The sequence below is a fragment of the Telopea speciosissima genome, chromosome 10 (genome assembly GCF_018873765.1).
Source record: "Telopea speciosissima isolate NSW1024214 ecotype Mountain lineage chromosome 10, Tspe_v1, whole genome shotgun sequence".
In the NCBI taxonomy this organism is placed as follows: domain Eukaryota; kingdom Viridiplantae; phylum Streptophyta; class Magnoliopsida; order Proteales; family Proteaceae; genus Telopea; species Telopea speciosissima.
In genome coordinates this window covers 54,697,630-54,840,723 of record NC_057925.1, presented here as the reverse complement: position 1 = coordinate 54,840,723, position 143,094 = coordinate 54,697,630, and the positions used below count along the sequence as shown (strand labels likewise).

The window sequence follows — 143,094 nt, the reverse complement described above, 5'->3', positions numbered from 1 at the left end:
CCAACCGAAAGATAGTTAAATCTCTGAAAATAACTCAGGCAGTAACACAGAAGACAGCAGTAGTTCCAGATTTGGTTTGCACAGCCCCTTATTGATTTTGATCTGAAACTCTGGGTGGTGAATTGCTACCATAAGAGGAAGACCTTCCCCAATTCTCAGCCCAAGTTAGAATCACTCGGTCGAGTTCTAACGAGCTCTTCTCTCGGCCAACAGTTCCACCAACGACAGTAAATCAGAGGTACAGAAGAGTTGCAGATTAACAAGATAATAGGGAGAGAAGATTAAAAGAAATAGATAGGAAGATTAAACCTGGGAATAGAAGTAAGTCTGGTCTGATTCAGAGAAGGGGAAGAGGTATATTGAACTTGGAACGAGCGAGAGAAGATCAGAGGAGGAAAGAGAGGGAATTACAGCTCTTGGCAGCCAATAGTATCAACCTGAAACTTTTCATTCAATTTCAAAATCCAAATCTCAATCGTTGGGTACATGCTGTTTATAAAATTAAAGAAAAGAGTCCTAATCCTATCCTGAAACTGAAAGTAAAAAGTTAACTCTAACTATAACTCTATCTACAACTCCATCAACAATTATAAAAGGAAAATTACGGAATAACTCAAACACAACTTCCTACTAATCCCTATTGTTTATTAACTCCAACAAGATAAAATAAAAATTACAATTTAAATAAGTAACCGTAATTAACCCTCTGTGTAACTGCATCACCCTGTTTCTCATCTTTGGCTCCCTGCTGATGCAGGGCATCATCATACTGCTGGTGCAGCCCAAGGCCTAGCCCTTGCGTGCTCTTTGGAAGTGAGTTCCATATGGCAACAGCTTCAACAAATTTATGTAGTTCTGAAGTTCAAAGGGTGTTTTCATATTTCCTAGGTTTATTTAAGAGTCCTTTCATGTTTCTAGGTACAAGTCTAATAGCCACTAGTGTATCTCCTAGTTTTAGTACTTGTCTCTTTGTATTCCAAAAAGGCATGATTATGAGCCTTTTCTTATTCCTAGAACTATTAGTTACTTTTTTTCAGTTTCCAAAGTAATGGTGTACAGTCTAGTGCTAAGTTTTAATTGTGGCTTGGGTCTTTTCAAGTTGACTTATTGAGAATTACTTTTGTCTTGGAATCCCAAAAGTCCCTTTATTGTAATTTGTGGTTTCAAGAGACATTTAGCCTCCACACTTGGGAGCCTCTCTTGGCAACCATGAATTGAAAACAAATTGCTCTCTTTGAGAACTTTTGCTTGTGAGACTCAAGTGGGATCAAGGTGGGACTCTAGGCTGCCACCTATATATCTTCATCTTCAACTATCATCATCTCCATCATCTCCATCATCTCCATCATCCATTCCCTGCAGCCACCCTCCATCAACCTCCATCATACCTACTCATAACCAAGGTTCAAAATCTCGCGAAATTTCGTATATCTCGAGCTGTCCAAGATACGATACCAATCCGAAATGGAAAAATACCATATTTCGACGATATCTCGTGAGATATCGACGAAATATCGTGGACTCACGATATATCGCGAGATATTGAAAAAGTCACTAAAAGTGTCACGTGCAATATGTCGAATATTTCGGAAATTTCGGTCATCTCGTTTCGGAAATTTTGGAAATCTCGGTAGTTTTGGTAATCTCGTTTCGGAAATTTCGGAAATCTCGGTATTTTTGGCATTTTACACCCACAGAAAAATACCATATTTCGACGAAATTTCGGTATCTCGGAAATTTCGGTCAGACCGAAACACCGAAACGAAACGAGATTTAGTACCATGCTCATAACCCACTCAAACCAGATTCAGATAAGAACCCTCTTCCAGATTCAATCTTGGCTTGCTTATCCTTTTGGGTTTGCATCACCTGCATCCTACCGTCATCTCTGCTCCACATGCACCGAGCAACATTAGCACTCTATCCCTTGCAACATCACCGCAGCCTTCCACCTCTTCCTCTGTTCCATACCTTCCCCCTCCCCCGTACGCTATTACTCCCCAATCCACCTCCGTCATTTGAAACCTCAAAATCCCTCTGCTACACCCTCCCGCCCCCTCCCTTTGGTTCCCGCAACAGCACCCTCCCCTCTTCAGCACTGCACAAACAACCCACTGCCTCTCATCTTCCTTTTCCCCCTATTGTGACATCGATCGAGTCCTCCCCCTGGCCCCCTCTAGGGTTCCACCAATGAAAAAGAAAAGAAAAAGAAGAGTTTCAGAGGTCGGAGGTTGAATCTATTGTACATGGTTTTTGTCATCGTGGTTCGATCCATACTTCAATATGCCAAACTTCTTGAATCAGAGACTTTTTTGCTGTCGTGCTCATACACCATTCCCGATGGTTCGATGGACAAAGGTTGAAAACAAGCTCTGTCGATATATCATAACCCCCACACCGGCACACCCCAATCCTCGAATTACTTTATGTACCCCCCTTCTCTTGGTTATGTCGTCCTTTTTTTTTATTTGTTTCCAAGTTAACCCCTGGGTATTATATATAACCCCTTTTGGGTCCTCCCCTTTTTTCTTAAACCTTCAAAGTTTAAACAACACTTTAATTCCTGATTAATTACAGATTTTCCATTTTATTATAGACTTTGAAATATTTATTGTTTTACCACTACACTTTGATTTGATCTTTCTACCCTTTGTGTGGGCCCATAGCAAATCCCTGCAACCATGGTGACTTGGTGAGTAATAATGAATTTCTTCAATGGGTTAACTCCAATAAAGATGAAAATGACACGACAATTGCCAATCTCATTGAACGAGTGACCACTTTAGAGGTTACCACTAACTCATTATAGGGTAGTGTCAATACTCTCAGTAGCAATGCTAGTTCTCTACAAACAATGATGGCATCTTTGCAGGCGTCCATTGATAGGATGACATCTTTTGAGAAGGGAAAGAGTCCCATGCTATTTGGAGATTCTTCCAACTCTGTCCTAGAGGACACGTTATACATCCCCCACCACTGCTACATGTGATACCACCTCCACCATATGGGGCTGGACGATGTGATGACAGAGGAGCAAGGTTGAGCGTCCTTGATTTTTATGAGGACTGCAACCTAGACTAGTGATGTCACTAAAAGTGTAGAACCTTGACTGGGTACACAGTTTGGACATTTTCTTCAGATGGTACGGCTTGACAGAAGCCGGGAAATTGATGTTTACAGAGGGTAAGTTGAAAGGCATGGCTCGGGTCTGGTGGATCAAACACTAGCAATAAAACCAGACTCGAGGTCTTGGGCTAGTTACTACATGGGCTGAGATGCCAGTTGCGATGGACTGGAGATTCATACCGGCCGAATACAAGCAACGTGTACTTCTCAAATTTGTACAGTTGAGACAGGATAGTATGTCAGTTGAAGAGTACGTGGTCAGGTTCTATTACTTAGCTACTCTTGCTGAGTTTGAGTGGGATGAGGTCTTGGTGGTGCAATTTTGCAATGACTTGCATGCTCATATCGGTGCTTGCGGCCAGTAGATTTCCTATTATGGAGGACGCAGTGCAGGTTGCATATTAGGTTTAAGAGGCCTTACATTCGAAGAACTTTTATTGACACGTTCCAGAGGTGATAGCTCCCGCCCACAACAGTCTCCTTCTCAGGAAAAGTCGGTTTCGGTTAGTAAACCATATGCTATTGGTTCTTCTATGGCACCTTCACGATCGGTCCGTCCTTACTCCCCACCTCAGCAAGGTTCAGACAGGCCTTATTCTCCACCTCGGTGTGGGTCCAAGAAGCCTCCTTCGAAGCCGCAGGTCTAGGTACATTGGTACAATGTTTTACATGTAAGGGGTTCGGACATTTCTCTGCACATTGTTCTAACCATTTGGTAGCTCACATTGATAAAGACTCTTTAATATCCTTTGCACTGGAAGAGCAACGGAAGACAAAACAATATTTCTGGAGTCTGAGTTTGAGCATGGGCCTAATGAGGTCGATGATAGTGATAGTGATGGTGAGAGTCAGCAACGCTATGCTATTCGTCCTCTCTTTGAATACATAGAAAGTTCCTGACGAGGAAGATTGGCGTCGTAACAGTATCTTTCAAACCAGGGTGTGGTGCAATGACAACTTTTGTACTATGGTGATCGACAGCGGCAGTTGCACTAACGTTGTCTCTAAAGATGCAGTTCACAAGTTGGGTATGAAGATTGAGCCTCATCCGAATCCCTACAAAGTTGCGTGGGTGAACAACACAAATCTCAAGATTAATGAAAGGTGTTTTTGCTAACTTATTTCATTGATGGACTGATTGATCAGATGTAGTGTGATGTCCTCCCTCTACAAGCTTGCCACATTCATCTGGGACGCCCATGGTTGTATGATAAGAAGGTCAAGCACCATCATTATGAGAATACATATTCCTTTCAACATGGTGGGCTTGAGATGAAGTTTCTTCCAACGAAGGATTTTCCATCTATCAAACTCAAGCGGACAGTTTGTACGTTTCTCCTCCAGCGAGTTGACTCGGACAACATTCGTGGACCTCAACCAAACTCGACAAAGTCAAGTTCTTTTCAGAGGAGGAGAGCTGATGTAGAGGCTATGGCCGCCTGGCTGGACAGAAATGACCCACTATGGAGGCCCAATCCAAGAACCAGTCCTAAACCAGTCCTAAACCAGTTTTTTGGTCTAGCAAGGGCTGGTAGACTTTCTAGGAGTAATCTTCTTTTATTGTGATATTTTATTTTGGGTAGATTATGTAAGAGTAATTTGGTACTTTCTTTATTCGAGTTGTTAGATTGCTTAGTTTCTTTTTATAGTTGGTTTCTATTGTTATGTTAGAAAGTTTCCTTTATATTCATGGAATACGTTGAAGATTGCAGATTAGAATGAATGTATGAAGTTTTGAGTTATTGGATACTGTGTGTTTGTGTGTGGTGAATTGCAAACCTGGTCAACAAGTCCCTTTTCCCTTCTCTCTTTGAAATGGTCCCCTTTACTCCGTGGGTTCTCTACCACCCAGCCTGGGAAATTGAACTGATATCTGAAGCTGCAGGTGCCCCTCTAGGTTAAGTTGCGCTATTGCAACCTGTTGGTTGTGGATTCTAAACTTGGAAACAGCCTCTCGTATGAAGCAGGGGGTATGGCTGTGTACATCTGCTCCTCCCAGACCCTGCAGTAGCAGGAGCCTCGTGCACTAAGACCTTGAAGCTGCAGGCGCCCCTCTAGGTATTTTGGCAAGGCCCTTTGTCAGGATACAAATTGACATTCCTACACTCAACAAATAGTGTAGGAATAAACCCATTTTCTAGTGAGTTTCAGACTGAGCATCTCTCGAGTAAATCATATGATTGTGAGCATCTGAGCCATAGCATTATCTTAGACATTGGACACAAAAATATTAATCGCTGAGAATAGCTTTTGCATATTCGCTTGTTACTAGCATCTGATATGGCTCTTCTACTCAAGGTGTAACCAGCAAAAGGTGGATCCAATGTAGACTACTATTTACATCATAGTAGCGGGAAAATATGAGTTTCATACATGGTATCTCTCTTTTTGGAAAAAGCGAGACAAAACCTGGGTCGGAACACAAAATTACCCCAACTCGGTCGAGTCGAGATCTCGGTTTGAGATTTCGGTTCAACCAAGATTTGGACCAAACCTAGCTTTAAAATGCCCAGATCTAGACCGAGAGTCGAGATCTCGCCAGATCTCGACCTAGACAGTCGAGATCTCACCTAAACTCAACTGTCACAACAGAGAAGTGTGTGAAGTATGCTTGTGAGCTCATTTTTGAGGATTTTCGAAGGTACCTTTAGTTAGCTGATGACAACACTTATATGACTTGTGTTGAAGACTACGTGCAATTCTACAAAAGTACTATGACATGGGAATCCTATGTTTTCCAATCAGAGGTTTACATGCTTCGGCAACATGGCTTGGAATGATAGAGATATATGTAATATGTTAAGACTTAAGATTGATGTATTGTACACTTTTACATTTGTAATGTTTATTTAAGTTGTTTTTATATTAATTGTATGATTTGATTGCTTTTAATTACTAAATTATGTGTAGAATAGGGCCTATTAGTACCTTGTCGCCTACCAACCTAGGGTCCGAAGTGAAACTCCTATTTGGACTTTGTTTTTGCAAAATCTGATATTGTCATTGTGTTTAAATGGTCTAAAATAGGCTGAGTACCAAGTTTCAGCCCCAAACCAGGTGTAAAACCCACCGAAACCATCCTTTTAAGTTCCAAAAAAAAAAAAAACCGCAAACTCGCCGAGATCTCGGCCCAACTCGGTTTTTTGGCTGGGTGAAACCAGTACCAAAACTGAGTTCCTGAACCTTGGTTTCATAAAATGTGAGTGTTCTGGAAGACTTTGCAGATATGATGGTTACAGTTAAATGATGTGATTCAGATTGAAAAATTTCATTGTTTCTCTGCTATGGTCTAGATCCTATACTAGATATCATAGTTGTCATTGTGCCAAGGCGTTGGCTAGGAGCCTTGGAGCCTAGACACCTAGGTGGTCGCCTAGGTGAGGCCTCATTGTTCAAGGGATGAATAAAACATGGTTTAGTTTAGGACCTTTCAGTTTATGCTAGTACTTAATGCTTACTAATATCCTGACCAAGTTGTGTTAATACTTAATAGTTAGTCCACTTGGTAGTAATATAAAGTATAAACTAAATAGGAGACAGGAAGTCTTCACCAATCAGTATATGATTATTCAACATCCGTCAAAACAAGCAATAAATGATCAAGGAAGTACTCGTTTCCCATTTAACTCCATTTTTGGGCTTAGCTATATTCTTCTCCCCTCACCCCAATTTAACCTCCCTTAAAGATATGATAAGTTGCAATCAGGTGCACCATAATGTTTTAGGGAAGCATTAAAGGAAGTAGTGGCCTAGGTGAAATCGGTCCCTCAAGCCCGTTAATTTAGGGCTCGTTCTCTGTCTTTGATCTGCAAGGAAGGTCCCTACAAAGCGTTTCAACAGGGTTCTCATGTCCCTGTGCCCAAAAAGGATGGGTGAGTTTGGTTTGAGTGTTCATTGATCAGGTGGTCAGACTCCGGGGGGTTGAGACAAGGTGTAAAGCAGGTTATAATCATGGATGAATTTAAAATTTTGAAATGGCATCCACCTAGGTAAAACCTGGCCAAGACAACGCCTAGGTGAGGCTTTGGCAACCAAGGTGATGGCCAAGTTGTAAAAAAACAAGGCGAGTGACACTTAAACCATTTTGAAGGGCCTTGGGCGTAGGTGAGAAAATATTAATTATGGTATTGCAATGGAGCAATTACCTGATGTATCATTCTTTTATTTGACAAGCTAATTCTTTTGTTAGTGTAAGACTATGCTAGTTAATAGGTCTGGTATCAATGGCACAATTACCAGATATTTCTCCATTATTTTATATGATATAAACTTTTTTTTGAGAGAGAGAGAGAGAGTAGCAGTTGACCCTTTCCATGTGGAGCCCAACATTGTATTGCTCTCAACATATAATGGGGAAAACGAAAACGAGAATTATAGACTAGTGAGCTGACTTTGGTTGTGTTCATGTTCATTTAGGAAAGTATTTTAGTGCATTGACTGCTCCTGTACATGGGTTATGAATGATTCAGAGAGAGATGGTAGTATTCAGAAGCGGTGAGGTGAGAGAATAGCAGATGACCCTTTCCATGTGGAGCCCAACATTGGTTTGCACTCAACATATACCGGGGAAAACAAAAATGAGAATTATAGACTAGTGAGCTGACTTTGGTTGTGTTCATGTTCTATTAGGAAAGTATTTTAGTGCATTGACTGCTCCTGTACATGGGTTATGAATGATTCAGGGTTTAATCAGTTGTCATGAGCTGACTTGTAGATGTGTCAACTCACTAGTCAAAATGGGTTGCCCATGGAGCACTGATCAAGAGGACTTTGTTGCATGACTTTGGTTGTGTTCAAATTCTTTTAGGGAAGTATTTTAATGCATTGACTGCTGTTTAGAGTGATGTATTCTAAAATTTTAGTATTTCAAAATAAAAGGTGTTGTTTATGACTGTGTCTCATGTGTTGTCTTTGCAGGTCTGGAAAGGACAAGGGTCAAGGAAGTGGAAACTTGGGCAAAGTGATGGCTTCTTTGTTCAATTTGAGTTACCTGTTTTTCGGAAACTGTGGTTTATTCCTAGTTCAACCGAAAAAGGGCAGACATTTTGCAGGTCTCTCTCTCTCTCTGACCCCACACTCTCTGAACACACACCCACACACAGCAAGCAGAGATTGAGGTATGCAATTTGTTACAAGAATGCTTATCATATACGGGTAATAATGAAATCTGCACAACAGGAGGTATATAAAATATAGACCATTCTACCATTGTTTTGAATTTCTTACCCTTTGGGTTCAGATCAGGTAGTTCTTGGATTCTCTCTTTCATTTCTCATAGTGTGCTGGCATCCCAAATTGCATTGTTTGACCATGTTAAGTGTCCAGTGTATCACATTCTATGTCTACTCATTATCATTTTGAGAAACTTTTCTTTGGCCATCCAAGGTAGTCCGATTGATTGGATTGTAATCTCTTTATATGTTTAGGTGGATGTCATAGTTGTAATTATGGTTTATTGTTACCTGCTTTGTAGATTGAGTTGATGAGATTAAATTCTTGCTTACCACTTTCATTGAACTAAGTCTACAATTTTTCCCTCAGGGATCCTGAGGTTTTGGATGTAAATGCCCATGAAGTGCTTCCTCGTTTGTTCAAAGAGACATTTTCCAATTCCTAAAAGCCTGTTCGTTGATTGGGTTCCATCGGAGAAACAGCAGGCAGCCTTAGGATGAATGGCTAAACCCTCATTTGAAACGAGTGACAACACTGGGTGATCAAGTTCTGCCAACACTCACTTTGTGGTTCCTTACTTGATATGCATTGCATGCAAGATTGCCTTTCAGAGTCGCTATGCATGGAGTTGGTCATTTTCGAACTGTGTGCGACAGTTTTTTGCAAGCTGGAATTGAGTGATTCTGTTACTTAGCGGGGTTTGGTTTCTTTACCGCATGATGATATCTTGTTTGAGTAGTGTTAAGATTTTCCTTTCCTATGTTTTCCCCCTTTGTGGGATGTTGGGGGTGTTGTTAGGTGTTTGACCTGTGACAAGGTGGCCAACAGTAGATCCATTTTCTGAGCTAGGCATGAACGAAAATGTTAAGTTTATTTAGTTTGTCAATTCCTGGAGTGCTATCTCATGATGTTTTAAAACAGATTCTTGTTTTTTCTACACTGCATCTAATAGATGTTTTCATATTGACATGATGTCTGAGCTGCTGGAGATGTAACCAATGTTTATGATCTATGCTTTGCAACTAACATTTATCCCTAAAATTAGTTCCTTTGAATTAATACTGTAGGAAATTGGATTCTGCCCACATTTCTCAAATAAAATTGATTTCTTGTCCAGAATCAAAATCTATTCTCAATTTCTATGTTCTAAAGTTTCTCCCCCAATTATTTTCCCCGTACTTTGTATAATACATGAATTTGCTATTAAAGGCAATACAAGCTGTGTGGTACTTTTCCATTTATGCAAATTAAATTGTTCACCTTAATGTATGGAATTTTAGAACTTCATTGCTATTTGTCACAGGTTTTTCAACACTGCTATAGACAGGAATGGTGGGGTGTTTGATGAAATATGGTGGTTACCCAAATAAAATAAAATTAATAAAAATATAATAGAAGGGCAAGAAATCGTTGCCTGGTTGCGTGGCCCCTGCACCGGTGCGGGTCAATGAGAGGGTTCACATGGGCATCAACATAGATATGGGATTTTTATGGTGTTCTTTGGTAGTAAGAGCTCTTCTGTTGAATTGTTTTCTGCAGTACTCTGTTGCTTTGATGAAGTCATTGGATTTGTTTGAATGATGTAAATGTTCAATAGAGCCACCTTCTCATTTAAATGCTTATGGATGAACTATTTCAATTAGGCGGTTGGGTTGGGCCCATAAAACCCAAAACAATTTCAATGGCCTGCCAGTGCATGGAACAACACAGATAGAGATCAGATTAAGGAATGTCAGTGAAGGAGTGATAGAAGTAGATTAAGAGTTCATCAATAACACTTTTTGGATCTTCTTTCCAAATAGTTACAAAATGAGGATGCATTTAATATTCTTCTTTTTCTCCACTTTCCTGATTTTTAATGGAAACATTTTCAAGAAAGTTGGTTCATAGGTGGAGATCTTCCTCTTCTTGATTTCGTTTGTATGTTAAAACCAGTTATTATTATTGAATTATGCACTAAGTGCTGTGTTACCACTGGATCCAAATAAGCAGTGAAAGCTATGCAGATTATGCATGCTTCAATTTAGCTAAAGCTGAACCATTCATCCATTTCATTTTACAAAGTTCAACGTTAGCCAGATTAGTCAACATTTATATGTTTCGAAGCAACAAGAAGATGAATCATGTTTTGTTTTCACTAAATCCAATCCTGGGATTCCATTAGAGTGAGAGCAACCATGAGTACTACCCGTGTAGTAAGACACAGAAATTCAAGAGTATTTCTTTATCTTTGGATATCAAAAAGGACCATGCTATGCTCTCTGTTGCTTTCTCCATCTTGGATAGACAAACAGAAAAGAATAGCTTTGTTGATAACATATAAAAACTCAAGAGTATTACATCCCAATAGCTATATTCTTCAAAGTTACAAAAGGTCAGAAGAGAAAAACCTCAGAGATTTATCTTAAGGTGAGACAAAGTTATAGACAAAGTTATTCTTGGTTGGCCTAATTAGGTGTCCTCATTGGTTGGCTTTGCTGATTTTGCTTGCCAAGTGGACATAGTAAGACCCAACTCTAAATTAGCATTGGCTAATCAGACATTATTAACATGGGCTGTTTCGAGTGTCACAGGGCCTGACTTGCAGGTATGAAGCATAAAGTTACAAGCTCCCACAGCCTCTCCCACTGTTAAATAGATCCACTCCTGACCTAAGTTCTCTAAAAACTTGGACTTGTCTAGCTTCTTCATCACTTCACTTCCAGGGTTAGCCAACACTATCTGTTATTACACATCAAAGCCAAACAAGTAAATCACTTAATTAATTTCCATTTTCCACCATGAAAGAGCATAGTAAGCAGTTTATAAACAAGAAAAAGAGTCTTAACAGTATCTATACCTTAAGTCCCCTTCTGTCCATGGTCTTCTTAACTTCTTCAAGCATACTAATCCCACTTGTGTCAATGCTACCAACGGCTGTTCATAGAAGATTTTTCACATATTAGATGGAACTTTTTAGATTTCTATATAGAATTACAACTCATATAGATCCAATTTGTCTAGGATTTCGACTACTTACGGCCCATGTCTAGTATGACATACTGTAAACTGTTCTCTCCTGATGCTTTTAGCCTGTCTTCTTCCTCATCTATCCATCTTGAGATCCTATTTTGTCAAGATCCATTAACAATCTCAGTATTTGTTGCTCATGTACACACAGATATAGGATTGAAAGTTTCAATTTTTCATTTTCATTGTACCTCTCTCTCAAGTAGCTTGAGTTAGCGAAGTAGATAGGAGCGTCGATTTGAAGTATAAAAACTCCTGGAACACTGTTAGCAACTGGGTATTGATTGATGTTTCGGTATATCATGGAGTTTGGGATGTTGCCAAGGACTAAGGTTCTTGGCCTTGCTATGAACAGTAGCACCCTAAGCATAGATATTGCAACCTGCATACATAAAAAAGTAGATCATGAAACTATGAAAAAGGTGTAAATGGTCTGGGCCTCGATCAAACTGTTTCATATTTTGGATTGGGCCTGAGCCCAAGTCCATTTCCTCTTATTAATGTAATATGATGGGCTGTATATGGATTTTGAAGAACCCTTAGCCTACCCTAATTTTATTGGATAGTCCGGGTAAACCCCAAGCCCAGAAAAAACTGTTTCTGCCTCAGAACCAGTTTTTTGACACAGAAACGTTACCATACAGAGCCTAAACTACCCCTTGCGGTTGATTTCGGGGACGATCCATTTAAAAAACACATACCGCTATGATTAAGCCGATCTCGACACTGCCGAAGACCACACCGATATACGCACTCATACACACAACGAAGTCGAACTTGTCGACCTTCCAAAGATGGATAGCGGCTTCGTAATCAATCAAACCGAGCATCGCAGCGATGATTATGGAAGCGAGCACGACAATGGGAGTGTAGTGAAACAATGGTGTTAAGAACAACAATGTTATCATCACTGCAGTTGCCATCACAATGTTTGAGACTGCAGTCTTGCATCCTGCATTGAAGTTCACCGCCGATCGCGAAAATGGACCTGAAATTGAAATTCCCAATTCCATAATCAGTTACTCTTAACTCCAACACCAAAGTGGGACTTAACTAAGTAATCAAATCACTACTCAAAACTAGACTACTTTGAGCAGTTGGGCATAATGGTAATTTTATTCAATAGGGTAGAAGGGCATTTTTGTAATATTGATGTGAACACTGACCTGTGGTCAAGTAGCAAGAAGTGAAAGAGCCAGCGATGTTCATCATTCCAAAGGCGATCATCTCTTTGTTGCCGTCGATATGATAGTTCTTAAACATGGAAAAACTCCTCCCCACAGCGATCCCTTCCTGCATTTACAATTTTACACCCATCACCCATCAGTCCACGCTAGCACAACCATTAGATGAATGAACTAACCTACGCCATTTACTACCACCAAAAGCTAGCGATGGTTCTTTAGCCTCTGAAAAGTTGCTCTTTTTTTTTTTTTCTTTTTCTTTCTGGGATTCAAGTTCATTCCATTCCATGGGTCCAATTCAATAGTTACTTGGGTTTTAGGGTGAAGAGGTCTGACCTAAGATCCCTTCCTTTGCAAGTAATCATCTCACACCGTCCATGAGATGTGGGGATCATCTTTGAGGTGTGGGGTCCACATCCTATGAATGATGTGACATGAGGTGGGGCGGTTACCAACATGGAGGGAAACTTGACTCTAGAGGTCTTGCTCATATAAGCTTAGCAACCACACACTATCCGATTAATGTGAGACTAAACTGGAAAGAAGTACTAGAAGGATAAAAACTTGGAACAATTATCACCTCCAATTTGTGGGCACCTCCAATTTCTCTAATAGGGAGACGTGGACCCTACCTTGGGCATTGTTTTTGGGCAGAGGATAGGATGAACGTTTTCACTCCCATGTGAGAAATTGAAGGAATTAGACGGGACAGCGAATTAGAGGGAATAACGACATGTAGAAACTTACAGCAAGAGCGATGACACCAGTGATGATTCCTGTTTTAAGGGCAAGCATCAGATACTCTGACCCCAATTCCAAACTAGTCAAAGATGGAGGATTCAGGCCTTTCTTCAAGTGTCCAATCTGTAATATACAGTAATTATTCAATAATTTATACGATGATTGATTAGAAAGACTGGAAATAGGAGAAGAACAGTATTATTAAAAGTAAAGAAAGAAAAGAAGAGAAAAAGAAGAAGTAGAAGGCCAAAAAAGTGGGAAAGAGATGGTAGTGGGTGGGTGTGAGTGGAAGGGAATGCTAAAAGCTCACCACTTGAATGCCGTGTTTCTCAGCATGGGTGAGATACACAAGGAGACTTCCAAGAATCACAGAAGTCAACGGTGCCATGGCTGATATCCAGAAGAACTTTGGTCGTCTCTTACTCTGCATGTCCAGTCAAATTAAGAAATACACATCACCGGCCATTACCAAATCATCACAACATACCCTTTAAGAGAAGTATATATATTATATATATATATATATATATATATGGGAAAATGTTCTCTGTGCCGCAGCGCAGGCTGTGTCCAGATACACGGGCCTGCCACTCAGGGGGCAAGATGGTCATTACACCTACCCACATGTGTCTGGATGCAGCCTGCGCCCCCGGCACAGAGAACATGAGCCCAAAATATATACATCTAAAAGTCTTGCCAAACCAGATGTATAATCTAGACATGAAGTGATCAAGAAAGAAGCCTCAACTTATATACACGTAGGGTTATGAAAATTGGAATCGGTGATCAAATCAATTAGTGCTGATTTCGATTTCAATCGGATTGGAATCGGTCTTAAAAACCCTAGAATTGACCTCTCAGATTAGATGAGAAAGGCCTTAGAATCAGCCAGATCAGTTCGTACATTATTGAGATCGATTACTTTCAATTTTTTGTATTGTTACTCATATTGGTATCAATCTCCAGTGATAACTGCTACATATTATTGATATGACTGATGTGATGATACTGATAAGAGAGAGAAATAGGCAAATCGTTTGCGTGCGGTAAGCTGGTGGACAGCTCCAATTGGGGTATTGGATGAAAGGATTAGACAATCATTTTAAAGAAGGAAGAGAGAGATAGACACAATGGGTGCTAGCTAACTTATGATATATCGGTGGTGTGCCCAACCTTTTTCTATAAAACTGTATAGGTGTTTGGACCTTAGAGATTGGAGTGACTAAAACTTTAAGAAGAGAGAAAAAAGAAACCTTAAGAAAATTTGGTTGAAGACAACTGCCTCTTTTGGTTGATATTAGAGGTTTCTTGAGGGAAACCCATATAAAAAGTATAAAAATTATTGTTGTTAAATTTGGATGAAGACGATTGTCCACTTTAGTTGATTTGAGGGGAACCCATTTTAGAAAAAGTAAAATAATTATTGATGTTGTTGGAGCATTTTGGGAGCAAGTACCACCACAAGTGGGTGTAAGAAGACAAAAGAAGTTTTGGAAGGACTTAGTTGTATTTTGAATCTTTTTATGAACTTTTAAAATAATATGTTTTTGTAGACTCTATTCTAGTGAAACTGTTTCATTATGACTTGGCAACAATAAGAGGTTGAGCACAGAGAAGTTAAAAAGACTAAATTAACCAATTATCCTTCAATTTTACTTACAAAGTATTTGGTTAGAATGAGAAAGAAGAGGAAGACACAACCCAATACACCACTCTCCCATCTCCACTGCAACCACCACCAAACAAACACCACTGTTCAGAGTTAGAAAAGAATAGTTGCAGAAACTAGCAATTATGTATCAAAATTTAAAAGTCTAAAGAAGAAGAAGAAGAAGAACAGAAAGAAACAGAGAAAGCCCATAAAGTTTTAAAATTCCATTCTTCTTTTAAGCAAACCAAACTTCATTTTTTCATACTAGAAGTTGAATAACTTTCAGAAGCAGGGGAAGAAAAAGGCTAAAAAAAAAAAGACTAAAAAAGAGAGAGGATTACCTGATGAATTTGGGTGAAGATGGAACGCATAACAGAGACAAGATCAGTGCCATGAGTGAAGTGTTCCAAACCCAGAATTCCTTTCAACTGTTGCAGACAAACAACTGTAGCTGCTCCAGCCATGAACCCCACTATTGTTGAATGTGACAGAAAATCCACAATAAACCCAAGTCTGCAATTTTTCTCCAAAAGACAAAAAAGTTATCAATTATCAAATTATAACCATATCATAATGCTTTCATCAAAATTAGAGACCTATAAGTACCTTAAGAATCCCAAAGCAGCTTGGAAAACTCCAGCAAAGAATGTAGCAGTGAAAGCTAAGTGAAGATACAGCTTTGGTTGCTCAAGAGCATTCACTTCTCTTCCCAACATCGAAGCCGTTAACAATGAAGCAACAGCCACAGTTCCTACAGCTAAATCTCTGGAACTACCCATCATTGCATACACCAAAGGTGGAACAAAGCTTGAATCTGCATTACCCATTTCAAAATTTTCAAAAAAAAATAAAAAAATCTAATTCTGAATAAAATTCTGTAGTTTTGGAGCAAGAACTCACATAGGCCAAGGATGGGAGGGAGATTTGCTAGTTTGGCATAACTGATGCCTTGAGGGATTGCAAGGCTTGCAATTGTGATTCCAGCAATAAGGTCAGCTTTGAAGAACTGGAAAGTATAACGAGGAGCCCATTCTAAAATGGGTAAAAAGTATTGTAAAGCTAAGACAAATTTTCTTGCTGTTGGTTGGTTCTTGAACTGGCGAAGTGGGTCGTCAGGGAAGAAAGTTTCTTTGAGGGAGCCTTTGAATGATTTGAAGAAGGGTTGTGAAGGTGGGATTTCCACACGGTGTGTGCAACCGACGTGGTTCATCGTCTGGTACATATAATCCGCGTTACCCATAGTTGTATTAACTGACACTTCCAAATGAAATGGAAAATTCTTGTGACAGTAGCCAATTAGGCAGAAAATTTATGCTAAATTTGGAGTGAAGCAGAGGAAATGGAGAAGGAAGAGAGAAGAGAAATTAATGAAGGAAACGGAAGGTTTGTGTGAGTTGAGGAAGGAGGGACGTTGGGGTTTTAAAGAGGAGAAAGGGTCGTGTGTGGTGAGTCTCTGGTGACCTCGTAGGGTAGGATAGCCGGGTAGGGTAGGAAAGGGAAGGGAGGTTCAGTGCGTTGTGGGGCCCACATTTATGAATAACATGTGGTAAATACACGTGAGGAACTTTAATTTCCTCTCGGTTTCCTTCTAATTAAGAGGTAAAACGTGGGTCTCGGATCACGTATATTCTGGACGGCTGCTCTACTGCCAACGTGGCATATGCACTACGTGGTGCATTCTTATTGGAAGGAGAGCAAAAGATTTAATTCTTTCGTTGTGGACCCAGAGCAGTAGGTCAACTGTTAAGAGCAAAGTTGAGCTGTTAAGCGCTTGTCTACTTCTCATGTGTGAGATGGATATCACCATTCCACATTTCATGGACCGTGTGATTCATATGGAATAGAAACCCATGTGGGTAGAGAATCCAGACTCAATTTTGAAACAGACAATCATGAATTCAGATCTTCTCCAATGACATTTAATCATCTGAGTCGATCTCTCACCATCCATGGGGTGTGGACCTCACATTCTAAAGATGGTCCCAACAACCCATGGATGGTGGGAGATCGACGCTGGTGGTTAAATGTCATTGGAGATGATCTAGACTCAGATCTCTCTACGTACATCTTTCGTTCCATTTTCAAAAATATTTCATCATGCTCCTTTATTGCTTCATCGTCTAGAGATTCATGGGTCATTCCGCTTTGAAACCTAGAAATCATGAGTTTGGTTATCTATATCATACGAGAACCATTCTCATAAGGTTGATTTCATTTGCAACACAGATCTTCTACGGCTCGCTGCCCTGTCCTACCTGTGCTATGCAGACATAAGGCGACATGCATTGACCGCCTTACCTCCACTTGGGCAAGGAGCTCAAGTAGGGATAAGGCAGTCAATGCACGATGTCTTGTGTTTGCGCAGCACGACAGAACGAGCAGCCCACACCGTAGAAGATCTGGATCCTTTCATTTGTGCCTGCCTAAGGACGTAACAAAAATGATTATCGTACGAGAACCTAATTCAGCGTTCGAAACCATTGGAAATTCGAAAAAAGCTGGCAGCAAATTTAGTAGTGATGTAGTTTGGTAATAAACATTTAAGAAGTAGAAAGCTGAGTGATTAAGAGTGATATTAATGGGGGTGGTGATGTTAGTGTGTACCCACTACCCAATGGCAGAGGGTACTAACGGTTGTTCTCACCAATCATGACCCATTGGAAAAGTTGACAGCTTCTACGACAGGTTCATAGAAGGCTAGGATCCGGGGATCCGAGATCCGATTGTACAATTTAGCAGAATTTGTGGCTAAAATGAAAACTGTTGCAGCAGTAATTAATTTATAAAAACATTATCTATTCTGATGCAACACAACTCGAAACATTATCTATGGGACAAAATCAACCTTGTCTGATCAAGGTCCAATATTTTTAATTTTTTTTTAAAACTTCACTTATTAGATGGTCCAGAAAAAGTTGAATAAATTCATGTTAAGATATAGATCATGCAATGAATAAACATCCCAAATCCCAATCATGTTTTTTTTAACCCATGGTCATTCTTGTAGTAAAAAATTGAAATAAAAAATTAAAAAAAACAAATAATTCAATGGTTAAAAATACAACGGGACTACATAATATAGTAAATGTGATCATATCATTGAGTTGGACCTTGAAATTTTACATGTGACCAATTAAGAGCGTGATTGTATGGATTGGCTACATGGATTTTATACACAGCTACATTATACTCGCCTCTTTTGTTTAACCAACAACACAAAGGCATTCTTTGAGAACAATTGCGTTGTGTGTGATGTGGTAAAACCCATCATGCTAGAAGTCTCATGTTCGCACATTTCTTCCCCCATGGCATAAGATAGAGTAGTCACATAAGGGGGGGGGGGGACACAAGCATTTCCTCAAAAATTCTATTATACTAAATAAATTTTGACTCATGTATCTGTCTTATCGTAAGGTAACTAACACAATACCAAACAATATCCCAAATTAATTGCTTTTAGAATTGTCTTACCATAAGAGGAAAATAGAAAAGCCAATTTAAACAAGGCGCACATATACAAAGATTGTTACCCATCTCTGGGATAGATAGTATCATGACTGTCAATGAACCAATGAAGGGCAAAGGTAATGGTGTGAGGACGAGAGAGATAGAGAAAAACCGTGAAGATAACTTTTTCTTTATTCTTAGGCTATGTTTAGATGTCAAAAAAATATATATATAATAAGACAAAAATCATGACGATCCAATGATTGATTCTATGTACCTATGTTTTACCTCAAATCCAAATTTTTTGACTTCCAAACATAGCCTTAGTACTTATCTCTTAAGTTGGTAATGGTCTTTTTCTTTTGATACTCCAATTCACTTATTATGTACCTTAAATGTATCATTTGTATTTGATATCCAAAACCATATGAATCCAATTTAAAAAATTTAAAGACAACATCAGTATCAATACTGGTCACCCGTACCAATTTAGTGGGCAACAAAGCTATTGAGGCAGACAATGTCATCACCCCAAACTCCCAAAGCAAAAGAACTGATTCTCTGTGCCTATCAATGATCTGAGCTGGCCAATTCTATGTCGTCTGATTGGAATGAAGTAAAAGTTTTGAATTAATGAATCCATCAACCCTGACTCTGATTCGAAAGAAAGTACTTTGATAGCTCTTCCCACTAACTTAAAAAGTATATATATCATGTTTGAATCTAATTGGGGTTCATGCCAGCCATGGAATCAGATAAGAAAAAAGAAAGAAAGATTCTATTTGTAAGGTATCTAATGAAACCATATCAAATATCTGGAATTTATTTTTGTATCTTATAAAAGTGATGGGAATTGTTCCACTTTAATTAGGGACAAAGATATGCCTTTGGTTGTCCTTTCATAGCTGTGATCTGAACAAACGGTAGTGATGATCTGGATCCACGTAAGCAATAGATTTATGGTCAAAGTCAAACCTATTGCTTATAACTAACAGAAATTTAATAATCCAGTGTTACCTAACTCATTTAAACTATTGTGTTTGACCTACGAGTTGGCCTGTTGAAGATTAATCCGTGGACCCCTCCACCTAAATACCTTCTTTTTGTACCGAAATCTAACACGTGTCAGGCATCGGGGATTTTGGTGCAACTTTTTTTACTACTTTTGGATACACAGTAGAAGGTTCCAATTCAGATTCGGTACGTCAGTCTAGTTCTCCCCAACCGCACCGCCCCACCCTCCACCTCTAAATCTAATTAAAGACAAACTAATCACTAATTAAAGGAAAGAGGAAAAAGCATCCTTGAAAAAGGATGTTAGATCAGTTTGTCCCCAATTCTCAAAGTGGTCTATCTCTAGCCCTACCTTATCGGTTTACTTACTTTAGCACAGTAGCAAAACCCATATCTTGGGATGGTCTGAATTGCTTCATTTTCAAACTGGCTTGTTTTTTGGAGTTTGGATTGTGGGGACAGATCTGGATCCTCCATGGAATTTTTATCGTATACGGTTTTCTTATCGGTATGGTTCCCTAGTGCCTCTCACAAGAGGAGGGTGGACTCCATCTGGGTAGTGTTCGATCAGATGTCCTGGGTGGATCCTACCCCCCTCTTGTGAGAGGCACTAGGGAACCGCATCAGTCAGGAAACCATAGACGATAACGAGGATTGTGGGCACTAATCCCTACACACCAAGGTGGGTCCTATATCCCTTGGAGGGTTCAGATATGTCCCCATCATCCCCTTGTGGGGACCTGATCCGGACTATGTTTTTTTTGGTAGAAAAATATCTATTCATTAAAACAAGAAAAACTCAGATCAACTTCATTGGATTACGGAATGAAATTTGGTCAAACTATTCTATCAAAAATTAACAAAATCTTCTTGAATAAAGAGTCAACTATAATATTCATCTCCTTAGAAATAGATTGGAAATTCCATTATTAGAAATGAGTGGTTATGGAAGTGTTTAATAAGTTGGTCCTATAGACCGTGTCATAGGACTAATGGTGTAAATTAGTTCGGTTTTGGGTATTCAGTTTGTTCCAAGTTAGTGTAAACTGAAATAAATCGAGAATCATATCGATTACTAACCTACTTCAAGGCCATTAAATATCATTTTAGTGAAAATTGATGGATATGAAGATTTTAAAATCCCTTACTCAGAATTTGGTTAAGTGACAAAATAAATCATTATGAAAATTAAAACTATCAAGAAGAACATGTATTGCCTACCAAGAGAGTGCACGCAGTAAAACATAAACGTACACTTTTACTTGGGAAGGCATTTGATTGACATTGACATGGCCAGGTCAAACCAATCTCTAGACATTCAATTAAGGATGTCAATCGATCAGATTGGTTTAGTTGTTTGCGATATGGAAATGGTGAATCCGAATGAAACCCATAAGGAAAGTTTGACTTTAGTTTTAGATTAATATCTATTTGTTATCAGGTAAGTTTAAGTTTCGGTTCGATTTGAGTTCGATTTTACATACATATTTATGCAAAACTATGAAAAAAAAACTTATTTTTTAATGGATTTTGTGTTGTTATCGGTTTCTTATCACGGTAGATCGACTTGGTTTCGATGTCATAATACTCCAATCTGAACCTACCCAATAAGGTCTCGATTTGGTTCAATCTGGTTTGGGTCATTTTTGTTCGATTCGATCCTAATTTTGATACTCCTACTTCAATAGTTGAATTTGCCACATCAACTTTTAACAAAGCATTGGCCAAAGTCCAAGGGAGAAGTCGCTGGTCCAACTCTCCACACCGTATGTTAGAGATCCTTATTACCCCCTTGCCGCTCTCTCGTCTTGGAGGTAGGACGCTACCCTAGCTGCCCTCTTGGGTTATCACACTCGTGCTCCATGGGACTTCATTAAGGTCTCATAAAAAATAAAAAAAATTACACTATGTTTTTGTCTTCTTTTTGAATTCTATAATTATATTAAGGATATAAACAAAGCTAAATCGGACTTCCAGAGTAGATATATTAATATTTAATTGAATTGAATTACTATCTCTAGTAATTCAAATTTAATATGATATTTGACAAATATTTTATTGACATGAATACAAAAAGGAACAATTCGAATTGCATCCACTAATATCAATGAAAACATTGTTAAAATACTTCTACAAGAAGGTTTTGTTGAAAACATGAGAAAACACAGGGAACACAACAATTATTTCTTGATTTCAATTTTGCAACCTAGAAGGAATAAGAAATGGTCATATAGAACTATTTTAAAATATATCAGTTCCGATCCTTTAAAAATAATTTTCCCGAATTTAAGCCTAATTTGACTCTTTCACACATTAAAATAAAGTTAAAAAAATAAAATTAAGGGGAAAAGAATGCTACCTGTGCAACGCACGGCTCCTGCGCATAGAACTCGCTCCACATCTATACCTGAACCAGTGCTTTAGTTCACGGTATCAAAACAGGTATCGGCCAATTTTGAAACCGATATGATAATAATATATGATATCGGTTGAATCTGCACTGATAGCAACAGTTCATATCGGTACCAACGATACATATCGATATCAATCACGATAAATACCAATATGCATCGACCAATACGGCCAACCCGATACTGATACCTAAAACCCTGCAATATCAACCCAATCCTTCTTGGTATATTCAGAGGTAAAATGGTTTCTATCGGAGAGCATGGCGATTGTGCCCAAACACAGGAGGGGTGAAATGACAACCCTACCCCTCATGAAATAAGAAATGACTTACGCCGAGTTACGCGGTCCCATTGGCCCCCATGCACGCTCAAGGACCACGTTCCCCTACAAGAAACATTTCCTCTTATTTTTAACATTCTTCATGGTTAAATCCCCTAATCAAGCAGTTTTGCATGGTTTAGTGAGCCATTATATTTTAAACTAAAGACATATTGTATGAATTTGGCAATCCATCCTTATCACATGCATTAGATTCCAGAAGGAATCAAAGCTGTAAGTATCTACTTGCAAAATTAAGGCTCTTCGATTGGCAGTGAGATTGGGACAGAGTATCCGATCTCAATTCTCAATAGATGAGAAAGAGGGTTGGGGTGCACAAGGAGAAGTTGGCATGGATCACCATATTTAAAGCCAGTGGACCCAAATCAGGTCCAGTGCTAACCTGCTATGCTTTTCCTTTATTGATTAGTTCAAGAACCACCCGTGACTGCTACAGTTTGACTTACAGTTCAAGAAACTGGACTCTAGTTGAATACAATACTGAAACCCTTCATCAAATAATTGATCTGAAGCTTTGAGAATCTGAGAGATAAAGAAAGGTGGACGACACTTCAAAGACAAGATGGGTTTTTCAGCTTTTTTCTAATCTTTTCCAGTTTTCTTTTTTCCACCCAACTAGTGATTACCTCAGGTCTTCAAGAGATAAGACCCATTTGTCCATTTTGAGAAGTTTTTTATGCCTTGGGAGGACATGAGAAGACTGTTCCATCTACTCTGTTGTGCTTACGCCTTCAATTAATGTGGACGACCAACGACCACTGCATGTGAAATGTTTTCTACTGTCTGGGCCCCGATGCTCATCTCATGTGTTTTACTGAATACAAAAGGTACCAAGACTGCTAACTAACTGTTTGATTAAATGCCCCAATTAAAATTTTGTATTAGACTCTGTTATTTTGCGTCTGTAAATGTAGATGGGGTTTTGTTTTCCTCATGGTTACCATCTTCCTTATCATGCGATGAGATATCAAGATATGGTTTTTTTTTGGATAATTATTGGTCTCACATTAATTTTATATGATATAAACCATTTGTTCTTGCTTAGAATTGGGATAATGCGCATAATGATTAGAGTAATGGTACATATGCATGGATGTACATGGGATGCACACGAATACGAGAATATTGATTGAATTAGACTTTGAAATTTGACACATGGCTAATATATACATGTCATTGTCCATGTGGCAGAATATGTTTTGTGAACTGTGAAGAAGTAACATATCCTTATGGCAATAATAATTTACCTTTTTTATATATATAATAAGAATCAACTGAGAAATCATTTTGTTGATTTTTAATAAGCATCAACTAGTGAATATGACAGCTTGATTTCTTTAGAATTCTTCAGTTATGGTTAGAAAAGATTCACAAACTATGAAGAAGTGGATTACAAGTAGAGTCCAGATCACAAGAATGTATCTGCTTAAGAGGATGTGTATGCTCAAAACCTGAAATCTTTTCAATACCCAGAAATCCTCTTTTCTTCTTTTAAAAACTTTTGTTTTCGGTGGGTTAATCTTTCAAACACCCAATTGATTACTGTTTCCTCAACCATCCAATTGTTCGAGGAACATGGCAAAGTGGTTGCTTGAAGTTGATTGACAATTGCAAAAATAAATACTTGAATAGTCTCAAAGATCCTAATCAGATGGGCCTTTTTTCCTGTGGTTGTTAAGGCATTTAAATCAATTGTTGATTGTCGGCGAGGAAGGATTGGCAGAGAGAGAGAGATGTCTGTGTCTCAATTACCCATTTCAGAAGTTTTGAGTGACCTCTCTCCAGAGTCTAGATTCCCCTTTATCCTCCACAAGAACTAATAATTTTGGCTTTACAAGTAATTAAAAAAGTGCTGCAAAAGGAGACAACTACAGAATGAGTAATGAACAGAGGAGTAAGAGTTCAATGGAACTGTATAGTGTTATGTGGTGAAGCGTCATTGCATTTCCATTGAGGACTAAACAGTGAAATTTCAATGGTGGTAATCATCCATTATGGTATAATGGCGGCCGGGCCAGGAGAAGTGGAGGACAATTTAAATGTGCTCATCAATGGGAATTTCCTATTGACTTCCTTTTTTCGCATCCAAATCACGTAGATGAGAAATGAAAAGGGAGAACCTTAGTCAGTCTCCCATTACTCTTGGGAGTCTGAGGACTAGAGACTAGAGTTTCATAGTTTACCTGTGTTTAGGTTTGTTGATTCTGGATTTATTTGGAAAACTAGAACCGGGATCCTCTCTACCCTGAAGCTCGAGCCAGATGAAATAAAGTGAATTCAATGGTGACAAAAAAAGATAGGGTTTCTTATGAATTATAAAAAAAAAAAGGTGTACCCAGTGCATGAGGTTCCCATCACTGCGGGGTCTAGGGAGGATCATAATATATGCTGCCTTACCCCTGCTTTCGCAGCTTTCATAGAGAGGCTGTTTCTTATGAATTATAACTAATATGAATTTAAATAAACTCAGGGCTGTGGACGAATCCCCAATTCCGGCATTGTAAGGATCTTTTTCCTTAAAATTATTGAAAATTATTTTTGTAACTTTAAAATGTAGCCATCGGATTCCGATCAAAGCTTCTCTCCCTCACTTTTTCTGTTCTTTTAAAGGAATTATGATGGATGAATCCATCATGAATCTTTAAGTAACATGTCATTGTGCCTAGCAGAAAAAACCCAAAATAATTAGCAGGTCGTAACTGTAATGTGGTCACCACGTAAGCTACATGGTGTGGAGGCTGTGAAAGCATTTGAAAATAAGAGTTTTTCATCATTTTCTTTTTTATTTTACCCTAAAGTGCATGAAATATGTGATACAATACGGTCATTGAAATTACATGATTGGCTTTTTTATGTTCATGAATGATGGAACTTGAAAAGAAGTATGAATCTTTTCTTTGACTCTTTACATTATTAACTTCCCTGGATACAACCTCTAATTATTATCCCTCCCTCCCAATCAAAAGATATATATAATCTCTGATTTGCCTGCATTATATCCATTGTAGTTAGTAAATTCAGAGAGAGAGCTTTAGATTCCTTGGCTTTTGGTGGGTCTGAAAATTGGAGATTGAGCTTTAGACTTCTTGCACCATTTGTGGGTCCTCTCTCTCATTGTAGTTAATAAGATCTGGTTGGAGAGAGAGAGAGAGAGAGAGAATCCTTGGCTTTTGGAGGGTCTGAAATCTATCTGGGGATTGAGTTTAGACTTCTGAACCTTTAGTGGGTGCTCTGTCTTGCTCTCTTCCCAGTTTGGCCATTTGTGTCACTTAACAGATTGAACTTATAAAACATTGGTCATCTTTTCCTATTATATACTGAACATAAGTGGATGCGGCTCAACAGTGGCTGCCATTCTTTAATTTCTTAATGGGTTTGTTGCTTAAACTATTTGATGTCTGGAAAGACTTTCCACAAACAAACGAACACCAAAGTCTTCCTCTTGTTTGGATATATTGCAAGCATGATCAGTACATGAAATAAAGAAAGAAGTGATTCCCTGACTAGTAGGTCTATAGTTTGGCCCTTTGCTTGACAAAGTTGGAGGCTTCCATCGACCTTCAGTTTTGGTTTTAGTAAAACTTCAGTAAAAAAATAATATTCTTGAGCTTATTTTACTAATAATTTTTCTTCTTGAGCTTTGTTAAAGATTGGATTCTATGGTGGGTCGCAATTTCCCTTTAAGCTGAGCTCCTCGCTTACGTAGCTTCCCTACCAGCTGTGATACTTGTATGGGGCCTTGACGAGCTGGTGGGTCCTGTATAGGTTTTCCCTATATATTTATAGTAAGGGTTCTTTTTCTTGTAATCAATCTGAGACATATGCGAGGACGAGCAGCTATAACCATATTTTTCATTGATAGTGAAATAGATCTCATCTCACTATGGACGTAAGCAATCTTGCCGAACCATGTAAATCTTATGTTCAATTGTGTGATTATTTGTTTCTGATTTTTCCGTTCTTTATATATCGTTCTAGATTTTCAATTTTTTTCCTACAAAATTAGTAGGATTTAGCATTAAATATTGAATAAATTTGAAGTTGTCCACCTTCAATGACTTGAAATATGATGGGTAATCTCTCGAATAATCAAGAAGTTTCTCTAACAATAAAAAGGTGGGAGTTTTCTCAAGGCAAAGGGCAAAGGGCAAAGGGCAAAGGTGGGTAGAGTTCCATCACCCAAAAAACGAAAAGGGAGGCGAACCAAAGGTAGAGTAATTAGTATTTGGTAAATGGAGGATCCTTAGGATTAGATTTGAAACTTTTGAAATGTATTTTAGTTTAAGCTGTCAAAACTGCAAAGTAGTGCTTCGACCACAACGGACCTGGAGCATCTCTTGAGTGGCCAACAAGAAGGTTTCATCCGGCTTCGCCAATAGCATAGGTATCATCAACTCACCAAAGTGGTGGTTGGATGCATACACCCTACAATCCTGGCCATTCTGAAAAAAGGGGGGAAGTGTTCTATGCACGGGGCATGCTTCCAATGCATGCAAGATGGCTAATGAGAGTGTGCTCAGAAGCTTCAGGTGGGCGATCATTATTGCTTTTCATAGTGTAAGGCCTTCTACGCATGCACGATGGTCAATGGGAGTGTGCTTAAAAGCATCAGGTGGGCGATCATTATCGCTTTTCATAGTGCAAGATGGTCATTTTTTATCCCTTTGTGTCCGCATGACGCATATTCCCGGGCAGGTTTTTTTTTTTTGTATATATTTTAAATCTCTCATGTTTGGAAATATTAAGTTTGAAAACTGCTAGTAAAATCAATTTTGACAAGGGCAGCTTAGGGTCAACGGCTAAAAAACTGCAAGATAAAAGCAAACCAACCCACCTCGTGTTTCTTTTCCTACAACAAGGAATCCGAAATGGGGAAAGGTTTGAGCCACTGTACATATATATCTGGTATTTGTCCAATTACAAAAGTGGGCAAAGAAAGAATCTTGATAGGGATCGATCAGTGGATTCGTTGACTTGCTTAAGATAAAGTCAAAGTTTTATTTTTATTTTTTGATAATGTCAAGGTTTTATTCTTTGATCCATTCGCCACAACCAAAGCCTATTAAGGCAGTTTACCAGTCCACTTACCGTAGATGGGTAGTATGTGCTTCGTATGTTGTATTTTAATTTTCAAGTGCGGTATACTGTCCAGTGCATCACACTTGAGAATCCAACCGTAAAAACATAGGCAGTGACGTCTTTTTATCTTCTCAAGTGCTGGGTGGACGGTTAGATTCTCAATTGTGATACACTACACTTAAGAAGATAAAAATCCTCGTATGTTGCACTCTGCATCCAATGTCTTCCCATTTTATCATTTGAACTACTATATATCAATCAAACTATGTTGTTTTATAACAAGAAATCTATGGATATGAATATGAGTAACAATAAAAGAAAATAGTAGTTTAATGGACATGAATGTATTAGACAGTAGAAAAACAAGAACCTGAATTGATGTAGAAAAGAATGAAAATTGCAAACGAACTATCACACAATTTATATACAAGAATTTACGTGGTTCAATAAAAATGTCTATGTCCATGGTGATATGAGACCTACTTCACTATCAATGGAGAATAGGGTTACAAACGTTCGTCCTCACACCTCTCTCAAATTGATTACAAAGAAAGAACCCTCGTTAAAAATTTAATTACCAAAATACTCATATAACCCTAAAATTTTTTTCTCAGGGGGTACTGTCTTAGAACCCCTGCATGAACCTGAAATAACGAAGATTAACGCACAAGGTAGGCTGATTGAAACCTCAGAGGAGCCTTCGACTTTTTGGAATCAACCCACTTGTGCAAGCGAGGAAATACAAGACATCAAACCCCCCAACAATCAATGTGAGTACAGTTCCCTAACAGGATCTTACCTTCAATTATGTACCTTCTCTTGTATATTTAGACTGTAAGACCATAATACTACGTACAAGCACTTAAGGTCATTGGGTTCATCTTGTTTTTTTTTTCCCCCATCATTTCACTCATGCCCTACGTATCTCAATAGGAACTGCTTTAAATGAAATGTATCTATTGACTTTAAATGAATTATTTGGTTTGACTTATATCTGATTTGCAGACAAAGCTTTGGTAAGCACTATATACCAAACCTTTCAATGAGTTCTCCATGAAAGGTTGATAATTAATTATGGCTTTCGGTGGGTTCTAGAGGACACCAAAGAACTGACCAATGGGTCAGTTTGGACCTTGGAACATATTAACTCTAAGTAGTAGCTAGATCGAATATATTCCTTTATTCAGATATGAATTGTTGTTTGGCCAATATATGTTTCAATGAACACCTATGGGCTTATAGCTCTATAATGGAGTTAGCATTACATGTGACTTGTAATTAGAAAGTTGTCCAATTCATTGAATTGTGTTGTGGCAAACACTATTAATTTTTGCATCAAAAGCTGAGATCATTATTGGATTAATAAAAGGGCTTAAAGAGGGGAACTACTAGCTAGCTATAGGGGATTATTGGTTTGATTCAGAAAGGCCTGCAACAGATTGTTCTTACATGCCAGGTCTAAAAAGTGAAAAATATTCATGAATGAATCTCCATTATGACTTAGAACTCAAATTAAGGTGGTGGAGTGACCACTTTAGTATTCATAGTTTTAGTGTCACACACCATATATAGATATTGAAATGGAACCCATGCATGGGTCTGGGCATGGGATGGTGTTGTTCTTAGGCCCACCTTAGACAGAGAGAGAGAGTTGGAAAGGTAACCATTACCAGAACCACCATCCTTCTTGCTTACCACAGCCACTACCATTCTTTCTGCACATGCTCCTGCAATAGCTTCTATCATTTCCACTGCCGCCCAAGCAATCTTTCCTTCACTTAATTTGCCCATCCTCAAAAGATGCTTAGTCTTTTGTCTTCATCTCTTTGGAAACTTTTTGTTATGGTCATATATTAGTCATATCGGGGTTGATCTTACATCAGTTATGAAAGTGAATTGGTATGGGCTGATATTACTGGATTTCATGCATAAGGCAGAAAAAATAATCCCACATCAGATATGAATGAGAAGATTGGAGATTTATAGGTACTTGATCACGTATTTTTATTTGCTCTATTTCTTTCCCGCTCCATTTCCCCAAGTTCCTCTAATAAAGGGGGGGGGGTGAACCCCACCCAGGCAGTGTGTTCGGGCAGGGGTAGGGTGGTCATTTCCACCCTCTCTATTAGAGGAGCTTGGAAAATTGAGCTGCCCAAGAAATGAAACAGATAAATATGCACTTGATCACTCTCTCCTTAATTAATGATTAGTTTTTGATGATGAGTTTTACCCAAGTCTCTAACAAATGGTATCAAAGCCAAGATTGGATCAGGGTGTTTCAAGGCCAAACTTGGGGTAAAGTCAGGGCATAGAAACCCAGTGTGATCTCTCATTACGGCCATGTGATCATTCGTACTGGGTCAATTTTCGGGTGACCCACACCAACTAAAGGATTACATTACGGCCAGGGATCTCATGAAAAAGTAGTGAACTTAAAAATTGTGGGTCAGTTACAAGTGGTCCAACCATTTGAAATATTCTGAATGGATCTTCTGAACCATATGCAAATTCCACCACCGACCATGCCTTTTCTATTCAACATCGCATTCTGATGGTGGCATGTCGGTGTTGTCCCAAACTCATTAGTGTACTTTCTTGTGTTTTTGCCTGGGACTGGCTTATTTCAGCTTCTTATATATCTAAGTCAATCTGAAGATAAGTGAAATAAGCTGTGTTGTGAAGTTAGAGCTTATCTGTTCATATAAATGAATTCAATCAATCCCATTAAGGTCTATAGCAATAAGGTCACTTACTTGTAACATGCAAGTGGGCAGTCAAGTGTACCACTACAGTACAGCCGTAGTACTCATTTGTTGATCAGAATGCTTCTCAAAGGAAATTTTGGTGTAGTAGGACATGAAAATGGGGGGGCCATTACAACTTACACATTCAACATCTTCTACAATGAAATAATGAATTTAATACCACCCTATTGAACAATAGAACCGGGAGAATGTGTGGGTTAGGCACAATGTAAAATATATGGGTCAATTTGTAGAAAAACGAGAACCTATAACGATGCAGAAAGAATGAAAATCGCAAATAAACAATCACACAATCTAACATAAGGTTTTACGTGGTTCGATAAGATTGCCTACGTCCATGGTGAGATGAAATCTGTCTCACTATCAGTGGAGAAAAGGGTTACAGCCCCTTGTCCTCATGCCTCTCTTATATTGGTTACAAAGAAAGAACCTCGCTACAAATTTATTACAAAGCCTATATAGGAAATTTACTGAAATACCAATATAGCCCTTAAAAAAAAAATTCAAGGGCTGCTGCCCCTAAACCTCCACATCGACTCACTAATTCTTCAGGCCCTCAACCTCTTGATGGCCTTTCAGAATCAGCCCACTTATGCAAACGACAAGATACAAGACATCATAACCCCCCCCCCCCACACCCCAGGAAAAAAAAAAAAAAACACTATCGACTTTGTTGCTCTTATCACTCTCTCCAAACCCTCTCCCACAGAAAGAAAAGGTTTATAAATTAAAAAGAGGAATATACAAGAGAGTTGGAGTCCAAGGCCTTTATGGCCAAATTAGAAATTGCTGAAAGGATCCCTTATCATACTAAATTTTAAGTCGAAGTCCTGGGCAATAGAGCTGATATATAAAATTTCAAACTCGCATTTCATTATTTTGACCTTATAGTCCTTAATCTTACAATATATGGAACCATTACAGACAGAGAGAATTAATGAAAGGAGAAGAGCTTCTTCAAATAATGAGAGAGGATGTGTGGAGTTTGAAATGGATAGATATATCTCATTAGTTGTATCTGAATGTAACTTAGTTAGGAAACTTTGCTCCCTAAGACCCATGAATAACACTTAGTCTCCATTGGAAGAAATTGGGTTTCTTAATTGCTGTCATTCTCATGAGAACAGGACCATGCAGAGTCCTTGTACATCATTGTATTTAGAGATCTTCTTCACTCCACCATTACATTTATGGAGGCCCTCAATTCAGAAAGTAGCACTGATATAAATGGTCCCCAAATAATATTCAAAGCCAATCAGTTTTTCTGGAAAAAAGTAGGAGGGGAAGGAAGACAAGGAAATGGTCTGTATCATCTAACCATATCATCTCCATTTATTGGCAATTTGTCCAAACCTCTAAGCATGTCCATCCCTGCTCCTTCGCTCCCTATAAGCCTCGTTGCAATCCTCGAATTTTTTAATCCTGAGGATTCCCTACGAAACCATGATTTATATAGGTGACCATAAATTGAGAATTAAATAATAAAATTGAAGCCCATCCTACTTTTCCAGTTGAAGAATCAAAGCAGCCATCACAAATAAGAACATGGCAAATCCAAAACTCATGTGATGGTTGAACACTTAACAGAATATGCAAGACAACATTAGCAATGGGAGGTGAAAACAAAGAACAAATAAGTTTGACATTCCAACACCCACCCTTGAATAAGCTTACTCACTAGAGAATAAGTTCAAAAGAGATGTCAATGTCAAAGCTTTGATAATTAAGTTTTATCACAGTCAGATGAACTCGAAGCTGTCATTGTGTTGGAAGCAACGGTTGTTACCGATGACTTCCTCTACACTAAGATTCGTGTTTGGGTCGACAAAGATGGCATTGTTGTAGAAGTTCCTGTTATTGGTTAGGACTTCAAATAAATTCCACTTAAAAAGTTATCAATTGTAATTTCATTGTATCATGAGAGGATCAAAGGAAGCCCCCATGAACAACTTGTATTAAATCCATCCTAAATAAGAGTGGTTTAATAAAAATAAGGTTGTGTTCGCTTGGAAGCCCCATATATGCATAGACAACTTGTATTAAACCCCTTAAGAGTAAGCTATTTGTTCTCTCTCTCTCTCTCTCATATGCATGAACAAAAAGCCCATAAAGCCCACTCTTTGGGTTTAGACTTCTAAAGGGTTGGAACATGGAAGGCCTTCCAGCCTTTATTTTAGCCTCAAATTGGCCCAAAATTTTCTATCAGCAATCCAAGCCCAACCTAAAACTAACATGGCAGCCCTTGGACATTTGGTATTGCTGCCCTTAGTTTGCATTTCCATGGCATACCTAGTTTGTCCATTTTATCCCTTTCCATTTCCACCTCTTTCTTTTTTTCTTTTTTTCTTTTTTAACCCGAATATTATCTGGGACCCAGGCTGGCCCCTACGATTTTATTAGAAAATCAAATCAAAACAAAGTACATGGGGGGGGGGGGGGGGACGTAGCCCACCTTACCCCAAACCCAAAAGGACAAAACCTTTCAATAGAACACTCAGCTCGAAATAGCCTTACTCGTACAACTGAACCGGGGGAACTGAAGCTCCCTAAAACCAAAACACAGGAAGACCTGCCTTATCCTCTCTTTCCATTTCCACCTCTTAAGCTAGACTATGTTGGGAAGCCAAGGCCTTCCCATCTGTGGGTGAATCAAAGATAAAACAACCCGCAAATTAGTGTATGCAATTGTATCTGTTTTCCTTCTCGAGAGATCTTACCCAGAACTTGAGGTTTACAGCAAAGTATGATAGAACAAAACCAACTATGGGAAATACAAGGTTTCCTTATAAATCATCAACAAATTATGGTCTTTCCCTCCTCAAGAAATCCAAAAATAAACCTTCCAACAAAATCCCATCTTTTTCCCATTCTCAAGTAAACCTATGTTATTTCATCTTAACTTAGGTTTGGTTCGGATATGTATCCGCTCCCCACATGGGGACGGTTCTCATTTCATCCACACCATGCACGGGGTGTGAGACCCACCTCTGACACAAAAGATTCACACCCCGTGGATGAGGTAGGGATCGCCTCCATGTGGAGAGCAGATTTGGACACGGTTCCAACAAGGTAACCCAAACATAATATGTGAAACGTGGGGTACCTTAGTCACAATTTCTTTATCCCCAAGGAATCCATAGTGATGTAACCCTATGATTGGACATTGGATGGTGCATCCCTCGTACCCAATTGTTCATAACCATAAATACCCCTCCTGGGTTCAATCATAAATACTCTATGATTCGACATTGGGTGGATTTCAAAACTACTACTAAGTCAATTCATACTAAAGGGTGTAACTTGGACCAGAAAAACCTAAGCCCTAGTTTGGCCCGCTCAGAAACTCATTTTGGGCTTGGGAGGGGATTTTCATGTCGTGGGGCATGGATGGGCTAGAATTGAGTCCTAACTTGAACCAAGCCCAATTTACAAGAAAGTTAAAGGAAAATCCTCACCATAATGTCAGAGTGCAATTTCCTTCTCATACGAGTTATTTTATTATTTTCTTCCTTTTACTCTGAATATATGGGTCCCATGTGAATGATAAATTTTTTTTAAAAAAACCCATATAGAGTCCTTCCCATGCTGCCAAACAATTGGCATATCGTATAGAGTTCTTCCCAAGCTGGCAGCGTGGGAAATAATTCTTGTTTGTGGTGTTTGACTATTCCTTACAGAACATATATATCCATCGATTTTGGGATGGGCTAGTTTTGGGTCAGTCTAATGGGCTAGGCCTTGGGTAAGGATATCCCAACACGAGAAAGGGGGAAGGCTGGGCTTAGGTTAGGTTTAGATACTGAACAATCCGGCCCTGCCTGCCCATGTTGCACTACTTCATAGTAAAGCTAAATTCAAATTTTAAGTTGGAAAGTAACCATGGCGGCCTTTGAACTTGTTCTCTAAAGCTCCCCGCCATTGCAGAAGGCTTCCCCCTGCCCCAATGGATTTTCTTTTTCATTCTGTTTCATCTATGCCATCTATTATCCCTAACTCTTTCAGATAAACCATCAATTTGTTGGGGTTTCAGGCGAAAACATCAATCCCTCGGATGTAAGTAGAATGATGTGAACACATGTAATGGTTTTGGCTTCCTCTCTTTAATGGTTAGTTTTTAAGAATGAGTTCTATTGAAACCCAACAATGATATTCAAATCCGAATGTAACAAATTTGGTGTACCTCCAAAATTTCTGTTTGTGTTAGGTACTTGATCAATACATCAAAAACTCCAAAACTGATGGAATGCGTTAAATCAAATCCTTTAACCCATCTTATAGTAGGTTAACCCAATCTAGCGTCCATACACTAGAGTAATAGAGTAAGCCGCATTAGACAATTTTTTTTTTATATGAGTCCCATTAGAAACAAGATTACAATCCTTTGTAGTGCATTGCAGTTCGGGCTTGAGAGGTCAACACGTGGAAGATGCTTCATCCAACAATGCGAGCTCAATTGACCCAGTTTTTTTTTTTTCTGTCTTCTTGAACTCGGCACCATTAGATGTCGCATCTTCCACGCATCAAGCTCTCAAGGGCACTCCAGAGGATTTTTTTTCCTTAGGCACATAACAGTTCCATATTCCTTAATCCATCTTAGCCGCCTATGATAAATCTTTATATCAACTTATTCTATCAAGTCAATTCCCAATTAGGGAAATAAATGACTCTCCAATCTCCATCAGATCAATTCCATCTGGTCACCGGACCGACCAACAGTATCGTACAGACCCGTGTGACTCATCCGACCTGATAGCACCGACCCTTAACTCCAGTTTCCCTCCACACGGCATTGCTCAAGAAAAAAAGCTTATATGTTACCAAAAGGTTAACGGCAAAGTACCGTGAGGTTGACGGCATTTCAGATTATCAAAAAATCAGAAAACGGTGTTAAATAAGTCTCCGTTATCATAGACGGCCTTATTTAACGTAAGTTTACTCGATTGTTCAAGATTTTGATTGAGATGTGTCTTTATCCCTAAAGACAAAAAATGATGAGATGCTTTTCATCCTATCATAGATAGGAAAGCACCTCAAATCGGATGGTTGAAACATCCAGTGGGGCAGTGTCGGTGAGGGACCCACAGTGAAGTAAAGTCATGATCGATAACCAGTGAGCACGTGAATTGCACGTGCGATGTAGTGAAGGAAAAATCAATGGAGGAATAGTGTCCATGGAGAGAGTTAACATAACAGTGGTAGGTCAGATGGTTGGTTGGTTCAACCACGTACTGCTACGTTATTGATGGAATGTGAGAGATGGGGTAGGGGTGGTGGTACTAGTGGGGTCCGCTGTTCTGCATGTCGTCACGTGTGGGGATTATTGATTGCCCTTATTACACCATCATAAGCATCACCCATCTGCATAGGATTCTAAGGGACCCCTCTCGAAAGCTAAAAATTAAGTCACCTTTTCTATGATAGGAGACAAAGTCTTTGATGAAGAGAGAGATTGAGAAAGAGAACAACAATACTTGGAAAGAAAGAGAGAGCACTTTTGTGGTTGGATTCATACTCCCATGGCTGAAGGAATATAATTTCCATTTTACAGTGAGAGCAAAACAGTGGGGGAAAAAAAAAAAAAGAAAAAAAAGAAAGAAAGAAAGATCTTCAATTCCTTCACTCCCTCAAACATGTTTAATGGAATTCCAGACCAGTTCTACCAGTTCATAGATTCAAGAACAACACCTCTCACTCTTCCTTTCTCTCTTCCCCTTCATATCTCCCCTTCTTCCTTCTCACCTCTTGATCCCCCTCCTTCCCATCCTCAACATCAACAACATCAACAACAACAACAACAACTCTTCTTCCAATCTCATCATCCTCTTCTCCACCATCACCACTTGCACCGACAATCACCCACAGTCCAAGATGATGATGATGAAGAAGAAGAAGAAGAAGAAGAAGAAGAGCAAGAGGAAGAAAGAGAAGAAATGGGTAGAACAAACATGGAGGTTCATGTCTTAAACTTGAAACCCACTTCTCAACTAGCAGATCCTTGGACTGAAGAAGAGATACTTGCACTATGGAGGGTCAGATCTAGCATCGAATCCGGCTTCACTGATTTCCTCTGGGAACATATTTCAAGGTACAATATACCCTAGCTTGATAATTAGTTGATTGGAAAACCCATTTCAATTTTCTGATCAAATAGGTAACTTCTTCTGTTTTTTGGGTGAAATCAGGAAACTTGCAGAGGTTGGGTTCAAAAGGAGTGCTGAGAAATGCAAGGAGAAGTATGATGAGGTCAGTAAATACTTCAACAACAACAATGACAATACTGGTTATAGTAAGAATTACAAGTCCTTTAATGAACTTGAAGCTCTATATGAAGGGGCAAAAAATCCTAACCCTACTACATCAGCTAAAAAAGTGGTAATGAGTGATAAAGGAGGTTCAAAGTTGAAATTTGATTCTGAAGAGAACTCTGGAAATGAAACATTAGTAAACCCTACTGTGGAAAAAGACTGTGTGATCAGAAATTCAAGAAAGAAGAAGAGGAAAAGGTATCAGAAATTCAAATTGATCAAGAGATTCTGTGAGGAAATTGTGAACAAGATCATGGTCCAACAAGAGGAACTGCAAAACAAGCTTTTACAAGACATGGAAAGGAAAGAAGAAGAGAGAATGGTTAGAGAAGAAACTTGGAGGAGACAAGAGATGGCTCGGATGGATAAGGAGATTGAGTTAAGAGCTCGTGAACAAGCCATTGCATGCGATAGAGAGACAACAATAATTGAATTCTTGAAGAATTTAGGGTCTTGTCCATCTCAATTCCAAGCAAAAAAGATTCCTCCAAATCAAGTACTCAATTCTCCTCCTTTAAACCCATTACAAAACCCTAATCCAGTAGAAGTAGCCAGTGCTTCATCTACTCCTGATCTAACCTCACAAAACCCTGAATCCCTTCCCAACCAAGAAAACCCAATTCCCCAAAACCCTAATTACACATCTAGTGATAAAGAAGATCATGGCAAAAGATGGCCAAGAAATGAGGTTTACTCTTTAATAAACCTAAGATGCAATCTCCATAGTAGTGGTGAAGACAAAGAAGGATCAAAGATTCCTTTATGGGAGAGAATCTCAAAAGGTATGTTGGAATTGGGTTACAAGAGGAGTGCAAAGAGATGCAAAGAGAAATGGGAGAATATAAACAAGTATTTCAGGAAAACCAGAGATGCAAACAAGAAAAGGTCTCTTGATTCCAAAACATGTCCTTATTTCCATCAACTGAGCAGTTTGTACAATCAAGGTAAGCTTGTTTTAACCTCTGAAGGGCCTGAAAACCATTCGAGTTCGCCGGAAAACCGCTCGGAATCGCCGGTGGCACATTTCAGATCACCTGAGAATGGTTTAGATGATGAAGGTAAGAAGAACTTGGCTCAAGTACCCGCCTCAGACTTTGAATATTAATAATTAAGTTTCCTTTTCTTTTTAGGGAATCTCATGATCATTGTAGTTATAGTAGGTATCTTTTTAAGCTTTTGTTACTAGTTGAATAATTAATGCATCGAAGTAGAGGACAATAATTAATTATCATGGGTCATTACTTAATTGTTAGTTAAGCTTAAGATTTAGTAGAGTGATTAATGTTAAGACATGAGAGAGGAGAAGAGAAGCACCGACATTTCGAAAATTGGAAAACAGGCTTGCAGAGCAGAGAGAGCGAGAGAGAGAGGTGATGTTCATGTCATCAGCAAATACACGGCGACAAGACTATGTCTGGTTCTGTTGGGAGATGGGGTCCACCATATGATAAGCGTCACAGCTGGGATTTGTTACGTATTAATCGGTGGATATATTGACCGCCTCGATGGAAAGGCAGAATTTCAGGGATGCTGCCGTCATTTTGCGTTCCGTTGTGTTTGGATGTAGGCCGTAGGGCAACGCATCTCGCATGCGCCCAGACAACGTTCTCGGAACACCGTTTCTATGGAAAGATGGAATTTTTTCAAGGATGTGGCCATCATTTCACACTCTGTTCTGTTTGAGTGTAGAACAACACAGCCGCATTAGAGATGTAAACAGTTCGGATTCAACTCGAATAGTGCTATATCTGCATCCTCGATTAGCTTTCGAACGGATTCGGATAATGGTAAAATGATACAAATACGAATACAAATCAGATATTTTATCCATTTACATGTAAATATAGCTTGATAGCTATAGTCTATCTGTATCCGTATCCATATCCATTAAGTTTTCAAACAGATTCAGATAGTAATAAATAGATACGAACACGATTCTAGAAACAGATTTCGATTATTCATTTACATCCCTAAGCGGCAGGCAACCACGTATCCCTGCAGATAAAAATTATCGATTCAATTGCAAATTGGACACGTAAGCTGCAACACCGCGGTGTCAAAAACTCCGAACCTCCAAGTCAAAACTGTCAAAATCGTTAGCGTCGCACGTGGTGATCCACATTGAGTGTCATAAGCCAGCAAATCATTCAATAATATGGAGTCACGATGGAGGGATTTGCGGCATGGTTTGAGGTATCAGTGATACGGTATGAAAAGGGTAAAATAGTCCAAAATTTTATCTTTTAAAGGGAAATCAGGGGTAAATGTGTCCATATGTCTGATTAATGTGGATATCTTATTGGAATTGTATCGGTTGCAGGTATCAATACCCGATCTAATATCGTGCACTGAAACCATGATCTGCAGGACAACAAAGTTTGAGGTTTCAATCGATCAATTCAAGTCTGGCTAAATTGATTTTGTTATGGTATGGGTGAATCCGAATTCAAACCAATAATGAAAGTTGTTGGTTCAGTTTGCTTCGGAGTTTTTATTGGTTTCTCTTATCAAGTTGGTTTCGATTCTGTTATATATTAGAGAAAAATACATTTTTAATGAATTCCAAACTGGTATTGGATTATATCAGTTTGGTTTTAGTCCGGTTTTTCACCTGAATTTTTTTGGTTCAGATGTGCAATGCCCTGCCCAAAGGCCATCCAATAAGGATCAGTTCGGGCCAAATTTTGACCCCCCTAATTGGAATTCGTTGATCCATTAGTCCGTTAATCCACCCCTTATATAGCTGCTTGATTGGGTAAATCACATTGAGAATTGAGATGCCAACCCTAAATTAAAAATTAGTTGGCAAATCAACTTTATATTGATTAGAACCAGTATTGTTGATGCATTGGCTATACTACTTTGTATGATTAGTGTACTAAAAGATATTGATATCCAATTAATAAGAATTATAGGGATTAAGTTTTTCTTCATTGTGATTGACTTTGGATCATCGATAACTATCTATCTCCTATTGTATGAAGTTGAAAATAAGGGTTTCCAACCCAATCACAATGTAAGATCTCGTGGTTGAAGAAATTCTCTTATCACCTGGTGAAGAAAAAATAAGTCTTCAAGATCCTCTCCAACGAGCCCAACGCCAGGTGAGTAGTAAGCATCCAACGGCTGGGCTGACTAGATACACACGGGGATGTGTGCCGATGTGCATCCTGACGTGCATCCAGACAGCCCATCCGTTGAATGCCCGCTGGAGAGGAGCCCGACCCACAATTTTTAGTGAGTTTAATTGGATGATACAAGTCTTCTCTTGACAAATATTAATCCTTGTTACGTGTTTGGTTGAGAGACTCTGCTTAGATGTCTTTGCCTCTTTGGTGTCCAACAAGTCCATTCTGTAAGGACTAAAATCAAGGTTCTAGTAATTGGAATTTGAGGTTTGAATCGGCCTCAGTCAATCCCGATTCCATTCAACATTGATTGAATGATCAGATCAATTCTCGGCCATCGATTTACTTTTTGGGATCAACCAGAGAATCAATATTACTAGTAATAAAAAATTCAAAGAAAAAAGGTACTAAAAGCAACTGCAATACACTACCTGCTCTTTCAGCTGGTTGGTCTTGATCAGTCGGCTGATGTGCTGGCCACTTGTTGTAGTCCAATTCTGTTGGGTTTCTTCTCCATTTTCTTCACCCATCTTCTAGGGTTTTTTGACTGATGGTTAGGCGCTTGATGTGTGATATTAAATATGCAAAGTTGGGTGTCTAACACTATAGTATATGTGCTTACCATGAGTCTACTGGAGATTGTTGTTGCTGTCCCAAATCACCAGATTTACCACTTGAAGGGGTTGTACCTACATGCAAGCCCATAGATAGATTAGGGTAGGGCATGGATGTAACAACATTAATAATTAAAAGATTTGTATTAGGTCTCTTAGTATATAATATACTTAAAAAAAAAAAAAAAAGGACGTACCCAGTACCCGAGGTTCCCATCACTTCGGGGTCTAGGGAAGGTGACGAGGGTCATAATGTACGCAGCCTTATCACTGCTTTCGTAGAGAGGTTGTTTCCAGATATGTCATACTTTGTTTTAGGGAAGTAGACTACGCAACTAAAGAGATTAACTATATGGACAACATAAACACATTCATTTTTTTTGGTAGTAGAGAACATAAACACATCGCCGGTATCGTTCAATAAACTCCGACAAAAAAAATAAAAAATGGTATAGCTCCTAAATTGTCTTTACAATATGGTAAAAGTTATAGCGCACGAAAGTACCATGTTGCCCCCATGAAATAAAAAATGACATCCAAGTTGATGTCCTTGCATGCACTCTCATTAGTCCCCATATTGGTACAGACACTACACGACCAAACAACGATCTCTTGTCCTTACAATATATGATGGACCTTCACATAATAGGGTTTGTTAATAATGCTTGAATCCCTGAGGACATCTGTCAAGCGCAACTGGTAGTGACTAGTGAATACTACGATTAGTCCAAGAAAATTATCCTCTTCAATTCCCTAAAACTCGACAATGCAACAGTGCTAGGTGGTCCGAGCTCATTAACTATGTTGAGCTCGGACCATTGGATGTCCCAACTACCACATGTTGGCATCTCTACATCTCCACCTAGTACTATCGCACTACTCTACCTTAGGAATAGAAGAGGATAATAATAATTCCAAATCCGGATCAGCTACCCACATGGAGAAGGGTGGGGACAGATTTGACCCCTCCATGGGGCGTGGGTCCTCATGTGGGTAGCAGATCTGAACTCAATAATCCCCTCCATCGTACTCGGATGTCTCATCTATTCGTGCTTCCTGGTCTTGGTCCATCCTGACCTTCCCTCCCTCCCAAGAGTAGGATAAGTTAGGAATCTGTTTGAAAGAAAAAAAAAGTTGAGACCTTCTAGAATGGCAAGCACCGTTGGTCCCAAGTCACAAGGATGGGCTCACATCGCGCTTTTACATCCTTTTTACCAGTAACAAGTACGACAAATCAAGTTCAATTGTGAAGATATATACCTTAAAAGTGCAAGGTCCCCTCCAATCTATTCTTTAACGGCTAAAATTTTGCAGTGATGGAAGGGAGAAACCCTAAACATCTCTAAAGTTTATAAAACCATTTTATAAGCAATTTCAAATTAAAAGAGAAGGAAAAAATTGCAAATTAACGCTAATGAAGCATGGGAGTGACTATGGCTGTTGGGAATTAACCGGACAAATCAAGCCAAACATTGTTTTAAATGATGTCATTAATCTTTATCCAAAAAGAAAAGATGTATTAAGCACATGGCCTTAATTAGTGTTTAGAATGTCAACTCAATAACCAAGCAATCAGAGTTCCTACTTCAAATTCAAAAACTTAACCTTTAAAATCAATCATCATCTTCTTCTTCTTCTTCTCTCTGATATCGAAACGGATCTGACAGATTTACCCCTGTTTTCTTTAAAATTATAATTTTTTTTTTTAAATTTACATTTACCTTCATCTGTACTGATCCACTGATACAAAATTGATCAAGAAGCAATATTGGTCTCCACTGATAGTGATACGAATTAACCGATCCAACCGATCCAATACTAATTCCTAAAACCATGATCGATATCGGTACCAGTACAGATCAACTAATATGATTGGTTCGATACTGATTCCTAAAAACCCTAGGCTACCCACTTAATCATTTCCTTATAAAAACAAGCTTTTTCACCTAAATTTAAAAGGTGGAGGCAAATAATTAAGCTTACACATGGAGTTTCAGAAACTTTAGCTCTTCAAATTAAGTGGGGTTTGCAACTTTGCATCATCATGAGAAATGTGAAGTCAATGTGTTCTCTGTGTGTGTTATAGATGTATGTTTGAGGTCAAGAAGGATTGTTGTCATCTTGCAACAATCAAGCCTTGATGTCCGTTAGGGTTGCACATTGGGCTGGGTCAGTCCAGCCCAAAATGAAGATGGGCTAAATGGAGTGATCTTAATCCAGCCCAAGCCCCCCAAGTTTCCAACTGCTTAGTGGCGTATTGACACAAGGACTTTGTTTTGTAAGAAGAAATATTATTGCAAAGGGGGGCATACGAACTAAATACATCTTGATTACAGAGATTACGAAGCCAAGGAGTGGAAATAGGCTAATCTATCTTACATGCCAATGAAAGGGCCTTCCTAGATAGGAAATGAGCAATCAAGTTGCTTTCCCTAGAAATACAAGAAAAGAAGCAAGACGAGAAGTTAGATGACAATGTATGAATGTCACAAATCACTCCTTCGATGTCGCTAGGGACTTTTGGGTGATTTCAGGAAAAAGTTTTTCAGCACCGTGGGTGAAAGGGAAAATTACATCCATTAAGATCATAAATAAATGCTTTACCATCTTACTCTACGGAGTCGATACTTCCCCATTGGTCCCGAAACCCTTCCTCGCAACATCTAGACCTCACTGTCAAGGGAAGTGGGTAAAGAAAAATTGTCTCGATAATTTTATATTGTAGAAGCATGGTTTTAATGCACGATATTGATCGGGTATGGGTCTCCTTCAAAACCGAACTATTTATTAAGCGATTTAAATATCCCAAAACGAAATCAATTAATAAACAGCTCGACTTATATGGTTCCAGTTAAAACATTCTATCGGTTATAGTTTCAGTTTTGTTGTCAATTTGAATCAAAACAATTTTGGGTCCAACTAGGAATTAACATATTTTTACTGGATTTGAATTTTGAATCTTGACATTAGGCTTAAATTGTGATTTATGAAAAAAAAAACATATTAAATTATATGGTATAAATCTACTATAAAACACTAGAAAGCTTACATAAAATGTTAGAAATAATCAATTCCACAAATTGGGATGAATCGTTGTCCTCTTCAATTCCTCCAATTCTTCATATGGGGGTGAAAATGATCACCGTACCTCCTGCCCGAAAACATGCCCAAGATCCATTTCCCCCTATTAAAGGAATTGGAGGTGCTCGAAAATTAGAGGTGATAATTATTCCTCTCGGACGCGTGTCCACATATTGCCAGGAGACCATGCCTACCGCGCCTATTGTCCTTTTTTGTTTTTGGTAGGCAATGCCTATTGTCACCTAGTGGAAGAAGAAGGTAATAAATGACTTCACACACAGGGCTCGTAGAGCTAAACCCCCAAAGGTATTGGGACTTGGGAGCTGAGTATGGTTTAGGGTCGGCTGTGGGTTGGAGGAATCACCCGATCCGTATTGGTATCGGTGGTCTCCGATCCCAATTCCTGGCCAATCCTGTATTGGTGGATTGTACGGATGAAGGGTAAAATGATAAAAAAAAACATTTTAAAATGAAGGCCAATGGTAAAATTGTCCAATCCAGAATGATACTTGTTGATCAGGATAGGGCTCGTAGAGCTAAACCCCTAAAGGTATTGGGACTTGGGAGCTGAGTATGGTTTTAGGGTCGGCTGTGGGTCGGAGGAATCACCCAATCTGTATTGGTATCGGTGGTCTCCGATCCCAATTCCTGGCCAATCCTGTATTGGTGGATTGTACGGATGAAGGGTAAAATGATAAAAAAAACATTTTAAAATGAAGGCCAATGGTAAAATTGTCCAATCCAAAATGATACTTGTTGATCAGGATAGATATCAGATCATCGGTCGAAGAACAATCCATACCCGATCCCAATTCCTAAAACCCTACTTGGAAGACTGGATAAGAGTATTAAATTGAACTAAAGCTTTTTTATTTTTTTAAGTTTAAATATCATAGAAGAAATCAGCAGAAGAGAATCTACTGCTGAAAGAGGCATTTACAAGTAAAGGGAGAGGCCGAAGTCATCAAATATGAGAGACAACAAACTTGCAAGCCAAAGGGTCCGGATATGAGTCTCGAAAACAGATTTATGAGAACAATGGCAAAACACAATGGTAGAGAAAGAGGTAATTCGAAAACTGATATCATCAACGATTGTGGGAACCACCCAATCTAGTGACGAATTGTGATCTTCTATGGTGCCCTGCCTGTAGCGGCCTATGCAGTCCAGATAGAGTGCCGCGTGCAATGTCCAGCTTATCCTTGCCCGAGCGCCTTGCCTGAACAGGGGTAAGGCTCTGTCAGGGCCGCACAGGCCGCTACGGGCAGGACGCCATACAAGATCTGTATTGATCTAGTGACACCTCCTAGAGATTTAAGGCACGAACAATGGGCTAACAATCACCAAGGAGGTGATTGAAAGTCTTCTAGCTAGTAAAAACTATATGTAGTGTTGTAAACTTGCTCTGAAATCTGTTGAGGGAAAGAGAATGCTACCTGGTCGCGTGCGGTGGGTGGCCCCTATGCCCAGACACAAAGTCGCACAAAATGATCGTTCCACCTTCTATGATTTCTGCTTTTCCATCGGAGTGTGACGATCATTTCACACAACCATGTATCTGGACGCATGGGCCGCACGCGACCATGTAGCATTCTTCCTCCATATGTTAATATCATTTAAGTCACTTGTTTTTCTCTTAATTATAATATCCTCTCTCTAGTATCTCACTTATTCTGTCACATGAAAAAATGATGTGTTTATTTAACGATTGGCTAGAGAGGACATGGTATAGATTAGTCATGTGAAATTTTGGAATTTAATTCAATCAAATACCTTTCCAATATTGGTAGACAATAGGCAGCCCATGTAATGGCATGCATCTTGTGTCATATGTCCATGCATGTGTACCCATACTCTAGTCATTACTATGCTCTCTCCCAACTTCGAACAAAAATCATAAAAATAGACAAATGGATTTGTCTTGTGATTTTCGAAAACATCACAATAATCGTGAATAATAAACAATCTTGAATAAATATTTGAAAAAATAAAATAAAATGCTTCCTCTTTATGCACATAGTCACACACTCACACTCCACATCTTTCACCAACCAATGCATGCACTCCTTATTTTCCAAAGCATTATCGTGCAACACTTTACCTTTCCCTTCTTCTTGAAAGAATAATTTTCATCTCATTCACCTAAAAAAAAATTATTATTTCGTTGTATTTATTTATTGGGAGAATGTTCTCTATGCCATAGCGTAGGCTGCGCCCAAGCACATGGATCCGCCATTCAGGGGGCAGGGTGATCATTACGCCCATCCCCATATGCATGGACGCAGCCTGCGCTGCGGCACAGAGAACAAGACCCCTTATTTATTTTTAATAAACCATGAACAATAGAGTTATGAAAAAACAACAAAAAAGATCGTCCTTCACCTACCAGAGGGATTTTGGACCAACACCCTAGAGTGGCATATATAGATGGACACAATCAGAGCAGTTGAGATGTTAACTCTTGATTTAATGGCTTTAACTTCTTTCCTACATCTCATTTTTTCCAGTCTCTATTTTTATGGAGACCAAGTTCATAATGAGCTTTGATGGTTGCATGTGTTAGGTCTAGATGTCTATAGTAAAATTTAATGGTTTCGTAGAGATTTAATACTGAATTGCTTCTTTCTTACTTGATTATGAAATTTTACAGTTTCATGGAAGAGTCATGAGATCGAAAACAAAAAGGTGGATATTGAAGAAGATATATGGGAGATCATCGGGTGATAAAGTGTGTAGTTGAGAGGGGAAAAAAAAAGAAAGAACCTTTTTTCTAAGGGTCGGTGTTCTCTGTGGGAGCATGGATCCTATTTGTGCGGGATCCAATGAGAGCACACATGTAGGCAGCAAGTGGAGTGGGATTTTCGTCTACCATGGGGGACAAGGCAGTCATTTTTTGCCCTTTGTTTCTGGTCGTGTGCGGTACACTCCCCCACAATTTTTTTCCTTATTTTAATGTTTAATGTCGTGGAAAGATATAATTTATTTGTGAAAAGATGGAAAAAAAGAATGTTGTTTGGTCACGCGGCCCTTCCGCCAAACACAACACAAAATTCAAAAATCCCATCCATATTGATGCCCCTACGCGTGCTCTCAGCCTCTGTGTTGATGCAAGAGCCACACGACCAGGTTTGCCTGGGGAAAAAAAAATTTCCCTGACACACCTTCACTCAAAAATAGATCAATACATCCTTTTTTTTTTACTACGTGTAGGGGTGATCTAGGAATTCTTACAGTTCAATATTTAGCAAATAAATTGGATTGGCCAAGTGTCAAACTTTCGACGGAGATTCAATATATTGTCTAAAATGTAGGCATACGTTCTCATGTACATACCTCAGTGTGAGTAATTTATTTGCTCCATTTCCCCAAGTTCCTTTAATAGAGGGGGTGGACCTCACTCGGACAGTGTGTTTGGAAAGGGATAGGGTGGTCAGGAAAAAATTTTGCTGCTACACTTATAGCAGGAATGTTCCTGCTACAAAGCTAGCAGCCAAGGAAATGGAATAATTCACTTTCCCTTTGGGTTCATAAATACCCTCTTAGGTTTTTGTATTTTCTAAAATACATTTTAAGATTCCATTTCCTTGGCTGTCAGCCTTGTAGCAGGAATGTTCCTGCTACTAGTGTAGCAACAAAATTTCGTCCAAATGATCATTTTCCCTTGATAGTCCTTGGTTTTTTATTTTCTTAGTGCACCACTTGGCAAACTCAGACTGAACTGAAACTTGATAGGTGAGTAAAAGATCTCTAGGATCTTCAAAATTTCAATCTCATTTGACTTGGCATGTACGTGGCAATTATTGAAGTGCATAGTATTCTACCAACAAAAATAAAAAATCGAAGTGCGTAGTATTCTACTTCCTGTGAGAGTTCAGCACCCTTTATCTCCAAACTCATGATTACAAATAATCAAATATTAATAGTTAATTCTTACCCAAAAATTAATAAAAAATTTGTTCTTTATTAAAAAGAAAATGCTCAAGCTATACCAAATGATGTAATCACCCGTACAAGGTTGCTTGGAGACGGATATGACAAGTGAGTTATACAAGCTCAAACACAAATATAAGACATACAAAAATTTTCTATTCTGTGCAACCTTAGTAAAATGAGTGTAAATCTCAACTCATAACTCGTTTTGAGGTGATTCAAATTGTAGATTTAAAACAACAGAAAATACTACAACTTTTATGAATAATTCATATTTAGAAAAAGTATGTAAAATGCTCGAAATATCTTATGAAGTTAGTGTACGAATTCTGAAAAATAAAATTAAAACAAAAAGAAAGAAATGGATATAGATAGATGTGGGGTTGGAATGCAATTTTTCTAGGTTGATTGCAGCTCTAACAAGGTCTTGCAACTCTTTTGGGATGTAAGTGAAGTAAAAAATTCCAACTCTTCTAGGATGGAATGAAACTTCTTCAATGTTTCTATGTTGAATTCTTCTACTTCACTTGAAATGAATTCAGCCTAAGGCCTCAACCTTGACCCGATTCGACCCTAATTCAACGTAAAAAAATTCCAACTCTGACCCACCCTCAAAGCAAGGTATCTCAGCCCAGACCTTGGCTCAAGACGGGCAGGGCGGGTTGGGGCCGACGAGGCCAAACTTGCACCCGTAGCCGAGTGGCTTTACAACTACATTTATAATGCATAGCAGGTTTTATCACTACACTTACGAACAGTTGCTGATACCACATTTTACCAAATTGTCCTCACCGTCTTCTCGCGGATCTCAGTCCATGATCCGATATCAAAGAAACCCCAGTCAAATTGCATGGAAAAATTCATCGGGTGAAAACATTGTCGACCCGAACCGTACTGGATTGTGCATGGGCATTTACGGTCACTCAGAAAGCAAACAGAATAGGACGGATAAAAGAGCTCGTGATGGAGAGCAGTTGGAGACAGAGATGGTGGGGCCTAGTGTTTCTTTTTTTTTTTTTTGTTTGTCGCTCTAAGTTAAAACCTTAGACAGAGGCACGAAACTTGAGGAAAGCTGCCAATTTACTCACTACTTGTGTCTGTTTCACTGTCACTCTTCTTCTATTCTACTCGTCTTTAGCTTCATTTTTTTACAAAAAGAGAATCCCCAGAAAAGAAAAACGAGTTCAAAATAACTACAGATTTGACCTTCGAAGGCTCGAGGCTCCAAGCTCCAAGCTCCAAGCTCCATTCTCCAGGCTCCTTCTCTAGTTTGTTTATACGGTTTGAACTTGAACTTGAACTTTGAATCCCTCTTGTTTTCTTCCTCATCCATTCTGAATATGCGAAGACAGCTTCTACGGTGGTTCGATTTCACCATTTCTCTGAAAATGTAGAGTTTCGATTATTCTGTCCTACTCTGTTTCGACAGAGAGCTAGAGATCTCGTTTCTCTACCTTTAATTTTTCTTGTTTCCATGGTAAAGTTTGAACTGTCATTATTTCTTTGGATTTTTGGACGTACATTACCTTTGGAAGGTATTTTCTTCTTCTATAGTTCAAGTTAGTGTCACTCTTTCAGTTTCATGGGTTTTCGCTTCAGTTCATGCATTTTCCCTCTTTTTTGTTGGATCTTTTCTTATTTTCAAAGGTAATGCCGTACTCTTAATCTGTAACCTTTCTTTTCCCTTTATTTTTTTGATTTCTGAAGATGTCCTGTGTGCTTGAAGAGAACTTCCCGATTTCTGGATGTTTTACTCCTTGAATTTAGTACTATCTTGCATACCGTTTACTTTGAAGCTTCGAATGAACGTTTTAATCCTCGAATGTCCTTTCGTAGTTCTTTTATTTCCCCCCCCCCCTGAGGTTTCCTGGTGTTTTTGAAATTTGAGGGTTTCTTAGTTTCGTGAATGTGCTAGTACTGTTGTGCATTCATTCCTTAGAACCAATTGATGCGTGGTTACGTTTCTAATATTTTTTTTATTACATATATGTTCCGTTTTTTTGCATTTTTTTTGGGTGTAGAACGAGTGTATACCATTGAGCAGACAAATTTGTTGTAGGTTAATAATTTTTCGCTTGCATTGTACAGGTCTATGGTGTTGCATACTTGCATTTACGGATTTTGATGATATCCGTAGAATTTAAGGATACAGGAGACAATTTGTCGTTCTCTTGTTGCGAATTGTGCTGTTTTTATTTGGGTTTGGGGGGGGTGGGGGGGAACCTTTCTTTCGGTTCCAGTATTTTGCAGTTGCATCTTTCCTGCTTTTATGTTCTCCACTTACTTGAGGGCTTTTCAAGTTATCTGTATGAAAGGGCCAGGTGTTTGCATTGTTGCATTTATGGCTTTTGGAGATATCTCTATGATGGGAGAGTTTAATTGTTTTCTCATTGCAAAATGTAGCGCTATTTGTGGATTTTCTTGCCATTTGAGTATTTCCAGGTTTATCTTTCTGGCTTTTGCACTCCTACTAGTTTATGATGTACCTTGTGTACTTTTGTGCTTGATTCGAACTTTGTCATTCAAATATGTTACGCTAGGTATGTAAATCTTTGAGTATGCCAGAGAAGAAGTGATTGATCAAAGATGGAGCAGTACGAAGTACTAGAGCAGATTGGCAAAGGGGCTTTTGGTTCTGCTCTACTTGTGAGGCATAAAGTTGAAAAGAAAAAGTGAGGATGCAATGCAAAGTATTCATTTCATTCTCCTTAAAGTTATGAACAATATTAAACTGTATAACTTGAAACTGGTAACTAGTGGAAAATTTTTACCATACTGTATTACCGAATGATTTGTTGTTTGGCTTTTCTTTTCTCTTTTCACCCCCCTCCAGATATGTCCTGAAGAAGATTCGGCTTGCTCGCCAGACTGACAGGTCCCGTAGATCTGCACACCAGGAGGTTGGTTTACTGTACTTAGTCCCATTGTCTGTACTTGCACTTTTTTTCTTTTGTACAAAGCTAATTAAAAACAATTCTTGTGGTCATTGTGACCATCCATCCTTTAGAGAAAATTCTGAACTCTTCTTGATTTTGAGTAATAGTTCTAGGCTTCTAGTGAATGAATTTTGGTTCTGACAAGAGCTAAAACTGTTATTCGTAATGTATTACTACTTCATGTTAGAAACAAAGCAAAGTAGAGGTTCAAGGGTTGGAGGATGCGAAATACCAAAACGCCTCCTCGCATGTGCCAATTAATCAACAGAGAAAGGTTAGACTTACATTGAGATTCACAAAGGTAAATCCTACAATGAAATGCAACACTTGAATCCTTCACCGCCAAATCGAAGAAGCTCCTTCAATGGTGAAACCCTAATGACTTTTTCTTCCTCTCTTTGCAACTTTTACTAAAAGGTCGTACCTAGTGCACAAGGTTCCCGCGTTTAGCAGGGTCTGGGGAGGGTCTAATGTACACAGCCTTAACTCTGTTTTCAGAGAGGCTGTTTCCAGGACTTGAACCCGTGACCAAGCGTTCAGCAAGTAAGCACTTGACCAACGCGCCAAGAACGACCTTCTCTCTACAACTTTTACTCTATTCTGAATTCTCAATTCGCAAGATTGATTAGGGTTTCTCGAAACCATTGTATTTATAGTTGAGCGTATTTAAATCTAATGGTTGTGATCGAGCCAAGTGGTGTGATCCAAAAGGGAGATGTCACAACTTGTCCATTATCATACTTAAGGACAATCCATGTGAGATGTAATCATTTAACCCCAGGTGATAGAAACTTTCATTACGTTTTGGTCCCTCCACTTATCAACATCACATAATAGACATATAGGTATGGAATCGAACACCGCCAAAAACCCTAATCCTTTGAACGACCAATATTAGAGTCTTAGCCAGAGATTGAACATAAAACTATTTTCTAAAACACTTTTAAAATATATAATTATATTTATAATAATATTTAAAATCACTTTGTAAACAATTTACAAAATAGCCACCAATATCGGTGTTTTCGTCTAATCACAGTCAGACAAATCTCTTAAGATGTTCTCCCTTTCAGGAAGTGGATACCTGTTGAGCATCTCTTCCATCTACAACCGAACACTGTACGCCGAGTACACCGATATGTGGCTATTGTAGGCATCAACCTTTGGTACACCAGAGACGTACAATGTGCAATTGCAATGGTAAGGATCTCCTATGAATAGGATAAAACAACTATTAGAGATTCTTGTTGCTCAAACAATCGACGGTATTCCATATAAGAATCTCAAATGATGATCTCGTTTAACACATACCATGTGAATGCTCACACTTATATTTTGCAATCACATTGCGAGAATATACAATGTGGCAACTGTAAGAACAGAATGCCTAATTCTGTCCCTAGTTGGGAACACTTTAAGGTCATACCTAGGGCAACCCTTGGACTTAAAATATCATCACAAATTAATAATAGCTATCATCATTGAAATGGATTTGGTGGACACACACAGATATATATATATATATATATATCAATATATATCCAACATCAAGAATCTTCTAGAACCACTCCATCCAGTATATTAGTGTAACATTTGACTACTTGAGTTATCTACAAGATAAACTATAAACTGTAAAATTATCAGGTTGGCTAAGGATTGCTGCATTTGACAACACTTTCATAAGGATTGACTTTGAAACTGTGGATGGTGGATATTATCTAGTACATAAAGGTATGCAGGGCAATCTAATTCTAGGGTTCAAATGATGAAGCCATGTGCCCACATCACTTGAGCAGCAAACAACCCAGATTGATCTTTCATCCAAGAATATCGGAAAAAATCGGTAAATCTTGTAATTTTGAAGACAACAAATGTTTTTCTCCTTCTAGCCTGTGAAGGTTCCGTTCTCCATGTTGAATAGGAACATTAAGGGTACCAACTTATTGTTAGGCACTGGATACGGACGGAGGGATCGTCCTATTGGTTGAGGTGGCCATTCAAAACTTTTCATAACTTTAAGAGAAGGGAAAGAGGTTACCTGCAGCCTCACATGCACAAGGCCTCCATGTGATTTTAGCCCTTTCGCAAGGAGTCCTTCCCACGCACGCAGCAAGGCGTTCCCGACAATGTTCACTTCCTAAAACTCACAAGGGTTTTCTCAAAACCCTAGCCTCAACACCACTCACAAAGCTAAGATGGAGAGAGATTAAATAAAAATCTCAATCTTCCAATACTTGCCTAAAACCGATTTTGGCAACTTATGATTTAGCACTTTCTAAATCTCCCACAAAATCATATCCTCCTTTTATCAAATACAGTTATGGAATGATTTAATAACGATTGGATTCTCAATCTAATAAAGTGTAGAGAAAAGATTCCTTTTCTCAAAATCTCCTTTAATCCTAATATGAGATCTCATCTCACATGTGGATCCTCATCCAACTGCGAGAAACAAAGAGTCTATAACTAATAATAAAGGTGCAACATGAATAGGTTGAACTAATAGGAAAGGGGTAGGATCCCATTGGGATATCACCCAGCATGCCACGTTTCAATCCAACACTGTATTCCCAATACAGTATTTATTTACACATATACTGCCAAGTAGGTGTAACCAATTATATCCAATTTATTATGCATTGGTCCATCACTGAACTACATCACATAGTACACTATAGGACATGTGTAAAATTATTGTCAAGGCCCTAGTGAATTAGGAAATGCCATTATAGAGATTCCGTCATTCTGATTGGACGAAGAAAACATTTCCATAAATTTTTGTGAATATAAAGATTAATAAATTATATTAATTTTCAAAACATTTTATCGAAATTCTCCGGATCTGGATTTATGTCCAATCTACTACAAACATTCTCTCGGCAATGGATTCCATGTGGGGCATCACTTTCTAATACAGCTAAACACTATGAATCTAGTACACATCGATATATAGTCAGGGAGACATCAACCGTTGGTCACCAAAATTCACAATGTGTGACTGTACCAATAAGGACCCTTCAGGTCAAGGGACCGATCGTACACTACAGGCAAGAATTTCATTCCAATTAAACTTACAGTAACCTACATGAGAAATTCTCAAATGATCCAGTTCAATGTACATAGAATATGTACACTCACACTTGTGCCTAGAATCATCATTCCTAGGTACACACAGTGTGACGACCATATAAATGGGGTGCCCAATCCCCTCCTTAGTCATGAACAGTTTAGGTCATAAACCCCGACGACTGCCTGGGCTCGATAATAAATCACACTAATTAATTAAGCACATGGACCAACCCCACTGGTAAATAATCGGGTTTGATGGACACACTTAAATAACGCAGATGGACCAACCCCACTGGTAAAGAAAGCCCAGAAAGCCACAAAACACAATGAAAAAATGCAAGAAGGCAAACTTGAGTAAGAAATTCACCTCTGAAATCTTACAGATACAGCACCCAAGATCTCCTTCTTGTTTACAACTTGGATTTTTCTTTCTTGCACATGATATGAGATGATTATATGATACTTTGGATGGCTGAAGAATGTGGTGTTTGTTTGGTGCATCTAGCAATTTATCTAGGCTTTTTAGATTGTGACTGGTTTCCTGGTCATGCAGATGGAACTTATTTCCAAAGTACGAAACCCTTTTATTGTTGAATACAAAGATTCTTGGGTAGAGAAGGTCAGTGTATTCTTCTGTAAAACTTTCTTTCAATATATTGAATTAAACTTTCTTTCTATGCTAGTGTCTGTTACCAAATATCTGTTGTGTTCTGATCTCTGAAGTCTGAAATGGGGTAAATATTTACTCTCTCTTGCTTGCTCTTCAATGATAGTGTTTTTCTTGGTCTTTTCTTCCTCATGTCTTGAGGGGTCTTTGCTTCCCTTTGAATAGATACTTCTCAGAACTTTGTCAGATTTTGAAATTCATGAGGTCTTTTGTGTATGTTTCTGTTTCTTAGCTTGGAATACTGAATTTATCTCATCTTCTCTTTTATATTGTGTACGAGATTTTGTTGGAGATGTTTGACTGCCACTAGTAGGCATGTGTTTGAACTTGGTCCATGTTGTAGCATTTTTGTCTTATCAAGGTTAAAACAAGGTTAAAACAATTAAATGATTGTCTTCTGAAAACAGATTATGTGCTGGTGGCTAGTCGACAATATACTTTCTGCAAATATTTGTAACTGTTGGGTTTTAGTCACGGATCTTGATAATCTTATCTGGTCGAGTCCTAGGCATTCAAATTTCATAAATCTTATTCTGAAGTTCTGTTTTCTTGTTATCTTTCACAACTTTTTAAAGTTGCCGGAGAAAGGATGGTTTGCCATGTGCAATATTTAGTCATGCTTGCAAAAAGAGTTTGGACCAAACTGTTATAGTATTAGTGCCTTTTGTGCCTGTGAACTCTTTACATATAGAAGCCCAGAAGACAATTAGTTACTTGGCCCTTGAAGCTGATTCTCAATGACAATCTGTTTGGAACTGAAGTCGAGGTAGCCTTTATGATTGGAGAAGCACCCTTCAAAAAAATCAGAAGCAATAGACAGCAGCAACCCCAAGATCAATAGGTGTCAGGGTTTTGGAAAAAAACCCTTTGATGGTGGAATCGATCTCAAGGAGGTCTTAAAAAATTGTGAGATAAGAACTGAACCAAAAGGGGCAATCCTGCTGCAGTACGTGGCCTTCAAAGGGAGGAATTGATTCCTTGTAAGTGTAATAGAAGCAATCCAAAGAAAAATTGAAGATCCAAATATCACAGGCAGGTGTGGCTGGTTCCTATCGAGCAGAATTGTGTATCATTGTAATGAGGTGATGGAGGCAGCAACTGGATCTAATGTTCACCTCATCAGTGCTGCCCTATGTGAGAATGGAGAACAAGGAAGAAGAGAGAGAAGAGAGGAGAAGATCGAGAGAGAGAGAGAGAGAGAGAGAGAAGAGAAAAAGCTGAAATTAGAAGGGAGGTGGTCCCTAATTCGAAATCTGCTCTGATACCATGTAGACAAATTCAGAATTAGAGTAAGGCTTGGATGATTAATTATCATCCCAAGCAGTTCTATTTATAACATTGAAATCATATGACAAAAATACAACTAAGCAATGTGGGACTAAAACCCACATACAAGAAACATAATAGAAGAAGAAAAAGTCAAGAAGAAAAAGTCCAGAATACCCCCACGGTATTCTGGCCCATACAATCCAACACTCAATAATCAATTGCGACACATGATCCTCTCCAAATCAGCTCGATTGCAATACTAGTTTGGACATGGTTAGTGGAAGCATGATGAGGGGTTTGTGTCAGGACTCCACCCATGTGCAAGTGACACTAGATCCAAATAATGACGGAACTATCTCTTTTGAATGTTTGGAAGGTAATTTGGAAGGTAACTTGGAGAAACATGGAACTATTGAGACAGGGCATCAAGGTAATTCTTTAGTGCCAAACCAAAGAGAGGGAGGGAGTTCGAATGTGCATAATTCCCACTTTCAAGATGGGGCTATCGTGTTAAATATGCCTAATGAAGTGGAATCAGTTCAAATATCGGATTCTTGTTGATCGGGTTATGGCCAATCTGATTAAGAGGAAGTGCAAGACGGGTGGACTCAGGTGGTGGGCCGAAAAAATCGTGATGGTCGTAGGAATGGTCTTCGAGGTGTTCGTGTGGGTCCCCATTTGGCAACTCCAGTTATTGCCAGAACTCGAAGTCAAAGGAATGCAACTCTTGGTGTTAAGGCGGTGGACGCAGCGGTAGAAAAACATTAGGTTGAAAAGGAGTTAGGAGTGGGGTTACAAAAAATTCCGTCTCCCTTTTCGCCAGAGGAGGTGGCTCTTTTGGCCCGTGTGGCTCTTATTCGGCCCGGTTTATATGCTGAGATCCCCCGACGATCGAATAGGATAAGGCCCCCCTCGGTGCGCCTCACAGATCCCCCGTAGCCTTATTTTATTACTTTTCTTAGGTGAGCGAGTGGCTTGTTGCCCTCGCCAATATGTTTTGGGACTAAGTCCCCTTTTTAGATTTAGCTTTCTTTGCCTTTGGTCTGTTTTTAGGCTTGTTTGCCTCCTCTTAATCTTCAATAAATTTTTATTTCAAAAAAAAAATAAAAAATTGCGACACATGAAGGCAGCAACAGTAGAATGTCCTTTTGGTCCTCAAACTCCGCCCTTGTCTGTTTCAACCTATCATTACTTAATATTTGTGACATTATTGACAAGATATGGTGATCTCTCGATATTCAAGGCTAAACTTCATCCTCAAAAGGCAATGAATAAGATGGGGAGAGATAATTTTTTGGAAGATTTATAATTATGCCAACTCCAAATATAATACTCACAACACATTTTCGTTGTTCGAAACTCATAAGATCCTAACGCTTGATTTGAATATTTATTCAAGAAAAGATTGGTATCAGAACCATGGGGAAGTGTAGCGATGATGACCCAAAGTTTTAGAAGATTAGTCCAAATCTGAAACTTGTTATTCTATTAGAGGTGCTGCGTAGGTCAGCCAAGGAAAATCTGATGGTCAGCCCGAGAGAGAGAAATGGGTGGTTCCGGAGCAACTAATAGCTATTGAACTAAGACGGAATGTAAGTCAAATGGCAAGCTTGTTAAGGTTCAGGTCCCTAAGACCTTAAGATGGAACATTAGTAAAGAATGAAGAGATTAATACAGCGAACATAGAACAAAACCTTCACAAGTAGAGTATCCCAAAGGTCCTGTCTGTCAAGTATACAAAATAGGTACCTTCAAATTTGCTTCAGATTACTAAATCAAAACAGTTGAATAAACTACTCCCATCTTGAATGAATACGATACTCTCCTCTACTCACCAAGCTGTGCTTCCCACAACCCACAATTAAATGTCCTGATTAGAGAGTTTCAAATGGGTTATGAACTCCTTAAACAAGATTTTATTCTAAGTAACATGAACTTAAAACTTAAAAGACAAATTTCTTTACATAGTACAAGAAGAAGGTTGAGTGTGACAAAATCAAAGAAGCCTGGTTTAAAGTTGTAATGTTTGAACAAAATATCAAATATTTTTTTTTGGTTAGAAAAGCCAAAGTAAATACATTAACTACCCAAAATAAGATTTGTCATACCTCAACAAATACAGTTGTAGAATCAAACCATCCTCCCTTAGAAGAAATCAAACTACAGATTAGGGAATTAGAAGTCATAGTTTCTTCCTTCAAAGTACTCATGGACAGCAAATCCAAGGCCAAAGCCAAAGACATTAAGGGTAATATGGACTTGGGATTTCGGATCTTGTAACTAGACCTTGTAATCTTGTTGATGGCCTATTTGGGGCAAAGGAGCAAGAAGCTCGTCTGGGTTTAAAATCTTTACACCTTGAACATGTAGTCCTAAAGGAAAGTAAGTCTCTACACAATCACTGGTCTTTCTATGATTTGTTCAGGACTTGTGTTTTCTTGCTTTTTGGGGAGGAAATTCCATTTCAATGGTCCATGATTCAGGGAGCTGGACATCTTCCCACTTTATGGTCTTTGGAATGTGGGTATTTGCTTTTTGGAAATTTACTTGGTAAGATTATTCTCCTTTTGGACTCTCTAAGAGAGCTAGAGGCTCTACTGCTGTGGTTATGACTTTGTAATGGACTCTACAGATGATGACTAGGGGGGAATGGAGCCAGGCAACAAGTTGTAGCCACAAGTTGAGATGTTTAACGTTATAACTTTGAGGATTTCAGAATCAAATAGAGAAACAGAGACGTTTGGAAAACTACTGAAATGGACAGGACCATCACACAGACTTGATTCAATTTGTCCTAGAGGCAAAGCATTGAAATTTGTATGCTACTATCTCTGAGGCACATCAGGATATTTGTGCTCAAGCCACGTCTAATAAGAGGCTTAACAGTAATTTGTACCATTCCTACGTGCAGATAGAAATACTTCTTATGATGTTTGTCTGAAGTTCTTTTTTCAAGAAGGTAAATGGTATCATGTTCATTTGAGATGGGAATAGTTTGTTCAACTATTTTGATTTAGTAATCTGAAGCAAATTTAAGGGCACCTATTTTGTATACTTTACTGACTGGGAACTTTGGGATAGTCCAATTGTGAAGGTTTTGTTCTATGTTTGTTATATTATTTCTTCATTATTTACTAGAGTTCTATCTTGGGGTCTTAGGGACCTGGAGTTAAACAAATTGGCCATTAGACTTACAGTTTTTTTGTTCTTAGTCCGCTTTTTAGTCTATTAGTTATTAGTTGCTAGGACCACCCATTTCTCTCTCTCGGGCTGACCAACACAGCACTCCTAATAAACTAACAAGTTTCAGATTTGGACTAGTCTCTTAAAACTTTGGGTCATTATGGCTACACTGTGAATTCACCTAGAGGGGGGGGGTGAATAGGTGAAGGTAGTGGAATATAAAAACTTGTGCGGAAATAAAAAAGTTATCAATAAGAGATAATTAAAATTGCAAAGATAACACAACAATTTATAGTGGTTCGGCCAAAACTTGCCTACGTCCATTCCTCTCACCTTAGAGAGAATTTTACTATATCAAATCTTGAATAAGAGCAAGAGGATTCGTACAACTCTTGAGAAACGAGCAAGAGGACTCAACAATAACTAATCTTGAGTTAATGAGCAAGAGAACTCAAACTTTGAAGCTTTAATGCAAATATGAATGAAGGGAGCTAAGTGAGTTTGAATGCCTTGGATTGGTGTTTGAATTCTCACTTAAGAGTGACTTGTTCTTGGAGGCTCTTGATTGTGATTAGTAGTGGTGTTTAGAGCCTTAAACAAGTGGGTATTTATAGGCTAGATGGCTTAAATTAATTAGGAATCTAGATTAGGATCAGATTTCAAAAGCCATATATAATCCGGTATCCTGGATGTCAATCCGGTATGCCGGATCACCTAACTTCCTTATAAAACAGAGGAATAACGGTTAAAAAGTTAAACAACGATTTAAGGATCCGGTATGTTGGATACTCATCCGGTATGCCAGTTCATGATCCGGTATGCTGGATTACAATCCGGCGTGGGCTGGAAGGCTACTGCAGGCAATTTCCTGAGATTGCAATATTGATCCGGTATGCCGTTTCATGATCCGGTATGCCGGTTCACCTGATCCGGTATGCCTTTTCCTGATCCGGTATACCTTTTCACCAAATTTGTTAAGTCCTTTATTGGACTTACTTGGGAGATTCCAAATGGGTTTAGTCACATGGATTGGGGTTAATTTAAACCTCCTAAAGTCCATCTAAATGAATGCATGCATGTGTGCATTACATCAATTGTGACTTTAATTATGATACAACATGATATAAGAATAAACAAGTTCTTTGAGGTCTTGTATCTCAATGAGTTGCTTGAATAGAAGTCTTGAAAGTAGTCCTTCACTTCACAACATTCTTTGAAATCTTTGTCTTGGTGCATCAAGCTTTTACATGCTCCCCCTTACTTGATGCTCATCTCTTATGAAGTCTCTCTATACAATATAACACAGGTTAGTACAACTAACTTATTTGTTATCATCAAAACCATAATGGGTGATGTGTGGAATTTATCCCAACGTACACGTCCCCATGGCTCTGATACCATGTAGCACCCAGGATGAGATACAATAGAAACAGTTAGATGTTGAATTCATTAATTCGCATTTCTCTTTTCACCTAGTACACAATTTCTTCGATGGATCCAGATAGTTTTATGCGAAACCTATGTTGCACGTATTACCCCACCCTAACAAAATATAAATATTTTTACCACCCCCCCCCCCCCCCAAAAAAAAAATTGCAAATTGGTTTTTCATAAATCTGTATTTCACTTGTTATTGATTTTGAAACTTATGATGGATGAGGGCTAATATTGGTTGGGACAATGTTGATCACTTGCTACAGGGTTGTTACGTTTGCATTATCATAGGTTACTGTGAGGGAGGAGACATGTAAGTAATTTTTTTGCAGTCACTTATTTCTGAACTGTCGATCCACCAGCATGAAAATAGATCTTTGTGTTATTTTTATACCTGTCCTTAAGTTACTACATGTCTTACAGGGCAGAAGCTATAAAGAAAGCCAATGGTGTTCATTTCCCTGAAAAGGTTGTAAATGTTGCCAATAATGTGTAAACTGTTCTTCTGTGCTTCTTTGTTGCGTTTCAGTTTGTAGTCTTGATGCAACTGTTGCTCTAGAAGCTTCCTGTTTCATACTTAAATATTTTAACGGTATACAGAAACTTAGCAAGTGGCTGGTTCAGCTCTTGATGGCACTTGATTACTTGCACACGAATCATATTCTTCACCGTGATGTGAAGGTCAGTGCTGCCTTACTTTGTATAGGAATATTGGATGATGGTTTCTGTTAGGTTTTCCCCACGTGGAATCTCTTAAGCTGTTGTACTGATAGTGTTGAAATGTCGATTCAGTGCTCAAATATATTCTTAACGAAAAGTCAAGGCATACGGCTAGGTATGTTACGGTCATGTAATCTTTCACTATTTATTCCTGAATAGCATACAAGCTTGCTGAGCCACCATCTTTGATTACAGGTGATTTTGGACTAGCTAAAATTTTGACATCAGATGACCTTGCATCCTCTGTGAGTGACATGAATGAATTGGTTTCTCTTCCAGGTTTTACTTTTTTAGTTGACTGTCTAATTGCTAGGGCTTTCTCATTATGTAGGTCGTGGGGACTCCCAGTTACATGTGTCCAGAGCTTCTGGCTGATATACCTTATGGTTCTAAGTCGGACATTTGGTCTTTAGGTGATCTGTCTTTTTGAAAATTTTGGCTGTATTAACTTACCAACTGTTTAGATGGATATTTTAATATACTTAATATTTTATGTATCCAGGATGCTGCATATACGAAATGACCGCTCACAAGCCTGCGTTCAAAGCCTTTGTAAGTTGCAGAGACCTTTATGTTTTCTTCCACTGACTAGTGGATTTCTGTGGATCTTGTATTTGATCCTTATTCTTTACATGGTTTATTAACACCTATTTTCTGATATGGTGGTAATTTACTGTGTCATTTGTACTTGCCAAGTTGTCTTCTCAATAAATTACCCTTTTGAAAAATAAAAATTTCATGACAGAATTTCAGTTCATCGAAAGGGGGAAAAAGGGGCAGAGATTTTGGATGTATTCCAAGCTACTTATGTACTTGTGCAATTAATTCTTGTGCTTTCTGAGCAGGATATGCAAGCGCTCATAAACAAGATAAATAAGTCCATAGTGGCTCCACTTCCAACCATGTATTCTGCTGCGTTGTGAGTACTCATCCTTGCTTGACATTTGTCCGACTCTGCTGTTGGCTTTGAATATACTAGTTATACTAGGGTAATTACTATATTAAGCTATTCTCATACTTTACACCATGTTTTTGTGGTGTTCACCAATCTTGCGACATTTATAAAATTTTGGAAACTGCCTTGTTGAGAAGACGTTTCCTGAGATTGCTGTATGACCACAGTAGATGGTATTAGATCCAGGATGAAGTATAGATATTTCTATTTATGATATTTGAGTATTTGGTTGTAAGAGTTATTGTGATGACAAGGTCTTGCTTTGATTACTAATGAGGACTTCTTATTTTATCATTTCCATGTCAGACGGGGGCTCATTAAAAGCATGCTGCGGAAAAATCCAGAACTCAGGCCAAGTGTATGTACTGTAACCTTCACGTACATTAATACACTCAGTGCATGTATAATTAATAGCTAGATATTAAACTATCCGTGTCATTGTAAAAGTGTATAACTGTATATTTGTGGAGGGCTTTCAACCACCAATTCTGTAGTGCTTCAAATGTGATGCATAGAAGCAGATATTAACCTCATCAGGTGGTTTCTGCCACCAGTTGTATTCTTCCTGGAGTATATTTCATGTTCTTTTGCATGCTTAACTCACTAATCTTTAAGTTTACCAAATTAGTTATGAGCATTCATTGGATCAAGCATCATTAGGTTTCTTGGGCCAGGAGAGCAGAGAAAGTGAATCCTGGCCACCTGCATTAGTGTCGTCCATTCAGCTTCCCTGCTTTTGGCAGAAGACTGATTAAGTCGAGTTATGCTGATATTGTGCTCAGGCACATGTTTTTTAGGCCCTGTACCTTTTAGGCACATCTAAGTATGACTATTCTGACCCTGTACGTATAAACATGGCTTAGCTTTTAGGTTTCCATTCTCTTATATTTCAGTTTTTGTAGTTGTTCGTTTGTTTCAACTTTGAGATCTTCTTCATTGTCTCAGGCTGCTGAGCTGCTCAGGCATCCACAACTTCAGCCTTATGTTCTGAAGATCCATCTAAAATCTAATAGTCCTAGATGCAATACATTACCTGTCCACTGGACTGAATCCAATAATGTGAAGAAAACTAGATTTTCTGAGCCAGTAGATGATCATCTTGTCAAGGATAGGGATAAGAGAGATTCATTCAACAATGAAAGGATCTTGAATCCAAAAGTTCATGGAGCTGAGCGAGATTCTCTTTGTTCTACTGAAGGAATACAGGAGTTCCCAAATTACCTGAATCAAAAGCTAGCAGAATTATCAGTTGGAAGCACACACAAAGAGATTGCTGTTTACAAGACAAAAACTTCCAAGACATCAAATGTGGTGAAAACCCCAAGATTGACTCCAGCTAAGGCTTCTGCAACACCAAAGAGACAGACAGAGACACCAAAGACAACCCAAATTCGTCCCAGTCGTGAATCGGTGAGCTCTTCATGAAGTGATTATTTAGACTCATGTTGCTTAGTTTGTAGAAGTTCCAAATGTTATGGAAATTACCTTCAATGCACCATGTTTTTCCAAATTGACATAATTAAACTTGATTGGAGAACATAAAACAAGGGACTAAGAAGCCCATATCGCCAGTGCAGATTCCTGCGCATGCCCCCTCACATCCCACCCATAGACCCCACACTCTATCTCTCTTCATTAAATACCCCCTACTGGATGAAAATTACCCACCCCCTTATTGGTGGGAAATTGAACTCTGGTATCGTAGCGATCCCTCTCCCATAAAACAAACCGAGACCCTCTTTATTGTTCAGTAGCCACAGAATACTTCTATGGCTGTTGTTGAATTGTACATTTGGTAGTAGACACGGAAGTTGTAAGTACATAATGACAATGAAATCATATGCTAGTACCATTATTATCCATCATAATTTTTGTGGGGGTGGTGATAAAGGGGTTTTTGGAAGGAAATCCAATACTTAAAGCATCCGCCGAAAAGCTTATGCAGCTCATGTCACTGGATTGGCATGACAAAGAATTGGGTTGCCCTTTTGCAATATATATCCTTGCCTTTTTAAGTGAAGTTAATTTGTTTCTTACTTCAATTCTTGATTGTTCCCTATTCTCTCTACATGCAGCTTCCTGCATCAAGCACTCCAGCAAATAAATCTGTTCATCCAACACGGAGAGCCTCACTGCCATTGCCTGCTAGAGCTTCACCTCTTGAATCCCTTCGTGGATCCAATGCTATTCTCCTTAGGCAAATGAAGTCTCCAGATATCTCTGTAAATGCTCCACGGATTGACAAGATTGCTGAGTTTCCCTTGGCCTCCTCTGAGGATCCCTTTTATCCCGTCTGCAGAACTTCGTCGGTGTCTGCACAAGGTTCCATCTCACCATATTGCGGTGACCGCTCCATTACCAAGGACAAGTGTACAGTCCAAATTCATGACAGAACCTTTGCAAGGCGAAGCTTCAGTGATGCGTGGAACGGAATTCGATACAATACGTATCTGTTAGGTGGGGAAGATGGAAGTGATTGCTCAGACAGGAACCCTACCGCCGGGGCATCAAGCCGGACATCATCTGAGTATCAGCAGCGTCGGTTTGACACCTCGTCATACCAGCAACGAGCTGAGGCATTGGAAGGCCTGCTTGAATTCAGTGCACGGTTATTGCAGCAAGAGAGGTTTGATGAGCTTGGAGTTTTATTGAAGCCATTTGGACCTGGGAAGGTTTCTCCTAGGGAGACTGCAATCTGGTTAACCAAGAGCTTTAAGGAGACTACTGTAAGACAGGAAGATTAAGAAATTTATGAGGTTGAATGGAAAATGAATTTAATTATGTGCTTCAAATTTGGGAATCAGTTCATGAAGCAAATTGATTCTATTTTCCTGTCGTCTCAAGCTTGAGTTTATTTGGCCCAAACAGTGTAAACGATCAGTCTAAAGAAGGTATTGATATATAGGCCAGATCAAAAGCCAGCGAGGGAGGAAGGCCACTCCTTGATGGCTTGATCTCATCTAACTTAACCTAACGAGAAAAGCTATCAAACTGTGAGCACAAAAGTCACATCTGCTGGCCATCCAATGGGGCTCAACATTCTGGTCTCTGCCAATAAGCAAAATTTCCGTTTTGTTTTTCAAAATCTCGGCCATATCCACATGACACAATAAAGTGGACCATCAACGGAACCCTTCCTATGTGGTTCGTACAAAAAAACATTTGTGTATTTTGTATATACTAGAAAAAGAACGCTGCCGGACCATGTGCAGTCTGTGCCAGACACAGCCCTACTGAAATGACCACTCGCCCCTTATAAAATGTAAAAATCCCCTTAGTGGATGCCTTTTCATGTATTTCCGTTGGTCCCTGTGCTTGTGCAGGCTTCACGACCAGGCAGCGACTTCTATCCCACAGTTTTTCTATCGAAACAAAGTGGGGCAAACCAAACTGATCAAAATTTCGAAACCCTCGAATTCCCAGTCTTTTCAGTCTCTCTTCGGATGCTGCGATAGAATTATCGAAAGAGAGCAATGGAAGCTGATGCAGAAATTCTGGAACCATTCCATCTCCATTTCTCTGATCTCATGCAATTGTCTTCCTCCTCCTCTTCTTCTTTTTCTTCGACTGAGCTTGAAAGGCTCGATTCTATCTCAAGGACTATAATGGAAACCCTAGGACCTAACGGTCCCGGTCTTCTGGCCATTACTGGAGTCCTTAAATCTTCTCAGCTCCGTCAATCTCTCCTTCCGCTCTCCCGAAAGCTTGCGCTACTCAGTAACGATGATCGTCACCGGATTCTCAAGGTAATTCTCTCCTATTTCTGTGGTCTACTCTTCTAAATTTTACCAACATTATTGATTACTGGTTACCTGTCTGAACGACTGAACCTCTTTCCCATTCGAATTTATCAGATGTTCCCTAATTAGATCAGAACTTGAAGTAAAATTAGATTTAACTTAGAATTTTAGTCGTCCTTTCTGACCAGGGAGTATGAACTGATTCTCCACGTAGATTAACAGTTTCTGTTACTTTGAGGACGAAGAGGACATAGCTGACGTTACTTTGAGGCACTTGCATTTTGTCTTTATGGATTTGGCTTTAGTGCAAACATTCCGTACCATTATCAGTCGTTTTCTATATGCGTGCCTCCACCTCAGCTGGTTCCAGAAACAAGAAAAGTGATAAGATTTGATGGTTTTCAATTTCATGACATTGCAGGTTTTGCATAGTTCATTAGTGATGCTCTACACTTCAACCATTTTCTGTTGGGGTTATACTTGGTCTGCATTCTGGAAAGAAAAAGAAAAAGAAAAAAATTGATGGGAGTTGGTTATTTTCATGGCATTGCAGGGTTTACATAATTCGCTAGTGATACTCAAGACCTCAACCATATTCTATCTGATTACACTTGGTTTGTATCCGACATTTACTGTACATAACATTTTTCACATTTGATAGTGCATCACTAAGTTAAAATGGATGCAATTAGGGTGTTTGGAAGGGGAGGTATCAGTTGGTGTTCTATTATTTGTAGAAGAGGAAAAGGGTTTTTGTTGAAAGGAGGTTTGGGGGGAACTCAGCGTTTAGTAATGCACATGAAAATGTTCTTTCTCATCCATGAAAGGGTAACCACTAAAGCCATTTACTTTGACAGCAAAACAACACACATCCAAATTCATATATTGATGACATTATTCAACCCGTCTCCAGTGGGTCTCAGTTTTATTTGTTTTATTAGGGTTGCAGTCCCATAACTGACACCCGAATTTTCCTTTCACCAAAAATTGGATCGTCACTGTTTCACCGGCTATTATAAGAGGTAACTTTCCCATAGATGCTGCAAACCCGTTGGAAAAATCCATCTCTTATTGTTTGAAGCTTCAATAAATTCCATGTGACCTAATTATTCGTCTGTTCTTGTCATTGTCTGATCTTCTAGCTTTTCTTTGAATTACTGGTCAGTCTAGCTATGACATTATGGTTGCCCCTGTTGTCGTGCGATCATATCCCTCTTTCACTTATTAAGCAGCAGTTAGCATCCCCTGTTTGTCCTCTGCTGGGATGGTCTTGAAGAATTCTCTTTATTGTCGATTCCATCATTGCAAACCACCTCACTAACTCTTGTTGCTACAGTCTTTTGTTTGTAAATATATCAGGTTTATCGTACCTCTTTTTGGCATCTGTAAACTGAATCATGGTGTGGAATCCATACTGAATCATAGTTTGGATCTGAGTTGTCTGGTATACTGTACAGAACACCCTTACCTGTTCTAGACAGAGATGGTAAAACAAAAAAGAGCAAAAACTTGTCCAAATACAGCATTACAAGGAAAGAAATATCTGATTTGTTTAAAAAACTTAAAGGTCTGGGGTATGGGATTCCTTTTATTGTGTTTCAGCTTTGTCATTATCACTGGGGTACGTTTCTTTCTAGGGCTATGGACTTTGGAGGATGGTTTGTTAAAGGGATTATGAACAGGGTGTAAAGGCCTGATAGTCACCCTCTCACATTTGACTGATGATTCATTAATCTTCTGTAAAATTCAGTGAACCGATAGCTTACCAAGGGGACGAAGAAGAAGAAGAATTCATTAATCTTCTGTGAAATTCAGTGAACCGATAGCTTACCAAGGGGACAAAGAAGTCTTGAGGCAGATTCAAGACTGTTTGTCTCAAGACTCTGTATCAACTTCAATAAAGGTAAGGGAAATTCTAATTTGGTGGAGTCTGGGGTATGTCTCAGTTACATAATTGGATCTTTTAGTTCTTATCTTGGCTTACCATGAAAAGAAAATTAGTAGGACAAATCAATTTCAGTACCAATAGCGGAGCATTTTGAAAAGCGCCTACCGTCCAGCTGGTTGGAGGGAAAACTTCCTGTTAAAGTGGAGAAATCAACTCTTAAGGCCATATTGGTGAATATTGACACTTATTGTCTTGCTCCTCCTTGTTTGTCCCAGTGCTGTTGGCTAGCTACACTCAGAAGATTCAGTGTGATTTCTTATGGAAAGTATGGGAAGAGGCATCTAAGTTCCATCATGTAGCCTGGAATTTGTTGTGCAAACCGAGAAGGTTGGATGGTTGGCCTCATCTCTACTGTGCTTATGGATAGTTTACTATTCTGTAAATGGCTATGCCTATTTGGTCCCAGGGTATTGGCTTGCAATCAGATATTAGTACTGCTAAGTACTAAATATATGCTGAGAATACTGCAGGGACTACTGGTGTGATGACTTAAAACAAGTAGCTCATGCATTGTGATTATTCTTCTGTTTCTGGATCAGTTTTAGATTGTTTTAAGTTTTGTCTCTTGGGTGGTTGCATAAGGTCAGTGTTAAGGCATTTTTGACTTTTCAAACTAGCTTCTATTTTTTATTGAGAGAAATAACGCTGCCAGGCTGCATAGTGTATGCTAGCACCTCCCTGTGTCTATCTCTCTCCTTAAAAAGGGCATACCCAGTGCACGAGGCTCCCGCCACTGCGGGGTCTGGGGAGGGTTATAATGTATGCAGCCTTTCCCCTGCTTTCGCAAAGAGGCTGTTTCCAGATTTGAACCCATGACCACTTGGTCACAATGGAGCAACCTTTACCGTTGCACCAAGGCACACCCTCGTCTATCTCTCTCCTTCCTCCTATGAAATGAAATATCTGCCATTCTGCCCCCCTACTGTGGGAGGAGAGAGATAGACACAAGAGGCATTAACGTATGCTATGCAGCCAGACAGCATTGTTTCTTCCTTTTGAATTATAGTTAGGTTGGGAACAGTAAGCATGGACATCCAGATCCTTTTATACATATGTGTGCATTCTTTTTTGATAAGTTCATGAAATATATGAATTCTCCAGTTTGAGAATCAAAGTATGATTGCTTATTTGAATTTCAAACTTAGATCCGAGATTGGAAATCTTGAACCTTTGAATTCTGCTACATTTGGTAACCTGCTTGAAAACTTGTTGTCTTCTTACATCTTCATCCTCTTCTTTCCTACACTTCACCCAATAAACTCTAATTAGAGATTTCTCCCTAGAGCGAGCTTTACTTAAACTTTTACAACAATTACTATTATCATTCGTTTATCTACTTCACATCGTAAAGCATTCATCCCAATATTTTCTGACTTTTGAGTTCCTATTATGTACCAGGTTTATATTTCTAGATGGACATTGAATTGCTTTTGACTGTTTGTTGAATTTGTAGGTTATTTGAAGTGGTTACTGGACTAATTTTCATTCTGGGAAAATATTTTTTGTCATGAAATCCCCCTCCTTTTAATCTTAGAACATAGGTACTTTTTGCACATTTTGATCTAAACAGGTTTCTGTAATACTCTTTGCTGTTTACTCATGAAATTCCAGGACCATGGCTTAGGAAGCGATGTTCCTCTGAAGAATCTGGACAGAAGCGTCTCATCTTTTGCATTAAAACTGAAATATGTACAGAATCCGAATCTAGAACTCTCTTCTGGTGGATCAAACTTTGGGGATGAAGGCAGTTGCATCATAAAGGAAAAGAACCCAGACCTGGCTTCGTTGGATAATGAATTTAAGAATCTTGGAAGCAGTTTTAAGGAGCTTGGATTATGCATGATGGAACTTGGGCTCTGCTTAGCACGGGTATGTGATAAGGCCCTTGGTGGTAAAGAGCTAGAGCAGAGTATACTGGAGTCTTGCATTGCAAAAGGGCGTCTTATACACTATCATTCCATTCTGGAAAATCTTATTCTTAAAGAAGTGAGTAGAGCAAAAGGATCTAGAAAGGGGCCAGCTAAATATCAGTTGCAACTTAACTGTGGAGCCAGAAAAGCAGATTACTGCTTTAGGGAAGCGCCAAACCCAACAGACAGCCTGACCTCTAAAGGAAATGAAAGATCCTGCAGAGCTTCTCTTTCCAACTTGTGGCAACAGTGGCATTATGACTATGGCATTTTTACTGTTTTGACATCTCCAATGTTTATCTCTCAATGCCATTCTCCTGTAGTCGAGCAAGTGTGTCCTTCCCCAAGTGGGCACACGTATTTGCAAATATTTGATCCCAACAAGAATAATATCCTTATGGTAAAATCGCCTCCTGAAAATTTCATTGTTCAGGTTGGCGAATCAGCTGATATCTTATCAAAAGGGAAGCTGCATTCCACCCTTCACTCTGTTTGCAGGCCAATAGATCAAGATAATTTAAGCAGGGAAACTTTTGTTGTTTTTATGCAACCAGCATGGAGCAAAACTTTCTCAATCTCTGGATACCCTACAGAAAACTTAAGATCAACTGGGCATCATTCTGGTTCTTGTGTTGAGGAAGTCCAAGTTGCTGAGCAGGAAACGCAGAAACTATATCAACAGATTCATGAAGTAATTCCACCGCTATCGAAACGCTTTAAGGATGGGATGACATTTGCAGAATTCTCACGTGAAACTACCAAACAGTACTATGGTGTCAAGGGTCTGCAGTCCAATACATAGAGAGGTCCTTTCATTGCTATAGGTACAGACCTAATCTCTGGTATAACATCACTGTGGAGGTATAATTCTCCAAAAGTCATATTCTTCAGTATGTTTATTTTGGCAAGATACAAATCATTTTAGATTTGTATCTTTAACAAGTACCACCCATACATGCTTAATGTGTTCGGTTGTCAGCTGCCTTAACCTTCTCTACCCTGAAAATCTGTAAAGCTGAGCAACCAAAAAATTGTCCAAACACCTATAGCACAATCAGGACTTTATAAGGGGTTCTTGAAGTCAAGATTCTCCTGTAGAGACACTTGAAACCATGAATTGAATAGAATCAGTATTTTGAGCAGATTCTGCTTCAAATACTTCGTAATCTGAAGTCTATTGGTGAAGTTTGCATCACCGTCTGTGTCTACACTGTTTCTCTACTTTCATGGGTCGCAGATTCTTGTCATTGAGGTGGTGAGAGATGAGCCGTCGGTATCTATTTCCTTCAGGCTGGAGTCACGAAAGCAGAGAAATAACAGAATCATACTTTGGAGTGAAATAGAAGAAAAACTGTCAGAACATGCTCCCTTGGTGCTGCACTCAGAAAAGACAGGAAATAACTGAAAATTAGAGTTTGCTGAAAGCAGCCAATAGCTGAAAGGCAATGCAGCAGTTAACTGCAACCCATATTGTATCTTAAAATTGCATTTCAGGAAGGTAAGTGGCCACCTTCTTAATCATAGTCAAGTTGTTTATATACGGATTAGAACATAAGAGACCGACCTCAAATGCAGCGAGAGATCTGCAGTAACTGGTATTTGTCAGCACTGTACTGGTCGAACCACACTCACTATCCTGGAGTGACACACTGGATCTATCAAGCTTGATTGACAATGGATATTGGTAGGATCCCACATGTGAAGATGAACACTGCATTCGCACTCCTCGAGGAATATTACTTCCTTCCACTGTTGACCTCCGACTGCTAGTTTGTCTCTCAAATGATTCAGATCGTTGCTTCGGTGTGCTGTGTGAACGCACTTTGGCCCTGGATGATTGTGTGTTGCCCATGTAATGTGGATAGAATGGGTAATCAATGGATGTGGAGTCTGCATACTCATTTCGGGGAAAAGCAACAATAGGAGTTCTTGTTGGGTCCAGCTTGGACATGGCTGAGTAGTACTGTGGACTACCCTGGGCAGTAGTGAAGGAATACTCCTCAAAATGGCCACTGCAGGCTCTTGAGCTCATCTCAGTCAATGCTGATGGAGCAGATGAAATATGGAGATGATCCTCCTTAGAGTTCGCACTATTACTTGGATAATATGCAGAGAATCTTGGATCTACTCGTGCTTGTGGGTGGTTTGAGTAGCTTTTCCTGCTGTTTGAACTTTCCCTTGGCTGTCCAAGATCTATCTCTACCATCTTAATATTCTCTTCCAGGTCTGTATCTATCTCCTACAAGTATACATACCCGATGAGTTTTTTAAAAAAGAAAAAGAAAAAGATGAATTAACATTTGCATCCTGTCTCGTATAAAACAAAGCGAACAAAATTTTCTGGCACAGAACGAAGTTGTGAATTTCAACCATTTCCCTTTTCCAATCATAAAGGGGATGAGAACGTCTTAGAAATGAAAAATGGTTTCTAATATCACTCTTCTTGTAAAAGATAGCTCCTTATTTCTGAATCTCATGATTTCATGGATGCAGGCTGGTTGGATTTATTGGCAGAGGTAGATTATGAATTGTTGGAAGTTGTAGCAGTACACTTACCCCACATGCTTGTGTAAGCCGGATGTCTTGTGAAGACTTTCTGTGAATTGATTGCCTCTGGTTAATGGGTTGTGCTTCCCCGGCCACTCGGAATCGCTGGGCCTGAGCTCTTTCTTGAACAGTAACCAATGCCTGCATGCACTGGAGGATAGCAGTGGCCTGTTTCCTCACCAGTTGACCCCTCACCAGCGCCTGCAACTTAACTAATCCTTTCAATGCGCATAATGCTCTCTTTGCCTGTCAATAACACACAGAATCAGTCACTTCTTCCTTCTCGTTCTTTCCTTCCACAATCTTATCTGGTATTATACCTCTTATTCCCAAAATGATAAAACAGAGCATAATAGAGGAAAATGATTTTGCCTACCAGGTGACAACGGAAGGCCGCTTGAATCTTGATGACAGCGGCCTCTTCAACCTCAATGGATCTGGGCAGGGCAGTGGCTTTGGTTAGGTGGATCACGGTTGCATCAGCCTGTGCTGCTGCCACAGCCATGGCATGCTTCTTCTGCTTATTGTCAGCTTCCATCAGTGCATCGGTTTGCACAGGAGATGCACTGGTGGAAACCGTGTCCATGGAATTCAAATCCTTGGTGGTTGTACCTGTGGCTGACGATCTCCTGAAACTCCATCTTCGTTTCTCCTTGAAATTAGCCGGTGGAATTATAATGGGTGTTGTTGGATTCTCAGTTGGAATGGAGGTGGGCTGACTGTTACTGTTCTTCCCCTTTTCTTTCTGTTTGTCTTTCTTCCCGCTGGTCAAGAAGCTTCTGATCCATTTGCTAGTCATCCCCATCTCTGTGAAACTCTCTAAGATGCCATTGCAATGCAGAAACCGAGAGAAGGGAGAGAGATCGAAGCAAGATCTGATAAATAGATCTCTATTGGGTGAGTAGTATTTGTGTTTTCAAGGCTGATTTTGTTCCCAGGGAGACTCTTGTTTCGCTCTTTTTGACTGGGCTCTCCTCTTCGTTAACTTAATTCAAGGTTTTCCTTTTCTTGCACTTTAGTTTACATGTGTCAAGGCCTGCTGAAGTGAAGAAACGGAGAAGAAATTTTAGTGGCAAAAAGATTCCACATTATTCCATTTCTGGAGTAGCAACTAGCAAGAGAGGTGGAGGGTTTTTCTGTAAATCTGCTGTGTCGGTTAGTGGGGTTGGACTTTGGAGGGTTTCAGAGTGACCCATGTGAAAAAAGGATCTTTCTTGACACAAGACTCCGTCGTGTAATAGACTCGTGTCATGGGGTAGTGGTGGGTGTAGAGAAGATGATCAATGAATGAGTACGAGGGACCATATGATCTATCCAACTTTAGGGCTCATGCCATGTTAGCTAGCTTTGTTCTTTATTATCTACTTTATCTACATAAGCTCCTGTGGAACCCATGTTTACATGAATGGTGGGGCCCACACTGTGATTTGGTGAGCCCACATGGTTTGGCCCTCTTTAAGTTTAAGCCACTCTCTCTCAAAAGATCCTAAGAACCATAGATAGCAAGGATCCTCCATGAAGTGGGATGGGTGGGCCATTTTTGTCCTCGATTAAGTAAGAACGTGGACCAGATGTTAACCTAAAGATTAATGGATTGGATCATGGTTGCCTCAATACCTATGAACCCATATATAATTTCCAAGGTGAGGCTTGGCTGGGCTGAGCAAAGCCAAGAAAACATGGAGTACTGGGAACCAAGCAGATCAATGGAATTGACCTCTGTAGCTGGTTAGGGTTGGGCTTTGGTTGTGTACTTGTGTAACAAGTACACGCCTGATGGCCTTTAACTCGTTGGCATTAAGTAAGAAAGAATGTCCTAAAGTTTTTACCTTGACAAATATGGAGATGTGGATCTAGGCATCCAGCCCAATAAAAAGGGGTTGTTAAAGTCTGAGGCAGGGCGTGGACCCCACCCGGGCAGGGTGCTCGGTGGTCAATTCATCCCTGCCTGTGAGAGGCTGCACGCTGGCCGCATGGGCAGGCGACAGCATAGGATTCCATATTAGTTTGTGTTTTGAAGATTGGTAGGAATAATTATAAACAGGGAAGGAATTCAAGATAGATGGAAGAGACCAAATCTGATTGAAGAAAAGAGGAAAAAGAGACCAAAAAAAAAATAAAAATTTAATTTACCCCTCTTTTTATTTTTATTTTTTAAATTCATTGATTTGGACCTTTAGGGGGTATATATTCTCAAATAATGTTTCAGAAATTACGAAGGATTTATAATTTATTTTATACACCCAAAAGAGATAAGTCTGTTTTATTTTTCTTTTTAGGATTTAGTAGTAGTTTTCTCTCTCTCTCTCTCTCTCACACGCACACACAAACACAAACACAAACACACATACACACATAAAAGTACATAATATAGCACACACTTTCTTAACACTCATTTTCTTGATTGAGCTTTATACATGATTCAGTTAATCTTCAATAAATCATAAGGAAATAAGCCCTTGAAGAGTTCAGTGGAGGACAAATCGAGATGAGTGGCATGACTCTATTTGAATACCAGGGACTTCAGACTGGGGAAAGGCCAGATTTATTTGTGATGATAGTTTGGACCCGAGCATAGGAAATGCAGGATGGGCCTCCTTGTTACTTCATAATTATTGTTTCCTTGAAGCTTCTATGGATCATGGTATTGCAATATGTACACAGGAGTCGGAAGCCAGAGGTCTTCACTGTTGTATTTAAATGTTTTAAATAGTAAGTTTCAAAATAAAAATTTGTTTTGTTTTGTTTTGTTTTGTTGGATATGTGGTTTGAGTGAAGTCTAAGACCTATTGGACAAGTGGTGCAAGGATAGGTTTGGGCTTTAGTCTCACATGCAAAATGGGAGGAAACATTGGCTTGCATATATGTAGTTGTGAGGAATAGAGGGGATGAGCTTCTTGAAGGAAACTCTCCATTCTCCCATGTGTCCTTGTTGAGTTCAGGGTGCTTTTTACACACTTGTGCGCTTGTACGGAGCCGATTGGTCGGTTGTGGTGTGGTGGTCAAGACCAAAGATTCTTTTGGTTCTTGGTTGGTTCGGTTGTGGGGGCTAATCTTAGTTTCGGGCTTAATACTTGGCAGAGTATATAATGGGCTTGGACTTGGGCCCATAGTCTAAGGTGGTAGGGATGTGTCCCTTCGGTCCAATGGTTGGATGCAGGAAGTCATCGGCTGTTATATCTTGGAGCCAGTGTTTGTATATCTACCCAGTCGCATCAAAGGGGGCAAATACTATCTTTAGGACAGTGTCTACAAATACGTCTCAACCACTCTTATCATTTTGGATAATTCATTTCTCCATTGCAGAATCATTAACAGTAGTTAAGTGTTCTTAGACAGTTCTCCCTTATTCATTTTCTACATTTACAAAGGACTACAAAGTGTCAAAGAGCAAGGTTGGGAAGAAGTAGAGGCATGGTCTGATTGTGAGGTTTTGATATTTTGGTTTTAGGAGGGTGGGTGGCACTATGACAGTATTGCCATTGGAATCTTTATAGTGTTTTTGTATGATATATACTAATTCATCAAGAGCTAGGGGCAGGTCGAAAATGACCATAGGAGAGGTTGTGAGGAATGACATGTGTTGTTTGGGTCTTGTACCAAGTATGACCTTGAGTAGAGTCTATTGGAGGGCAAAGATCTATGTTGTCAACCCTTTATAGCTGAGAAAATTTCCCCGACTTCCTTGGTTGGGTCTCTTTATCTCACTTTCATTTCTCTTTTCGCACTTCTCATCGCTTAGGTATTCATTTCTTCTTTTCTCTTACTTTGATTTATAAGGATCCATGTAACCGACCCCATTTAGATGGGATAAGACTTAGTTTGTTGTTGTATACTAACAGTAGTTTTTGTCAAGAAGAATAGGAAAATAGTGTCAATAGCTAATAAATTAGCTCGGTGAGCAAGAGTAGAAATGCGAACTCTTACTCATAATGTATATAAATTTTTGTTTAGTTAATGGAATTTCCTATTCATCAAAAAAAAAATAAAAAAATAATAGTGACCTTGTAAATTAATGTAATGACTTACTAAAGGGGCTAAGAATTAGGCCTGCCTGTAAACAGATCTGATTCGGCTCGGATACGGATTGGATGTAATCGGATTCGAATATTTCTTGGTCGAATTCGGATACCTCTAAACGGATTCGGATGGATTCGGATGCGGATCGAATTCGGATTTTCGACCATCCGTTTACACCTCTGGCTTGTGTAACCTGAACCTTTTTCCCCCCAGTGGATACAATTCACTCTCAATCCATAGTTTTAGATCATGATTCTCTTTTCCTCATATTCTAGAACCTGTTGAATCTTCAAAAACCCTCAAGATCATTATTTACTTAATTTTTTATAATTAAGTATTCGGATTTTTTTCCAGATATCTCTAAACGAATTCGAATGCTTCGAAACGGATACAAATCGAATTCGGATTTTCGATTATCCATTTACAATCCTACTAAGAATGTTGTTTCATATTAGTGATTGATTTTCAATAACCCTCATAGGAGAAGAAAACAATCTTAAAGATAGTCACCAGTGGCACGACTCAGCCCCACCATCACTTTGATATTCATCTAGAGCGTGTTGCAATATCAAGTTGTTGTCCAAACTCTATTATGTCACAAGTGGAACTCCCATTCCATCTCGTCAATGAATGTTTTTAATTATTTAAGATTACTCTTCTATTGTACTTAGTCTCTTAAACCATACTTTGACTGTTATATTTTACTACAAAGGTTACATTATATTTTAATGCAGAAGCTATACAAAAATTATTGGCCTCCCCTATATCGAACATGCGATAAAATTATATACTCAGGCTTGTGGTGTTGGTGTTGTCACCTGGATCAAGAATCATATTTAGTTTTGGTTCCCCACCGTATTTGAAGTCAACAAAAGTACATTAATTTCAAATTTTCATAAAATAAACCCATTTCTTTTTCTTATTTACTCAAGTGGTAGGGGAATCCAAAACTGTATGGTTTCATTAATAGCTGGAAACCCAATCTAGAAGCGTAATTTAATCTTTTTAACTGTGTTTCAAACTACTTAGTCATGGATGGAGTATTTTGTCTTGTAATGTAAAACGCAAGCGATGATACTATCAAATGAATTTCTCAAAGTCATCATTTTTAACAAATGTCCTTTTGCTAAATAAGATGTGATTGTTTATTAAAAAAAAAAGAAAAGGAAACGCCGCCCAGTCATGTAGCTTACGCACCCTAGTTATTTTCATCTTTTTAGGGGATGCAATAGTTATTTCATGCGCTCTTGTGCCTATACACAGGGGCCACGTGCGTTGCACGATCAGATGGCGTTCTTTCTCCAAAACGCAAAGGGATTGAAAACCAGTTATGGGTAACCTGTTTGGTCTTTGTCATAGAAAAAAAGCTGTTTGGCGCGGGAGGGGGGGGGGGCGGGGAGGGCAGGATAACACGAAAGAAATCACATGGATGAATGAGTTAAAGAATTGAAAGGGAGAAGTGCATATTTAGAGAAGAAAAACTAATGGAGGAGTCTCATTAATCAATATACTCAAGGAGAAAGCATATTTAGTAGATATCCCCAACCCTGCCTTCTAAAGCTGCCCACCCTAGCTAGTTGCGGTTCTGCCGATGGACTAAGTTTCCATTTTTAGCAATCATATTAGGAAAAATAATTCTTCTTTAAAAGGAAGGGGGGGGGGGGTTCCTCACACCGCCAATGTGAAGAGGAATCTACATGCCACTTCAATAGATGTTCTCAAAATGATATATCACTTATATGGGACTCATATATTCAAAATAAGAGAGAAAATAATAAAATAATCCATGTGAGAGGAAAATTGCACTCTAGTACCTTGGGAAATTTATTCAAAAAAGAAATTCATCAAGAATCCTGACCGGGTCAAAAGACCCTTAATTCCTTCAGTTTGGACTTTGAATGTCGATTGGACCAATCAATCTTTTTTCTCATATAGGTTTTTTATTGTTTTCTCTTTCTCTTTTTTTTTTTTGTTTTTTGGGTAAAATTTGTTTTCTCTTTCTTACCTTAACCATGTGAACCTCATATGAATTATACCATTCTTCATGGTGTCATTGGAGTGGCGTAGGAGATTTTTTTACACTAATATCATGAGAAATCTTTACCAAAATTAAATTAACTGTCTTTACTTATTTACGAAGTCAATATTTTTATTGGGATAGAGTTTCCCATGATGCTAGTGTGGGGAGGAATTAACACTCTACATAAGTGGTGGTGCGAATAATGAAATCATTTACATGAGACCATAGGGGATGAGGGGGAGGGAAATTGCACTTTTAACATCATGGGAAAATTTTCCTATTTTAGTTGTTTTTACAGATTGTTTTCTCCGTGGTTATGGATGTAAGTGAGAAGGTAATCCTTTTTTTATTTATATTCTTGTCTTTTCCTATCACGCATGAATGAGAATACTTATTAGTAAGGGTGTCAATTTTGGGCAGGAACTGGGAATTAGACCGGGACCAACCCACCCAATAGTTTATTGGTCCGGTTTTGGATCTATCGATAAGTTATTGGTCCGACTCTAAATCTACCAATTAAGTTATTGGTCTCCTAACAGTTCCAAAACCGATAGACCAATTAGAAACCGAAACAAATTCACATTCTAATCCTATATATTATACAATTCTTAAGACTTAAAGATCATGAGAGCTAAGGTCAAACCCTTTATTTTTTCAATCTTTCATTTTGACTAGTATCACTTGTCTTATATGCTATTTTACCAAAGATTTGGTTGTTTATATATGTAGCATGTGTGAAATTTTTTTTTTTTCCTGCTTGGAACCGTTTAGGAACCAGAACTGGTCCACCCATTAGTTAATGATCCTGGATCTTAGGTTTGGAATCGATTAGTTTATTGGTATGGTTTTTGACACTAACCCTTAGGGTTGGAACAGTTAAAGAACCAAATCGATGGCCCAGAATCAGACCAATTGACACACCCCTACTAATTAAGATGACCACGCATCACATAAAGGTGATGGAGTGTCATGTCTACACCGTTAGAGAGGAAAGGTCAGCACAACGTGCAAGACTGCGTATCAACTAACCAGGTCCCTTAGCACATATATTGGTTGGTTCAGAGTCCAGACTCCAAACCAAAACCTCAAACGAGTTTTTTAAAATAGAATCCGAATGGTTATAATTCCAAGGGATAATTTCTTAGATCCAGTACATAAGAACTGAAATTACAAGATAGGTAGGTTTCAAATTTGTTTTACGCCAACTAGTTTCTATTTTAAAAAGATTTACTTAATCCCCATAGTTAGTTATTGGTAATGCCACCTACCAAGAAAATAGAAGTTTACTTCCGAAAACACCCCAATCACGTTCAAGTACGAGAACGACTCACAACTATTGAGATGGATATCCCCTTCATGTGGGTCCCACAGAGTGGATTCCATTTGAACGGCTGGGAGCCATTCTCGTACCACGTACGTGAATGTGATATTGACTAAAAAATTAGGAGGGAAACTAAAGTTTTTTTTTTGTTTTTGAAGAAAACAGGACTGATCCAGACCGGCGATACGACCGATCTAGATTGGAATTGGCAAATACCGATGTCACTTACTAAAACCCTGGTTTAGACTCTGCCGCTAGAGTTTTTTTTTTGGGGGGGGTAATAATAGGAGCTTTGATTTGTAATCGAACCAATGAAAGAAGCAACTTAAGATTAGATAGTGAGAACGGATGAGTGACAAATGCCTTTTGCAATGACGACATAGTTTTGTTTTTATTTTTGGAATTTTTTTTTGAAAGTAATAGGAGGTTTGATTTGTACTCCAACAACTAAGGAGCGCTAATCGTTGTCTTCTCATGCCATTACATCTCAATCTTCTAATAAAAGAGATTTTTTTTTAACTTTTAATATAGCACGAACTCAATTATCTAGGAGTTTATCCAGATCAGCAATCTAAAACGATAAACGAGGGTTGAGGCAATTTTGGAAGTTCATTTTTATTTTCTTCTTAGGTGGCATGACCAATAACTACCTATGGGGATTAAGTAAATCTTTTTAAAATAGAAACTAATGGGTGTAAAACAAATTTTAAACCTACTTATCCTGTAATTTCAGTTCTTATCTAGTGAATCTAAGAAATTATCCCTAATTCTAATCTATTTTTTATTTTATTATTTTCAGATATTGTTTCCTAATCGGTGTCTTATCGATTATTGATATAATAAATATATAAACTTCAACTAACACTTGAAATTTAGTTCCTACAAACCTATATACATCATATATCTGGACTTTTATGGATTATAATTCATATTTATAATTCAATGAAATGATGAAGTATATCGGTTTCGATATTGGTTGGCCTTGTCGGTCCAACCAAATAAGAGTATCAAACCACATTTGACCAATAGATAATATTATTACTTTTTCCTAAAATTAAACAAAAAACGTTTCATTAAATTTTTGGAGCATAAATATACAGAACTGCACCAATCAACAAGAATTTCGCTCTTTTTATCAACTTGATGTTGAAAAATCCATGATCTAGAAATTCATTTCAAACAATTGAAACTATCTCAAACCCCCATGTTTCACATATCTTGCTCATCCGAATGACATGAATCAGTGAACATGCACTTAGGAATAGTAATACTTTGAAAAACGTGTAATTCATTAAGTGAAGACGCTAATCAAATAGTTAGAGATGCTGCAAGCAAAGATCATATACAGGCTTATGGGTTCAGCTTCCAAATTGACAACCATACACTAACCTTCAAAAATAATACAAAAGGTTCATATTTTCACTAGTATATTGGGTATATCTTTGAAAGACCATTGTTTGTTCAATTGGTTAGCATGTCATTCAGTAGGTCTAGTGCGGTAGCCAATGAAAACATCAACAGAAACAGAGTTTCCGCCTTTAATGGGGGCCAGAAAAGTCATTTCATGGGGGCTTGTGTTTAAGCACAAGAACCACACTCCTCAAATCCATCCAAGGATGTCATCGGATCGACTCTTCTGTCTTTATTGGTGCTTTTTCCTCCCCAAATGTTGGTACCCACGTGTCTTTTAAAGGTTGCGTGTGTTTTCTTAATACTTTTCATTGTTTATTTTTTCTATTGATTATGCCATCAATATGATATGATAAGGTTATAGATGCTTGCTTCATTTGCTTGTATATATCTTTAAAGTTATTTATTAGAAATATTTCACATTGAGACACACATATATATGTAGAGTCTAAACACGTTAAAAAGATTTTTAACAAGGGAATCTGTCATTCTGTACTTCATTTGGATATGAATGGAATCAGATTTTAGTGAAGGGTAACAAACCAAATCAATATTTTTGTTAACATGTCAAACTTCATAGCTTTTAGATCATCTCAACCTTATATCTTCCTCTTCTTCTTGTGAAATAATCGAAATAAATGAATTTTTAATCATATAAATTCTTCTATTATATATATATTTATATTTCTTTTTTTGTTTCTATAGATATGTATTTTACTAATCAATAACAATAATTTCAAGCCCTTTTAATTTGGTATACAAAATCATATGAATTTATTTGTGTACTATTTTTTATATATTTTTTAATTGAATTAAGTTTTATCAAAATAAATTAATCAATTTCGATTTAAATTTTGAATGAGATAAAAGGAATGACTAGAGCATCAAAATGAATATGAAGAATTGATAGTAGGATAAAAAAATTCAGTATTTTTTATTAATTTATAAGATATTATCTTTATTCGTTATACACACGCATACATACACCAAAAAAAATGGAAGGAATGAGCATTTTACATGCTTGTCGACCAAACCAAGCCACACGTAAAACCAAGCATTTAGAATTCTGACCTCTTTTTCTTTATTTGTGTTTTATTAGAGACTAAGAATCCATGTAGCCGACCCCATTACGTTGAGATAAAGATAAGTTATTGTTATTGTTTTCTTTAATTATGTTTCATGGTTTATAAGAACCAAACTTACCTATAAAGTCTATTTTATAGGAAGGAGAGAAAAAGTTTCAAAAGAGTTTTGGAGATTGTCGTGACTCGTGCTGTGAAACAACAACAATGTGGCAGTGGACATAGAAACATAATGTTGTTTGGAACATCGGATTTCTGGAAATTGCTGCTGATGGCATGTGTGACTGTGTGAGCACCACCATTACCATTAGAGGAGGAAGCATTAATTAGTGGTGTATCTTTGTCAAACCTCCTGATTATTGCTTTCTTGATCCCACAAAGATCCTTTAAGTCTTGTTTAAGATTTTCAATCATTTTAGAAAAAATGTCCAGAAAAAAACAAGGGAAAGAGAATGCTACCTGGGCATGTGTGGTGCGCTGTTTCTACGTCCAGATACAGGAATGTAAAATGATCATCATATTTTTGGAATTTCCGTCTTTCCATGGGAGTGCGATGATCATTTAACACGTCCCTGTGTCTGGACGCAGGAGTAGCATATCACACTCGCCTAAGTAACGTTCTTTCTCCCCAAATAAATGTTAATTTCATTGGATTTTTTTTAAATATATCATCTATATATTTGTTATTTTTTTATTATTATTATAATTGTTTTCTTCTTTCCCGCCATTCTATTGGTGCTTTTGAGATCCGAATCAGAAAGCTTTGCTCTTCTCGATTAGAAAATTGGGGCTTGTGGGGATTGATTGGGAGCATGATTATGAATGTGAGAGATGACATGGATAGTGGAAATTGATGTGAAATTTTAGAAAGCTTTTTTCCTTGTGTGCCTCCATTCCCTAATCCTTGCCCAATTTATCACTAATGCCAAGTCTGGCCCCACCTTCCTTTTTTAATTATTAAAGGATAGAATTTCCCTTCACCTATGCTAAAGAGAGAATCTCTTCACTCATGGATTACGATGCTTGGATGGAACTCTTGAAATAGTGAGAATGTATTTTAAACCTTTGTCACTAAGTGTGAGAGTATCGATGTGATCATAGAGGTTATTGAAGATTACAAGCAATACACTTAAGATCTTCATTTTTAATCATATTTAGGTACTTTAGACCTTCATCAATAAGGGTGGGAGTAACAATGTCATCACAAATGTGGGTGACGATTATAGGCAAGACACTTAGATCTTCAATTTTAGATATTTTTTATTCTTTGAATCGGTAAAATGGTAAAAATTTAAATCACATATCTTTGAAAAGTCTCTATTGCTTTCCCCCATTCCATGTTTTTAAACTAAAGGCACACACTTCAGTCTTGGTGAGAAATGCGACTATTGAATGGTCAAACCCAAAACCTTAAGGCATTAAGTGGAAATAACTCTTCAAGTTCATAAAGGTACCAATGATCAAACTTAACTAATGTGAGACTATACCTCGTTAACAACCTAAGACACACACTTCAATCTCAATTACTATAACAGTGTAAATCATATATGTTTTTGAGAAATGTGATTGTTAAAGGGTTCAACCCAAAAGATAACTCCTCAGATATATGAAACCCATTTGGATCTATACCTCTATAATTCTCAATATGTTAACGATCATTTTTATGCGTAGCTTCGGCATACTTAGCTCAAAATGTAAATAGAGATAACTTCGAAAGGACAACAACCAGATATGGACGGAACTTAACCGAGTAAATCTCAAATAGTGGCAGTCACTGTTTGTTTTTGTCTTTTAAATAATCAAAGAAGCAGTCAAGTCCAGTGACTAGAAAGATTCCACTATAATGGTTCACTATCCAAGAAGCTAGAAGGAAAGGAGAACGAAAGAGACTTGTGAGTACACAATCCACCGAGAAATTCACACCAGGCTTCTTCTACTAGCCTTTCCACGAAGGTTCTTTGTTTTCTAACAGCCTTTCCACGAAAATACTTTGTTTCTCACTGTAGAATCTGCTAGTCAAGATCTAGCTACCTTTCCATTATCGAATTTATAATTCTTTCCTTTTAATAATAAGGAGATTGTGCTGGTCATGAAGAAGCGTAATCAAAATGGTTGCTAAGGATTAAAATAGTACTTGGGAAATCTCAATATCCCATATTCTTTTTGTTTGTTGGGAAGGTGGGATTTGGGTGGGGGAGGGTCAGGGAGTAATTGTCGGAGTTCGCACTCACTCCGCAATTATATAAGCGGATGAAAGAATGGCAATGTCCTTCTCTTATCTGTCATTTTCCCTTTTTCTTGTGAATTCCTCGATCTGTTTCTTGTGACAATCAATCTTTCTATCTTATCGTCTCTGAAGTGTTTGGTTAAATTCGGCACAGAGTTTTAAGGGAATTCCTGTAAAAGCAAGCGAGAGAGGAAGAAGAAGAAGAAGAGGGTAGAGAGGCTAGGAAAGGAAGGAACTATTTATTAGTTATAAAAATGGCAGGGATGCTACCAGGGGTGGAGCTGGCTCGAAGGAGAAGAATGAATCATTCTTCTCATCAACACGAATACGACCGTAACTGCCGATCCGATTCTCTCTTTCGGGAGCGTCTTCCACCGTCGATCATTGAGACCACCACCACAACAATGGATGCAACCACTCTCATGGCTCGCATGAGGCTCGAGGAGAAGCTCGGTAGCTTCCGTTCCAGGTTTGTTCTTCTTCTCCCTTGTTTACATTTTTCTCTTCTTCCGTCGGGGATCTGGGCTGAGCCAGAGATTGCCTGAGGATTAGGAAGCATATATACCGTCTCTGTTCTACTCTGTAATCACATCTATTTTCATCGAGAATGGAAAATCAGGTTTAGTAAGATCTAAAATAGTTCCATTTCATTTTCCGAGTTCCCTGATGACTTTAATGCTTCAGATTGATCCTTTGATGGAACAGAATTTGATTCCAAGACCATTGCTGTTTTCTAATTCAATTAGGCCTGAGAGCCACTGATGGCCGCCATGTTTCGTTTCAAACAAAACTGGTCTGAATTCGATTCTACCAGACAAATATGTCTTTTTGATTCTCCAAAATAACTACCCACAAATCAAAAACCGATTTTTATCGAATGGAAATTACCTGTTGTAAGAGATTATGTTATCGAATGCGTGGGTCATTTCATTTGATTAGAATTAGTTAAATGGATGGAGCAAAATCTGTGATAGTCTGAAGGAAAACTGATTGATCAAACAAAAATTTCATGGCCTCTGTTTCTTTACTCCTTGAACTTGTTGTCACTTGGGATGAACATCTGCATAATACTAACAGTAACACTGCTAATTCTCGAAAAACAGGTGGAATAAGCAACCTCAACCTCCTCCTGTCCAAGACAGAAGCTCCTCTCATGTTCTTCGTCCGAGGCAGATCAACACCAGTGCAACAAGAACCAGAGAAACAGAGGTTTGCAGGAGTAGTCCGCAACTAAGCCGGAGGAATTCACAGAGAGAAGTTTGTTCGGTTTGCCTAGATGATCTGCAAGGCCAGAGGGAGGTTACCAACCTACCTTGTTCTCACAAATACCACTCAGATTGTCTTCTCCCTTGGCTTGCTTCCCATTCGCATTGCCCCTATTGTAGAGCACTCGTTCACTTATAATGATCCTTTTTATCTAATAAATGGAAAGAAACAAAAAAAAAAAAAAATCCCTGGTTGTAGTCATGGGTTGTGGATGTGCCATTTATTCTTCATGATGTTAACTGGGATGCCCAAATTTTGTTGAGTTTTGCTTCTCTTTTGCTTGATTTATTTCTCCGTTGATGGTAAGGTGAAATAGTGGATCAACCAGTGTTCCGTTTCTCCTTCTCCTGCACTATATTTTCTGTATCTTTTATTAATGGGCCGATGTTCTCTGTGCCCAGACACATGGACCTGTCATTCAGGGGGCATAATGTTCTCCTGTACTATATTCTTCATCTTTTTACTTTAAAAAAAAAACTTTTGCTGATCTTTAGCTAAAAAAGAGGGTGTGGATGTGCCATATTCTCTATTTTTTGTTCCTTCTGATTGATAGGGTCATGGTGGGATCTGACTTGTAATGCACAGGCAATTCCAATCGGTTTTAGGCTTTAGAATAAGATTTGATTCATAACACCAGATTCATAATACCAGAGGCATGTGTTCATGGGCTGCCAAGGAAGTAGTTTAGCCCTCACTTCAGACTTCACCGAAACAGTAACCCTTTATATAAATTGAGGAAAAATAAAATAAGGGAAGAAATTTTTCCACGGCAGAGTACTAATTGTCTAATTTCCTCCGCATATATATATTTTTTTCTCTTGTTTAGATCATGTGTGCCTCATGTGGTGATCCGCTATCCGCATCACATTGGTGTGGCGTGCAAATTCCCCCCCAAAGTGATGTCGATAGAAACCCTCATCCATTTAATTAACATGATTGTGAGTTTTGCTGAGGTCACAAGAAACTTCACCAATTCGATATCAACATGTTCTTGTGCATCGCTTCTTCCGTTACTAGGGAGGTAGAGAAATAAAAATATGGAAAAAAGAACGGTCATGTGGTTCCTGGGTTAGACATAGGATCTTGTAAAATTTATCCCTGGTGAAATAACAAATCTCATTTATGCTGATGCCTTTACGCATGTTCTCATTGGCTCATGCGTTGGTGCAGTCCATGAGACCAAGCAACGATCTCAAGGTTTGCATTTACCCATTATCATTATCCTATTGCCTTTCTTCTATTAAGTATAGCAACTGGCAGTTTTTCATCTTTCTTAATATAGAATTATGCATCTTGGATGAAAGAATGGTTTCTTTGAAAATTTAAAACCAAAAAATAGAAGGAAAATTTATGTTTACCACCCCTTGGTTTCAAGCTATTACATCCATACCCATAAGTGGAAACTTCCGTTAGTTTTGGAAGGAAATGACAATTTTGTCGTTGTCCGCTTCTTCTTCTTCTTCTCTTATTTCTACTCACCAAACCGCCACCGCCGCCACCACCACCACCACCACCACTGCCATACCTTCCGCCTCCCTTATTTCTATTAGAAATTTTTACTGCAAAGATCATCGAAGATTATGGTTCGATTCTACATCTCACTCGACAAATAAGGCTTTAACTTGAAACTGACTCAACATTGAGCTACATAATTTCTCAATTTTGTGATGATCAGAAGAAAAGGAAGAAGACAGGTCATAACAAGACGTCCGGTTATGAGAGAAAGAATCTTCATCTAATATCTTTTAGGATAAGCAATAAATTTGCATAGAAACTACAGTGGATTGTGTACAATTTTCTGTTTCTAAAAGTTGGGGTTATTGCTCAGAAAACGGAAGCCTTTGTCATCTCTGTTGGACGGTCGTTGTAACCCTAAGGAGGTTTTACTGAAATGGTAACGGAACAGCTTTCAGGGAATTGATCGAAAGCTGTAACCCTACCATTTTGTGGTTCTATTCAGGGAATCGATCGATTGTGAGATTTTTTCCCCCTTTTTTCCCCACGATTTCTACTCTCTTCCTTTCTCCCTCATCCCTGCGGCTATTACTGCTGACAGAATCCTTCAATTTTCTCTATCCTCTTTTCCTTGTCTATTCTCCCCCGTGAAAGCCTGTTCGTCCTCTTTTCTGTTGGGTTATTGTTGGTAGGCAATTTTGCTGTCAAGAATTGTCTGAAACAACACTGAAAAGTTTTTCTGCTATTGAATAACAGGTCAGTTTATTTTTATGAACCTCGCTGGAGATGAAGGCTAGACCTTCGTTTCCTCTGTTATGGGTGTTTTATAGGTTGGAAGAGGAGGAGGAAGAAGAAGAAGAAAAAGGGTAAAAGGGTCATGTTACATGGACCCAGTGTTAGTATGGGCATTTAGATTATATTTGGGGATGAACATCATCACCTAACTGTTCTCATCAATCTAACGATAGGGGTACGTTTGTAAGAATCTTTCAAAATATAAGGGAGGATTTATGAAATAGATGAAATTCCAGAGGTGGTAGAAGTAATTGTTTAAAACCATAGGAGTAATAAACGTAAATTATCCCAATTATTTTAATAACTTTACTACGAAAATAATTGATAAACAAACATGGGAAAAAGATCTCTATCTGGGAGTGTGGCCTACGCCAGCACTCCCATGAGTCTATCTCTCTCCTCCTCATGTGAAAAGACACCTCTACCCCCTTGTTTTAAGGAGAGAGATAGACACATGGGAGTGCTGGCGTATGCCACACTCCCGTACAGAAAACTGCTTCCCAACAAACATTTAAAAAGTTTACAGTAACATTTTACAATATATTTTACCGTCTGAATACAAACATTGAAAATTTTACATCGAAACAAATGGAATGTTAAGCAGTAGGAAAATTATCCTCTCCAATTCCCTATAGCTCGGCAGTACGGCAGTGCGACAATGCTAGTGTGGATGCTCGACACGTGGTAATTCGGAACCAAATGAACTTGTATTTAGCATCAGAAGATTTCGATTGATCAATGAAAAGTAACTGGATCATAACCACATAGTTGACCCTTGGATTTATTTTCTTCAAAGCATCAACAGTCAAAGATTTTGAAGCCTAATTTTCTATAAAATAACCTCAATTGTACCAAATAAACTACCCAACCCCATTACAATCCTCTCTCAGATTCACCGCTAGGAAAAAAAACCTTAAGCTCATCCATTCTATTATGAACAAAGAAAATCTAGAAAGGTATTTAGGAAAATATCAAAATCTAGGAGGATATTTATGAACAAAGAGAAAATGAATTATTTCATTTCTTTGGCTGCAAGCCCAGGTAACAAGAAAAAAATTTCCCCAAAATGGTATGATAACGTATTATATTTATTTCCTTGTCACCTCACTTACGTTTGTTTGAATCTCATCTCTTCTAGAACTTGAAGAATTTTACATTGTTTTATTGCAAATTTAGGACTTTCAGGAAGTGTCAAATCTAATGCCAAAGTAGCAAGCAAGCAATTGAATAATAGAATGAGCTTTCACCAAGAGTATGGTGGCTACGAGTCCCATTTAAAAAAAAAAAAACATTCAAGAAAAGGAATGGAGAATGACAAGATTCTCATTGTGTTTACAATCGCTAAACTCATATGCTAAATTCAAAAGGCCATATCCCTTATTTCCTGATTTTCATGGTTTGAATCAGTTGTTCTTGATAGGTCTCTTGTGCTTGCATGCAATTTGAGAAAAACAGGATTTACTTTATTTTTAGTTTAATTAAAATCCTGTTTTGAGTCAATTTCTTTTATTATTTTAGTTACTAATCAGTTTATGTTACCTTATTAGTTAAGGATTGGATTAGATCTTTCCTTTTTATGGATTTGAGTTTGTTTTTTGAGTCTTCTATATAAGTTTGTAAGGGACTACAACCTTGTACACGAATTTGATTAATGAGATTGAAAAAAACATCTTTGTACTTCTCTTTATGAGAAAATATGGTGAGATGCCATTCATAAGAAACCAAAATACGATTAAAGGCTAAGAGACCCGAGTCAACTGTTGAGACTACCCTGTCTTCTTCTTCCCTTCTTCAATTTCATTTTTTTTTAATTTTATTGTTATAAATATTCCTATAAATCTAAGAAGTGATCGAACTATTTACTATTGCTGAACCTGAGGTTTGTGGTCATCTTGTGGACTGGTTATCACTTGTGACTGGGAGATCCATATTCAGGGAACATATCAACCCTATTACTACTACTACTACTACTACTACTATCTGGTATTTCCGCTTCTCTTACATTCATTACCCCTGTTTCTTCATTTACATTTTAAGGCCCATGACTCTATCAGTAACAAGCCCCCTCCTCTTCTTTCTCTGTGTATGCATTGTTTTTTTTCTTTCCTAATTATTAGTCTTCACAGCTGCTCTTGGCTTGAAATGAGATGATAATTCCTTTTCTAAATCCTTAATCTTCTCAGTTGGATGATTAAGTGGATATTATGCTTCAATTTACTTTGTAGATACAAGTGATGTTGTGTGACCTTATTAACTGCGGAAAGGAAAGGCAGGCAACCTGCAATGCTTCCAACGATTATAAGCCATTTGATTACAGGTGTGAATATGAATCCGGTTGGAAACGGACCCGTCACAACTTGGACGACAATGAAGATGATGATCTGAAGTTCCTCCCTTGCATTTATCCCTAACTCTAAATCCTAAGCCTTACCTTCTTTCTGTAGAAATTTTACTACAAGAAAAAGACCACAAATCACATTTATACTCATATTGACATTAAGGAAGAGTAGGAAGTATCCTATAACTGTTTTAAGCAATGAGCTACAAGTACTTAGTATGTGTTAACTGTAAACCATTAAAAAAAATAAAATTAAGAAGTGGTTTTTAATTTTGACATTAGCATATGTTGCATAACTCATTTCCCTACTTTAGGTGGTTTTTTGAATTGGTTTGCAATGCTTTTCTTTGGTGTTACTAGGTACCAAGAACTACGACTGCACAGAAGCCCCACCTCCTTCTCCATCAGCAACAAAAGCTCCATAGTCCATCAGTCTCTGATTGTAATAGCTAACACCATCACTATCTCCACCACCCTTCAGTTTTTCATTTCAACTCTATCAGGTCATTGGAGTTTTAGTTCAGTATCTGATAGAATTTTCCTGCTCTTTCTGTTCTTTTTCCAGCAAGCTTAATTCTACCATGGAACTTCAATTGGTTGATTTCCTTAATGGTGATGTCATTGACGATGGTCCATTGGAAATAGAACAGGCAGTATCAACTCGACGTAATTATTTCTGGGCATTATTTTTATCACATGAGATATCATTTTATACATTAGTAGTCCAAGTCATATGATTTATGATGCATAATTAGTATCTTTTGACTGTATTGATGTTTTATTAGTTCCACCTTTGAGTCTTCTGTAAAGAAAAAGTTATGTAATAATCAGTCATGGTCCCCTGGAGTTCATACTTTCATGAGATTTATACCTCATTACAGGCTTCACATGATATTGAGAAGGGACACTCAGACTCTTGAATAGAATAATAGACAATGTAAAGAGCATTTTACATTTTATAGTCATCTTATTTTTTCCTTGGGAGGAAGGAAATTTTTTTATATTTAGATATCACAGAAGCAAAGATTTACATCCGCTTTTACCTTCATCCCCAAGATACTCTTCAACAGCCTCTCAGAGCTAAGCAGAGAACTGGTCAGAAACACATTGTCTGAAAGTTCCTGCCTGTGCATACAATACTAGCAACTTCTTTCTAAAACGTTACAAATGGAATATGATTTAGTAGAATATAACAAGAAAGTAAGAGCAGAAATAATCAACAAAGAAATCAAGGCGAATTCGAAAGCATGCATTGGATTTACTTGGTTCAGCGCTATGGCCTATGTCTACAACCATTAAGGATGGTAATCCACTATAGAAGCTTGGAGAATGGAGTTACAAAGAAACCAATTTTACAGCCCAACTCTCTGTTCACCTTCTCTCAAAACCTCCTACTATTTCTCTCCTTCCTCTCTTTGGTCTAAAAGGTTAAGAGAAAAGCCCCAGATGATTCCAGCCTTGGATCTTAATAAGATTGAATGGCTGAGGTGAGGATACAAGAAATGCCCACTTATAACACATTTACAAAGATCTCGATTTCCAGAAAAAAACAAAAAAAAAAACAAAAAAATCTTTAGAAACCCTATAAACCTAACAATCTTGTTTAATAATCATTTGACAAAATGGAAGATAAAAGAGCCATTGCCTTGCTGTATCAACTTAATTTCAGTCCAATTTGAAAATCCATCAAGCATGCAAGTCTGAGAACAATTGAAGGACAGAAGTCCTTTCTCTCCAAAAAAAATTAACTCAAAAGGAGATACAATAAATAAACACGACATTTCAAATCAACCAATACTTTTAAGCAGTTCAGACAAGGAAGTTGACCTTGCTGTACCGAACGAGCGGAAACCATAAAATCACAGCCTGAATACTTAAAATCAAATAGGTATTTTTATTTCTTTTTGATAAGTAAATATCAAATAGTTCTCCTATATGCTTGTCAGTGTACACTTAACTAAAAAGATGATATTTGAAACAAAACCTTGGATTTCAGAGTATAGAATTTGTCTATTGAGTATTGAAGGGGTCATCCTCAACAATAGAACAGGTCAGAATTTCAGTATTTCTCTTGCTTCAATTCTACTGTTTTGTTTATAAAAATTCATGTGGAACAGCAAATATAGAATTCTCAAATTGTCGTACACATTTTTTTTATAAAAAATTCTGCTTACAATCTGAAATTCAATCTGGTTCTTCACTTCTTCTGGTATTAGTTGCACAAATCAAAAAGCAAATGATAAATATTCTTTCCAATAATTCTGAATTGGAACTCAACCACATACCTCTCTCTCCATAGCATAATCCTATAGAGTTATAGTAATATTAAAAATAAAAGACAAACTCCAAAAACTCGGATTTAACCCCTCCCCTTGTTGGGATATCCACGTATAAGGCAAAAAGAATAGTCCCACATCGGATATGAAAAGGGATGTGGATGGGTTAATAGGTACTTGGGCACCCTTTTCTTAAAGGCTAGCTTTTGAGGATGAGACCCTAGTCCCTAACAAGTGGTATCAGAGCCGGAACATGAAAATTTCCGTTTGGCCGAGGATTCTCGGGGTTTGATCTTAGGCTCCACGTCAGCTCACGCGTGGAGGGGGAGATCGGGATCTCAGGCTCCACGTGTTTGCCTTCTGCATGGAGGGGGAGATTGTTGGGATATTCACGCATAAGGCAAAAAGAATAGTCCCACATCGGATATGAAAGGGGATGTGGATGGGTTAATAGGTACTTGGGCACCCACTCCATAAATGCTAGTTTTTGAGGATGAGACTCAAGTCCCTAACACCCCCTCCCCCACCAAAAAAAATCCCAAACAAATTAACTCACAATTTCCGGAGGTGTTGCCCAACTAAATCTGGGTAACTTTAGTTTGCACCATATCGATCCCTTAATCTCTTGTAGACCAAAGTGAAACAATGCCTGAAAGTTTGAAATAATCAGCTGTGTATCTGCTAATTTACCACAATTATCCCGTGGTCCTTTTTCCTTTAATTGGTCATAATTCATCTAGTGGTTCAGTCATATACCAACAACACTCTTTATGTGAGTCTGATTTCGATTAAACCATAAACATACTCATCAATGATATGGCATTGATTTAGTAAGTAAATACTTTGTAGCAGAACTCGAGATCATTCTCTTATTTTAGAACAGAAATGTGCAGCAATTGATAAGGTGAAATTAAAAATAAGTAAAATTTGTAAAATAGAAAGTATTCAAATTTCTCCCAAAAGAAATAGATTTAGGACTAACCTGTTGGTTGTTTGCAAGTCCTTGAGGATGCTGAATTTTCAATCCAACTTGTCAACCATGTTCAGCAATGGATGCAATCAATAGGCGCATAGGCCTATATGCCGGAAAATTGATTCAAAGAAGTTATAAACCCAGCGATGAAAAGGCAATACAAACTCAACTAAAAAAGGGAAGCCCCTCCCAAGCTGCAAGTCGTGCTTGACAGTAGCACAAGTAAGTAATCAATATCCACATGTATGACAAAACAGTTTTAAACAAACAAGAGAAATGGGAACTTGTGTTAACACAGGCTTAATTAATAAATTAGCTGTCCCAAAACATAATGGAACCGAAATGGGGGCTGCTCAATTTTCAACTTGTTCTTCTCCACTGTTTAAAAGCACTCATGAGAGGGATAACCGTAGACATAGACCACCTTACTATAATCAGAAAATTTGATTACTTGTAACAGAAAAAGAGAAACACCATCATCAGAAAATCCAGTTATTTCTGTTCTGGTTTTTTGTTGTTTGTTTTACTTGGAAGGATACAGAAAAAGGGAGTGATTGAGATTGTTTCCTACCTAGTTCCCCATCTTTAAACTCCAAGCCTCTGCAAGCGACTTCACTTCTTTTGCTGAATGAAAATCAGACATTGGAAACTCCAAATATTTCTATCTTTTTGCACACCTCCAGTTGATCAGAGCATAAGCTAGTGATCTTCATAGAGACAGGAAAAGCATGGAAGGATTAGAAGAAAATATCCATAACACTCCTGCAGGTGTTTCACCCCTCTGAAACCTGTATTTCTGTAAGAACCGCTGAAAAATGACAAAACAAGGCTCTCCATCGAAATGTTGAAATTCAAACCTCTCAAAACTGGTTCAATGACATCTTTTTGTCCATAGACACGAACTAGTTTCTTGAATCCCATTTCGTTGACTGGACAGCAAGAATCTCTTTTAAAAGTTAAGATAAACAGTAAATAAGTGAAGTAGTACCACTAAATTGAAAGGTTCAAAGCTTCCATAAAGTTTCTACACATCCAACCCTCTGAACTAACCACTTCTACTCACTGGAAATAAAAATCTACAGATGATTGCATGGATTTTTCAGTTCAAAGTACTCAAATCTCCTATTCTTCCAAGCACTTTTTGCATCATAGGAAAAATCGAAATGTTAAGGAACAAGTTTACGTCACTTAGCATGTATTTAAGTCAGTTAGGACCTATTATCATCTCAATACATCCTTGTATAATGGCCATTATATCTCTTGTATGATTTGCTACAATCAAGTTCTTGTACAGATCCAAGTTGGGGACTTGGAAAAGTTCTGAATTTTTTTTATTTTATTTTATGTATTTCACTCTATCTAATCCTAGTATAATGCATGTAGGGCACAGAACATCAAGCAAATGGCAAATGAAGAAGCCAGAAGTGCACTCTGTTGACCATAATAGAATGGTGTTTGTATTCGGATCTATATTGTTTAGAATGTGCAAAGGGATGGAATCATCGATCTTGCTTTGTAATTCGAAGAAGGAAATATATTGGTTTCAGTCAAGACAGCATCATTGACTTTCCATTTCTTAAAACTGCTCTTCCTCAACTTTTGTAGCATGAGGTTCAAAGGCCAAAGCATATTTCATCCAATACAGATTATCAAAATTCAACCAGAAGAACTCGTGCCATTTGACAATTGTAGATCACATGATTTTGACTTGAGCAAATGTGAAAGGTGAAGCTAAGAAAAGAACAGTTCAAGTGAAAGGGGCTTTCTCGGCCACCCCTGTTCTTTCTCTTAAAAGTCCCATGCTCAATAGCATCCATGCATTTCAGAAACAAATACCTTTTCATATAAATATCCAAAATTTCTCACAAGTTTATTGACAATAATGAAATTCAGGACAACCCCACTGAATCTAAAAAGATAGAACAAATCCAAATGATCCAACTAAATTTTACAAACAAAAAATTGTCCCTAAAAGAGAGGAATTGAAGGATACGTAAACAGATGAATAAGAAAAAGAAAAGATACGAGAATTGAGAAACAATGACAGTTCTTCTAATTTCTCACCCCATAATTCAAAAATCACTTGCTCTTCACGCTCACTCCTTCAGTCCCGGAAATAATAACCGCAGTGGCCATGTCGAGAAACAATCCATGCTCCACCACTCCTTCAAATCCCGACATCTCTTTCGCTGCCGCTGGGGCGTCCTTGATTGGAGTCTTGAAGTACAAATCAACAAGATAGTTCGAATTATCAGTAACGTAAGGCTTCCCATCTGCATTCAGTCTGAGCTTAGCCTCGCAGCCTTCTTCCTTGAACAATTCCTGTAACTTCGTCAAGTTGTACTTCCAGCAGAACTGCACGACCTCGACCGGCATAGCGAGGCCACTACCTCCTAAACCATCGACCAATTTAGATTCATCGGCCACCACAACGAACTTATCCGAAGCAGCTTCCACCATCTTCTCTCTCAGGAGAGCACCACCACGTCCCTTCACCAAATTAAGTTTTGGGTCGACCTCATCGGTGCCGTCGATAGTGAGATCAATGTGTGGGTGATCGTCAAGCATCGAAAGAGGGATACCCAGTGAGACGGCTTGTTCGGCGGTACGCTTCGATGTGGGTATGCCCACTATGTTCTTGAGTTTGCCCGAGTTGTAGAGTTCGCCTATTTTGGCGAGAACATAGAAGTTAGTGGAGCCGGTGCCGAGTCCGAGGACCATGCCGCTGCTAACGTATTCCACGGCCTTATCGGCGGCCATCTTTTTGAGGTCGTCTTGGGATACAGGGGGAGATTGGGATGGGGATGATACGGCTTTGATGGACACGGGAGCATGGCGAGGAGTTCGTAGGATCACGGATGACGGGCTGCGCAGGGTAAGGCGAGTGGCATTGTTTCCGAGAACGGAAGACGAAGATTTGACGGAAGAAGGGGAGAGAAGGGCTAAGCTGGCCATTGGAAGAGAATTAACAATGGATTGATGCAAGGAGAGAGAGGAGAAGAAGAACTGGCAGATGGGCAGTGGTTTTTCTCCGCTTTTCTCTCTATCTCAGTTCGCTTTATATAGGAGAGGTTCAGAGAATCACAGTTCAGAGGTTGTAGATGGTAGTGTGTGATGACAGTGACGATTGACCTATTTACAAGAACGAATTTAGTCACTGAAACATGAGAATTGAGAATATGGAGAAAACCCTCCAAATAGAATTGTGATTGGAGTCAACCCTGCAAAAAGAATTGAGATTGGGACCCAAATTTGAGATGGTGGCATGAAATTGGTGGGATGGTAGCACCATTTGTTTGATCACTTTTTCTTTTCAATCCTAAAGTATATATTCTTTGGAAAATGACGTGTAGTGTTGAAGTCCAACAATGGTGGGTCCGAAGGATGAGCGTGGCTCAGGTCCTGGACACTCCTTGCGACTTGAGCACCACTCATATGGAATCCATCTTCCCTATTTGGAAAGAAGACCTGGAAAGGGCATTTGATGCATCCGATGGCTAGAAGAGCTCGGGGTACTTGCTCAGATGCTCCCAGCCATTGGATGCACGTTGGAGACGGTCCGGATCCGTTGGAGGGGCTGGCACGTTGGAGAGGATTTCTTTTCGTGTTTGGTGGGCTTGGAGTAGTTGTCCAGTCCATATCAACCCAAAGAAAATGTGGGGGTGGGTTAGCCAATTCCAATGGATTTCTTACACCTATGCTTGGGTTTTTTTATTATTCATGGGCAATGGAATTAATTATATAATTAGATGATTAATAGTTAATAGTTAATGAGGGGTAGAACTGATATGGTTTCTAAAAATTATGTTAGAAAAATCAAATGGAATTGGTCCATTGATAAGAAAAATGTTAAATGGAGAGAAATAGCTTTTTTTAACTTCATTCCTTTCATTGGTTCATTTTTTAGGGAAAAGTTTACTTCAACCACAAAGGGAGGATATGCTTAGCATCTTCTCTCTTTATCTCGATTCACTTCTCTTTTTTTTTTGCTGGAAATCTCTATTCTCTTCACATGAAATTGACTCACTATCCTCCTATAGTCCTACGTACAAATTACGAAACCATTTGGTTAGTGCACTCCCCTATGTCCGCTTTGTTCAGATAACCCTCTACTATCTTATATAAAAAGAATAAAAAAATAAAACCATACCCAGTGCATAAGTCTCCCACGTTAAGCAAGGTCTGGGGAAAATCGTGCTTGGCGCGTTGGTCAAGTGCTCACTTGCTGAACCATTTGGTTAGTGCACTCCCCTATGTCTGCTTGTTCAGATAACCCTCTACTATCTTTTTAAATCAAGTCAAAAATATTTTTTCTTTAATCATTTTTTTTTACTTAATAAAGTCAACTCTTAAACACATTATGAGATCAATGGATTAATAGATACCACATGTATCTTAAAAACTTTTTTCATTTTTTGGGTAGAAATAAAAACAAAAACTAACTGCAAAGGAAATAAGATACATTGTTTGTTATAGTCCTTCTGGATTTAGTGTGCCCAGCTGATACTGCAACATTATGAGCTATATTTTCTACCAAAAAGAAAAATGAGCTATATTAACAAACTGTCTAGTTCTACGATTAATACAAACAGAATTAAACTTCTGTAAAATTACTTTGATGTCTCACAAAATAAAAATCTCCCACAGCCATTGGTAAGATTGTTGAGTGACCCTTTGCATCAGATCCTCGCAGTCAATCTAGATGTCGATGCAATTGCCTTTTAAAGTTCCTGCTTGTTGCAATCCTTGAGTTAACCCCCTCGCTTTGACTTCTTGTGCATGCTAAAGAGTAAGCTTGGATTTAGTCCCACATCGGGTGTGTGAGTGTGGTATGCATCGTGTATAATATCTTCCATTCCGTAATCTTAAATATCACTTAAACCTTTTGGGATTGGCACATCGTTTGTGTGATTTTTAAAAGAAAATTTGTGTTGGGTGCCCACATTGGGTGTGGTGTGCGTTGTGTATATCCGCCATTCAGCGATTTCAAAAGTCTAGCTAACATTTTTGGAGACTAAATCCATCCAAATAGGGTGCATGGCAAACATCAACTCAGTTTCTAGGAATATGGAATTAAGTGTCCATTAAAAAAAAATCCATAGTTTCTAGGAATATGGAATTAAGTTTCCAAATCCACTGCACTTTTTTTTTTTTTTTGATGAATTAAATCCACTGCACATTGGTATCAATTGTTTGGATGATTCTCAGGAGTCTTTTACTCTATGGCCAAACTGACCAGAGACATGGCACAACTTTGACACCCCAAAGGTGACTCCAATCCTCTATTCATTGCACAATTGGAGCTGGTTTCCAAAGTGAAAATCCTTTGAGGCCATTAATAAACTCAATTTTAGAAAACATGGTATACTCACCAAGACAACCACTCCTATAAAATCAGAGATGATATTAAACAGGGTCTGAAGATCACTTAGGATCGACGACGAATATACTCAGCCACTAGGATTGATGAGTGTCATTTGTATCCAAGGTAAACTCAAAATTTTCAATGACAATCCAAATTACTCAAGTAGCTTTAGTTGTGCTTGGATTTTCTCAAGTAGCATCACAAGGAATCAACAAAGTGGATTTCAGACACAAAAACTTAAGAATGAGCAGTGCACAGAATATATGAATGTGTTAGATTTTTTTTTTGGTGAAAAATGTGTTAGATTACAAGAAGTCACATGGGAAAAGAATGTCAAACTCAATATTAAATATTAACTGAACATCTGGATTCTGATTTTACTTGAAGAAAGAATTAAACCTTCCTCTGCAGTCATCTACTAAAATTGAAACAAACTAGCCTTCATGCAATCATTTGATAAAACAAAAGGGGTACAAAAGTTGCACATATCTATGCATAGTAATTTAAGCTGGCTTTCTTCTTTGCCTGAACCTGAATGATGCCTTCATTGAAGTCTTCATGCATCACCTGGAAATAGACACTCATTCAGTACTCAGAAAATTTCTCCCTTTGACAGCAGGTCAAAAGACTGACAAAGAACATGGCCATATTGGAACTACTAAAAGAAATACTAAAAAGACAATGGTGAAGAGAGGAATGCTAATGCAAACAAAGGGAACTGACAACACAACAAATTACATTTCTTGTCACACCAGTTGAGATGGAAAAATCATCTGATTATGAGCTAGATAGAGTGGAATATGTGCATCAACTGTAATACTCAGTTGTACAGGTGGCAATGAGATGGGCAGTCGCCGTCCCTAGGTGGGCCAAGGAGCCCAAGGCAAGCTCCATATTTACCATATCTATGCTAATTTCATGCACGTCTTCTTCTTCCTCTTTAATTTCTTCTCTTTTATTCTACCTTTTTCACTCCTGTCCCTGGGTCTCGTCTAGGCGCCTTGAGCATCAACTATCTTTCATCTTTCATTTGTCATTTTCCATTTTGCATTTCTCTTCTCTTTCCCCATCTTTTCTTTCCCTTTTTTTGGTTAGAACTCAATTTTCCTTACTTTGTTTTGTTTGATCCATGTAGCCGACCCCATTAAGTTGGGATAAGGGGAAAAGGATTCTGTCCAGCCGTGGAGGGCGCCGGAGAATCCAGCCCCACTAAAGACAGCAAAAACAAGGGTGTGGTGGTCAGTTCACAGGTGCGTCCCACCTGGGCCTCACAAGTGAAATGACCACCCCCCCCCCTGTTTTTGGGGTGGTTTCCAAGCGCTGGACCATCCAGCTCCCGCCACGGCTGGACAGGAGCCAGGTCTGGGAATAAGGCTGAGTTTGTTGTTGTTGTTGATCATTCACAGCTCTCCACACGGAAGAGAGAACACCGGTGGGCACCATTCATTGCACTGATCATCATCAGGGTTGCAGCCATGGAGGCCTCACAATTATAACAAAGGCGCAGTATCCAGACAACTTTAAGTTCAGGTCAATAATTAAGGTACTAATAGGCAGCTACACCAAAGATAAAGGGGTTTCCCTTCCGTGGGTACCATTCATTGCACTGATCATCATAAGGGTCTCAGTCATGGAGGCCTTGCAATATAACAATGGTGCAGTATCTAGACAACTTTAAGTTCAGGTCAATAATAAAGGTACTAATAGGGGCAGCTACACCAAAGACGGCTAATGCTATGTTTTTTTATGGCCCAGATTTAGATAAGAGAATACAGACCTCAGTTGCATCCCGACGAAGAGCTAGCATGCCTGCCTCTACACAAACAGCTTTTAGCTGTGCCCCGTTGAAATCATCTGTTGAGCGAGCCAACTCTTCAAAATTTACATCGGGGTTGACGTTCATCTTTCTTGAATGGATCTGCAGTTCCAACAGGACCAAAATATGTAAGGTGGGTGAAAACTAGGAATGGTGAAGTTAAGAATCATTCTGTTTGAGCTCACCTGTAAGATACGAGCTCTCGCTTCTTCAGTAGGATGGGGGAATTCAATTTTACGATCCAAGCGACCAGAACGCATGAGAGCAGGATCCAGGATATCAGCTCGATTAGTTGCGGCTATTACCTATGCTTCACCAAAGTTCCATTACAATATTAAAGCAATGATTATTCGAAACGAAAATGGATAAAATGGAGTTAGGTAAACAGAGACCAGCAACTTCTGGCTCAAGCATTTCTGCCCATCTACAAACAGTAGATTATGTTACAAAATAAATCCATAAGAACGGATATTAGGAAGCTCATAGTCTACAAATATAAAATCCCTGCCCACAAGAAATTTCATAAACCAGAACCCACAATAATTAATGGAATCCTATATATATTTCAAATAGTGCATAGCTTGGATACAGTGATCAAGTAGAAAACAATGAAAGAATAACAATGACCAAGTGCAGAAAGTAATGACCTTTATCCGGTCGTCACTGCTAAAACCATCAAGCTGATTAAGCAATTCCAACATTGTCCGTTGGACTTCTCTATCCCCACTCACTTCACTGCAGCAATGCGTACAAGCAATGAAGTGTTACAGAAATAAAAGCATTAACTTCCATTTTCTCACCATCATACCATGGTATATTTATCAGAACAGAGTTACAATTTAAAAAAGGGAAAAAGAACGATGCATGGTCACGTGCAGCCTACACCCAGACACAGCCCCCCCCCCCCTAATCGATGCCCCTGCGCGTCTCCTCATTGCCCCCCCCCCCCGGCTGGTGCAGAGGCCACGCAACCGGGCAATGTTCTTCTCCTTCCCTTTAAAAAATACAAAATATGACCACAGCATACCTATCAAACCGCTTTGTGCCAATTGCATCAATTTCATCTATAAAGATGATGCAGGGAGACTTTTCTTTGGCAAGCTGAAAAGCATCACGTACAAGTTTTGCTCCATCCCCAATGAACATCTGATGAATTGCAAGTTGATTGTAAAGTGAACAGGGGATTCATTAATTATCAAGAAAGGCATCATCCAGTATTGAATTTATCATGAACAAAGAAGCACAAGTTCTGAAGGTGAATATAGCTTTCCCACAAAGTTACACGCAATAAGTATTAAGGAATTGTACACACCCACCCACCCACACACACACACAGAATTTCCATAATATAACATACGAAGAACAACTCGGATAACGTATTTTAGGGCCTGAAACTAAGATGAATAAAGAAGGCCTTTGCCATATCGCCCATGAGGTGGATCATTAGCAGACACGTGAGATGGCTCATTACTTGGTGGATGTACTTGCCACTAGATTAGGAGTCCAAGTGACTTTATATGAAAAAGGCAAAATAGTCTATGTTGAGTAACTGAATATTGCCCCCGCAAAAATTTGCATGTTTATTTCACAAGTGATATAACCAATGACAAACAAATCAAGAATGATAAAAGGATCGTCATCAGACCATGCGTTGCTGCTATAGGGCAATATGCCAATACCAATACAATCCACCATGTATATGTCAAGCTAAAAAAAAAGGGTGTACCCAGTGCACGAGGCTCCCGCCACTGCGGGGTCTGGGGAGAGTCATAATGTATACATCAAGCTAGATGGCAATAAAACAAGCCAGGGTCATGAATCAAAGCAGAACATCACTAAGACCAGATCATTCTTGGGTTAACATATCGATATTCAGAATTCAAAAAATTCATTGGAAATGAGAAATATATATTAAAAAGGTATGTCAAATAAAAATGACCAGACATAAATTAAAAAGGTAGCAAAAGAGATCTTGAATTCAGAAGAATTCCAATCTCATCTTACTTTCCAAAAGAAAACACCAATTTGATTTCCCTATGGAGAATGTCTTTATCTCTCTAACAATCAAGATAGGCGAATTAGGACCTTGACCAATGGTGTGGAATCTCCATCTCTATAACAATCAAGATAAGATGAATTAGAAACTTGACCAATGGTGTGAATTTTCCATCTAAAATCTGTTTAGAGCATTTGGAAGGAGAGATAACAGGTTATTTAGAGGCTGGACTAGAACTTCCACTGAGTTGGTAGACATCATCAAAGTCGGGACAACAACATGGGCTGATAGAGTTGACTCATTTAGTGGTATCCCCCTTATAATCTGATATTCAGCATTCCAGGGACACTATTCCTTGTGGAATTATTAAACTCAACTTTGATGGGAGCTTGCAAGGTAAAATCCATCCCTAGCAGGTGTTGGTAGGGTTTTCTTGGATCATGGACATACTAAATTGTTGGTGTTTGTTCTCAATCCTACTGAGTATGTGAATCCACTTCGGCAGAACAGATGGTTTTGATTCTATGGTTAAAAATTGCTACTCACAGGGGCTGAAATGACTTCTAGTTGAAGGAAATGCTGCTTTAGTCATCAAATGGATGGGATTGAAAAATGTGACCTTGGACATATCTCCATCTTCTTAGAAGGACCATATTTTTCAGTATCTCCATAAAGTTTTCATTTCAATGGAGGATGCATTTTGAAAAGTTTTCATTTCAATGGAGGAAGCATTTTGCAACATTTTGGCTGATGAATTATCCAAGTCTGGATGATGCAGTAGCCCTAGCATGGTTGGACCAACACGACCCACTTTGGGTTTGGGAAATGGCCCAACCTGTCTTTTTGGTCTAACATGGGTTGGTAGGGTTTATTTATTTATTTAGAGTTACCTTGTAATCTGTATTTTTTAGTTATCAAGGTGGCAAGGCGACCAAGGTGTTAGAGAGGGGCCAAAATCAAGGCAACACTAACAAGGCGGCAGGGCGACCGCTTAGGCGCACAAGGCAACCAAGGAGTCTAGGCATTGGAGAGGGTCCAAAATCAAGGCAGCAAGGCAGCCGCCTAGGTGCCCAAGGTGACCAAGGAGCCTGGACGCCTTGATAACTATATTTTTATTGTGTTTTACTTTAAGTAGATTACGTAGGAGGTAGAGTTCAATTCAATTTTAGTCTTAGTTAACCATTGATTACAACATAGAGATTTTGAATGAAAGCTTGGTTTGAGCCTCGAGTCTAGTGACTATACACAAAAGCCCCAGCATGTATGCAATTTCTTGATGGCTTAGTATTGATTGAAGAGTCTAGCAGTGTGTAATAATGAGCCAGACTAACATAGGGATTCGTTTAATCAATAGGGTTTCAAATAAGATACAAAATACATGGACTCCAATTTTACTAAAGGAATGAGTAGAAATAAGGAAACATCTAAGTATATTGGCCTAGATATGCTGATGCAGATAAGTCACTTAGAGGGGTTATTTTAGTGGAAATAAGCCTTGGGATGGGTTATGTAAGTATTGGGCCTTTGATTCCATGTGTTTACTTTGTAATTGGCCAATTTAATGAGCCTAAAATATCGGTAGAAAGTAGGAAAACGGGATTAACTTCTTTAGTTTAGTTAGAGTCCTGTTTTCAGTCTATTTCCTCTATTATTTCATTTTCCTAGTCAATTTAGGTTACCTTATTAGTTAAGGATAGGGTTAGGCCTTTCCTTTTTAGTGTCTAAGTCTATTTTTGAGTCTTCTATATAATTTTTTGTAAAGGAGGCCAGCATTATCCACGAATTTGAATGAATAGAAAAATTGCTTATGATAGGTGAGATGCCCATTCATTCCCGGATTCCCCCATCCCCTTCCATCGGTTCTTGATCCCAAACACTAATTCAGTCCAGTCGATCTCAAGAAGTCCTTCAAGTTTGCTGGAAATTCTCCGCAAGTTGTTCACATCAATCTCTTGGGTATTCTTATCAATTTCAAGTTGCTGCCAAGTCCAAGATCCATTGCCACTGCAGGAATCAATTCCCCATCATTGATTCTTGGAAGGAATCTTGGGTTTCAAAAGTGCTGATTGGTCTTCTAGTCTTCTACAATGTCCTTATAATGATGCATACCAACAACTTGATGGGGAATCTTATAAAACCACTACAGGACTAATCATGCTTTAAGAATCGGAATGCCAGGGAAAATAAGAAACAATAGATTCATAAAATGAGTGCAGCTGAGATGCCATCGTAGAGAACCAAAAGGAGTACGTTCTTACAAAGCCAAGAGTAAAACCAAAAAGCGACAAGATGACAGAAAAATGACAATTTTTCAGTTATGTGAAGCCATGACATTACTGCACCAATATACCAGACGCTCGCTAATGAATACTGCGTTTTCAAAATTGTAACCTTCCCATGGCATATAGGCTACTAATATGTTTTTTCCCAAAGCGAGTTCGCCACCAACTGTAGCGGCATCGTCCGCATGAGGAGGGGAAGATAGGACCCTGGGAAAGGTGGAAATAAGGAACTAGAATCACCCATTCTAACCCAAGCAGTTATGATAACGGTTAGTAAGTTAGTTGAGTTGAGTTGTACATATTTATAATGGAGAATAAGATTCTGACTATTTTATTGATCCTTCCATTATCCTTACCTCTTTATAAAATTGAGAAATATGCTTAATGCAGTCCCAGTTAAAAAATTGGTCCTATTTTGATGTCTGGGACTGGCTTTTAATTCTTTGGGATTCATATATGGGTCTAGGTGGAGTACACAAAATTAGTTTTTCATTAGTTAGCTATGGGGGTAAAAATGTCTAGAAATCTATTTTAAAGTCACCTAGTTTTATCAGTACTGTGTCCTAGAGTCCCTTAGGTTCAAGTCTTTAAATACTTGTAAAGCCCCCAATCGATTGAATTCAAATGGGAAATTTTTTTTGATTTGTCCGTATGTGGTGGTGAGGGCTCCACTAAAGCATATCAAAAGCAAGAAATTTGGAACAAGCATTTGAGAACAATCACATACATGTAGCAACAGTTGTCGAGGAAAAATACCATAAAGCAGAGAGTGTTTAAACGATACTGTTCTATGAATTTTTTCGGTGGTGAATATTAACCTGTACAAGTTGTGGACCAGCTTGCTTCAGGAAGGTGGCATTTGTCTGTGCTGCACAAGCACGAGCCATTAATGTTTTGCCAGTTCCTGGAGGTCCATACAAAAGCACTCCTTTGGGTGGACGAATTCCTAACTTTTGAAACCGCTCTTTGTGAGTCATAGGCAACACAATAGCCTCAACAAGTTCTTGAATCTGTTGCAAAAAATATATATATATATATAATAAGATATAGTGAAAAGCATCAAAATTTTGGTAAGTAGTGATAATGATCCCCAAAAAGCATGTCTAAAACCAACCTGCTTCTCCAGCCCCCCAATGTCATTATAATCTTCAGTTGGTTTTTCATCAACTTCCATAGCCTTTACCCGTGAATCATACTCAGATGGAAGTGTATCCAAGATCAAGTAGCTGTCCTTGTTCACTCCAACCAAATCACCCGGTTTCAACTTATCAGGGTCCACAAGCCCAACAACAGGCAGAAAGATTGTCTACAATCAAGATTGGCAGTATAAGAAATGAATCCACAAGTAAAAGGCATGAAAACTTCATGAAGACAAATACAGATTATTTTCTTTTCAATAAATATCTAGAAGAATAGTACAGAATAAGTTTGTCATGAATGAAGGTGCGCTCAAAAAAGTATTCAAATGAGAAATAATAAATATCCCCCAACAGTCACAATCAGCAATTCACGCCCAATAGATAATTTGGACATCCAATAGTCAAGGCGCCCAAGGCAAGTGCCATATTACATGTATATTTGCCCTATTCCAGGTATTTTATTCATATCACAGACATGTTTTCCATGTTAAAGGTATGGCCGTATGGGTATGGGCACCTGGTAAGGCATTCCAGCATTGCATTGCCGCCTAGGCATAGGCAGCACCTTGACAACTATGCATCCAATAAAAATTTACCAACCTTTCAGAAATCCAATAAAAGAGATCATTTGACATTTTAAAAAAAAAATGCCTCCACAGAAATTGAAAACAATTAGACCCAACTAGAATAAATATAAGCAAGATATGAATGAACCATATTTGTTCACTGACCTGCCGAGTGGATGTCTTTAGTACAACACACTTCCCCTTCCTTTGAGAGTCGAGATCAACATTAGCACCATCTTCTTCCGCCTCATCTTCTGGATTCATTTCCAAAATCTAAAAGCATCAACATATTGGCATTAGAATGTTGTTGACGGAAATATATCAGCAAAGCATATGTTGCTTCAAATGAAGTAAATAAATCCAAGTTAAGGATGAGATGAAAGAATTTAAGCATGATAAAATCTAAAAGCAATCCCAATACTCTACTGAATAAGATTTGTCACTAGAAATCTAGAACCACCAAAAAGAAGTTCAGGGGAAAAAACAGTATAGGCAGTTTGTGCCTTTACTCTATATTTAGGCAATGGACAATCAAGAATTTAGTCCTTTTAACAGTTAGTAAATAAGAAGACAGGAAGGATGCAATAAGGGATATGGTTGGGTTCAATTCACTCTGAAGAAGTAAACGTACAGTTAAAAAATAATTACATATATAATATAATGTTATATCTATGTCAATAAATATATATTTACTTTTCATACATCAATGCAGAATAATATTAATAATATGGAAAATAAAGTATCTGTTCTGGTCTTGGATTCAACATGGAAGTATTTCGGGAAGAAAAAAAATTGTAAGGCCTGGTCTAATAATGTTTATAAAAAATCTCCTAAAGAAATTAATTTTAACATGAATTAACTAGCAACACTGTTGACCACAAAAGATTCAATTACAAAATTTAAGCCCATGACGCCAAAAATCAGGACCAGGCCAAGCGAAACTCATGGGGAAAAACTTCATTGTTTTGTCGAAATTTCGGTCATTTTGTTTCGGGTATTTCGCTCATTTTGGTCATTTTCCCCATGAAATGGCCAAGCGAAAGTCATGGTAAAAAAAATAAACTGTTTCATATCAGTATTTCACTCATCTCGGTCTGACCGAAACGGTGAAACGAAATGAGTTTTTGAACCTTGGGCCCAAGCACCATGACACCCCACACCCATGTATCATACAAATAACTTACATCTAAATGAAGCACTTGTACTTGATCCCTTAATAGTACTACTCTGATAAGACGATTTGCATTCCCATGAAAGCATAAAACAATTCCAACTGCAACCAAGAGGAATACTTGAATGTTTCTGGTGTTCAGTCCTAAGAAAGAAGAGAACTTCCTGCCAAAACCTACCCTTTCATATCCAATTAAAATCAACAACCCTACTTCCACAAATACACGAAACCTTTAACACTAACAGAAAATACTCCCATTTGTTGTTGGTGAAGCCTGATTTGGTCCAGAAAGTGCGGTTGAGACCTTCGAAGGGCCGTTTCGGCCTTGAAACGACTTCGGAATGCCGAAAAATGGTGGGGGAGTTGTGTTGGGCTCGTCGAGATCTTCGAAATGAGTACTTTTGAGCCATGTGTTATGTTTTGGTCCGGCTCTGGTTTTTTGGCAATTTTTGGGCTAGGGGCATTTGTGTACTTTCTGGGGTTAGGGCTTCCCTATATAATGTTCTTATCACTTTGAGATAGGGTAATGAGGATTTGTAACATTTTCAGAGAAAAATAATGAAACTTGTTCTATTGCTCGGCCGTGGATGTAGCTTCCATCTTGGAGGTGAACCACATAAATCTTTGTGTTGTGCGTTGTGTGTGCTCACTCTATTTTCTTTTTTCTTTTGCAAATCGCCATTCTGGGCATTGTTTTCTTAACACCATTAGCGTCACCTTTATGTTCTATCTTTTATGAAATATTGATGGAAAAGAGAACTTCACAGAATTTCCCGTACTTCCATTTGCATCAACTTTATGTCTTACGAAATACATCCACAGAAAAGGGAAGTTCACACAATTTCAAATTGTGTTTGTAATAGCAGGACCAATCTTCTTGCATAACCACTGAGTGAGAACCAAACAAACAAACAAGCAGCAGGTGCAGACACAGTTATCAGATAAAATGCACGCCCCCGCAAATTAGACAAAAGCTAAATCTGTTTCTCATGACCTAAAATTACAATCATACTTCTTTAGAGATTAAAATGAAAACATAAACCACCTCAACTATGTTCCCGACCAAGTAAGGCAGCTGTTTATTGAGCTTGATCTTCTCCTGATTCTCTTTTATCTTATCCTTGAAGGAATCCCGCTCTAGATTTGTTCTCGTCAACTCTTCCTGCATTAAGTGAGGACGATAGGGGCAAAAGCCTATCAATATTTTCACTTGAAATCCGTGTAAACAAGAAGATCAATAAATCAAGAAAACAAAAACTATCAATCTATCTGGAATCAGTGCCTTAAGGATCCGAATTTCGTTATCAAGAAGCCTGGAAGCCCTAACAATGTCGTCAGTTGACATTGAAGCGAGCTGGTCATCTTCGAAGCTGCTGTCTTCAACCATTGCTGAGGCCATTATCGAGAGAGCGAGAGAAGTCGAACTCGGCTTAGAAGGAATAAGGCACAATAAGAAGCTTTTAAATGGCCGTGGGCCCGTGAGTGCCCGTGACCAAGTTAGCGGAGCATAACTTTGTGCCGAAGAAAACCCATGGTTAGTGCGTTCGGGAACGGCAATAAAACGGGTATTAAAGGTTATAGTAATTAAACGGACTATATTGTAATAATACTTTTGAAAAAACCATCGGAATAATATGTGGGGCAAGAGATCTCTACTAGGTCGCACGATCTCTACACAAGCATTTGGGCCAATGGGTGAGCACACCTTGGCATCTAACCAGGAGACAGAGACATCATCTCATGGTGCCATGTGAGAGGGTGTAAAAAACACCACCAAGTAGAGATCTTTTTCCCTAAAATATGTATCACTAGTTTTCATCTTGTAATTTCATAAAGGAAAAATTATTTGGACACTCTCTAGATTATAGCCCGTTTTTTTACAATACTCAACTTTTCAATCAATTACTTGACGCCTCCTGAAACCTGACGGTGTTAGTCTGGTGTTAGTGTTTAAATGAAAATATTCATTTTACCCTTATAAAGTTAAATGATCAACGTACCCTTCTTCTTCTTCTTCTTCTTCTTCTTCTTGTGGAACTCAATTCAGCAGCAGACGAAACCTGAAATTAAAATTTGAGAACAGAATCTGAAATTGTGTTTTTTAAAATCAAAATTTTGGGACGTAGGACTCTAAAGAAAACAGTATCTAAATCAAATTTTGAAATGGTAGAGATGTTTAGAACAAAAACCAAATGCTATGCATGGAACCAGATTTGAAATCCAATGGCTAGAAGTTTACTTTAGAAATCCTTGTAGGAGCAAGAACTCAAGAAACTAGAAGAACCCAATTTCTAATTTATTAAAGTAGAAAAAATGAAACAAATCAAAGGTTTGAGGAGAAAATCCCATTTTTTTCTCTTTGACCCATGTTGGAAGCCATCGCCCTTGGTTCTCTTTTCCTCTGAGGACCCAGATGAAGGGATGCCCTGATGCTTCAAGACCCGAATCAATCTCACCCAATTGAGTTGCAGGAAGACAAGGGGAAGTCCCAAAACAAACGTAGAGAACCGATTTGGGCTCCATAGAATCAAACCATTTGAGACAGTCATCGTTCAAAGATGATGAGCCATTCCCGTCCCTTCTCGTGACCTTCTCGGTGGTTTTGTTAACTCTTTCCCCTCTTTTAATCGTAAACTCTTTTAGAGATAAACTCTCACTGTGGATGTGTTTTAAATTCGAAGAGAGATTTTAGGGTTTTTGAGCACCAATTTCTGTTCTCTCTTTGAATTTAAAATGAGATGGAATCGATCCTCAAAAACCCTAGAACTAGCCTTTGTTTCTAGAAATATGGAATTCTTAGGATTATTTCAATTTATTTTTTTCCATTGTTGCAGATGCGATGCAATAGGGGGTAGGGGCGGTGGGGTTGCAGGAAGAAGAAGAAAAAGGAGGAGGGGGGAGTAGAAGGGTCACTTCACTGTCTTTAAAGGGTAGTTTGGGTATTTAGAAATTTTTTAACTCATGATGTCATCAATATATGGTGATTGACTAATGAACAAGACCTACTTGAAAGAAATGGTAAAATGCAGGAGGTGTTCAAGTGAGGTTTTGAAAATGGAGGGATATTAAGAAAACGGGCAATAGTCTAGGGGGTGTCCAATTAATTTTCCTTTTTATAAATGATCCTATAATCTCATATAATTTTTTGGTGAAAATAGAGAATTATATCACTAAGGCAAAGAGATATATACACTATTTTTAGCCTGGGCATGACGAGCCAGGTTAACTTTTATAGCTATACAAAAAGGGTCTCCTTGCTTGTCATAATAAACATCTTGATACAAGTCCGAAATATAAACTAGATCTTTAACAAGCTCCTAAGGCTAAGGAGAATTGGTTGGAGATGGAAGAACATCAGTGATCTTTGGATTTGAACACCACACTTCTTGAATCCTCAATCCCATACACGAAGCATGATCCAGGCCTATGCGAATATTGACCAATTCAGGTTCCACAAACATAGAAGCTGTAATATATGCTACAGCAAGAAAGGTAAACCTACCTCCAATAAAAAAGATGTAAGACCATCCTGCCACACTTAATCTAGGTATATAGTGTCCTGTACAAATTAAAATAGGAAAATCTAATAAGGCAAAGGAAGGAGGAATTGACAAAGTTTCCTCAAAACAAACAATTACATTAGGGGATGAAAAGTTGGGGGAGGGGGAATCACTTTAACTCAACCAACCAATGCATGATTTGATTCATAACCCAGATTTGGTTTGGCTTTTCTGATTCAAACACAACTTTGTTTCGGATTGCCCAAATATAATAACACGTAATGATAAAAACACTAAAAAACCAGACTAGAGATTGTTTATCTAATTTATTATTTAAAAAGGTTGTGAGGCAAAAATCTTTCAGATTTGAAAATGGAATGTCTAACATAAGTGGTTCATAGTGTAGACTGACTAAATCAAACTGGACCTAAATGGATAACATTCAATGTGAACTTAGATGGCTAGACTTAACCCTTTTGGTAACTTTAATGGACCTTACATTGTTTCACTTGACATGATATAAGAATTAACTGGAAAATATATCCAAGTAATATGATTACAATTGACAAAGGTCATTTGCAGCACTGCAGTCAATTGAGCAGCCAACCAACTTTGAGTAGAGCAGTCCACTGGTTAGCATCATTACGGTCAAACAATACATGATCTGTTAGTTACCGTGATTATATGGTGAAGGGTATTGAAACCCTAAACCTTGTGTACGTATGAGTTGTTCTACTACCTTGCAAGAAGAGTGTGTTTGATCACGAGGGGATCAATGTGTGTGGGTATTTATTCTACTCTATGTGAAGATTGCGTTAGTAAAATTTCAAGCCGGTGAGGGCCATGGGAGTGGAAGTAAGACCGTATTGAGACTCTATCAAACCACTATAAATGTATGTATGCATTTATTCTTTTTTCTCTATTTTCTCTATTTATATTGTGTATTTGTTAGTTAATAGAAATCAAATTGGGCTAAGATGCCACATAAACCCAATTCACCTCTTTTGGGTTACCTACACGATCTTACAGTTTCTTTCTCTCAGTAACCTCGACGTCATCACCAACAGCATCTTCCAAACACTGATTTGCACTTTTAAGCTGCTCAAGAAGAACTGCGATCTCATCATCTTCTTCCCTTCATGTCAATCAAATGACATTGCTCAATGAATCCTTCAAGTATTTCATGGACCATCCCCGAGCTAACAAGAGCAGCTGTTTTGCTAGAGTTGTTGTTTCCTTCTATCAGGTTGATCTAGTGGAATTCGTAGATTGGAGTGGTGTCGAATGTCTCAACCAAAAAACTAGTCATTCCATTGTTAATGCCCTAAAACAGGTGACTTATCGTGTATCGGTTGTGCTATATTTTATTTGTTCTTGTTGTTTCCCCTATACGTTGTACTTGTACTTGTGGATTTAATTAACTTCCTGTCTTGCTCTTCTTAGGGTAACAGAGAAGACGAGGGTATGTATATGGAGAGTGATGCGGATGAACAGCTCTTGATTTATATCCCCTTTCTCCCAGGTCATTAAGCTGCAGTCTATTGTTGTCAAAGGCCCCGCGGAGGAAGGTAATTAGTGGGTTTCTCTTAACTTTTCGAAGTTACATTATCTCCCGTTTACAATTTTAGGATTGATAATATTACTACTTGTTCCTTTGTTGCATTTGATTTTGTTGCTTATCTTTCATTTTTATTATAGTGAATCTGATGTTCTGTTTTTCTTGCATGAAACAACTCTTCTGCTAAACTTGCTGTGCTTCTTTGCTTTATGTTCAAATAGAAGTGTTGACATGTTTGAATTGAATATCATCAAAGTGTGTAATCCCAGACTTGGCATTAATATTTGCTCGAATGAAATGTTCTTCTTGATTTTTCAATTGACTGACTGTGAACCAATATGAAGATGGATAGGCTAACACATTAATTTATTGACGTCCCATGTACACAGAACTAAAGTGATCAACTTACTGACTAGTGATTAGTGATTACTGACAACTAGTGCAGCACTGCTAGTATAAGTTTATTGATATTATTGGTTTGTTTAGTCTCTCTCTTGATAGATATGAAACAAAGTTCCGTTGCTGTGCAACCCCTGAGACAAGTATGCTTGATTATTACTTATTCAACTTTTATGGTCAGCAGTACAATTCCTTTTCCACCACTCTGCTCTATTTAAACTTCCTCTTTATAGGGAAAAATTTTCAATTAGTGGGTGTGTCTGTGCTGTTCATCGATCTAAATCTTTTTCAAAGATGTCCCAAAATTGACTGGTTCATTGGTTTTAGAATCTACCCAGTAATCTAGAACTGAAAGTAATGGTTATTAATAGCCCAACCATTCTAGCTAATAACAGGCTAAACTGTTGCTATATCAAAGCCCAATAGATTCTTCCTTTGAGAGATCCACAATCCTCCAGCCATGTAAGAAGCTATCCACTTCATTTGGCATGATGTAAAGTGGCCCAAAAGAAAGCAAAGTTTCCAAGAAATACGAGATTGTCACCTGAACACATGGCACACATGTAACATGCTTTTGGATTGATGGGCCTGTGGGAATCAAACGTCCAAGGGTTACAATATTGTTAAGGGAGGCTGACTATATAGAATACTGAATGATAGAGGGACTTCACCAAATTGTGCAACAAGGATAAGAGATGGGCCTTGTTCTAAAGGGAGCTTCAAATGGGTACTTGATTGAGGAAATCCTTCCAAAACTTACAAAGTTGATGGAATTGTTGATGCTTTTGGTATACTCCTGTTCATGGGACATATATTTCTTCCCTTTTAACCCCTTTTTACTGGTGTTGTTTTCATTATTATTTTCGTTTCTGAGCCCTGCTTCTACTTTTGGTGGGCAGAGCTTCCACATCTTGATGACTGTCTTGTCGTACAACTAGTGTGGAATTTGTGTTGGGCCCACTCTTTCCTCCCTGTAGATTTCTCAGTTATGGTTGGTTGATTTCTAACAAACCAGTTGGTTGCCAGGTTCCATTTCATGAAGTTGTTTTTCCCCAAGAGATCTGTGTAAACTGTTCTGGAACTGGTTATTGCATTTGCAAAATTCTCAAATGGATGTTGTCTGGCTAGGTCCTAAGACTGTGAAGCTCTTTGCAAACAAGGAACATATGGATTTTAGGTATAAGGGATGAAGACACCTATAAACAAAATCTCTTGAAAGACATTTTAGTTCGTTTGCATCATTCATATGTTCTTAATTTCTACTGGTAACTTCTGCAGTAAAGTCTCTGACTTCCCACGTAGTGACACAACTGTGCTGACCCCAGAAAATCTTAAGGTAAGGATGTTCTGTCCAAATGGGACTGTCAAAGCTGTTGTTCCAGTCATCAAATGGATTTTTAAAATGAAGTAGTTATTATTGTCAGCAACTCCTTTTTCACTTTGTAGGGAAAGCCTTTTTTAATCTTCTTGGGTAAAAAGTAAACGGGAAAGGATTTCATTTGTTACTATTTTGACTCTCAGGGCTGGTCCTACCTGTGATTTCAGAAAACATTAATGTGCTTTAGTGACACTATTAGCTTGTACCCTGTTTCTATTCCTCCTTAGCCTGATTGGCAGGTTTAGATGGTAGGTTGCAAAGTTTGTTATGAACTTGAATGGGGTGATAATATTGTTAATGAAGGTCATTCCAGCCATGGTCCAAAACTCTGGGCTACTCTCACAGTTAAATATAAGGTGTTCCATGGTTTCTTGAGATTTGCCATGTAAGGAGCGTAGGGTTGATGCTATTCCTACAGTGGTTAAGACTGCCCCACTTTAGTTGTAAGCATATGTGGTATGCCCATGAGCAAGAAGCCCAGAATGAAGCTTCGAGTCTTGTTCCAAGATAATTGCTAAATACCTTTCCGTTTTGTCTTTGGATGTTTCATACTGTGTCAAACTTCACTGTCCAGATGCAATAGTAACTAGCTCTATATTAGAACACCTGGGTGATTTATCATTAAGTTGAATCCTGGATTATAGGTCATAGATATAATGGGGGAAACTTCTATCACTCCTCTATACTTAGCCTAGATTTACTCAAACTTCCCTACTTAAAGTGATGCAGTTAAGTCACCTAAATGAGCTTATTTTATTGGCAATAAGCTTTGGGTTGGGTAAAGTATGTGTTGCTGTGTTGGGCCTTTGATCCCATGTGTTTTCATTGTAATGGGCCACTTTAATGGGCCTATAATATGGGTAGAGCCGTAGAGGATAGGCATACGGAATTAGTTAAGTTAGTGTCTTTATTTTAATTGTTATTAAGTGTTTTAGTTTGGCTGGATTAGGATTCTACAAGTCCAGTTCTGTTTTGTGTAGTTTCCTTTATTATATCAATTTATGTTAACTTATTAGTTAAGGATTGGGTCAGGCCTTTCCTTTTTAGTGTCATAGTTTGGGGCAGAATGTTGGGCAGTTAAGAAGTGTCAGATTGAGAAGCTATGTGTAGCAAAGATGAGGATGTTAAGATGGATGTGTAGAAAAACCAGAAAAGGATAAAGTAAGGAATGAGCGTATTAGAGCTGACTTGGGAATTGCCCCGATCAATGACAAGCTTTGAGAGAGTTGTTTGAGGTGGTATGGTCATGTTCAACAGAGGCCTAGGGACACCCCAGTAAGGAGGAGTGATATGATCCCGATTGGAGAAGTTAAAAGAGGTAGGGGCAGGCCTAAAATGACCATAGGAGAAGTTGTAAGGAAGGACATGCATAGCCTAGGTCTTTTACCAAGAAAGCCTATTGGAGGGCAAGTATCCATATAGCAGACCCCATTTAGCTGAGATTCTCCCGACTTGCTGGCTGTGCCTCGTTCCTCTTACTTCCATCTTACATTTTTCTTTTTATTTTCCATCTTTCATTTGTCATTTGTCATTTTTCATTTCTCATCTAATTTCCCACCCCTCTTTTTCCCATCTCTTCATGCCCCTGTGCTGTTTAGATTTTAGTTTTCCCTACATTGTTTTGTTTGGATCCATCATCCATGTAGCCGACCATATTAAGTTGGGATATGGCTGAGTTTGTTATTGTTGTTGTTGTTGTCTGTTTTTGAGTTTTCTATATAAGTTTGTAAGGGGGATTTACATTGTACATGAATTTGATTAATGAAAAGCTTTGTCTTTGCTGCTCTTCTTTTCCATTGGTGAAGAACCTTGTGCTTGATAAAGGAAACCTTGAGTTTGATCAAGGTTTGTTGGTCTTTGATCCTTCCAAACATAGTTATCAAGGCATCGCCTAGGCGTCCAAGCTCCTTGGTCGCCTTGGGCAGGCACTTTGCCGCCTTGCTTTTTGGACCCTCTCCAACGCAATGGTCGCCTTGGTAACTATGCTTCCAAACCACCTTTGCGGTGTGAAGCCCAGGTGTTTTTCTTATTCTTCTTCTCCATTAACAAGTAGGTATTCTTTTGTTTTTGTCCCCTGCAATATATGATCAAATCTTCTTCTCCATTAACAAGTAGGTATTCTTTTGTGTTTTTTCCACTGCAATATATGATCAAATCTGGAATTCAAATGCAAGTGCTTTTTGACATGAATTACAGTTGAGGAAATCTGGCCATCAGATCACCCTCAAATTTTGAAGAATTTGTACCTTCGACCAGAAGTTCTTACACATCAAACCTGGTGGTCTGGAGATATTGAATAATTCCAATTCTGCCCTTTATCTCCAGATTCTGAATTTCTTCAATTCTAATTACTGAATCGATTTGTTGATTCTGTTGGGTTATTATTGCTGAGATCTAATCCCTAATATCAGTCTCGATTGGGTATTATAATTCTGGTTTTCTGATTATTATTCTGATTTGTGTATTGACTGAAATACCATTATCCTGGCTCCACTAGGATTGATCCATATTTTCAGATCCAACCATTGGATCGAATTCAAACTTTTAGCAAGTGTTCGTAACCCTAAGAGTAGAACTCGACTAGAATATTTGGTCCATCTGATATTCTGATCATTGGATTTTGTCTCATGCATGTTCTCCTTAATCTGTATTTTCTCTGAGAAAAGATTCTGTTTTTGGTACTGTTTTGAATTTTCAATTAAAGCTCTACATTATAAAGTTTCTTTTCTAATTTCCCAGAAAAGAAAACTTTCACCTCTCTTTCCTCACTAATTCTAAATCCCTAAATTACCTCTGCTCCTCTCCCTTGCCCTCTTAAATCCCCCTCTGGTGGCACACCACTCCTGCAACCTCTCTCTGATATCGCTTCTAGGCATGTGAGGCTCTTCTTTCGGGCAAATCTCTAATCTAACGCAACAAGCAAATAGGAAAAGTATAGCCCGCTTGATAACCTTATGAGAAATAGTTTTTGGTGTTTTTCTGTTCCGAGAAATGAGAAAACACCCCAAAACCGCTTGATAACGAAGTGTTTTTTGTGAGTGTTTTTGGAAACATAAAGCAAAATTTATGCTCCCTGGAAGACTTTTGACAGAACATGTTGGACATGTTCTGTCGTTCTGTGCTGAAAATTAAAATTTGTGTCCGATAAATTGCTCACGCCTCTAACCTCTCTCTCACCTCTCACGCCTCTAGCCATTGAAACCTTATACAACCTGCAACTCATCTTGGAGGTAAGATCGACCTCGTACTCTATCCCTTTCTTTCTCTCACTCTATCTCTTCCTCTCTCTCTCTTTCTGTTGCTCGCTCTCTGTGCGCGATTTGGTTCACAGAAACCCTAAGAACCACGGTTTCTGTGTTCATCCATTGGAGTGAACTAAAAGCCGTGGTTATTAGGGTTTCCCACTTGAGAACCTTCGCGGCGAAGTAGGAACCCAAGAAACCATCATCGTTGCTACAAACTTCAACAAAATCACCGGTTCGATATGCTTTCGCCATTACTAGAAACGAGAAGACCTCCCTCACTGAAAGCCCAATCGAAGGGAAATTTCAGGGTAGGTATCTGAATGGACTACCCTCTTAAGTACAGAGTACTTATTCACCCAAAAGATCAAGCCATAAATAAAGCCAAGCCACTGAAATCATACTTGGTGGTAGAACAGAGATCAGATTTGATTTCAGTTTGATGTATGACAGCAGGGTTGGATTTAGGGTGTAAGAAACAAGGGCTAGGGTCGCACAAGAGAACCGATTCAAACCCTAGAGTTTGGGATGGAAAGATGAATAATTGAGAAGGATTTGTGTCTCTCTTGTGGAACTAGGTCAAGCTAGGACTGAACAGAACAAAACAGGGATGCATGGGTAAGGAAAAAATAAAAAAGGGAAGAAATTGAAAGGAGGAAGGGAATCATACCAAGAGGAGAAGGGAAGAAATACAAGTCGGCCAAGTCAACGACTCGCCAAGCAACACACACAGAAGGTACGATCCATTGATAAAAGATTTAAAAGCAAGTTGCAATTGCAGACAAGACCCATAACCAAGAGAAGAAGAAGAAGAAGAGGAAAAAGTGAAGAAAGAAAAACATTTTCCAGAACAGGTTTACCAAGCGGGTCAAAAACGGTTTCTCAGCACAGAAAAGAAAAAACCTGTTCTGATGTTTCTCAGCACATAACCAGAACAGAAACAACAGTAAGGTTATCAAGTGGGCACTAACTAGTTACTACTTACTAATTGTGAGAATCAGAAAGATTTTTGGTGACGAAGAAGGGGCTCTACAATCTACACAACAGCTGCAAACATGGCCACACTTATTCCTTCCTAATGGGTCTCCCACAAATGAAGAGGTATGCCTTCTCCTTCTTGCATCGTTCGAATTTTGGATTCTTTCTACTCTTCATTTATGTTCTGCTCCCAGTGTATTCTCATTCTTCTTCCCCGGAGGCTTGGACCACAATATTTCCTCCTTAGGCTTGAGTGGTACCATTAGGCCTTTCTCGGATTATCCCCGAAGAAACCCACCATCAGAGACTCTGAAGTCTTCCTCCATATCTCCACTGCAATCAGACAACGGTGTTACGAGCCACTTTGACACGTCCTAAAGCCTTTTGAATCCAAGTTCAGGCCTGAAACGATTACGAATTGGTTATTGATTTCTTCAACTGGGCGTGCTTGCACAAAGAACCGATGTTGGAAGCTTGATGCATAGTTGTTCAGATAGTTGTTTCTTCTAAGCATCTGAGGACGGCTCACGAACTTATTTGTGACTTCTAGACGAAACCCAATAGAGATGTTGGTGTTTCCTTCAGCTACATGTAAAATCAATTGTACTTTTGAACATGATGCTAAACTTATGGGTGAAAACCTGTACTTAATCAACATGAAGCTAATCTTACTGGGGAAAATTCTTTTCTAATGAACTACTCTTGATGGTTGAGCCTTAATCAAGTGCGAAATGAAGGGTTTCTTTTTTCTTGTTTTTTTCTTTTAAAATTATAAATTGCCTATGTGTACTTGTGGAAGCCAAAGAATTCTGTGCTCCTTACTCTTGACAGGAAAAATGGCACAACTATGATGGGAGATTCCATTTTCTAATATTTCTGCATGTTGGCATGGAGTTTTTGGTATTGTGAGATTCATATGAGTTTCCGTTGTGGTAGAGGTTTCCTTGAAGTTCATGGTATTGTGATACGAATCGAAGCAAAGCACACTAAGCAAACCCTGAAGTTCAAATTTTTTTGGGAAAAGGTTGGGTACGCCCCAGGGTGCCCATCATGTGTCATCCTCTCTCCTCTCCCTTTGGAAAAGACCCCCTTACTCTCTTGTGTTTAGCTTTATGTTTGGTGCATGCTGCCAAAGTTCTAATTCTTAGTTTCGAGGCTGGTTTCGGCCAGCCCCGAAATTGAGATAAGCCAGGTTTCGACTATATCTCGGTCGAAATCTGGTACTTTCTCTAGACCAATTCGAAACCTTGGTTTCGAGGCCTAAAAGTTGTTTTTTGCCCTTAAGTAACCTGTATTTGTTTTTTCATTTACTTACGATAACAAAAAAAAAAAATTGAGCCTTATCCCAACTTAATGAGATTGGCTACATGGATTCAAACAAAACAAAGTAGGGAAAACTAAGTTTTAACCAAAAAGGGAAAGAAGAGTTGGGAAAAGAGGGATGGGGATAGATGAAAGATAGTAAGAGGAAAGAGGCACAACCCAACACGTCAGGAGAATCTCAGCTAAATGGGGTTGTGCTACATGGATCCTTGCCCTCCAATAGGCTATATCCGAGGTCATTATTGGTACAAGACCTAGGCTAAGCATATCCTTCACAACTTCTCCTATGGTCATTTTAGGTCTGCCCCTACCTCTTTTAGCTCCTTTAATTGGAATCATATCACTCATCCTTACTGGGGTGTCTATAGGCTTCCGTTGAATATGACTATACCACTTTAAACGACTCTATTGGATCTTGTCATTGATCGGAGCAACCCCCAACTCTGTCCTTCCTTTTTGTACAACCTGTAGCTAGATTCAAGGCCTGACAAATCAACCCTTCCGATCCCAATCTGAGCCATCTATGTTTTCTTCATCAATCGGGCCTATCAATGGGCACACATACCTTCTCTTACGGCTGAAGACTAAGCTTCACCATGGAGCTTCAACCCAACCAACACCTTACGGCTCTAGCTGACGACAACCATGCACCACTTGTGTCTCTGGTTCTGAAGGCACCTCTCTCTTTCAAGAGGATTTGCGGCAGAGTTTCACATAGCAGACTAGCTAGAAGAAGGGATAGAACTCGAGAATCCCTCTACCTTCTGTTCAGTACCGATATGAGGAGGAGATCTACAATCATCTACAACATTTTTTAATCCAAAAATCTGAAAAACCAAAGATTTGTGAAAATGTTTGCTTTTACTTCTAGATTATATATTCTATTGTTTGGCTGTTTGGGGCCTATACTGTTCTCAAATCAGAGTAGATGGAGGCTGCTTCTAGATTTTAAACCTTGTAAAAGATATTTGCTTCTTTATGGTCGTCTGATAATTTGTTGTTATTTCACCATAAAAGACTGTTAATGGGCTGATGCCAACCTATTATTCTATTTGTAAGCTTTGATTTGGATATCCCCCCCCTCCCCACTTCAACAGTGTTTGGTGAAAGGATCACCTCCCATAAATATGCATTATTTTTTTCCACTTAAAAACTCATTTATTGCACTATCATGATGCATTGACGCCATTTAATTGTTTATGCACTTACATTATATATGGAGCTGATGAGTCCGATCTTGTCCAACTTGTCCAATCTAATAGGTGCAGGTATCCAATTCAGATCTTTTAGATTAGAAGTTTGGATATGGTAAAGATCTGGTGTGAATTAATTCAAATCACAGCCACACCTGCTGCATTGTCTGGTGTATCGCTCTTGTCCTGCACTGAGTCAACTTGGGTCTTTTCTATTAATGTTTTGTGAGTCTTGGAATATGGATATACTGAATGAAAAGGAACACCATATATGTTTTTATCTTCTAAACCCCTGTTTCTGATGTGATACAGGGCAGGGTGAGTGCTTGTGGAATTGATTCATAGCATTATTTTTCACAGTGATATGGTGCAGCAGCGTTTCTGTCTTGTCGTCCATGAAAGCTTAGTCGTGTGTGAGGATTTTCTGTAATTTCCCAAGCAATCGCCTTTCTAACGGCGGCGTATAGATTTTCCAGTTTGCAGGGACTTGACTATAGACATGATGTTTAATGGTAACAGTCAAGAGAACCCCGTCCGATTCTCAGTACTATAAACTTGTCTCTTGTTACTTTTTCGATTCTTGTGCGAGTTATCGTCTGCTTTTCTCCTCTCGCAGCTTTACTTTATTTTCTCTTTGGTATCGATCTTTGCTTCTTATTTGAAGCTTTATCGTATTTTGCGCTGGTGGGTCTGGGTTTGGGTTGCAGATCTGGACTCGCTTGTTTGAGGTCTTGATGACCGAGGTCCCTCATGGTTTTAGTGCACGATATCGAAACGGGAATCGGTGAATTCATAAATTGATGTGGTATCAGATCAGTATTAGTAAAGATCGGCTGTATCGGATAAATTTATCCCTGATTCTTTTTAAAAAATGAGGTTTTTGACCATTTAACATCTTGTCTGTATCGTATCATTGGTATAGTATCACCATGGTATTGAGATTGATCACTCTTAAAATTGGTATGTATCACACGATACAGGTGATATGATATCAATACCTCAAACCATGGTGCCTCTGTCTTTATTTAAAAAAATTCAAGATCTCGGGTTTCAACTTGGTTTCGATTGGCCAAAAATCGAGATATGTTCGAAACTAGTGATTTTTCCTAACCAATTTGAGTTGGTGGATTAGAGGTCCAAAAAATATTTTTTTTGATCTGATTTTTTGTGTAGAGTGTATTTTTTACATTCTAAACACAATGTACAAACTATTTTCACGCAAAAAACACTTAAAATTGTATTTGTGATTTTTTACCCAACTTTGATAGTGGATATTGTTCTTGGACATTGGTTAGAAATCAGGACAAACATTTATTTATATCTAATATCATTTAATTTTATTTTGAAAGCTTTCCAACAAACCCAAGATTGCTTTAATCTGATTTATATTGCAGGAATTATGTTCCGTTCAAAGTTAATTTAGTGTGTGTGAATGTTGCCAAAATGATTCTGAATAAAAATAATTTTTTAGATACAAAAAATAAATGAATATTTTACCGTACTTTTGGTTAAACTTTAGCATTAGAAAGTCGAAAATTGCATCTACCATTGAAAATCCAATTTTTGTTTATGAACGGGGAAGTTGATTTTTTATCTTTTAAGAATTTGATTTTTTAATTATTTTTATTGGATTCAAATAGGGAGTATTTGCTTATTTATGAATAATATCTTTAAGTACATGAAATACCAAATATAAAAATAGTTATTTAAATAATATTAGGCATAAATAAGTGTCTGTCCTAGTTTCATGCTTGGTTTCTGGCATAAATAAATGTCTATATTGGTTTCGAGTTAGGTTTCCCCATGTTTCGATGGGTATAAGTGTTGAAACTGGTCGAAATTTTGAACTTTTTAAAATACATGCAGGTTTCATCTTGTTTTTCCACGAAATCGTGATATTTCGGAAATCTCAGTAGGTTTCGATCGAGATCTTGTTCCATGGTTTTTAATGCACAATATCTGAATGGGTATCGGTTAACTCAAAAACTGATATAATATTGGATTGGTATTGACACAGATCGATCGAATTGTACATATTTGGCCCATTTTGTTTTTAAAATGTTTTTTTTTTTTACCATTTTACCCCTTGTCCTTACTGTGTCAGTATCGTGTTAGTATCAATACGATACGATACGATACCAATACCTCAAACCTTGACTATTGATCTTGATTCACATTGTTATTTAATCTGTGTTTGATTAATCAAAGATCTAGTCGAGTTTGATTGATTTCCACCTATTCTGATTAATTTTGATGATGGAATCCAACTGATACTTAGATCGAATCTAGGATGCTTCAAAGAGTTGAATCAATGGAGATAGATTTGTTATCTCACATTTCAAAAATATTTTTTTAATAGATACAAAATTAAATATTATTAGACATAAATAAATGTCTATCCTGATTTTTAGTAAATGATAAAAAACAATATACTCTATCAAACGTGGATAAAAAAACCAGAAGTACACATTCCAAGTTAGTTCTTAACAAATGTTGCTTAGGGTAGATGTAGACATATTCTCATTATAATCATTTGGTATGGAACACACTTTCAAGTGGTGTGGTTACTGATTGCTGTTGACCATCTAATAAATCCGTTGAAATTCCTTGGAATCTCCACTTTGGTGGGAAGCTTAGAGGTTGGATGGAGAGTTGTGTGGTGTGGACAATTGACAGTGATGGATGGAGTTCATGGGCTACATCTCATTTTATGTGGACGATTAGATTTGTTTGAATAGCCACCAATCTTGGAAGTGTCAATTGTGGAAGTGGTTTATGACATTATTGCTAGGTTTGAACCCTTTTTATGGGTCACCTCATACCTCACCCTAAGTAAGTAATAGTAATGTGGACCAGCTTTGGGTCAATCCATTATCTGTCGTTCAACCATTATTCATTGCCATTGCTTCCATGGTTTTAGTGCATGGAATCGGATGGGATAAATTTTCCCATGAATTTCTTTGAAAAATGGGTATTATTTTTTTATTATTTTACCCCTTATCAATACCCTTTTATAGTTACGGTATCGACATAGTATTGGGATTGGTGATTGGCACAACTAATATGTATCACTCAGTACGTCAAACTAGGGTTACAACAGGGTCGAGTTGGGCCAAGCTGACCTTGATTGGCTCTGACCCTATGGTGGGGGTGGGGCGAAGGGAGATGCATGGACTGGGTAGGCTTGGAAGAAGAAGAAATAAATAAATAAAGAAAACAAAGAAAAAAAAAGTAGAAGAAGAACGAAGAGGAGGAAGAAGACAGGGCTAGGCCGGTTTCAACGCGCGAGGCCTCAATCCTAACAAGGCCCAGCCTTGACTCAGGATCGAAAATTTCCAATCTTGACTCGCCCTTAGGGTTAGGTATTTCAACCCAGACCTTGTTCGGGTTCAGGGCGGGCCATGGCAAGCTAGGGCAGCCAGGGCTAAACTTGCACCCCTACCTCAAACCATGATTTCTTCTTCTCCCGTTTTAGATTTGGAGCGAAGCACTAGAGTCATTGATGCCCATCTCTTGTGGCATATGTATATGTACGCGGAAGAGAATGCTGTTTGGTCGGGTGTCACACTATGCCCAGACACAGGGTTGGCAAAATGATCATCCTTCCCCCTATTTTGGATGTTGGGCATATAATCTTATTGGCCACATGACCAAGCAGCATTCTTTCTCCCAGTTAAATATATTTGTCTCACTTTGATCACTAAATAGTTCTCCACAAAATTAAGATAAGACTGTGTACATTATGACTCTCTTCGACCTTGCAGTGGTGGGAGTCTTGAATGCTGGGTATTCTTGTTTTTTATTTGTCCCACATTTACATGGTTGGTGGGTAACTAACGGGAGATATTCATTGTGCTTTAGCTTGTGCTTGTGCTTGTTGTTGACTGATATCCATTAGGGAAGCAGTGGTTGGAAAATCACAAGACAATTGCTAATGTAATCATATGGTTTAAGGAATCTTATCTGGTGAATTGTTCCATTTGAATCAGGATCTGTGGCACTTCAACTTGATTCTTGTCGATTTCTGCAACGTGAATCTTCTGGTTTGATATTTAACTTTTTTTTTTTTTATTGTCATTATTTGTTTATTTCTTAGTCAATAAAATAGGATTTAAAAAAAAAAAATTTATGTATCGAAGTAATTGAACAAAAAAATCTAAAGATCACAAATTTTAGGAAATCTTTGCTTCTTATTCCTGATTCTAATTTATAGGGTTTCAATCGATTCCATCTATTTCTCATCCGATTGGAATCAAAATCGATTGAAACTGATTGCCTTTGAGTGAAATTCGATGTTCCACCAAACTTCAGGTGGAATCGGATTGCGAGGAGGTGATCGGCTATATCCATGACCATTACCGAATTACACCCTACGAATTTTCTATCATTATTTCAGATATTAAGAGGCTATCATTTTCTTTTGATTCCATGTCATTCCATTGTATTCCACGAGCTATGAACAGTATTTCAGATGTCTTGATTGAAAAGGCTATGCCTATTATGTGTATGATAGATTGGTCAAATTCTATTTCGTGACTAATGATCTGTGTGAATCCGAACTTCCAAAGCTTTAGGCTGTACACACAATATCCTTTAATGAATCTTCTTTAAAAAAAAAAAACAAACAAACAAACTACACTTGAAGGCAATGAGCTTGTGAAGTATTGGAATATCAATGCTCCGTATGAATTTTTATGAATATGCTCCATCTGATTTGTGCTCACATCTCCCAATGGCACTGAGTCCCGTTTGGATAGCTGGGAGTGTGAGGTGGGTCCCATATGTAATAGAGAAAGAAAAATGAATATGCTCCATCTGATTTGTGTTCTCACCCTAATTTCATTTGGTTGAATAGAAATGTTGCCACAATTTTCATTCCCGCTTCCACCAAAATCCCGACAAATAAATGGGTTATGAGAGAAATTCGGGTTGAGGACTTGGGGGAATACTTACAAGTATTGGTATAGGTAATCATGGCCGATACTGATACAATATTGATATGTATCCGATTGAATTGTATCGTATAAAGCCGAGTTGATTGGCTCTAATCCACTTTTTGACTGATCCATTCTATCCATATCGGCTCTGTATCGTTTTTCTAGCTCCAGTGATACCAATATATATTGATTGATACATCAACATACCAATACTTAGATAGTGCTTAAGGGCATGATTTTAAATATTGCTAACGGAATCGGTATCAATCATAATCAATATCGATACCAATATGAATCAACCATATTAGCTTGTATCGATCAGATGATTTTTTTATTTTTTTTTTGAAAAAGACATATCGCTCTTACTAAGAACTGTTACATTGGTACAATATCAACCAAGTATCGATATTAGTCTTAGACGATACTATTACGGTTCAGGATCAGCCAACACTGATATCGATATTTGAAATCATGGTTGAAGGTCACGATATAACTGTTTATGTAAGTTATTTGTAGAATCAATGTAGGGAAGGGAACCCCACAATTATTTTTAAGGAGAAAATTCTCTATGAGGGAGTGTGCGCCCTATGTCCAGTCGCAAAAGGGTTGAAATGACCGTCCCACCCCCCATAAAAGGTGGTAATGATTGCCCTTTTGAGAATTTAGCTCATCTCCAGGAAGCCCAGCACACCTAGGATGCATCCAGCCATTGGACTGTTCTGCATACATCCCTATGCATGCGTCAAGATGTGTGCGATACAACTCAACCACTAGATGCCCCCTGGGCACGTCTTGGGCGTTGAGCTCCCTAAAAACAACCCTGATCACCTTTTGATGCTTTCATGCATGCTCTCGTTAACCCCCGCACACATAGAGATCACGTTCCTCCACAGGAACTCTTGCTCATATTTTTATGTTTTCTTTTTCCGTTAATAGATACAGTACAAGTTTCAAAGAGGATATTTGGATCGATTACTTTGAATGTGGGTTGGGACTAGGAGCATATAAATAGTATATACTTTTAACTATTACAATAAATACAGTTATAAAAAAAGGAATGGATAGAGAAGAGAGTATGAGTGAGTAGTATCGAGTATGGTGGGGCTTAGGGCTGCAACAAGGTGGGGTTGGGCCGGGCTTTATAGAACCCTAGCCCAACCCTAAGTCCCCTTAGCTGGGTTCAGGCCCGATCCGATCCTGACTCAGGGCCAGAAAAATCCAATCCTGACCCGCCCTCAGGGTCGGGTCGGGCCGACCCTGATTCCCCCTGATCATGGGGAGGGGGAAAGAAATGCATGGGTTGGAATGGGCTGGAAAAAACTTATTAATTTTACATAAAATAACAATATAATAAATTATATAAAACACTTATTGTCTTCATATACAATATATTATATAAAAAAATGTGGGTGAAATTTAAAATCTATAATGTATAAATTATATCAATATATATTTTATAGTATAACTTAAATCAGGGTCGGGCTGGGCCGGGCCAAGCTTAGCTCAAGATCTCAATCCTAACCCAACCCGACCCTAACTCAGGGCCAGAAATTTTCAGCCATGACCCGCCCTCAGGGCCAAATATTTCAGCCTAGACCCTGTTCGGGCTCAGGGCGGGCCAGGACGGGTTCGGGGCGACAGGGCTAAACTTGCACCCCCTAGTACTGGGACTTACTTGAGTTGTGTGTGTCATGACAATGTTAGGTCTTTAAAAGTCCACGTTGTATGGGCGTTAATGATGATAGTCAGATACCTTCTGTCTGTCCCACCAAAAACCCTTCTCCATTCCTCTGCTTAGTGACTACCAGCAAGGCTCAGGGAGCCCATCAAATTGGATCTCTCACAACTACAGTTTATTATAAAGGACAAAGTTTTACGTTATAATTTATTATGTTATATCTGGAAGTGTAAGGCTTAAGGGAATAAGGGAATAAGGGAATAAGGGAATAAGGGATACCTCCCAATCATGCAACCTATCATGTTAGTGATGGAAACAAACAGAAAAAGGAGAAGAAGAAACCCCTCTGTGATTAGTTCCAGAAACATTAGCTTTAACCCTCCCCCCCTCTCTGTCTCTCTCAGTTTATCTTTTCTAAAGAAAAAGCTCTATTCATGTGTAAGGGTAAAGGTGAACCATCTCAGAATCCCATCTTTGATCTTTTAAAGTCTTTCTTAAAGTGTATTTGTGCCCAACTTACAAATATATCATATTTCCAAAAAAGCCTATTATTTTGTGAACCCTATGGGTTGGAGCGGTTCTTAAATTGACCTATTTATTTTAGGTCTCAGTACCTTCTTCTGTAGGCTGGAGTTCTAAGACTGTGGAGTGTGGACAGATAGAGGGAGGAAGTTGCAGTTAGAACTTAAGAATTGAAACAGAAACTGGTTGTAACTTATTGTTTTTAAAATCTTTATTTAAGTAATTCTGATACTCACTCAGAGTTGATCCCACTGACCCTGCATATGAGATGTAATTCTAGTACAATGGGTGGCAATTCATTCATTATGAGAATCTATCTTTTCAAGTTAATATTTCCTAATCTTTATTATTACAGTGGTTCTTTGAGGACGGGTGATACTTTTGTGCACCCTTATGTTTGGGTAAGGAGCCACACAACCGATAACATTATTTTTTCATAAGTAAATATACATTTTAAATGAATATCAACGGTTCCAATTTTTTAGGTTCCAGTTTGTTTAGAGGGGACTTAGGTGAGGTAAGATTATTGAGGTGGGAAAATGCAGATGCAACACTTCAGAATCCCACCCTAACATTGTTTGGTTAAGTTGGGGGGATGAATGTACAAAAGCTCAGGGTACATCATTAATTGCTTTGTCTACTGATATAGCATTTCAAAATACCACCCATTTGCTATCCAAAGTCCCACCAAACTTTGGTTATTGTTTATAACAAAAGTAACTTTACCTTAACATTTCCACCATCATAAAACTCCACCAACATGTAGGTCTCATCTTCCTAACAATCACACCCGACCTTCCCCTATAAATAAACAGGGGCGTCATTGAGGTTTGATGCTCAAAATCATTATAAGGTACCCTTAACCAACATCATTGTAATTATAAAAAATTGGGGTCAGAAATTGCCAATATGGTATTTCAAAATCTCACACCAACCTTGTTTGTTTAATTTGGGTGATGATCTTAGAAAAGATAAGGAGCAACATTAATTGTTTTGTTTGGTGATATTGCACTTGAAAATCTCATTTTTGTTCTATCCAAATTCCAAAGTCCCACAAAAATCAAAGGATTTTGGTTACTGTTTATGGGAAAAATAAAAATTTCATCTCTGTTCCCCAACCCACTACACCGTTGAATCTAGTCAAACAAATAAGGCCTTTTATAGAAAGAGATTCACTGAGATGCCAATGGAGGGCTCTATCACTCTCTCCCCTTCCTTTTAACATGAAATCACCTCATAATAATATGAAATGTTCTGTCCCACCTCATTAGTGTGCTTCTCTATGCTATTTGCTCAGAGAATTCTCTCAATATTTATATTTGAATATTTGAGAATTTGAGTGCATAAAACTAGACCGCCATGTTATTAAATGAAATCGAATCCTAATTTTGGAACTGTTTAATATACGAGATATTGTTTAGATTGACCCTCTTCAAATGGAACAAGTAACCCACCCCCCACAAAATTTTGGGCAGAATCTTTTGTTTCCATTGAATTGATAGATAGAAGGAAGTTTTCCTTCTCCACACGAGAAAGGTTTCAGCTATCTTCCTATGGTCTTAAAACATTATTTACTGAATTAAGTCGATAATATCCTCCCCTATTACATGATACTCTTTTCCTCTCATCTGCAAGCCACAATCAAGGGATTTCTCTCGGTTTCATCTTGGCATGAGGAAAACTGTCCATGAAAATATACCAATGGATAAAGTTCTCTACATTGGAGCGTAAGGTGCGCTTAGAAACATGGGGTAGGTGAAATGACCGACCACGCCTCCTTGAATGAGCCAAACCTCGCCCCTGTCCTGCCTGCGCTCCTGAGCAGACAACATCGCCCCATATACTAATTAGGAAGCTCGTGTAAAATGTGAGGGTAATTTGGGGAAAAAGAGAAAGTATCTCGTTAAGTGTTAAGAAGAAGAAACCAAAAAGAGAAAAAGAAATCCTGAAATAGTACAAAAAAGAGAAAGAGAAAGCCGGTTGATCAAAGCTTTTGGTCAGACCCACCAGACAGAGAGCAGGTGGATGTGGTGGTGACCGGTGGTGGTGGTAGAACAGATAAAAACTTACAGAGAGAGTACAGGTGAGAAGAGTGTGAAGGGACGCATGGGTCTGGGAAAAGAATTGAGGAAAAAAGAATCACTGAGCTTAAAAAGAGCTCAAAAGAGTGGGAAAGAGATGATGACGTCTTCCAGCCACAACACCCATGCGTAATTTAGCACATCTCTCTATCTCTCTCTTTTCCCTGTCATTAAGGCTTTGTTTGGTTGTCAAGAAATGAAAAGAACAGAAAAAAATAAAACCAAATCCCAAAATTTTGTCAGTAAAGAGAGTATACTAACAGTAACAGGGTCAGGAATTGGCAAAGTTTTGGAATCGCTTATCCTTAAGTCCTATGCTTGTCGGCCTAAGATGTTGGCTAGACCAGAATGCGGAGCAGAAGATCAACAAGACCAGGAAACACAAATCACTCTCTCCAGGGAACCACCATCACCACCAACCAATTTTCTCTAGTCCACATTGTGGACCTGAAGAATGGATCGGACCGGACTGACCCGACATACAAAGATGGAGACAGATACGATATGATATGTTCATCTATCTGATAGAAAAAGTTAAAAAAGGAAAGCTTGAAGGACTGAGGGGATCTCAGGGATCTCTTTTCTCAGCATTCTCTCTCTCTCCTTCAGGAATCCCATGGGACCATCTTCCTCGGTTCCTCCCCAACTCACTGTTACTAAAACACCCTTCTCTGTTCTAGTGTTCTTCCTTTGGATCATTCTTTTTCTTTCTCTTTAATCTCCTTTTCTTTTTTATTGAGAGTTAAAGAAGAAAGTAAGTTGGATTAAAGAGCAAATTTACAAACATCTGGCGGGCTAAAACCCTATAGAATCTACAGTGCCAGAGGTCTATATATGAAATTGGTCCATAGAGTCCAAAAGTTTAGATAGCTTCTTCTTTACAAAACTAAAACAAAGTGATTAGGCAAGCAAAAATGTGGTGAAGAGACCAAAGAGTTTCAATTCCCATGGAAGGTGTTTGATACCATCAATGTATGAGATGACATTGGCCAAGTCACCTTTAAGGCTTTAACCCTCCCTTTTTTAGAAGAAAAATCTTGTATAGTTCTTTAACTTGTGGTGTTCTTGTATAGTTCTTTAAGTTGTGGTGTTTTGCAGTTTGACATGTGGAAGATGTGACATCCAATAGAATATTAAACTTAACAAAAAAAACAAATCTGGATTAATCGAGTTTTCACCGTTGGATGAATCATCTTTCACTTGTCAAACTCTTGAGCCCAACTGTAACGGCAATGCAAGATTGCGGAATTGCAGAGAATTTTAATCTGGGGGATTAATGGATTATAATAAGGTAAGGGTAATTTCGAAAATTAGCAGGTCAAAAGAGGGAAATTTATAAGAACAGTTCCTGGAGAGAGAGAGAAGTGTACAGGAGACAAGCGTACAGGAAGCCGCCTGAAGTTGTATCAGTGAACATTATACATTTCTTTTGTTAATTTTAACTTTAATAAATGTAAGGTTAATGGGTTCTTCCTTAGACACTGACATTCCGGCCTCTTTGTCTCTTCCGCTCTCTGCTATAAAATGATCATATCTCCCACCATTAGTCTTTACTCTGCAAACTCTTCTTTCTTATTAAGTTCTTCACTTCTTCTGCACCTGCTTCCCCTCACTCTCACCTCCAAGACCCATATATTGAATACCACACATTATAGTGAGAATAGTCTAAGTTACCTTTCATGGATGACACTATTGGTGATACATGGAGACCAGAGTCTGTTACTCTTATCGGGTTCCAACCACCTGAGACGCCACGAGAGCCCATGGAGTTTCTCTCACGCTCATGGAGTGTTTCTGCTCTTGAAGTCTCTAAAGTTCTTGCCCCTCCTTCCATGCTTTCCAAGACTGCTAGTGGTGGATTTCCCATACATGAAGAAATCGCCGGGGAAGCTGAGGAAGCTGCTACTGTTGCTGGGAATCCCTTCTCTTTTGCTTCTTCTGCAACTTCGCAGCTTGTCATGGAGAGGATAATGTCTCAATCGGTAAGTGAGGATCAAATATCATTCTCGGGCATTCATTTTTTGTTCTCTTATCAATTATTAGCAATTATCATAGCGGTTTAGTGGGCTCTACATTGTTTCTGAAGCATATGTTCTCGCAAGAAATTCGTTCCTGTAGACTAGCCATTGTTGTTGCTTCTTCTACTTTTATTTTTGTCCTGACGCTATTTTTGTCTTGTGTTTTGTAATTTTGTTCTCCAACTGTTTCAACGTTCAATCTTTGTTCTGTCTTTCTTAATTCTTATATAATATAGGGGATAAATTTGTGCCATATTTTATTCGCCCATAGGCAATGTCCTTCTGTGCGGATGAAAGTGCAGTAATTGGCCAAGTGTCCCCTTCTTCTTTGTGGGGTTTCCTTTCTCAGATCAATTAAGCATCTCTGTTGTTAACCTCTTGTTTTAACTGGGCATTTCGGGTGGTTTGCTGCTGCAGGAAGTGTCGCCGCTTACTTCGGGGAGGCTCTCTCACAGTAGCGGACCTTTGAACGGCGGGGGTTCTTTGACGGATAGCCCACCAGTCTCCCCATCTGATAACGACGATGTCAAGGTCTGATGTCTCTTTCTTTTCGCTAGATAGTATTGGAATCTCTTATTAGTTATTACGCTTCAACGTAGCAGCTTTCCTCTTCTCTCTCTCTGTCTCTGGTCTCTGCTCTTCAATTTGACTCCCAGAGCCAGAGAAAGAGAGGTAAAAGGATGCTTTTTCTCACTTTTCAATACAGAAAACGTAAAATTTCAGAAACCCTTGAGGCTTTCCTGACTAATCAATTCCATTTTCTGGTCTCGAGCTCTGTTTCAATCAGATGTTACCATCTTTAACAAATTTGAAAGACCTTAATGTCCCGGCAGAATCCCGAAATATCCATTGCCCATCTCTTGAGAAAGTGATGTCTTGTTTTCTTCTGTTTGTGTGCTTGGAGTTGCAGAAAAATATGTTTAGATAGAATCGATTCGATTCCCAGAATGGGCTCAGGCTTCTTCGCTTTTTTTTTCCTTTTTTTTTGTAATTGGAAGAACAGAGAAGCCAAACTGGTAAGCTGAAGAGCGATTAAGATCGATCACTTTACAATTCCTTCTGTGCTTACAGCTCTGCCGCTCGAACAACACTGTAAACACTCAGAACAGAGGTGGCGGAGGCGGAGGCGGCGGCGGCGGCGGCGGCGGCGTTGGTGGTGGTGGTGGTGGTGGTGGCGGCGGTGGCGGAGGAAAGACAGTTGGGAGGTGGTTGAAGGACAGGAGAGAGAAGAAGAAAGAAGAAACCCGAGCGCACAACGCTCAGCTCCATGCCACAGTTTCAGTTGCTGGAGTTGCTGCTGCTGTGGCTGCCATTGCTGCAGCTACGGCAGCTTCTTCTAGTACCGGTAAGGATGAGCAGATGGCGAAGACGGACATGGCTGTGGCATCTGCTGCGACGTTAGTTGCTGCACAATGCGTGGAGGCTGCAGAGGCAATGGGGGCGGAGCGGGAGTACCTTGCATCCGTTATTAGCTCCGCCGTTAATGTACGATCACCTGGGGACATCATGACTCTAACAGCTGCTGCTGCAACTGGTAAGTTCGTGAGTTGGGTTTCCTAATTATGATAAATTCTTACTGGAATTTCAGCGGTAGGTCACTGAGATCATTGTAGTTGACGAATTGAATTGGGTTGGCAGCTTTACGTGGGGCTGCGACGATGAAGGCAAGGGTTCTTAGGGAAGTCTGGAACATAGCTGCCGTGATACCGGTGGAAAGAGGGATGGGTATGGCTGGTAACAATAATAACGGTCATTCCAACGGTAGTAACAGCGGGGAACTTGGCCCTGAAGATAACTTCCTTGGCATCTGCAGTCAAGAGCTTCTCGCCAGAGGCTGTGAGCTTCTCAAGCGTACCCGTAAAGGTATAATTTTTTTATACTAATTTATTTGCTGTATTCTCTGTGTAATATTTTTATGCATTTAATTTAACTGAAGAAATGTTTCAATGGTGCAGGTGATCTTCATTGGAAAATTGTATCTGTGTATATCAATCGGATGGGTCAGGTGAGTCTTTCTCGGCCATCCCTTATTCCTCTTTTCGTCTGCTTGTACGGCCAAAGAAGATGATTAAACCTGAACAGAAACAGCTTTTCTTTTCCTTTTTCTCACTGACCATTAACCCCAGCTGTTGCGCATGTTAAACATTAGCATGAACCCTTCAAATTTTGACACTATTTACCATTGAATCGTATTTCTCTGCAGGTAATGCTAAAAATGAAGAGCAGACATGTCGCCGGGACCATTACTAAAAAGAAAAAGAGTAAGGCCCCTGCTTTGATCACCCTACAAGCCTAGTGTGAATAGGAAGGTAGGATTAATGTCTAAACTCAAATCCTCGGGATCCGGCCCCTGCTTTGATCACCCTACAAGCCTAGTGTGAATAGGAAGGAAGGATTAATGTCTAAACTCAAATCCTCGGGATCCGATAAAGGGTTCTAGCACTACTGAAGTGCAAAAATAAAAGAGATGGGTTTGATCTTTTAAGACATTATTTTTATTTAATTTAACCAGAATAGATTTAATTATTCTCTAATTCAACAGTGTCTCTGTTCTTCTGAGTGGTGTTGCAGACATGGTTATAGAGGTACTGAGGGACATCCCTGCATGGCCTGGAAGGCACTTATTGGAGGGTGGGGAGGAGCGACGTTACTTTGGGCTGAAAACAGAGATGCGTGGGATCGTAGAGTTTGAATGTAGGAATCAACGTGAGTACGACGTATGGACCCAAGGTGTCTCTAGGCTTCTTTCCATTGTCGCTGAACGGAGTAACAGACACAACTGAGAATTGGGGAAGGAAGGAAAGATTTTTGAATATATGGTGGTGGTGGGGCTAATTGTTAATCTGTGACCACTTTTGTACAGAGAGAAAGTGAAAGTAAGTAAGAGAGATGATTAGGAGATGAGACTTCCTTTTTTACTTGCAAGGAATATTTTGGGTCCTATCTGTTTCTGGGCTAAAGGTGAGAATGGCCTAAATCAAGAGAATATGAGGTCATTTGTTTCAGCTTAGCACTTACTGCAGATATAAAAAGAATCTTTTAGACTAGTTGCAGGTAGTCAAAAAGAGGAAGAACAGATTTGGGTTAAAAAAGAGATGTTGGCTGCTATGTGTTTGATCTTTGGATTATTTCTTGCTTGTTCCTCTCTGTATATTGATCCATGTGGTGTTTACTTTCTGAATCTCTTTTTGTTTGTTTAATGGTTTTCAGTGAATTAGTGGAAACAATCTTTTCAAATGGTCTAAAGCGGAAATAATAAAAAAAAAGAGACAAAATCATTGAAACGTTTAGCTAGGTTCCTTTCTGTGGTTTTTGTTTTCTTTGTTATTTTCCCATTAATTGCATTTAAGAGAACTGAGTAGGACAAAACAATGAAAGAAAACCCAACTGCAATAAGGTGGTTTTTGTTTTCTTTGTTATTTTCCCATTAATTGCATTTAAGAGAACTGAGTAGGACAAAACAATGAAAGAAAACCCAACTGCAATAAGGACATATCTGAGTTCCTATTGTCCTTTTTCTTTCATCCAAAGTGTTGTGACATGGAGAATATAATATACCTGTCAAGAGTTTGGAGGCAAAGCCAAAGTATAATATTTCAATACTGACCTCTTCTCTGCCATTGGTGAAGGGATTAAAATCAGAAAGTTTGGTGGGAATCTTGAATGTAGGAGTGCAACTCAGGCCAGGCTAAGCCTGAACCTGATTTAGTTTATATTTGAGCCGGAAAGGTGTACCAAGTATTTTATCCACATGGATCCTATCACTTGTAAGGATTAAATCTCTTATAATATCTTAAAATATGGAGTTTCTGACAAATCCCTTCTTGAAAATGTCCATTTGTCCAAATGTCCTTTGTAACTTTTCTTATAAATTCTCCCTTACTTTTGAAATATTGTAGCACTTTGGTCCTTGCTGCTAATTTGGGACGTTAGATGTTAGTTGTAAGTAATTTAATGATCAAAATACCCTTCTAATAATAATCCACCAAAATTAAAAAATAAAATAACTAAAATACCTGCATCTTTCCAAATCAATTAGGGTTGAAACTGAAAATTCTTTCCCCAAATTGTTTAGGGTTTGAACCCATTTGAAAAAACCCTAGAAACAATCACATGGGAAAAGAACCATTGAGGACCTACAGAGCCTGAGGTCTTTTTTCCGTTCTAAGAAGCTCTTTTGACTCGTAGAATGCAACAACTTATACATAGTTCAGCGCAAACCTTTTAATGGTTAATAAGAAGTGTTCAACGGAAAAAGAAAGGCTTTTCAATCTTCCATATCCTTCCATGGACCAACTGCCGGCAACTTTTCCGCCTCCTTGATTCTCTCATAATACCACCATCGCCACTGGCGGTAGCTGAACCATCGTAAAAGTTGCGCCTCGACATTTTTTTTTTTTTTTTTACAATTATAGAACCTTTTACCTTTTTTTTTTTTTTTTCTTTTAATAAACAATTTATGGAGGATTAAAAAGGAGGCAAACAAGCCTTAATACACACTAAAGGCAAAGAAAGCTAAAGCTTAAAAAAGAGGACTTGGTTTTAAAACATATTGGCGAGGGCAACAAGAGCTCACCCAAGAGAAATAATAACATAAGGCTACGGGGATCTGTGAGGCGCACCGAGGGGGTCTTTATCTTATTCGATCGTCTAGGGATCTCAGCATATAAACCAGGCCGATCAAGAGTTACACGGGCCAAAAAAACCTCCTCCTCTGGCGAAAAGGGAGATGGAATTTTATGAAACCCCACTCCTGACTCCTCGTCGCGCCTCGACATTGAATCCTAAGATTTCCCAACTTTCCATTTCCCCTTTTTTGTGCGCCAAGACTCCCAAAATAGATAGAGGCATGGCGAAGTGGCGAACCACATCCCCTCCCTTTGTAAGATGTAAATCAAACAGAAGGTCAATGCGAAGAATTTCAAAGTTTTTTTTCTTAAATTTTCACCTTATATATTCAACAAGTGGGAGAGCCTTTCCAAGGACAAGGGTGGAGATTTGGGGCAATCTTAGTTCTTATGGTTTTTCCTTTAATAAAGTTGAGTTTAATTTCAGGGTTTAGCTTTTAAGCTCGATTTTCAAACCCTAACTAATTTGGGGAAATTTTTTTCAGTTTCAACCCTAATAGATTTGGAGAGGATGAGGGTATTTTGATCATTTTATTCTTTAATTTTGGTGGGTTAATATTCGGACATTTTGGTCACTAGATTCCTTAAAACTAACATCTAACATCCCCAATTAACGATAGACACCAAAGTGCTACAATGTTTTGAAAGTAAAAAGGATTTTACAATTAGAAAAGTTGTAATTAAGGAGAAATTTGGATAAATGGGCATTTTTAAGGGGCATTTGTCAAAAACCCTAAAATATGAAAATTTGGAGCTCGGGTCTATTCTATCCGCAATCAAACTGCTTGTGGAAGATATCTGCTCTTGACCATAAGGAAGCTTGAACATGAAACTCTTGATATTTAGTAAGAGTACTTCTAATGCTTGTTAATATTCTTGGGGCATCTTCTATAGCTGATGATTTTTTTATTTAGACATTCCTGTAAAACCTTAGAAGGGGAAAAAGGCAATTTGGGATCATGTGCTTAGTAGATTATGTTTTAGGTTAGGGGTGTGGAAGATTCCTCGCTTGTCTTAGTTGGGTATATTTCTTTTAGTTCACTCTATGCTTAATTTGATTCTTACCTTTTGGATGTCTTGTTTCCAATTTTCTATTATTGTTTGTCATCAACTGGACTCCATTAGTGTTAAAAAAGACAACGAGCCGTAATGGCACCTTTTCCTTTCATGTTCTTTCACTAAACATATTTGGTTTTCTTGGCCATTTGGGTTGAACACTTATTTATGGAATCTTCTTCTATTATCGATTTATTTGAATCTTTGGTTAACTCTGATTCTCTGTTACATGTTGAAAAATCATGCATCATACATGGCCCTGCACAAAACTTTTCGTAAAAATTTTTAAAGGATGTATAAGAATATCTTATCTTGCTTTTATATTCATTTCCTTATAAACAAACAAGACCTTGAGCTTTTCTGGTTTTATAGGGATGGGTTTTGTTTGTATACACTCTCACCATAATGCTTATTTGTATATTATACAAGCCAAAGGTTTTATGCATGATCACACACAGAACGTAGGATAGAGACAATAAGGGTTGAAATAACCAAACACCCCCCATTTAAAGAATCATTGGATCTTTATGTTCGACCATGCACGAACCCCTTTCCCTACATCTCACCGGCATGATATAATATATATATTATGGAAAAAAGAACACTAAATGATCACATGGCTGGTGTGGCTCTTGGGTGACACGGAAATGCATAGAAGTGTGCGAAAATACCACCGATTATCCCATGAAAGCAAAAGTGACACCTGTGTTCATGTCTCTACGTATGCTCTCATTGGCCCATGTACTGATGTAGGCGCTACTGTAGGCAGAGACAATGATCTCATAACCATATATTATACTCTTTATCTCTCTCTCACCTACTTCATTTTAAATGTACATTCTCTAATTTATTATATTATTATAACACTATTACTATAACACTCTATCTCACTTATATAATCAGTTTTAAACGATTAAAATCGCACCGAATCATTTTAATAAACAATTTTAGTTTTAAAAACTAAAATCGAAACATTAATAAACAGTTTGACGATTTTGAGTTAAATGGTTTAATTCAATTTTGGTAAACGAACACCCATTCCAAAAATGGCTTGAAGTGTAATTAAAATAAAAATAAAATAAATTTTGTAAAGAAAATTTTGTCCAAGTGCGAGTTTAAAAAATAATTTTGAAAGGAAAATTATTTGTACACGCCAGCAAAAAAATGAAATTACACACCCCTTACTCAGGACCAGGGATCCTCTACAGATGCAGAGCGGGCGCGGTGCGCATCGCGGCTGCAGAGGCCATGTGGCACACATGACACACATGGCCTCTGCTGTACCATCGAATGTGCACTGCCGCCCTGCCATACTGTGAAGGATTTTAATGCCCTCACAAGTCACAACTATGCATGTGAAAAGGTGATATGTCATTAATGTCACTACCCTTTAGTTAGATTCCAAAAGGGTTTCCTTTATTCGTCCAAAACTACACTAAGGTAGTGTGGGGAACCATGTCCCAATCTTTAATTACGAATGCTTTTATTTTACCACATGAAAAAATGATCTATAATTTTGATAAGGGAAAGAGAACGCTACTTACGCTTGTATGGTACACTGGCCTTGCGTCCAAACATAGGGGTAGATGAAATGACCACTGCACCTCCGAAAAATTTCACCTTTCCATGGGGGTATAGTGGTCATTTTACCTGTCCCATGTTTGAGTGTAGGAGCGGCACACTACACGTGCCCAATTTACGTTCTTTGTCCCTTTCGATAATTAGATATTATGTGTCGAGTAAGACCCACTCAAGTGTATAGGCACTAAATTGGACCAACCTAGTATGAAATAGATTAAAAGGCTTAAGCTTAATTTAACGCACTCCATCTGCTTTGAAGCTTTTGACGTATCCATCAAGTATCCAACATTAAATATCGAAGAAACTATGCCGACTGCCCACCAATTAAAGTTTGTAACCCAATCCAATTAAATACGCTCCCATGTACTGACAATCATCCTAATGTTAATTAAGTCGCATATACCAAATATGACAATTAAGAGGGTGCAAGTTTGGCCCATGAACCCAAACCCACCTTGTGCCCTACAGAGCCTTGATTAAGCTTTGCCTGCAGGCCAACCCAAGCCCAAATTAAGCCCTACAGAGCCTTGTTTGGGCTTTGGCTTTGGCTGGGCCAAGATCTAAAATTTTCAGGCCTGAGAGATAAGGGCATCCCTAGGGCTAACTTCCACTAGACGTTCAGACAGTGGCAGTCACTCTAGCATTTGGAACTGACAAGTATTCATATGTATCTGAAACTAACTTGGATTTACATTCTTCGTTATGCTCTGCTTGTATCATTTCATTTAAGAAAGAAAATATTACACTTCGATCAACCCCACCTAACAAAACCCAAAAAACAAAAAAACAAAAAAAAAAAGTACAGAAAAGTCTTTTATCTTTGGACGATCCTCAAGATAGTAAGAAGGGCGAGGAAAAGGTTAATGATGTCAAGATTGAGACACACAGAAGCCCAGATGTAGTCATCATAGGAATGGCGTTTGATCAAATTTTCAGTATCATAGATGATAAACCCATAGAATATAATTGACGCCAACGCCCCATATATCGTTACTGAAACCCTCCCCACTGGTTTAATCACCTGTATCAGAGCATATACCAGAACCACTAAGATTGCTCCAAATAAAAAAGATCCAAGGAAGTTGAAATCATAACCTCTCTTTGCTGCCCAGAACGTATACAGAGTAAGGCTTATTAACACCTCTGCTGTCAGAATTACAGACTCCAGAATTACCTTCCCTCTAAGAAACGAAAATCTAAATATAAACTTAATATATATTTTAATATAAATTTACTTGAATAAGAAATAAGACTGTGGTGATCCCTGGATAAAACCCATCTAACTTAAAACCTTAGTCTTTTCTATAAATATTAGCAGAGACAGCAACATGTCTATTTCAAACTTAATTAAACCAATATTTCATAGTAATTCACATTCTTACCACTCGTGAATGCACAAGTCACTCCAACCGCCAAAGAAAGTGGTGAAAGAAGTTGACTGGATACTTTTGGTGGTAGAAGTAAAGAAGAGGTAAGGCTGTAACAAATTGTTCAAACAAATAATGAGAAAATGAAATTAAGGATGAGAAGAGAGATGAATTAATATAAAAATATTTTTATAAAAGATTGGTTTACCGATGAAAGGCATGATAATAAGGAAAATATAAAGAGCCAATCCGTCTCCGGTTCTGACAAAGAATTCTGAAATCGGACGGACATGAACAACGACGGCAGCGGTGAGAAGTAACTGAAGTGTGAGGATGGAATAGACTTTACGAATGAAAGACTATCGTAGTTCTGGGTTTTCTAGCATCATCGGATAAAGTCTTCGGCCGATGCCGGACTCGACATCGCGATCGGTTTTCCGGTGGGTTGGTTCCAGGTATACATCTTTACACTAACTTTAATTTGGGTTTCTTTCCTTTCTCGTTGTTAGAGAGAGAGAGAGAGAGAGAGAGAGAGAGAGAGAGAAGGAAGGAGATGGGTGAAATATAACGAAGGGTTGGGATTTAGATTCCGGGAGATTGGTTAGTGAAGTGAAGTGACGGAAGATGAGAAAGTCTTGTAAGTTAGTGTAGGTAATGGAATTTGGGTGTGGAGGACTGGTGGAGTGCTGCATGAAACTTTGGGATCTCTTAGGCGACACGTGAATGAGGGGACTTTGACGTTCTTTCTTGTGTTCTCAACTTCTTGTCTTCTCCCGCATTCTCTCTTCCTTCCAAGTTCCTATTTTTTCAAGGTTAGATGACCACACGTGTGGGAAGATCGGTTCTCGACCGAGTTCTATTTCTTTGCACGTATCAACAGGTGAACGTACATGTGAGAACCAATCATATTTTAATTTTCTTTTTATAAAAACCCTTCCTCCCCTTGTAAATGACAAAATTAGGATAGGTGGTTGGCTCTCTCAGATACATTCACCTGTTGATACATGCAGATGTTCCATTCTCGACCCCGGTAAAGACTTAGGACCCACCATGGAAACTACGAAATAGAAATTCGATCATGGAGGAGGGGGGTAGGGGGGTGGGTGGGCTAGCTTGAAGAAACATCAGCCTCGAAGGTAGGTTGCAATTAGGGATGTAAAAATTTGGTTCGCATCCATATTTCTTTAGGGGTATCCGTATTCGTTTAGAGATATTTGAATAGATATTCAACTAATAATAAATAATAAAAAAATTAAATAACTTCTCTCCTTGAGTATTTTTTAAGATTCAACAAGTTCTAAGGAATGAGTAAATGAGAATCATGAGACTATGACAACTAAGAGACATGGATTGAGAGTGAATTGTATTTGCAAGGGGAGGAAGGTATAAGTTACACTAGTCAAGGATGTAAACAGATAGTCGAAAATCCCGTTTAGTGATATCCGTATTCGGTCATGAAATATCCAGATCCGATCACATCCGATCCATTTACATCTCTAATTGCAATTCTCATGGGGTGGGCTTGGGTTTTTAGAAACCCTGCACAGTTGAAGATCAATTATCCCCGTTCTAGCTTAGCCTGGCCTGGTCTGGCCCGGCCGAACTCAAGCTAGAGTATAATTTTAGAGATAAAAATTAGGTCAACTGACATTCACGATTATGATTTTCCTATCTCTAGGGGTGAAAGGAAAGTTCCTTCACCTTTGGGCCAGTCCTAGGTGAGGAAGGATTTTTGTTTTTTTGGCAAATAAAAATCTCATTGCAAACCATGGGAAGAGAAGCGCAAGGCATCTTGATTATAAAGATAGGCCTTCTTGGCTAAAGAATCAACGACATTATTTGCTTCCCTAGAAATACAAGCAAAGAAGCATCCCGTAAGACAAGATGCCACAATGCCACCAATCTCAAAGGGTGAGGAAGGATTTGAACCTTCCACAGAGTTTAGCCATGTGTTCTTAATCCAAAATGGTTGGCGAAAATTTTCCATATAAGATGGGGAAAGTAATAATAACCCTAGATTTGTGGGGTTTTCTTCAGCCTTGGTTGAAATAGAGTGAATGAAGGAAGTTAAAAACTAACTAAAAACTTACAAAATATGGTAATTAGATTCTACTTTATTTTAGGGATGGTGTTCTTTTTAACCATAGTACCCAAAATTTTGGGTACCAGTAAGTCCTATAGTAACCTAATTGTCAAAGTTTTTTTTGGTAGTATAAAGTTTTGAAGATTTATTACATTTTGATAAACAATTAGTTCGTTAAAATACAACAAAAAGATGTTAATATATGAGACTAAATAATTCAAATTTTATTGTAAAATTGACATGTGGCTAATTTAGACCATGCTCAGTAAAATTAACATGTGGCTAATTTAGACCATGCTCTGTCTATTCAATTAAATGATTGGATTTATACCAAATCATCTTTTCCATATGACATGTTGTGTAGTAATTAATGAGAGTTTCCTAGAGAAAAAGGATGGAAAGCCACGAAGTTCTCACTCGGACTCTCGGTCCACTATGGGCCACTGGGAAATGCTCCGCCAGGCTGGGCTTTGGAAAACCTAGGCCCAGCCTAAGGTTCTAAATGCCAGATCCAAGCCCATCCTAGTTCAACTTCGGATGGGCTGAAACTTGATTTGGTTGTAGGGGGGATCTTTATCACCCCAAGCACTAGGGGCCTTGCTGTGCGCATCGTGCGGTGCAGCAGTGCCCATGTGTGCATGGTGGGGCCTACTGTGCACACATGGGCGCCGCTGCACCG

The 143,094-nt window shown here is 38.5% G+C and overlaps 10 protein-coding genes, 2 long non-coding RNA genes and 1 pseudogene across 16 annotated transcripts in view; 8 read left to right on the top strand and 5 right to left on the bottom strand.

Moving 5' to 3' along the window:
* Positions 1-9,235, top strand: part of LOC122643924 (U-box domain-containing protein 70) — a 15,340-nt gene extending 6,105 nt beyond the window's left edge. Inside the window, exons 7-8 of the mRNA XM_043837500.1 lie at positions 8,044-8,177; positions 8,668-9,235. Coding sequence (XP_043693435.1) covers positions 8,044-8,177; positions 8,668-8,743 — 210 coding nt within the window. The 3' untranslated portion in view covers positions 8,744-9,235. The remainder of the gene's footprint in view (positions 1-8,043; positions 8,178-8,667) is intronic.
* A 1,524-nt stretch (positions 9,236-10,759) lies between these two features.
* Positions 10,760-16,123, bottom strand: LOC122643057 (sulfate transporter 3.1-like). The gene is made up of 12 exons (XM_043836691.1): positions 15,784-16,123; positions 15,490-15,697; positions 15,225-15,396; positions 14,893-14,958; positions 13,543-13,656; positions 13,239-13,355; positions 12,474-12,600; positions 12,009-12,295; positions 11,499-11,689; positions 11,318-11,403; positions 11,138-11,214; positions 10,760-11,019 (listed from the first exon to the last, which is right to left on the bottom strand). Exons 1-12 carry the CDS (start codon positions 16,121-16,123, stop codon positions 10,834-10,836), a joined length of 1,971 nt encoding a protein of 656 aa, XP_043692626.1. The 3' UTR covers positions 10,760-10,833.
* A 19,186-nt stretch (positions 16,124-35,309) lies between these two features.
* On the top strand, positions 35,310-37,349 carry LOC122643756 (trihelix transcription factor GTL1-like). The gene is made up of 2 exons (XM_043837339.1): positions 35,310-36,024; positions 36,122-37,349. The coding sequence occupies exons 1-2, from the start codon at positions 35,570-35,572 to the stop codon at positions 37,347-37,349; spliced, it is 1,683 nt and encodes a 560-aa protein (XP_043693274.1). The 5' UTR covers positions 35,310-35,569.
* Positions 37,350-48,196: 10,847 nt separating this feature from the next.
* On the top strand, positions 48,197-64,066 carry LOC122642892 (serine/threonine-protein kinase Nek2-like). 2 transcript variants are annotated; one of them, XM_043836508.1, is made up of 15 exons: positions 48,197-48,258; positions 49,551-49,669; positions 49,831-49,897; positions 53,556-53,621; positions 59,822-59,868; positions 59,979-60,024; positions 60,156-60,236; positions 60,348-60,390; positions 60,471-60,520; positions 60,607-60,688; positions 60,778-60,827; positions 61,121-61,194; positions 61,537-61,588; positions 62,176-62,640; positions 63,306-64,066. In XM_043836508.1, the coding sequence occupies exons 2-15, from the start codon at positions 49,584-49,586 to the stop codon at positions 63,972-63,974; spliced, it is 1,878 nt and encodes a 625-aa protein (XP_043692443.1). In that variant the 5' UTR covers positions 48,197-48,258; positions 49,551-49,583; the 3' UTR covers positions 63,975-64,066. The 2 variants fall into 2 exon arrangements, with proteins under 2 accessions (XP_043692443.1, XP_043692444.1); XM_043836509.1 differs by having other exon boundaries at positions 48,226-48,244.
* A 579-nt stretch (positions 64,067-64,645) lies between these two features.
* Positions 64,646-69,630, top strand: LOC122643038. The gene is made up of 2 exons (XM_043836667.1): positions 64,646-64,976; positions 68,530-69,630. The coding sequence occupies exons 1-2, from the start codon at positions 64,704-64,706 to the stop codon at positions 69,628-69,630; spliced, it is 1,374 nt and encodes a 457-aa protein (XP_043692602.1). The 5' UTR covers positions 64,646-64,703.
* On the bottom strand, positions 69,600-72,348 carry LOC122643037 (protein IQ-DOMAIN 19-like). Of its 3 annotated transcripts, XM_043836664.1 has the most exons (4): positions 71,752-72,348; positions 71,385-71,621; positions 70,393-71,067; positions 69,600-70,203 (listed from the first exon to the last, which is right to left on the bottom strand). In XM_043836664.1, the coding sequence occupies exons 1-4, from the start codon at positions 72,178-72,180 to the stop codon at positions 70,183-70,185; spliced, it is 1,362 nt and encodes a 453-aa protein (XP_043692599.1). In that variant the 5' UTR covers positions 72,181-72,348; the 3' UTR covers positions 69,600-70,182. The 3 variants fall into 3 exon arrangements, with proteins under 3 accessions (XP_043692599.1, XP_043692598.1, XP_043692600.1); XM_043836663.1 differs by having other exon boundaries at positions 69,600-71,067; XM_043836665.1 differs by lacking the exon at positions 71,385-71,621 and having other exon boundaries at positions 69,600-71,067; positions 71,752-72,347.
* LOC122643039 lies at positions 72,241-72,642 on the top strand. Its single transcript, XR_006330152.1, has 2 exons — positions 72,241-72,272; positions 72,372-72,642. It is a non-coding gene; the product is annotated as an uncharacterized LOC122643039 (long non-coding RNA).
* A 10,907-nt stretch (positions 72,643-83,549) lies between these two features.
* LOC122642053 (RING finger protein 215-like) lies at positions 83,550-84,911 on the top strand. The gene is made up of 2 exons (XM_043835450.1): positions 83,550-83,924; positions 84,559-84,911. Exons 1-2 carry the CDS (start codon positions 83,710-83,712, stop codon positions 84,857-84,859), a joined length of 516 nt encoding a protein of 171 aa, XP_043691385.1. The 5' UTR covers positions 83,550-83,709; the 3' UTR covers positions 84,860-84,911.
* Positions 84,912-93,655: 8,744 nt separating this feature from the next.
* LOC122642054 lies at positions 93,656-112,380 on the top strand. Its single transcript, XR_006330008.1, has 4 exons — positions 93,656-93,667; positions 100,978-100,985; positions 111,640-111,726; positions 111,837-112,380. It is a non-coding gene; the product is annotated as an uncharacterized LOC122642054 (long non-coding RNA).
* On the bottom strand, positions 94,526-95,726 carry LOC122642052 (probable ribose-5-phosphate isomerase 3, chloroplastic). The gene has a single exon (XM_043835449.1). It carries the CDS (start codon positions 95,511-95,513, stop codon positions 94,638-94,640), a length of 876 nt encoding a protein of 291 aa, XP_043691384.1. The 5' UTR covers positions 95,514-95,726; the 3' UTR covers positions 94,526-94,637.
* On the bottom strand, positions 98,308-108,357 carry LOC122642050 (26S proteasome regulatory subunit 6A homolog). The gene is made up of 10 exons (XM_043835448.1): positions 108,176-108,357; positions 107,939-108,055; positions 105,888-105,995; positions 105,132-105,323; positions 104,836-105,027; positions 100,767-100,885; positions 100,387-100,474; positions 99,925-100,044; positions 99,701-99,841; positions 98,308-98,490 (listed from the first exon to the last, which is right to left on the bottom strand). The coding sequence occupies exons 1-10, from the start codon at positions 108,290-108,292 to the stop codon at positions 98,413-98,415; spliced, it is 1,272 nt and encodes a 423-aa protein (XP_043691383.1). The 5' UTR covers positions 108,293-108,357; the 3' UTR covers positions 98,308-98,412.
* Positions 112,381-131,311: 18,931 nt separating the features above from the next.
* LOC122644196 (VAN3-binding protein-like) lies at positions 131,312-134,505 on the top strand. Of its 2 annotated transcripts, none has more exons than XM_043837815.1 (7): positions 131,312-131,664; positions 132,118-132,231; positions 132,772-133,234; positions 133,339-133,563; positions 133,656-133,705; positions 133,904-133,961; positions 134,272-134,505. In XM_043837815.1, exons 1-7 carry the CDS (start codon positions 131,362-131,364, stop codon positions 134,481-134,483), a joined length of 1,425 nt encoding a protein of 474 aa, XP_043693750.1. In that variant the 5' UTR covers positions 131,312-131,361; the 3' UTR covers positions 134,484-134,505. The 2 variants fall into 2 exon arrangements, with proteins under 2 accessions (XP_043693750.1, XP_043693749.1); XM_043837814.1 differs by having other exon boundaries at positions 132,115-132,231.
* Positions 134,506-139,779: 5,274 nt separating this feature from the next.
* LOC122643961 lies at positions 139,780-140,795 on the bottom strand (annotated as a pseudogene).
* Positions 140,796-143,094: the final 2,299 nt, after the last annotated feature.

What these genes read in the sequence shown, in the direction of transcription:
- LOC122642892 (XM_043836508.1), top strand. Translation starts at nt 49,584, where the DNA reads ATGGAGCAGTACGAAGTACTAGAGCAGATTGGCAAAGGGGCTTTTGGT. An exon ending in GTAGATCTGCACACCAGGAG is followed by an intron (nt 49,898 to 53,555) that starts GTTGGTTTACTG and finishes CTGGTCATGCAG; the next exon opens with ATGGAACTTATTTCCAAAGT. An exon ending in CAGATGACCTTGCATCCTCT is followed by an intron (nt 60,521 to 60,606) that starts GTGAGTGACATG and finishes CTCATTATGTAG; the next exon opens with GTCGTGGGGACTCCCAGTTA.
- LOC122644196 (XM_043837814.1), top strand. Translation starts at nt 131,362, where the DNA reads ATGGATGACACTATTGGTGATACATGGAGACCAGAGTCTGTTACTCTT. An exon ending in CTGATAACGACGATGTCAAG is followed by an intron (nt 132,232 to 132,771) that starts GTCTGATGTCTC and finishes CTGTGCTTACAG; the next exon opens with CTCTGCCGCTCGAACAACAC. An exon ending in ATATCAATCGGATGGGTCAG is followed by an intron (nt 133,706 to 133,903) that starts GTGAGTCTTTCT and finishes ATTTCTCTGCAG; the next exon opens with GTAATGCTAAAAATGAAGAG.
- LOC122643037 (XM_043836663.1), bottom strand. Translation starts at nt 72,180, where the DNA reads ATGGGGATGACTAGCAAATGGATCAGAAGCTTCTTGACCAGCGGGAAG. An exon ending in CGGCCTTCCGTTGTCACCTG is followed by an intron (nt 71,622 to 71,751) that starts GTAGGCAAAATC and finishes TGTTATTGACAG; the next exon opens with GCAAAGAGAGCATTATGCGC. An exon ending in GGCTTACACAAGCATGTGGG is followed by an intron (nt 71,068 to 71,384) that starts GTAAGTGTACTG and finishes GTATACTTGTAG; the next exon opens with GAGATAGATACAGACCTGGA.
- LOC122642053 (XM_043835450.1), top strand. Translation starts at nt 83,710, where the DNA reads ATGGCAGGGATGCTACCAGGGGTGGAGCTGGCTCGAAGGAGAAGAATG. An exon ending in CTCGGTAGCTTCCGTTCCAG is followed by an intron (nt 83,925 to 84,558) that starts GTTTGTTCTTCT and finishes CTCGAAAAACAG; the next exon opens with GTGGAATAAGCAACCTCAAC.
- LOC122643038 (XM_043836667.1), top strand. Translation starts at nt 64,704, where the DNA reads ATGGAAGCTGATGCAGAAATTCTGGAACCATTCCATCTCCATTTCTCT. An exon ending in ATCGTCACCGGATTCTCAAG is followed by an intron (nt 64,977 to 68,529) that starts GTAATTCTCTCC and finishes ATGAAATTCCAG; the next exon opens with GACCATGGCTTAGGAAGCGA.
- LOC122643057 (XM_043836691.1), bottom strand. Translation starts at nt 16,123, where the DNA reads ATGGGTAACGCGGATTATATGTACCAGACGATGAACCACGTCGGTTGC. An exon ending in AGAAACACGGCATTCAAGTG is followed by an intron (nt 13,356 to 13,542) that starts GTGAGCTTTTAG and finishes TGTATATTACAG; the next exon opens with ATTGGACACTTGAAGAAAGG. An exon ending in TGGACAGAAGGGGACTTAAG is followed by an intron (nt 11,020 to 11,137) that starts GTATAGATACTG and finishes GTGTAATAACAG; the next exon opens with ATAGTGTTGGCTAACCCTGG.
- LOC122642052 (XM_043835449.1), bottom strand. Translation starts at nt 95,513, where the DNA reads ATGGCCAGCTTAGCCCTTCTCTCCCCTTCTTCCGTCAAATCTTCGTCT.
- LOC122642050 (XM_043835448.1), bottom strand. Translation starts at nt 108,292, where the DNA reads ATGGCCTCAGCAATGGTTGAAGACAGCAGCTTCGAAGATGACCAGCTC. An exon ending in TGGTCGGGAACATAGTTGAG is followed by an intron (nt 105,996 to 107,938) that starts GTGGTTTATGTT and finishes TGATGCTTTTAG; the next exon opens with ATTTTGGAAATGAATCCAGA. An exon ending in CTGGTCCACAACTTGTACAG is followed by an intron (nt 100,886 to 104,835) that starts GTTAATATTCAC and finishes GCAATTCATCAG; the next exon opens with ATGTTCATTGGGGATGGAGC.
- LOC122643756 (XM_043837339.1), top strand. Translation starts at nt 35,570, where the DNA reads ATGTTTAATGGAATTCCAGACCAGTTCTACCAGTTCATAGATTCAAGA. An exon ending in CTCTGGGAACATATTTCAAG is followed by an intron (nt 36,025 to 36,121) that starts GTACAATATACC and finishes GGGTGAAATCAG; the next exon opens with GAAACTTGCAGAGGTTGGGT.